The sequence below is a fragment of the Enhydra lutris genome, unplaced genomic scaffold (genome assembly GCF_002288905.1).
Source record: "Enhydra lutris kenyoni isolate GAN:26980312 unplaced genomic scaffold, ASM228890v2 scaffoldscaffold38, whole genome shotgun sequence".
Lineage (NCBI taxonomy): Eukaryota > Metazoa > Chordata > Mammalia > Carnivora > Mustelidae > Enhydra > Enhydra lutris.
The window spans coordinates 39569-183747 of NW_019154122.1; the positions used below are offsets into that span (position 1 = coordinate 39569).

At 44.9% G+C, this 144179-nt stretch overlaps 2 protein-coding genes and 1 pseudogene across 6 annotated transcripts; 1 reads left to right on the top strand and 2 right to left on the bottom strand.

Moving 5' to 3' along the window:
- Positions 1-5486: 5486 nt before the first annotated feature.
- On the bottom strand, positions 5487-15374 carry LOC111154796 (phosphatidylinositol glycan anchor biosynthesis class V). Of its 3 annotated transcripts, none has more exons than XM_022514713.1 (5): positions 15337-15374; positions 14243-14349; positions 12283-12417; positions 7568-8689; positions 5487-6221 (listed from the first exon to the last, which is right to left on the bottom strand). In XM_022514713.1, exons 3-5 carry the CDS (start codon positions 12358-12360, stop codon positions 5940-5942), a joined length of 1482 nt encoding a protein of 493 aa, XP_022370421.1. In that variant the 5' UTR covers positions 12361-12417; positions 14243-14349; positions 15337-15374; the 3' UTR covers positions 5487-5939. The 3 variants fall into 3 exon arrangements, with proteins under 3 accessions (XP_022370421.1, XP_022370419.1, XP_022370420.1); XM_022514711.1 differs by lacking the exon at positions 15337-15374 and adding an exon at positions 14789-15107; XM_022514712.1 differs by lacking the exon at positions 15337-15374 and having other exon boundaries at positions 14243-15107.
- Positions 15375-21886: 6512 nt separating this feature from the next.
- LOC111154896 (AT-rich interaction domain 1A) lies at positions 21887-91237 on the bottom strand. Of its 3 annotated transcripts, none has more exons than XM_022514843.1 (20): positions 89703-91237; positions 65183-65395; positions 63386-63838; positions 61839-61946; positions 38994-39234; positions 38621-38710; positions 37938-38105; positions 36968-37280; positions 35668-35813; positions 35466-35575; positions 34031-34240; positions 31335-31542; positions 29855-29987; positions 29505-29677; positions 29004-29154; positions 28788-28922; positions 28607-28703; positions 27245-28136; positions 26761-26891; positions 21887-24973 (listed from the first exon to the last, which is right to left on the bottom strand). In XM_022514843.1, exons 1-20 carry the CDS (start codon positions 90840-90842, stop codon positions 23243-23245), a joined length of 6843 nt encoding a protein of 2280 aa, XP_022370551.1. In that variant the 5' UTR covers positions 90843-91237; the 3' UTR covers positions 21887-23242. The 3 variants fall into 3 exon arrangements, with proteins under 3 accessions (XP_022370551.1, XP_022370550.1, XP_022370552.1); XM_022514842.1 differs by having other exon boundaries at positions 29505-29680; positions 89703-90842; XM_022514844.1 differs by having other exon boundaries at positions 23243-24973; positions 27245-27485; positions 29505-29680; positions 89703-90842.
- A 20642-nt stretch (positions 91238-111879) lies between these two features.
- Positions 111880-112180, top strand: LOC111154929 (annotated as a pseudogene).
- The last annotated feature ends 31999 nt before the right edge of the window (positions 112181-144179 follow it).

The window sequence follows — 144179 nt, forward strand, 5'->3', positions numbered from 1 at the left end:
GTCTCAGGGTCCTGGGATCGAACCCTGCATCGGGCTCTCTGCTCAGCGGGGAGCCTGCTCCCCGCCCCCCCACCCCCGCCTACTTGTGATCTCTCTCTGTCAAATAAATAAACAAAAGCTTTAAAAAAATAAAATCAAATAACTTTTAGGCCCCCATGCTTGCACCAGCAGGAAGTGAACCGTGAGAGCTGCACATTCTCCGAGGAAGTCATACTCTGCAAAGCCCACCTGGGATGTGGCCATGAAGGATAGTCAAGGGGCCAGAGGGCACAGCCAGGAGGCACGGAGAACATTGGACAAAGGAGTCCCTCCTAGAACTAATCACGGTCTAATCAAGGAACGGCCCCGGCCAGGGAAGAGGGCTTTGTCAGTCTGACCAGTGGGGATTTGGAACTGCTTTGGACCAATTCTTTCCTTTCCTGGACCGATGTTTGTATTGAGGCTAGTCTTGGTCTATCATTGTATATTTTGTTTTTTTAATTCATAAGGAACCATATCGGAAGCTGATGGAGAGACTCGGAGCTGAATATAGTCACTGGATGGGGTGTGGGGCTATCTCCCTTGGGAAGGGGTGTGTTCTCTCTGTGAGAAGAGCAAAAACAGGTATCTGGCTCAGAAAGACTGACTGAGGCAGACGGGGACACACAAAAATCTGTCTTTTCTTCTTCTTAAACCCACATCCAGACTTCATGTTCCAGTAGGGTTGCCAGATTTAGCATATAAAAACACAGGATGCCCAGTGAAATTTGAATTTCAGATAAACAACGAAGACTCTTTTAGTATGTCCTGTGGAACATTTGGGACATAATTCTACTGAAAAAATATTTGTTTACCCCAAATTCAAATTTCACCAGGCATTCTGTGTCTCATCGGGCAGCCCTCCTTCCCGGCCTCCCTTTGCAGTTAGATGCGGTGGGTGACTGAGGTCCGGCCGGTGGTGAGAAATGTGCCCTTCTCCCAGGCCTGGCCTCTTAAAGCCTCTCCAAAAGCAGAGGACTCTGAGCATCTAGAGGAGGGGAGAGTCACACAATGGAAGGAGCCTGCGCCCTGAACGAATGAGTAGAACAGGCCTCCCTCCCCAAACCTGCATTAGACCAGCAGTGAGTCTGTCTTGAATAATATCCCTAATCCTTAAATCCAATAGCTCTTCTCATCCTTTCCTTAACAGCATATGGCTTTGGTCACCATTTCTTTCTTTTTGAAACTCTCCCTTCCCTAATATTATTATTTTCTCATCCTCTAATGATGATGAGGAGGAAGAGAAAGAAGAGGATAGGTGCCACGCACCAAGTTCTTAACTACGGGCCAGGTGCTGTGCTAGTGCTTTATCTAGCATCTCATTTAATCCTCCTAACTTCTCTGCGTGGTAGGTAAAATCACTCCCATTTTCAGAGTGAGACAACAGGTGTAGAGAAGTTGAGTCACTTGCCCAAGGTCTCACAGGCTCTGCTTCTCTCTCTACACTCTTCCTTTTGACAGTCCATCCGATCCTGGCCTCTGTGACGATCGTGTCTTGTGTGGATGGCTCCCTGACCTCTCTCCTTGTCTCCACTTGCACATTTCCTGGCACATGAACGTGCTGACGGCATTAAACTCAGCACCGCCCAAGTGTGCAGCTACTCCTGTGTCATACTGTCCTCCATGCTTCTCCTTCAATTTCCACGACAACCCTGAGACATGTTATTCATAATTAAGAGGTACAGTGTTATCCACATTTCACAGATGAGTGAACGAGGCTCAGAGATTCAGGATCTGGCTCAGGTTTACACTCGAGTACACAGCAGCTCTCAGGGACAATACCTCAGTTCTACTCAAACTGAGCTCTCCCTGTCCTGTTTGGCTGCCTGCTTCCCATACTCACCTCTACCCTTAACTTTCAAATCCTCCCATCTTTCAGAGGCCAGCTCAAGGGCTATTTCCCCACCGAGTCTGTTCGGGTATACCAAGCTTGAAGGGATCTCCACCTTGTGTGAATTTACAGAGGACTCACTCTGTATCTCACTTATCTTTTCGGAAGCATACAAGCAAAACTCTAATTCCTCCTCCTCATTAAAAAGTTCAAGGGGAGAGGTACAGAGCAAGAAGTTTATGTGGCTCTTCGGTCCCCAGAATTTATCAGTTTCTTTCTTTCTTTCTTTTTTTTTTTAAGATTTTATTTATTTATCTGGGGGATGCCTCGGTGGTTCAGTCAGTTAAGTTGCTGCCTCCGGCTTGGGTCATGATCCCAGGGTCCTGGGATTGAGTCCCACATCGGGCTCCTTGCTCCGTGGGGAGCCTGCTTCTCTATCCACCTCTGCCTGCTTGTGTGTGATCTCTCTCTCTCTGACAAAAAAATAAATAAAATCTTTTTTTAAAAAAGATTTTATTTATTTGGGAGAGAGATAGCACAAGTTGGGGGCAGAACAGAGGGAGAGGGACAGACATCCTGAGTGGGGAGCCGGATGGGGGGCTCGATGCCAGGACCCCGAGATCATGACCTGAGCCAAAGGCAGACACTTAACTGACTGAGCCACCCAGGCGCCCCTACCAGTTTCTATCTTGATGAAAGTTTCTGTGTATATGCTACCACCTCTATTAGAGAATTATTTGAGGATGGGATGTGTGGCAAGTCATCTTCAGTCCCTAAAATAGCCATTCATAAACAATTGTTGAAAGAACTGATCAATTTCAAACCCTCTGAGCCTGCACACACTACATTCAGATGAAGGTGAGAAGGTCTGTTTAGGAAAAGTGATTTTTCCCCAAGGGGACTGGTAAAGACATGTCAAACACTCCCTTTCCTCCCACCTTCATTAAAGAACAAAAAAGCATCTACTTCTTAGGTGTATGAAGCGTCTGGTTTCTGTTTTAGCTGGGTCTCAGAAGGAAATGACTTTTCTCTGAAATTGTAGACGCCCAAACCAGCTGCAGCATTGTTAGGCCTCAGGGTAAACAGGAAGCTTCCTGCCTTAGGCCCTTCATGTCCCTCTCCCAGACTATTAAAGACTGTTAATAGGATGGTAAAAGGACAGCTGCTGGCCGTAAAAATCAGCCCATTCCTTAGATCCTTGGAGAATAGCAACTAGATCCCTCCAAGTTCAGAGAGAAAACTGTGCCCGTCCCGTCTCCAGGTCACACACCAGGTGCCTTCACCAAGCCGGGGTCCTCAGTTATCTCCGCTATGATTAACTGTAACCGCAATGGCCTTTGCAGAATACCAAGAGTTTGGTTCCTTTGGTTGCTTGCATTAGTTGAGAAGGTAGTATTTCCATTTATAGGGTTTCTGGTCCTTGAAATTATTTGTTTTGGGGAGCGATCCATCCTGAGGATCCCCAAAAAAGAGGTAAAGAAGAGAATCCAAGACAGCAAAGGATCTAGAGCTCCTAGCTCTGCGATACAGGGCTGAAACAGGACCTCAAGTCTTCGTGCACACCGGGTGGAAGTCCCTGGATTTGCAGCTGTTGGTGAGGAGGGAGGGAACAGTTTCTGCCAGCTGGAGGGACACTAGGGCAGGGGTTATCCTCTTCTGCCAAGAAGGGCACTCGGGTGTCTTGGCAGAAGGCAGAGGGCTGCCCCGATCTGTGTGTACATTTTCAGAAGCATTTGACTCTGGACCAAATGCTCTCAGCTGTGCTAAAGCTGGGGCGATGGATGGGAAATGCTTATTGGCCAGGCTGACTAGAAGCTCTGACAGAGGGTGCTGGGGCTCAGCCAGGAGCTTCCCTGAAGCTGGCAAGTTCAGCTTTCTGTCATGGTCAGAGGGAGTGTGTCAAAATTCCAATTCTCAGTGCCCTCCAGAAGCTATGATTACCCATCTATTTTGACGTTTCTGCTTGTTGGAATTTCTAATAGGGAATGAGTGGTGATGCTGCAGAGCCTCTAACCTGGCCCAAAGAATGAGCACAATAGCTCAGCAGGAGTCACCGCTCTTCCTACCAGTACAGTGATGGGCTCCTAACCAAATGGGGGCCAGGAAGATACTATTTCATTCAACCTTGGACTTAGCCACAATTTATCAATTCATGCTGCCTTGTTGGCTCCTCCGACCCATGTCTACCCATCAAGCAAGCACAGGCACTCGGGCACGGCAGGAAAACCAGTCACCACTTTGACCGTTTACTTACCTGGCACAGATTTACTTCCACAGGAAGAGAGCCTGATTGGCTATGTGTCACTGCTCTCCCTCATTCAAAGGAAGGATCACTTCAGTTACGCCTCGAGTTGCACCTGAAGAGGGAGAGTTCTGAGCACTGAAAGCAAGAGAACTGGATAGCTTGTCCTCAATCACATGTTTGAGCCTCTCCTTAAGTGCTCAGGCTGGGTGGATGCCATTGCTTAAGGCAGGTCTCAAGATCTTAGAGCCGAAAGGGACCTACTATATTACATGGCCCATGCGCCTCGCCTCTTCCAGGAGGATAATATCATTTCCCCCAGTTTCAGAAGAGGTCAGTAAGGCTGTGAAAACTCTCCCGAGGTCACACAGCTGGTAAGTGGGGTTTTACTGAGAGGACCAGGTCTCCTGGTTCTTTGTACCATGTTCTTTTTACCGTGACTTTCCCTCTAAGTATTCCATATTATTATTATTATTTTTTAAAGATTTTATTTATTTATTTATTTGACAGAGAGAGAGAGAGAGAGAGATCACAAGTAGGCAGAGAGGCAGGCAGAGAGAGAGGAGGAAGCAGACTCCCCACTGAGCGGAGAGCCCGATGCGGGGCTCGATCCCAGGACCCTGGGATCATGACCTGAGCTGAAGGCAGAGGCCTTAACCCACTGAGCCACCCAGGCACCCCAGTATTCCATATTATTTTTAAAAATGTAATTCAGGGACACCTGGGTGGCTCAGTCAGTTAAGTGTCTGCCTCCAGCTCAGGCCGTGATCCCACGGTCCTGGAATCGAGTCCCACATCGGGTTCCTGCTTCTCCTTCTGCCTGCTGTTCCCCCTACTTGTTGCTCTCTTTCTCTCTTGCTTGCTCTTTGAAAAATAAATAAAATCTAAAAAAAAAAAAGCAAAGCAAAACAAAAACACATAATTCAGGGGCACCTGGGTGGCTTAGCCAGTTAAGTGTCCTACTCTTACTCTTAGCTCAGGTCTTGATCTTACAGTCATGAGTTCAAGTCCTGCCCAGTGTGAAGCCTACTTAAAAATAAACAAACAAATAAATAAATACATAAGTCATTGCACGCATAACCAAAAGGTGTTTAATTTGCATATCTTTTTAAGATTTTTCATATAAATAAATGAACAAATCATGAAAATATTCAGAAACAATGTCCCATTTTATTTTATTTTATTATTTTTTTTTTTAAAAAACTGTATTCTTTTTTTTTTTTTTAAAGATTTTATTTATTTATTTGACAGAGAGAAATCACAAGTAGGCAGAGAGGCAGGCAGAGAGAGAGGAGGAAGCAGGCTCCCTGCTGAGCAGAAAGCCCGATGTGGGGCTTGAACCCAGGACCTGGGATCATGACCTGAGCCGAAGGCAGCGGCTTAACCTACTGAGCCACCCAGGCGCCCCACAATGTCCCATTTTAAAAAGATGGTCCTACTTTACTTACTACTGCCAGGACACCATCCAGGCCTCCACCATCATGTGTGGACTATTACCGGCCCGTTAGCTAGAGCCTTTGGTGAGACTGACATTTAAACACTTACATTTACATTGACATTTAAATACTTTAAAGTTTACAACTATCTCTGCTATGCTTGGTTGACGAGACAAATGCAAGTGTACTTTAGACTCGGAGAATGAGATTTCTTCACTCACAGAGAAAACAGGTACTACTCTAAAATTTGCCATAGCCGGGACAAGACGGGGCTCTCCAGTGGCTCATACTTCTCCCATTCCTGACCAGCCTTCAGAGAGACTGGAGGTTCCCAAAGGACAGAGCAAGGGTCCCGGGGCAACACAGACAGTCCCAGTGTGGATCTGTACTTCCAAGCCCCTGAGACTCCAGGTCATGTCCAAGGTAGGAAGTTGCAATGTAGGAGCAGTCCCAGAAGCCAATAAGACAGGAAGTAGCCCAGAATGCATCGTGTGACTAGAGAACAGGTTTTCCAGTTGTATAAAAGTTCCATGATGGAATTTCTGGGGACCATTTGTCCTGGCAGGGAGTCCCCTACACGGGGCTTCCAAGGCACCGTCTCTAGGGATCTCAGCAGTGGCTCCTGATTATGAAGCAAATAAGCTGGAAACCAGTACACGAGAGGAGTGGAGGAACCTAGAAACCTGGTGAGAACCTGGAAATCGTAAGAGGGGGGAAAACCCACACATTTATTAGACTATCACTGCTTCACACTGGACCAGCCCGGGGCTTCCCTGCTGCTGGGTCAACTACAGCCCCATGACTAGAAAGGTATTGTTCTGGAAAAGGGATTCAGCAGAACTTAGGATCTGCCTTATAAAGAGCTGTGTGTGACACCAGCCAGGTGACCTCAGTGCTACAAATAAGCAGAGCCACAGACTAATTACCACAGTCATAGGCCAATCAATACTAAAAACTACGAGGTCCAATTTTAGCCTAGGGCCTGGACTCTAACCACTAGGCTGTGACATGGGGCTTTGGGAACCTGAAGGGGTTCCCTCATGCCCTGGGGTTGGCAGAACAGAAGGAAAGGGGGCAGGGCATCCTGCGGTTCAACATTTTCCGTCCTAGGGGAGTTCAGAGCCAAGTCTCCACATGGCCTCCCTCATCTAAGCTGGAAACTCCAAGCTGTGCTGGCACTTGCTCTACCAGTTAATCCAGCTACAAACACAGAATGCTACTTTCTGTTTCCCCTGTGCCTCTTATCCACACAGCCCAGAGAACTTTACAAACAGCCAATGTGCGCCGCCAAGAGGCAGAAGCTGTTAGGGAGCAGCTGACATGGAGGACTATGACTTCCTCAGGGTTATGTGGCAACCGGGGCCAGAGCCAGGAATAAAAGAATGGAAAGTATCAAAGGCTTGCCACCCTTCTATCGCCCCCTCCCACCCTAAAGATGACACAAGGGATCTCCTGGAAAGACTGAGCACCTGCCAGGGCTGAGAGTACCTTAAGTCAACACCCAAGGAGGCACTGTCAGGGAAGGTCCTGTGCTCTCCTCTGCGCTGACTCCTTTATCTGTCACTTAAGCTCCTTCCACGACTGTCGCGTCTCTGCATGCACCACTGATTTGCCCAGAATACTCTTCCTCTGCTTCTTAAATGCAATTCCTTCCTACTCTTTAGGACCCAGCCTTCATAGGACACCCTCCTCGACTCCTCCCGTCTGTTAGCTACTTTTTCCTCTGTGTTTCCACAATCCTTTACTTCAAAACAGCAACTCTTCTTCGATCCCACTGAACTAGAATTTTATCTGTGAAGTGTCTGTCTCCCCATTTCTACCATGAATGAGACCCACGATGGCAGCAATCCTGCCCCACTCATGTTCCATTCCTCAGTGGTCTGATCCAGGGTCTGGACAAAGAAAACCCCCTAATAGCTGGCAAATGAATAAATTAGGCACAGGTCACTCAAGTGGGAAGAAGCGAGCAGTCTTCCTTGACCCTGGCCAGGGGGTCTTGCCTGTATTCCCACCCTTACCCCGGCCAGGAACACCCCTCACCTGAACATGCATGCAGAGTCCGCCGAACAGCGCCAGCACCGCGGCATGGACCAGGTACACAAACACCGGAGGGCCGAGGAATCCGCGCTCGGGCTTCTCTGGGGTCTTACTGTTCTTGCTTCTTTGCATCCCAAGCGTAACGCAGAGCCAAGGGTGGGTGGTCACATATGTCCATGTTGCCCCGGCAACCAGGATAGCCATTGGTGTGGCCAGAAGGAAATTGGGCACCTGCTTGAGCTCATAGTATCTCAAAAAGCCAACATTCCAGTAGATATCCTGGATATAGCTATATATTAGGGGCAGTTCCCAGGAGCACCAAGGCGGCTCATTTCCCTCCACAGTCCGGTAGCCTTTGTCCACGGCCAACTGCCGCAAGGGCTCCGGGATGGGGCGGACTGAGCCTGACAGACAGAACTGGGTATAGCCATAATACTGAAAGAGAGCAAAGGGAAGGCCAAGCGCAAACACAGACAGGAATACGGAGCCCATTAGTTTCAAGAGTGCTCTCAGAGGATTCAGCACCATGGGAGAGAACATAAAGCCTTGGCACTGAGAATACACGAGGAAGCCAATGTTGACCAGCCCGTTGGAGCGTACGCCAGTGGCAAGGGCAAAGAGGAGGCCACTAGTCCAGCTTCGGCCCCTTTCCAGCTGTCCCATGGCACTGAACGTCAGGAGGGCAAACAAAGCTTCTGAGTAACCAGCTGCCAGGAAGACGTTGGCGGGGCTGAGGCAGAAGAGTAGGGCTCCATAAAAGGCCTGGCGGGGACAGCGCAAAACGAGACAGCCCAGGTCGTGAAGTGCGACAGCGGCCAGCACGGAGAACAAGGAATTGAGCAGCGCTACTGAGATTAACAGGCGACTTCGTAGGTTCAGCAACGGCCACAGGGGCCTCAGTAGTTCAGCTCCCACCAAGAGAGCCAGGGGGAAGCCAGGGAAGAAGGCAAAGTTGTGCTCATATAGATAGCCACGCTCGGCAATGAACAGGAAGTGTTCGGCATCCCAGTGAGACAGGCCACCCAGAAGACCTTCGACGATTTGGTCCACAGAGCCTGAGGGGGTGAAGCGAGGAGGAGAGAAGGCTTCTGCATGGTGATCGGGGATGATGGCATTGAAGAGAGCCTGTGGGATGAAGGAGAACTAGGATTTCAGTTGAGCAAGTGAAGGAAAGAATTACCATATCATAAAATGAGGAAGAACAGACTTGTTGGAGGACAATCAGGAGTTCAGTTCTAGACTAAGTTTGAGCTACACATTCCAGGGCAGAGGTCAACGAGGCAGACACAGGAGTCTGAGGGTCAGGAGAGCGATCAGGGCTGGAGACATAAATTCAGATGTCCTGAGTGTACAAAAGGTATTTAAAGGCGTGGGACTGAATGAGATCACCTGGGGAGGAAGGAAGCAGGGCTAGAGAAAAGAGATCTGAGGATTGGGCCCTGAATGCGTCAACGTTTAGAGGCCTGAAGGAGAGTGAGGATCCAGAATGAAGATAAAGAAGGAAAACCAGGAGAGCAGGGTGTCTTAGAACCAAGTGAGGCAAGGTTGTGATCAATTCTGTTAAATGCTGCTAATAGTTTCAAGGAAGATGGGGACTGGGGCGCCTGGGTGGCTCAGTGGGTTAAGCCTCTGCCTTCGGCTCAGGTCATGATCTCAGGGTCCCGAGATCCTGCTCAGTAGGGAGCCTGCTCCTTCCTCTCTCTCTGCCTGCTTCTCTACTTGTGATCGCTCTCTGTGTCAAATAAATAAATAAAATCTTTAAAAAAAAAAAAAAAAAAGGAAGATGGGGACTGAAAAGTGCCTGCTGGATTTAGAAATGGGTAGGTCACTAGTTAAGTTTGACAAGAGCTGTTTCAGTGGAGTGGAGGCTAGAGAAGACTGCTGAGACTGGGCTCAGCAGAGAAGGGGAGAAGGAAAGCAGATAACTACCTGGACGAGTTTGGCTGTAAATGAGGTAGTAGGTGAATGACGATGTGGGAGAGAAGCATTTGTGAATGGGGATAATCCAGTGGAAAGGACACCACTAAGTATTGCTGGAGCAGGCACAAGGCAGGTAGGAACTGCTACACAGGCAGAGGAGCAAGGCTCAGGGAGGACAGCAGGCCTTGGCCTGCTTCAGCAGCGAAGGCACACGGGGGCCACACATGGGATGAATGTGGGGGGGAGCACACACAAGGTCAATTCTGATTACATCTATTTTTCTGAGTTTTCGCTCAGGGAAGCAAGCCGGGGAAAAGGTGTTAGGGACTTGAATTAAAAGATAAACATGTAAAGTAAGTCCTCTTGACCCCTAGTTCTCGAAATAGGCTGTGCACTGGAATCACTCAGGGAATTTCAAAAATACGGATGTCTGGATGGCTGGGTCCCTCCCCCAGGATTAATGATTTAACTAGTATGGGATACAGCCTGGGCATTGAGTTTTTTTGGTTTTTGATTGTTTTTTTAAGCTCCCCCAAGTGACTCTGATGTGCAGAACAATTTGAGCTAATGGCAAGGTGAATGGGCCAGGGAAATACACTAAGATCGCCAGGTAGCACTAAAGACTCATGTTGGCCAAAGATCTTGAAGAGAAAGCGACTAGTCAATACAGCTGTGTGTTTCTCTCTGGGCATGATGCAGAAGTAGAGAGAGAACGAAACTGAACTGTACCTGGGCGTCTGTCTTGTGACTAAGCCGGGGAGAAGGGAGCGAGCGAGTTGTGCCTGTGTGCCTGGTGGATCATGGAATCTAGCTGGGTAAGAAGGGGTGCAGAAGCCAGAAGGTAAATGAGGCACAGTGAAACAGTGGTAGAATCAGTGGACTGTAAGTCCTCAGGGGGTGGAAGAGCCGTTAAAACTGGGGTACTTACAGGGAGTGAACTGGAAAGATAGGAGATAGTGGTTAGTCCTATCAGCTTTATTAATATTGAGACCACCAAGAAATTAACAGGAGTGCTGGAAAGCGCAACAGTGAATCAGGAGCTTAAACCTTCAAGGAATGAAGAGGAATGAGCTGTCACTAACAGAGACGACAGCAAGAGTGAAGGGTAACTGGGGCGAACATCTGATGGCATGAGCATTAAGCTGGAAGGGGGATGGGGGAGAGAGAGGGATAATGAAATAGCATTATTGTTAAATGTCTTTTTGCCTCATCAGATTGTCAGCTACTCAAAGGAAAAGACTGTGACTTTTCCTTCCCACCACCTAGCACAGTTCTTGGAACAGAGCACACACTTAATACAAACTGTGATAGAGTGAGAGGAGAGGACAGGAGACATACTCATTTCCAAATCACTATCTGAATTAGTCTTGCTTCCCTATCCCAGATGCCAGTTCACCAGGCTTCCCCAGGGGCCTGGTAATCACTCATCTGATACTGTTCAAAGCCATCATTGGGTCAGTTTTCCCAGCCCCACAACTGCGATATAACCCCATTCTTAAGACTTTCTCTTTTTGGTCAGTTTCTTTATCAGGCTACTTTAAACAGTGAAAACGAATGGGACAGTAGTGACAGTCACAGATAACAGCCCTAGTCTCCAAGCTGAAGCTACTTTTAACTAAACCTGGGGCCCTGCAGAGGCTGCTAGGCATCATAGTGCAGGAAGGGAGAAAGGAGGTTTCCAGAAAGGAGAAAGAGAACCCTGAGAAAATGGCATCTGTGGAAAAAGCACACATAATTATGCTAATATAACACCACTAGATTGCTGACAGACTTTCAACAACAACACATACTGAGCACATACTAAGCACTGGTCAATGTGCTAGGCACCAGACAGAATTCATATATATGTGAAAATTGGTTAAAATATGTATCAAGAGGAGCCTTGGAGGGGAAAGGAAGTTGCAAAAGTGCAAATGCATTCTGAGGGTTGTGGTGGGTGAGGCAGCAAGGGGAGACACCTGGGGGAAGAGCTGGGGACATTGCTGACTAACTGAATACACACAGATGATCCCAGGACAGTGCCACTCAACTGACTGACACTGTGCTCAGTTTCCTGGTAAGGGGACCCAGGCCGATGCCTTGGGCTGTCTTACCTTAAAGGCATCTCTGGTTACAGAACCTCATGGCCCATTGGAAAGACCACTAGCTCAGGGGTTAGGAAGGCTGGGGTCTGATTCTGGCCCTTCTCTAACTTGCTGTGCAACTTTATGGAAGCCATTGAACCTTTCTGGGCCTCTGTTTCTTCGTATGTAAAACAAAGGATTAATAGACCATTTCTGGGGCGCCTGGCTGACTCACTTGGCAGAGCATGCAACTCTTGATCTTGGGGTCATAAGTTCGAGCTCCACGTTGGGCATGGAGTTTACTTTTATTTTATTTTTTTAAAAGATTTTATTTATTTATTTGACATAGAGAGAGACAGAACACAAGTAGGCAGAGAGACAGGCAGAGAGAGAGGGAGAAGCAGGCTCCCTGCTGAGCAGAGAGCCCGACTCGGGGCTCGATCCCAGGACTCTGAGATCATGACCTGAGCAAAAGGCAGAGGCTTAACCCACTGAGCCACCCAGGCGCCCCTGGAGTTTACTTTTAAAAATAAATAAATTAAATCTTAAAAAAAAAAAAAACAGAGACCATTTCTAAGAGTCCTGCCCACCTTTCGGTTATCAGGTGTAGGTATCTATGATTTCAACCACATGGAAGGACACACCTGGGAGGCAGAAAGAATGTGGGGATGATTCTTAGTGCCTAGCCCAGTCATGTGGCAACAGCAAGTTCAGGACAAAAGATCAGAGACTGACCTGCAGCACCAGAGTCAGGACACGGCAGCTGACTGCAAACCTCAGCACCTCTTTCCTGGATGGGTCCAGGGGCCACATCCTCTCACCACCGGGAACTCAGGGGTGTTGCTGCTCGGACTGAGCTCCCACAGGCTTCTATACTCCAAAACCCAAAGAGGAAACCTCACACATGGGCCGAAAGTAAATTATTGTTATTTTTTTTTCCACAAAAGTAAATTCTTGAAAGCATTCTTTACAGGAGATTCCCCCTTCAGCATTACATGGCAAACTTAATTGCCCAACTGTCCTGTCCAGACGAGGGAGAAGCATCTTGAAGGCAGATGGGACCACTTGGGTGTCACTTGGAAGCACTGTATTGTCAGGAAAATTCTACACAGATAGGCATGAAATTAGTAGCTAGGCTCACAGAAAATCTTCAAAAGCCTGTTGGGTACCCCTGTGCAGTAACTAAAGACCTGGGTTCAAATCCTGACTTTGTTACTTGCAAGTTCTAATTCAGACCTTCTGAGCCTCAGGTCTTTAGGTATAAAATGGGATCAGACTGTTGTTGGTTTTTTGGTTTGTTTGTTTTTTTTTTCCCCCCAGACTATTTTCTCTCACAAAATTGTCATGATGGTGAAGGGATGAAAGTGTGAAGACGTACCACCAAATCCATGTTGTGGTTGCTATTATTTGGTGTGTGCCCTTTCCCTCTTGCCCAGAATAATAAACCAGATCCCAAACCAGAGTCCCAAAAGTGGGGCACAGGACTCAACTGGAAGACCATAATGACTACACACTGTAGCCTGGCTCTCTGATGTGTGTTCAGCTGGTCTGTTAAATTAAGTGGAGAAGGAAAAGAAAACCACCACTCAGCAGGGCTTCAGCCAGCTCACATTGCTAAAACAAACTGAGGGGGGAAGACAGAGTCGACTACTAGGGATGGAGAAAACTGTTATTTCCCCCATCTCTTTGTTGGAATGGCAGCAATGTACAAACAACTGAGAAGCCATTCTGAGGCAAGGAATGAACTTCAAGGCTTTTTTTTTTTTTTTTTTTTAAACGCAACTCCTTGGGCTAAAAGAAGTAGCAATGGCTCCTACAGAACATTCCAACACTAGTTTGGGAAATCAGAAGTGGGGGCCAGAGCACCAGAGGCAGCTCACTGATGATTTGGGGTGAACTATCCCTAAAGGAAGAAACATTTCAACTGGGAAATTAATAGCGAGGGTTGGAAGACTTTTCTTTCTTACCTGAGTAGTATCTATCAAATCTTTAGCTATCATTCATTTCTGGAATTCTCTGATGCTCACTAGACTATATGATATGCTCTCATTGCACTTTGCTTCGTCGTCTTTACTGCTGTGACTTATTTACGTGGCTCAGGAGGGCAGGGGCTTTGTCATGCTCCCAACTACACCCGCTGGGTCCGGCATTACAAACAGGCATTTCAAGCCTGCGTTTCTCACTGAGTGGAAGGGGCAAGAACAAGATACGGCATCACCAGTTCACTGGCTCGGGATATAAAGTCACTGCTTTAAGTATTCTTCCCGCCACATCTCACGTTAAGAGTATGACCTAAGTCACAGAAGCCACAGGAAAATACAATTTCTCCAGCAAGGGAGCAAGACTGGCCAATAGCAACAGTACACTTTTCTCAGCACAAGGGGGCGCCTGCTGCTCACGCCATCACCAGGCGGCCCGGAGGAAGGGAGGGGCCGTCATCGCCACACCGGTTTGCTCATCAAAATTCAGTTCAAAGACAAGCTTTTGAAAACCCCAGAGAGCGGCGGTAGTTTGTGAATCCATCCAGCATTTCCAGCATCTGACTCGCGGAATCGAGAGGAATTGTAGAAATCAGTACGGCCAGCCTCACATGGCCGCTGATTCCCCATCCCAGGGTGAATTCACTTTTTTTCCTTCCTTCATTTCCCACCCACATGCAGAAGAAAAGTTGGGGACAGAAAAGCACTTAACCCACCTCTGCCTCTTCACCAGGCTTCCATTCTTCCTTTCCTCTCTCCAGAGTCAAGCTCTAGCCCCAGCGACCACAGGATTCTTGTAACCTACACTTAGCTTATAGGTAAACTAAGTAAAAACAAAATAAAGCCAATGAGTTGTCCCTCTGGGCTAGTTGAAGACCTCGCTTCCCAACAACCCCTTTACGAAATCACAAACTCTTGAATTGGCAGGACGCTTAGGAGCAACTAGTTTTACTCTATTTTCCTGGGAGATAAATATGCCCAGAGTGGTGACTAATAAAAATCTCCACGGTTTAGACCCTGTGAGGCCAGTATAATTACCATCGCCGTTTAATGGATGTGGAAACTGAGGCTCATTGGGGTCATGTGACACACTCTAGGCTATATTTAAAGCGAGTATCTCCTTTTTTCCTTCTGGAACCTCATGATCTTCCCACCGACCCTCAACCAGGCCAAAGGGGATGTGCTCTTTCAGAGCCATGGTAATAACCCAGGACTCCCAACTCCAAGCCCAATACTTATCCAAAAACAGCGCATGCTCTTACTGGGTATGCTTAGGGAAGGGAGGGCCCTAGCTCAGACTCCGGAGAAGCCTGAATTGGAGCCCTGGACCCTTAGGAGTAGGACAGCGTCCTCTGTACAGTAGGGAAGTCTCCGTGACCCAGGGTCCTCGGGACCAGAGGCATCGCTGGCTGTCGCGAGCCACGGGCCGCCTTCTGCCAGCCCCAGCCAGGTCCGAAGCCCATCCTAACCCTTTCCTTTCGGACACAGTCCCAGGCGGGTAGTGGGAACCACCTCTCCCCAAAGGGGCCACGGTTCGGGGCTACTCCCGAGGGGGCCGGCGGGGCCCGGCCAGAGCCGGCCTACGGCCGGAAGGCAGGGGAGGGCGGGAGGCTGTAAAGGAAGTGGCGGCACCGGGAGGCCGCTATGGCGGAGGGGCGGGGCTCCCCGCTTCTCGGCGGCCTCCGCCTCATTTCCCTCGGCCTCCGTTTGACAACTCCCCCCCCCCACCCCCCCGAGAACTCCAAGGCTCCCGAGCTGGCGCCGGGTCCATAGTCCCGGCCCATCTCCACCTCCCAGGCGGGGCCCGAACCTCAGCTCCTTCATCCGGGACCCCGAGCAGCCTGCGCCTGCGCACCAGCTCCGCCGAGGCGGCCCCGCCTCCCTCCTGCCCGGACTCGGAGCTGCCCCGCCCCCCTCCGCGGCAGCCATCTTGACTCCGGGCGCGCGGGGTGGGGACGCCTTAGCCCCAAGAGTCTGTGCCCTCCGCCGTGGCACCTTCCCGCCTTGGTGACACCTGAAGAGTTCCCGCCTCAGGTCCCCTCCCCCGCCTTCAGTTAGCCCGTCCGTGCTACTGTGGCAGAGTCGGCGTTCTCGCCCGGTTGCAGCCCACAAACATCCACTGAGTTCCCGACGTGTTTGTGCGGAGGAGGCTCTTGGGGCCTCTTCACGGAAGCCAGACCCGCACTTTCCCTGCTGCCAGGCTTCAACCGCTCAGCACAGGGCCTGGCACACAATAGATGGTCTCTGAATAGAAAGAGAAGCCTTGGGGTGTCTGTGGCCAGCAGTGGCACCCTGCGTCCGGGGTGAGGAAAGTGGGGGGATCCCCCTTGCCTTTCCCTTCCTCGAGATAACGGGGACCTCGTGTCCCAATTCGATCCTCAGCCCCACCTCAGGTGGCTAATGAGGACGGTGCCGAGAACGCCCCCCAGGGCTCTTCTTCCTCATTCAAACAGTTGTCCTCGTAGGAAGTGGGGCCAAAAAAGAAGAAGCAACGCCCAAGAAGCCAACTCAACAAAAAAGGCTGTTAAGGGAGGAGCGGCCAGTGGGTACCCCTGTAACGGAAACTGTTAGAACAACTTTGCACCCTCCTTCAAGGAAACAGATAATAAATCCTTCTCCGTTGGTGGATTTCTCGTTTCTCAGGATTCCAAAGCCTTCTGTTGTTTCAGTTATCGGCCGTCTAAACGGAGCTGGGGTCTGCGTTAGCTTCTGGCCACAGACCTGGCGAGGGAGGGGTTTATCTTCTGCCACAGCTATTAGTGTGGGTGGGAACAAAGGGATGGTTGCTATCTCTCCAGGAAAGGAAACTTGGCCTCCCATCAGTTCTGTGAGGGCCAGGGAAGGCACTTTTTGATTCTAACTCATTTCAGACTCTGACACCCAAGCCGTCCTAAGATACTGTTGTGTGTGAGGTGGATATAGAAGAAATCACATATCAGTCCTGAGGTGAAGAAGGGAAAAAAATGGAGAAGACTCTTCCGCAGTTTTTTTCACTGACACACACTTGTTCTCTGCTCCAAAGGCCTGTCAGTGAATCGGCAAGGCTGTGTGCTCCAAAGGCCTGTCAGTGAATCGGCAAGGCTGTGGTGCACACTCGTGACTGGGGCCTGAGGTTGTGGCTTGAATCTCTAGAACTCCATGAGGCTCCCAGCAGTACTCTGTTTGCAAGACAAAACCGAGCAATGAACTGTACTTGCTTTGTGAATTCACAAGGGAAAAAGACAGGCATTCTTAAGGGTTTCTCCATCCACACCAAATTCCCTCAAAAATCTGTAAAAAATGACAGGAGTCTCTTGTGACAAGTCAGAATGTTTTCTAACAGCTCAACTGTCACCCGTTAGAGGTAAAACTTTGTCCAGATCTTCAGCTCTACTTTCCAGCAATTTCTCCTTCCTTTCCTTCTCTGCTACCTCCTCCCCCTTCCTCTCTGTTTCCTGTTTTATTTTCTAGCTCTTGCTCTGACAGGAAAACAAGAAAGCTGAACCTTGTGCTCTCAAAGCCCTGGCTTGTCAGAATGGAGGAAGACTAGGTGGGATGGGAGGGGGTTCTAGAAGGGTCTCCAAGGCCGTGGGTAAGTAATTGAGGAGGCAACTCTCTCCAGTCTGCTTTTGGAGTCTGCAGCTAAAATGGAGCCTGCATCCATCTACACAGGGAGCCAGCCGAGCAACCAGCACTGTGGGAGAGCCAGGGGGACAGAGACGTATCCAGGGGTTCCAGAAAGACTATCTACCACCCAGTCACTTCCACGAAGAAGCAAATATCCCATACCACCAACAAATGATTTCATAATACAAATCCCTGACCTAAACAATACAAGCAGTGCATCACTGTTTCTGGAATCCTAGAAGGTAAGAGAGTTACAGCATTCTGTGTCTCAGACTTGCCTGGCTCTGCTCTTGCTGCTTCCTCTGCTTGAAATGCCTCACTGCCAGACCACCCTTTGGCCAGGCCGCTACCTTCAGGTCTCAGCTGAAAGGTGGCCTCCTCAGAGAAGCTCTCTCCCACTACCGAGCCACAACCAGCCCCCTGTACTATCCCATCACCCTTTTCTATTATCTTCCTAGCACCTCTCACCACCTGATTGTCCTGTCTATGAATTTTACTGCTCTCATTGTCTGGTTCCCTCTTACGGAATATAAGCTTGAGAGAGCGGGGGCCACATTCACCGAAGTATTACCAGCACTTACAACAGAGCTTTGCACGTTGTGTGTACTCAGTAAAGATCTGGTTTATAAACCAGTTTGTTTAACCCGATACCTATATTTTATGGATGTGGGAACTAGGCTCAGAAAAGGGGGAAGTGGCCCTCCTGAAATTACACAGCTGGTGGCCAAGGCAAGACTTGCATTCAGATCTCCAGGCTGGCTTTTCTTCCTGCCACTCCACACTATTTTAAACTTTCTTGGGTTTGCTTCTTTCCCTCTCGTCCTTTTGTTCCACACAACTAAGAATCTGTACAGGCTATGCCAAGAACCCTGCACAGGGCACACCGCATCTTAACAGCTCCTAACTACTCTTTCCTCTAATAAATTCCTATCTTACCTATTCGATTTAGTGCACAAAATTGGAGTTCCTACCATGTGACAGGGGATCAGGATGTAGCTCTGAGCAAGACAGACACAGTCCTTGTCCTCATGGAGATGGTAATAATATCTACCTCATGGATTCTCTAGTGCTTGGCCCAAAGTGCTCGATGAAGACAGGCTGCTGTAATTGCCCTGAACGAATAGGGGGAAAAGCGGTGTTCCCACTGGAGGTGTGAAGAAGGAAGTTCGGCAGTTCTCATGGAGCCCTCACCATGCTGGGGCAACCTGACAACTCATTTCTTTCTGTAGCTGCCTTGCCTGGCTCCTGTACCATATCTGAAGATACCCTTGGCCCCAGACTGGGCAGAGGAACAGACCCGTGTATCCCTTCTCAGTAATTCAGTTTCATACACTAGACTTTCCACAGCCCCAGTCCCATGGGAATGATGGCATAGCTGACCCTGATCTTGGCTTTGAGGCCATGCCATTATGGGACAAAAGCGACCTCACTGGCCTCTGATTCTGTCACTGCCAACTTAGCAGGCAGGCAGGGGCTAATAACCTATGATGACAGGCAGCTGTGCCTTCCCAGAACTTTATCCTCTGTCTTTTCTCAGTGGGCATTCACTGGCAGTTTCCAAGGGTGCTGGGTGACATTTATATCCATCCTAAAATCTGGGGTGGCACCAATCAGGTTTTGGATGCTCTTTTTGGCCTCTGTTGTATCATTTGAAGATGTCCGTCCGCAGCGGGACAAAGACCCCGCTTGGCCTATCAACTGCAGGAGCCAAACACTGATCTTTTAAAGGCCATGGACACTAAATATTTTTCACCCTTCCGTCAGTGTTTGCCTTTCAGTAGTTAGAAAACCTTGACCCCACTGAGAGGCCTAGTGGGAAGGGCCTTAGCCACTTGGGGGTGGCAGTGGCTGCATGGCAAAAGAGCCAATGAGGTTGTGAGTATTGTTTGGGCCAGACTTGGCAGCTCTCCAGCTATGAAAGAAGGTTAAGGTCATTTGGGGGGTGGGGAGGGAGGAGCCTGGGAAAGAACTACTGGCCACACCCCTGGGTTCTCTACTGGCTAGGTTCTATTTACTTCTCAAAAGCAAATTACTCACAGCTCAGTGGCTAGCAGTTCTCTCAGTCTGTGGTAACTCCAGTCAGAAACTGGAGACCAGGCTAGGCTCCCCCTGCATTGCAGGGGAGCAGATGAAAGGAACCCAGGAAACCAAACTCCTAGGTAATGCTCCACACATAGCCCAGAAATGCACTTTCTAGACTAGAAATGGAGCTCAAGAGGCCCAGTACAAAAATAGTCATTAGCAACACAGCTCACCAAAATATAGATATGAAAAGTTTCCCATGTAGTTTTTTTCCCAGAAGGGTCCTAGGAAGGTGTCTTGGTTGACAAAGGTTAGCCATTGTCTCTACCTCCCCCTCAATCAATAGAGGAATACTGATTCCTGTCCCTGACCCAAATATTAACAACTGCACTTTAAAAGCACTTAGCTTGATGAACGCTTGATTGAAATTCTTGGGACAATTTTTACCTCATGCTGACTATGACAAAAATCAATCTTGCCTGTTGAGCTCCGAGGCTAGATTCAGTTACTCCTACCTGTCCTCTGACCCCGGAAGGAGGGCCTCGGTTGTGGAACCTCACTTGGTGCTTGAGCTCAAACCAGCTGCTTTCCTCGACTGTAAAATGGGAGCCAGAATACTGAGTCCCAGGCACCGTCCTCGATCCCTTGCAGGATGATGTGATGAACAAAATCTGGTACACAAGTAGGTACTCACTAGAAAACTTGTTACAGGTTTCACTTCGAAGGGTCCACAACGTCATTTTCTCTGTTACTGCTTGTGGTCTCTTCATTGTTTCCCTAAGGAAGGAGATGAACAGAGAAGCTGTATATTGCAACATTAGCCTTATAAAAGTAACCACATCTGGCCAACATCTACAATTTCACTCAACAACTATTTAAGTGGTCACCGTGTGTCATAGGACCCGGATGTAGCAGTGAACAAAATAATGCTCTCAGCTCACATTATAGTGGGAGACAACAGGTGAGTATGATATACGGTTGACCCTTGAACAACAGAGGATTTGAACCGCGTGGGTCCACTTACACAGATTTTTTTTTTGGATAAGTGCAGTACTATAAATGTATTCTCTCCTATCATTTTCTCCCTCTTCCTTGACTGTAGGCATACTGTCTATAATACATATAACCTACAAAATATGTGTTAATCCACTGTAAATGTATCAGTAAGGCTTCCAGTCAACAGTAGGCTGTTAGTGTTCTGTTTTGGGGGAGTCAAATTATACATGGATTTCTCGGGGAGGGAGCACCTGGCTGGCTCAGTCAGGATGACTCTTGATCTCGGGGTCGTATTTTCAAGCCCCAGGTTGTGGATAAAGATTACTTAAAAAACAAAAAGTAAAAATAAAGACATTTGTAAAATTTGAAAAAAAAAGTGTAAGAGTATTTTTGCCCAGGGAGGGCATTGGCACCCCTAGCCTCCTCACTGTTCAACTGTCCAACAGGCTGGATGTAACAAGGGCTACAAAGAAGAAGGCAGAGAGGGAAAGAAGGCAGGGGGGCAGAGATCGCTATTTTAAATAGGGCGGATCGGGAAGGGTTCACCGACACAGTATTTGAGCAAAGACCTGAAAAAGAGGACTTCAGCCAAAGAGTTATCTGGTCAAAGAGTATTCTGGACAGAGGGGATGGTAGAGCAAAGGCCCTAAGGCAGAAACGTCCCTATGTGAGGGAGTGAGCAATGGGGAAGAGGAAAGGGGCCCAGAGGGCTAACAGCAAGCCAGACAACCAAGGGCCTTGCAGGTCATTCTGAGGATCTGGACTTTACTCAGAGAAGACTGAAGGATTTTGATTGTAGGTTTTAAAGGGAGTGTTCTGGTTGCTATGTCAAGAATAGGTTCAACCAGGCAAAGAAAGCAGAAACAAGGAGGTCAGTTTGGAGGAGATTGCAAGAATTTTACGATAGGGTAGTGTCTCGAACTATAGTGGTAGTGTCTCGACTGAGGGCTCTTTTTTGGAGAGTGCAAACAGACTGGGTTTGGAAATGAAAGTAGTTTTGTTTTGCCAAGCAATGGAGTTGCTGTTTACTGGGAAAAGTATGGGAAAAGCAGGTTTCTAGGGGAAGATAGGGCTTTTTAGCTCAGGGGTGTTTAAATTAAACTTTCACACAGTTAAGTTGGAGGCTGCCTTGAGATAAATGCTTGTCTTACGGTTAAAAATTTTCTCGGGGCACCTGGTTGGCTCAGTGGGTTAAGCCTCTGCCTTCGGCTCAGGTCATGATCCCAGGGTCCTGGGATCAAGCTCTGCATCGGGCTCTCTGTTCCGCAGGGAGCCTGCTTCCCTCTCTCTCTGCCTGCCTCTCTGCCTACTTGTGATCTCTGTCAAATAAATAAAACCTTTAAAAAATTTTTTTTTTCCTCAGGAAAGCAGATATCCTCCCCCTTAGTCAACTATTTCCAAAAAACCCCACTTTTTTTTCTAGAGTATCATCAATTTCTTTGGCTACTTACACCCATTTTATTTCAAGGGGCTAAGGTGCCTTTTATGCCTAGAACTACCTATTGCAGGTGAAATCATCGCAGCCACTTTCTTTGATTTACTTACACTATGGAAGGTAGAGCGGAACATGGTGCGGAAACGACAGGGTCCAGGATGCCACCATTTAGGAAGAGAGCACACCAAGAGAGATTTCCAAGAACAGGACCAGCCATCCCCTCCCCACTCTACCCCCCCTCCCCCTGCCAAAGGTCAAGCTGTTAACTGGTGTGAAAACAGTAAAAAGCCTCACAAACGTCTTACCAAGATTTAATGTACATTTATTCTTAACACGTGGAACATATAGTATAAAGATTTCATACTGAATAAATGATATTCATTAAGCCAAAAAAGGAAAAAAGGAGGAATTTACATCAAGTTTTAGCTACATTGTTTGAAATACAAATATGCAGATTTTATCACTGAAAAAATCTCAATTGTGTTTCTTCATCAGGGAACTTCAACTGAACCTAGAACTTTTTCACACCTCGATTAGAAAGAAAACAAAACAAAACAAAAAACCCAGAAAAAAATAAACTATAAGTTGATTGGCTGCTGAGACAGCAAGGACTTTTTACAGAGACCTGTACAGCATCGCGCCAAGAGGGGCGATGTCTGGCAAGAGATTAAATAGCTGTGTCTCGCTTTGTGCAGGTCACCAACTTGTTAACTCGTCATACTATAAAGGGGCAGCTGGGAGGGGGACCAAACTGTGGGGATCCAAGGGTATGTGCAATGTACAACGTCATATATATACACACGTGGCAGCGCAGCCGCTGCGGCTAAAGGTTAAAACCAGTTCTAAGAGGTGATCTCAGGGCTATTCATACAATCAAGGAGGAGAGAAAGAGGTCAGGGTGTTGTAGGTTCACACATGATACTTTGGGGGAAAAGCCTTTTTTTTTTTTTCTCCTCAACATTTAACTAAAAACATTTTTAAAAACTACAGCTTGCTGCTGACCCAGCGCTTCTCTTGTTTCCATGTGAGACATTATTATTACAGTATGTTTACAGTATCAGGTGTACAGTACAGTACATGGAAGGGTCTACACTCTACTGCACAGGCCTCTCCAGTGAACAGGGTCTGTCCACAGCTGCGAACTTCTCGGCTCCTGCAAGATTGTGAATGTACAACAATAAACCACACACAGTTCAGCAGTCACCTTTTTTGTCCTTCAGAGGTTTTTTTTTTTTTGTATTTTTTCCTTTTTTTTTTTTTACCATTAAAAACAGTTATGAAATGTGGCATCCCGTTGATGCAAGGGCCGGGAAAGCCATTTTTATTTATTTTTTTTTCCCCAAACTCACTGTAAACGACAGTAACTTTGGTTAAAATAAAAAAGTCTTCTATGTAGGCAGAGCTTTGTCTTTTCAAACAGGGTGGGGTCCTGAGGGGGGTAAGGTGAGGACAAGGAACAGAAAGGTGTGAGGTGGGGGGTGAGGGGTGGAGAGGAGGAGGAAAGAGAAACAGGAGAGACTTTTTACCCAAGGGAGAAGCTGGACAGCACAGGGTAAACTGGATTCTGAGGTGGTTTTGCATAAATAAAGGGCAACAGTCAGTTTCTAAGTTCTCCACACACGCACACACACACAGGGAGGGAGGTGTCCCACGGCTGTCATGACTGGCCAATCAGAAACAGTACATCACAAATGACTTGTGAAACCAAGGAGTTCATCAGCGGCGATACCGAGATGTCCAACAGCCGTGACTCGTACAGCGTGAACTCCGAGTGGTTCTCGTCCACCTTGGCCAGGGCCAGCAGTGCGCGGGCAGCCCGCCGCATCATGTCCACACTCGTCGGCTCAAAAGGTGGGTTCTGCATGTGGAGCAGGCTGGCCTGGCTCTGCTGGAACTGTGTGGCAGCGAGGCTGTCCTCCAGGAAGCCGAGGAGGTTGCCGATGCTGCCCTTCTGCACGGCGATGGCGCGGGCTGCCAGGCTGTCGCCCTGAGCCAGGTTGGCCAGCAGCACCACGGCCATCTCCCGGCAAACTGGGTTCTTTCGGTCACTGAGGAAGCGCACCATGGTGCTATACAACTTCTCCAGGCGGCTGAAGGGGGGTGTGGCCAGGATCAGGTCCACATTGTTGTCCTGGATGCTGAGTTTGCTAAGGGTTTCCAAGACCAGTCTCTGGGGGGAGAGGACGGCGTTGGGGCCCAGGGTGGAGAAGGGGTCCTGGGCTTCAGCGGAAGGGCAGACGGCCCAGTGTAGGAGTCCGTCCAGGACAGGCAGGCAAATGCTCTCAGGGTATGGGGAGAGGTCCAACTGGCCCGAGATGTTGGCGAGCGTGACCAAGGTGTTTTCCCGGAGCATCTCCAAGCAGTCCCACCACCACTCCACTTTGTTGCAGCTCACCCCTTGGTCCTGCTCCTCCTCCTTCTCGTAAGTCAGTGGTGCCTGCTTCCGCTCTGGGTGCTTATGGTGTAGGAGGATCAGCTTGCCCAGGATCAGCAGCAGCCCTGGGTGTTTGGACATCTCAAAGTCGTTGCCGGGCACAAACGACAGGCTTCGGATGGTATTGGAGACACAGACACAGCGCTTGGCGAGGGAATCCTGCCAGTCCAGAAGGGTACACAGTGGGGTCTCATCTTTACTGTGGGGTTCGTCCTCTAGGATCTTGATGTTTCGGTGGCTCTGTGCCGGGCTGATGCCGAATGGAAACTTGCTGCTCTCCTTGGTGGCCTCTGCACTCTTAGCTCCCTCCTCGGCCAATGTGCTAGACCGGGTGGACAACATGTCATCCATTGTGGCTGTGATCCGTTTCTCTGGAGGGCCATCAGGCGGGGGGCCCTCCTGTTCTGTTGTCCCTGGCGTACCCTCTGCTGCCATGACCTGTTTCCGGGTGACTGGTGGGCAGGGCACATGAGGCCGGGTCGGCAACAGCTCTGTCTTGCTCTCAAAGTGGGTCTGGATATGCTCAGTGGTATCCCCCCCACCAATCCGCCAGTGCAGCAGGCCACTGTCAAACTCCTGCACGCGCCCAAGCTTATCTGAGCAGTCCACCACAAACGGGTCATTCTTCTGCACGATCTTTACCGGAAGCTTGTCAAACTTACTAATCAGTTTCTCCTCACTACTCTCTGAAGCTGCCTTGTCCTTGCCCGAAAAGGCCATCTCCTCGTCATTTTCCACTACTTCCTCCTCTTCTTCCTCCTCTAGTTTAGGACCTAGAAGGTCTTCCTCCTCCTCCCCCTCCATGGGGGCTGGACTAGATGCCTTGCTGAGTCTCCCAGGGTCCAGTAGTGTTCTCTGTCCTGGGTCACCCACCTCATACTCCTTTAAAATGCCAAAGATCTCGATCAGGCAACGTCGGAAATATTCCACAAGGAGCTCTAGCAAACCTGGGAGCTAGAAGAGAAAAACAGGAAATAAATGGAGAAAAGTGGGGCCAAAGGAGAGAATCCATGACCTGAGAGGCCTCTCGTGGTCTTCTACCTAATCTCCCCCTCTTTCCTTGTACGTCAGACAACCGTATCCCCAGACAATCAACCTCCCTAAAGGAGACGGAGTTGCTCCTTTCCCAAAGGCTCTCCACAGAGCAAGTCATTCAATCTTTCCTGTGCCCAGCACACAGTTCTTCCTTCTGTTTGGCCGACCTTCTTGTAAGCCTGCCTCCAGCAGGATGGACATGCTGACCAATAGCTCTGCACCTCACCATCTCTTGGCCTCCTCTTCCTAGCCAATCCCTGCTTTTCCTCACCAGGCCCAGCTTCCTACCTGCTGGTCATTGCCAATGTCCCTCTTAGGACACTCTCTAAACTCCACTGCCAAGCACAACCCAAGGCTTCAAGACGAGCTGAGAAGGGGTAAGCAGTGTGGACAGATGTTCACCTACTCTCTTCTCTAAGCTCCCCAACGTTCCAGGAGGCTGGACCTCCACGAATCAATTAGGCAACATAGTGAGTGGGATGAGGTTCAGTCCTCCAAACATGGGAGCAAGCTGGTGCTAGGCGGACCCAAGTTCCAGCTTGGATCCTGTATAGGCCATCTACCTCTAGAAGAAAACACTGAATCTCCAGTCAGATTCATCTCTGGCTGAAGAGAGTAAAGCAGAACGGAAAAAATAAGGGCTTTAGAATTAGAAAGATCTAGGTTTGCATTCTGGCTTTTCTAGGAACTAGCCATGTTACTTAAACTCTACAACTTGTACTACTTCTATCTTTCCATTGAACATGAGGGCAATTCCTACACTTGACACGGTTGTTCTGAGGTCTAAGTGGAATATTCCAAATGCCTGGCATATGGAAACTGCTCAGTCAATAGCTGATCCTTCGCCTTCTCATGGCAATTTTATGAAATGGACATAAAGTCAGGCTTTGGAATTGGAAAGACCGCTGACAGCGGTATGAACTTGGGCAAAGGTAAGACTCTGAGCCTCTTTACTCATCTCTAAGAGGCCATATTGTCTCGGAAGGCTGTTGTGAGGATGACATGAAAGAAAATACGGAGGACCTAGCACAAAGCAGCGGCACCAGAAACGGTTAACTCTTCAATGCCCCCTAGTCAGCTTGATAGACGGGTTGGTAGGTACTAAGGATGATCAAAAGAGTGGGACGGCATAGCAGAAACTCTTCCCGGCTGTCGGGAAAACTCAAGGCGCACATCCTGTGGAGAGAGGACCTGGAGAATCGCTTCTGCAAGAGTGTAGTTAAGATACTGCCACCATCACCGCCCACAAGCAGACTTCACTCCACTTCCCCTTTACACATCAGAAGAATGGGGTCGATAAGGACCTCAGACGTGTGCAGCAGATGAAGATAGGGCAGAAGAAACTGCATGGCTCACTAATAAACACCACAGGTTTTTCTTGGTAGTCTTGAAAGTTGGTGTCTTCACTCACATCAACAATCTGCATTTCGTACCAGTACCAAAAGTTTCTCCCCAATTCCCTTTGAAGTCAATCCTGATACCTTACACACATTATTATTGTTCTCAGTGTTCTGGGCCCATGGCCAGTGGCAAAGTACTGGCATGGAATCAAAGCACTGGCACGGAAGATACCAGAGAGTGAGCGAGAGAGGGGAGACCATGTTGGCTGGGGCTGGCTTAACTCCCCATGTCACTCAGTGCAGTCTACTTCAAGAAGATCCCAGGCCCTCCCATTCCGCCCATCTTTCCCAGGCACCTGTACTCACCTGACTGAGGTTGAAGGTCATGATGCTGTTGTCATCGTACAGCAGGATGTTAATGGTGTCTAATGCCCACGTGCTCTCGGCCAGCAGCCCAGACTTGAGGGACATCATTACCCGCCATGCCTCCGGGGTTCCTGAAATAAACCTCCATGTTGCCCATCTACCAAGCCCAGGTTGGCTGGATGCTCCCCCAGGGCTGGCCCATCAGTCCGGCTACTCTGAAGGTTAACACATGGCAGGAGGCAGTTCCTAGCTAGGAGAGGACACACATCTGCTTCTAGGCCCCCTTCTAGGACATCACTGCGTGGAGCCTGCCTTTTGGTAAAGGCTGAAATAAGCCTTTTTCCTTATCCAAAGTTCTCTGGCTCTATTTTAGACAACACTGTACTGGAATCTTATCCCACCCAGAATATTAGGATTGGAGACAGAAAAACAGACAAGATTTTTAGGGGCAGATGAAGCAACCTGATCAGGGAGGTCTCCTTACCGATGTCTTTCATTGTGAGCCGCCGCCTCTGCTTCAACACAGGCTGTGTGGCTTCGACAGAGCCAGGTGGGAAGGTGATGTCCCGCCGGATCATGGGTGGCTGCACGGGGGCGGGTGCTATGTGCGAGGCAGGTACCGGGGGACCCGCTTTTTGCATCTTCATCCCAGAGTGTAGGAATGGAGACTTGCTAGGAGAGGTGCGATTCTCCATTGGCCGGGGCAGGGGAGCGGGGCTGGATACCTGAGGAATGTGATTCTGCATGCTTGGCGGGGGCTGGTAGTTGGATGGAGGGGGCCTTGTCATGGGGGGCACGGGGGCAGAGGGACCATATGGAGGCTGACGCGTGCCATGGGAAGGCCACGGGCCTTCATGGTTGGCCCTCTGATCCGTATGCAGCATTTCATCTGTTCGGTTCACGCCATGATAGGCGGGGCCCTGGGGGGCAGAGCCAGTGCTCTGCCTGTTGGTGTAATTGTAGGTCATGTCATTACGCCCCTGCCACATGGTGCCTTGCTGAGCGACCTCAGCCGATGCTTGGATGGGGCCACCCATCATCTGCGGTGGCATGTTCTGCTGGGCATTGGAGCCAGGGGGTGCAGAGACACGGTCTCGGCCAAACTGGAATGGAAACTGGTTCTGGGGGCCACCCGCTGGTCGGCGCTCAGTAGCAGCGGCAGCAGTGGCAGGATAGGCGTTGCCATACTGGTTGTACACATCTTGCTGAGGGGAAGGCTGGGCAGCTTGCTGCTGGCTGGCAGGCTGGGGCTGGGCCGGGGGCAACTGCTGCTGCTGGGGCTGCCCCTGCCCCGTGCTGTACGGCACGCTGTACATCTCCCCTTCGTGCCGCTTGGCGGGAGGGCCGTACGTGCCATCCATTGGCCGTTTGTAATTCTAAGACAGGGACAAGCAGAGGGGAAGTTAGTATTCTGTGCACAGGGACCCAAGTCCCACAGCTGCCAAGACGGCTACAGCAGACCCTCGCCGGGCTTGCTTCTGCACCTCCAGAAGAGGACACGGACTCCAAGGGAAGAAAGGAATCACCTTCACAAATGATCTTTTGAAGCTGTTTCTGAAAGCAAGAATCAGTCCCTATTTCCCCCTGGTTCTCCCTCGCTCTAGGTAGAAAAACGTAGAAAAGTTCAAAAACCAAAACACGGTTGGTTTCTGGCTCTTTTGGGGAACCAGAGAGACTGGAATGGAATCTAAACAGGGATGAGATGGAGGGCTTGGCTCTTCAGCAGAACCATGTGGGTGGGAGAAAACCGAAGTATCTAGAGCAAGCCCTTCTTACACTTTTCAACTTAGGCCTCGAATCGGCTCCTAAGGGGAACCTGTGTGTCAGTGCGCCCTGCTGTCCTCACCTGCTGCTGCTGCTGATACATGGTGGTCTGCTGGCTGGGGAAGGGGCTGCCGGAAGGGGTGCCTTGAGTGGAGAACTGATTGCCATAGGAATCATGTCTGTAGGAGGGAGAGAATCAGAGGATCAGGGTGGGAAATGGCAAAGCCTGAGCCACAGAGACACTGACACCAGCCTTCCCTCACCGTTGCTGCTGCTGCTGCTGCTGCGGGGGGTAGCGGCTGGGAGAATACATCCCCGAGTCTGGGTTGGAAGGCATGAGATTCGGCTGTGGGGCTCCAGTGCCCATGTTTCCCTCGGGTCCTATTCCAGGCTCCGTCCTAAACACAATTGGAGAAGTGGACTGAGTCCACAACAGCTGTGGGGTGCTGGGGTGGGACAGGAGCAGGGGTCATGCTCACCTCACTCTGTCATAAGGACCTCCATAGGGATAGTGCTGTCGCGGTCCCATCGCCACATTTCCCAGCCCAGGGCCGGCAGCTCGGCTGTAGGGGTCTCCCATTCCGCCATTGGGGCCCTGCCCTGAGGACATGAAGGGATCGCTCCCTGGCGCTGCACGTAGAAAGGAAAGCAGTGAGCAAACTGGTAAAGCCAGCAAGCCTAGCAACACACACCTTGCCTGCCCCAAAGACCAAGCCCTCTTCAGGACTTCGGCTTGTTCCTACGGTTTCCCTGACAGGTTGAGAAGAGATCTAAAGAGGCTCCAATCAGCAAAGAGCTCCTACTTGTTGAGGTGTGATGAGGTGTGGCCAGGGAGAGGGAGACAAGGAAGGAGGTAAGGACGAAGAGTGGTACTTAGGTCTGGAAAGGCCATATCTCCAAGAATGGCTTGACAAGAACAATCCTGAACCGCTCAAGATATCCCCCCATTTCCCTGGCTCTGTCCTCACGCAGTTGGTCACCTTTCCTCATGCCGCCATAAGGATCCTTATTTGGCTCGTAGGACATGCGCCCCATCATGTCAGAGGTATTCATACTGGGCTGGTACCCAGGATTTGGAGTCATGGAATTCCGCTTCTGGAATGTGGGGTCACTTCCATCAGGAAAGGCATCCTGGATCCCAACCGAATTGCTCCTGCTCCAGAGTGAGGAAAGCCAATTAAACCCCCAATAAAGCAATTCCTCCAGTAAGCAGGGCGCGTGAGAGTCCTTGGCTGGGCGGGCAGAGCAGGGACGCCTCGGGCTGCACAGAAAGCTCCTGCAGTTCCGCCCAGGTCCTCCCCAAGCCCCTTGCCCCTGCTCCTGGCCTTACCTCATGCCTGGCAAGGGCGGGATCTGACTGTGTGGTGTGGATGCTGGAGTTGGTGGCTTCAGGTCTCCTCCTTCTGCCATGGAACTGCTAGTTGACTGAGGTGTCTGTGGCCCCTGCATAGACCCAGATCCCGCTGTGGATAGAGATGTGGGGTGAGCCGGCAAGTCTTTAACTCTCACAGAAATACACAAATGCCCTGGGGTCTCCTTCGAAAGGATCGTTATAAGGCTAAAGCTGGGCTTCTTTAAACTTTGAATCGCCCTTCTCAGCAGGGGATATGTAAGGCCAGGTAATAAAGAAGGGAATTTGAGTTTTCCTTTCCTTTCCTTTCCTTTTTTTTTTTTTTTTTTACAAAGCCTCCGTGCCCACTGTGGATTCTGATGTGGGGTTTAAACTCATGACTCTGATCAAGACCTCAGCTGAGAACAAGAGTCGGATGCTTAACTGACTGAGCCGCCCAGGTGCCCCGGGGAATCGGGAGGTTTCTGTTGCTCCTTGCTACTGTTCACATCTGGAGACGAGGAGTAGCGTGGAGATGCCATCACCATGCTAGGGATTTCCTTGAGTCTCTGCCAGCTTCCCTGACTACTTTTCTTTACTTCCCCAAGGACCATGTCTAACCTACTAAACCCTATAATGCTGGTGTACAAGTTGCCTGTCAGAGCCCCTGGAATCCTAGGTAGGAAGGCTCCATCTTGTCCCAGACCTGCAGTGTACTTTAGGAACCTAGGAGCTCCCACTCAACAAACATCTAGCACAGTGTCACCTCTCAGGTTTCAATGTTCCTCCAAGCTGATGCGAGCAGAACTACCAGTAATTAATGTTTCCATGAGTTACCATTCCCAGCAGCAGATATCCCACTGCTTAGGCCTCCCCAGCTGATGAGTCATCTCAGGCACTCATTACACCCTCAGAGGTCAACACCAGGGCACATGTGTTTACACCCACCTTCTAGGAGCCCTGGCCTTCTTCCCTCCCCATGCTTGCTCAGGCCCCAGCCTCCTCTCAGAAAGGAGGGTGGGCAGAGGCACTCCCATCAGTGAGTTCCATTCATATCCCCTCCCCAACCCCTCCTTCCCATTCATTAGCATCTCCGCTCCCTGGGGAATTCAGGGCTCTAGTCTCAGCTGCATTCTAAGGCGCTGACATCAGTGGGCCAAAGCTCCCAGATGGCCCTGCCTCACTGTGATTTGTCAGACTTCCCCACTCCTCTGGTGTCCCTCCTACTCGCTAGTTTACAAACATTTGGCAAGATGCCAGGTGCACAACGAAAATTAAAACTTAAGGGCTGCTACAGACTACCTCTCAAGGGAGTCGCCACTGGCCGCTGCTCTTCAGTTCGATCACCACGGTAAGGCCTGGCATAGGGCAGGGCAGAGCAGCCGTCCCTAGGGCCAGGCACTGCTGCATAAAGGAGCCTGGACCCTTGAATGCTACCTGTGAAGGGTGAGCCTTAGTGGGCTGCGCACCCAATCCTTACCAGGAGAGGGAGGCTGGATCTTGGGCTGGGACTTCTTGGAATCAGCAGCTGCAAAGATGTCTGGGGGAGGGTCTTCTCCCCGTTCAATCTTGCACTCAAAGGCATAGAGACACTGGATGTACTGCTTTTTCAAGGAGCTGGCAGCACTGCTTGAGGTGCCCACGTTGAGGTTGGTCGCAAGTTCCCGCCATTTTTTGTTCTTGTTGACCTGTACAACCAACCAGAAGAGTCGAGGGCCATCTTCCACCTGGTCTTCCTGCTCACAAGCCCCAAACCCTGTCAGGCTACCAGGCAGTCATCTCTCATGGAATTGCAGTTAACCAACCAAAGTTAAGCCCCCTTGGTGCAGAGTCCACAAAAAATGTTAAATCCATGGCTAGCTTCCCTCTACCCTCAGCAGGCTCTATCCACAGATCACAGCAACTAGCAGACAGTGCTTATTCAAAAAAGGGCAGATTTCACATCACTATTAATGGGAGAGAACAGAATTCAGAAGGTATGATGCTTAACACAAGTACAGTACTGAAAAGGGCTGTGCAAGTCACCATCAGATCCAAACCCCTTCAAAGGCAACAATAAAAATCAACATTTTCCAAAATGGAGGCATGGCAGTATCAGCTACCACTCTGCTTGACTTACTTCATCAAACTGGAAGTTTTCATATCTGGGGTGTTTCCTCGTTGTAGGGCTCTTTGCAAATTTTACATTCTTGTGTCTCTGCTGTCCCGCTTCTCAGTGACATGTCACAAACTACAAGCTCCCTTTCCTCACCGTCACTGTCCTGGTTGTCCAGGAGACCCTTCAGGCCCTCTAACTTCTCTGTGCCCTCTGTGCCTCCCTCTCCTGGCCAGTCTACACTTGTCTCCTTTCCTAAGCTTCAGGACACACTGACCAAGACCATTCCCCAATCCCTACAATTAGATGGTCTTGCTGCTCTAGCCAGGCAGGTTTCCTTCTTCATGTATTCTTATGCTTACTCATCCACCTCGAAGGCTGGGAACACCAGCTTTCTAGTCCCAGACCACATAGGAAGCTCAACATGCTGTGGTCTGTCTGCTGACCTGGTACCTACGATACTGGAGAGAAGAGTGAGAAGAAAAGAGAGGGACAACCTAGATGGTGGGGAGGTGACCAGGAACACTTCCAGAGCAGGCTACCATCTGAGCTGAAGCCTGAAGGTCGGAGATGGTGCTGGCCAGGTATATTCCAGACTCTCCTATATCCGTGCCATGCAGGCCGGTCAACTGAATGACCCCCTCCTCTACCTACACCCTACTAAGCCTTCACAAGAGGCTCAGGACTCATCTCCTGCCTTCTTGGAAGCTTCAAAAACTAACTCTCTCCTCTGAACTCACACTGTCTTTAGCATTCAATTACATCCTAGCCCCTAAAAGGATGGCATCCTTTCGCCAACCGGAAGACAGGCGCAGGCTTCGGGATTCCCTCTGGACCGCATCCTAGGTCCAGTGAATCCAGAAGCCCATCCAATTGAAAGTATGCCGAACCTAACCCGACGCCCCCTCCCTTTCTCTACAGGCAGGAGAAGCCCGTTTTGGAGAATTCAATACCGGGGAGAATGACAGGAATAAGCCCAGGGTCACCTCAGAAGCCTGCTGTGGCTTTGCTTCCCACGCCAGTTATGTGGCGGTGTGCACGTGTCTTGTTTTGTTTTGTTTTCCTTTGTGGGGGAGGGGAATAAAGCCTGAAGGGAGAAGGAATTCATAACTGACTGTTGGTTGGCTTCATTCCAATCACTTTCTTTTCTGCTGGTGACAGCTGTTTTCCTCTTCTGATTTAGAAGGTTTGGAATACGTCTCTCCCCGCCACGCCTCCCCCTGAGCTCAGCCACAAACTCAGATCCAACAGCAGGCTCCTGATCTGATGACTACAGAACACACATAGGAGGAAAGTTTGCAAAGCACAGCACTGCCTCAACTCTTTGCCTCCTGGGCTGAGTGTGAAGCAAAGCTCTAAGGCCTCAGAGCAGGGGCAAGGCTCAGGAAGGGATTCAGTTCAGAGGTTTTTAGCACAGACTAATGCATTCACGTCGGTATGCCATATGGAGCACCTAAACACAACTGCCCCACCTACTTCATCCCTCATAAGCTATTTCTATCAAATAGCTCCTGAAATCCCATCTTCACTGGGATTGGAAGGAAAGGGTCAGCAACTACTCTGGCTATGCCCATACCATCTTACAGACCAATTTACATGGCAGGCATCTTGCTGCAAGCTTTGGGTGTTAGTTCTAGCTTCTGATGGTCTAGCAGGAGACACACTCTCCCTACTCTACAAGTAAGAAGGTCAGGGCTCAGAATGGTCATACACCTTGATTAAGGTCACATGTGTTGTTAAGTGGCTAAGAAAGAATTCAAAACCAGACCCGTCTTTCCAAACCATGTCCTTGCTTACTATGCCAAACTGCCTCCCGCATGTTCCCCATCTTTGCGCCCCAGTGAGACCCTAGACATATGGTGGTAAGCTCAATGCTAATACATCATTCTACCCAGGCAGGTCTCAGCCTTCTGTCTTTATCTTATCTTCTAGAAGCCCTGTGCTTCCAGTCTGTCAGTATGTGCCTCAGAGAGCAGGAGACGGTGATGTCCCTGTGGGAGGCTTGGCACCAGGTGAAGCCACTGAGTACCTAGAGAGAGGCTTGTTGAAACCACAGAGGAAGCCAAGTGCTAGGCACTCACCTGAGTCAATCCACCAATCTCCTTCACAGACACATAGAGGCGATAGAGGTCCAGAGGTTTCCTACCCACAGCAGGCAGATTTGTCATGCCCATGGCCTTCTCCTCCGTGAAGGCCAGATAACGGTCCACCCACATCTTCCTCTCAGGCTCACCACCCAGCTCATACAACTTGGTGATCTTCTCATTGGTTGTAGTAGAAGAACTGGATTTCTGGAAGGGGCAGGTCAAGATTCATAGGAACCGGTCAGATTCAAAGCCTATGCTAAGGGTGGTCTCAGAAGTCCTTTGATTAGGGCAGTGGTAAAGCTTCTTATTCTGGGGCAGTCACTAACATGTACCTTGCCTTCTGCAAGGTCAAAAGACCAAATGGGAGCTAGAAATTCTTCCCGTAAAGGAAGGAAGCTAACATTGCCTATGTATTATGCACTGGGTGCCATGCTAGATGCCTTTATATATTAAGCATTATTAATTATCCTCCTCTTGAAAGATAAGGAAGCAGGCACAAGGAGCCCGTTCCTAAAGCTCACTGCTCTTAAGTAGCAGAGCTAAGTGTCAAACCCTTATACACCTGACAACAGTGTCACTATACTACCCGCGCGCTATTACCCAGGAGCCTGGGCATGCTGTCAGAGACTGTTTCAGAGAACTCAAGAAATTCAAAACGTGATTTCGAGACAATGGGATGGACTCAAATGAAAAGAAATTTCCTCCTGTCAAGAAAGGAAGGGTCTTCCTAACCTGCCTGAAAGGCTCTGGATGTTAATTGTCCTGTCCCAGACAGGAGGATGGCTACGAGGGCCTGAGAGCCAGAGGTGAGGGTCCACAGAATGTGGAAGCTGTACATTTTTATTTCCCCTGCTTTACGAGATAGGGAAAATGGGGTGTGACAAAGGGCAGAAATGTCTCGAACACTGAGCAGGTCCCCAGACTGCCATACAACCCAACAGACAGCACACTCAGGACCATCCTACTGGGAGGCCAGCAAGGACCCAAACCCCCACCTGCCTCATCCTCCTCTTTATAGAACACAGGGCACCAACCATTCCTGCTGCTCGGAGGAAGGTCCAGGAAGAGAAGAGCAACTAGTTGCCCATGGCACACACCACCTACCAATGCATGAGGACAGGGTGCACAGTTTCCCAAAGGGCAATACAGAGAATTCTACACTGCAGGCCTGGCATTTCCTCTATCACACGACAGCTTTGAGAACATTGTGTTATTTCTATCAGGACCCTTTAGGCTAACTGAAATCTAATTCAATGAGCTATTAGCCTGGGACCCTCCCTTCATGATTAGAAGAGGCAAGAGCAGACTTTTCTGAGATCTAATCCGTGTCATAAAAGGCTAGAGTCTAGTCACCTTCTTTTCTTTTTCCTTCCTATCCCTGGAGAGGATGGGACAGAGAGGTGAGAGGAGTCAGGATATAAATCATTACCTTGGATTTGGATTCTGTCTTGGGTGTCCCATCTGCCTTATTGTTCATTTTGGTGGCTGGAGTTAACTTGACATCCCCAAGGCCCATCATCTCTGGGCTGGCTGCCATCCCTATAAAAAAGAAAAAAGATCACAAGTCCAGTACGTTTGACATGAAGATCATTCTAGAAGAAATTCCTGGGTGAGCAAAGGCTTGGACTTACCTGCTGAATTGTTGGCCATGGTCCCACCCATGGGATACGGGGGTCCCTGAGGGTTGATCATGCCAGCCATACTATTAATCCCTTGTCCGTAGGGAGGTCCAGTTCCCATCATGCCCCCCTGATTCATATTGGGGTAGCCTGGTGGCCTGAGGAAGAAGATGGAAAGTGAGAGACAAGAGTTAGAGACACTGAGCTTTCAGATTTGGACCTGAGCTAAATAGAGTTTGTGAGCCAAGATCATCTAGTAAGGCTTAAAAGGAAAAAGTTTATGGGTTTCCTAAACCATAACCATGTACCACCTGACCTAGACATTCCTATCTACTACCTCCCATGAAAGGTTCTAAGATGGTTCAGGCTCCAAACAGGAAACCATAGCTCAATTTTAAAGGATACAATCCTTGAAGAAGGGACCCCTACCGTGTCTCTTAAGTACCACCTTCCTCCAGGCACTTCCAGTGTCAAATGTGTTTCCATTTAAGGGCCCTCTCTACGGCAAAAGGCCTAGATTTTACCACTTTGTCATGTCAAATCCCAACCAATCTGGACCCCTCACGGCATAGCACCTGGACGTGCTTTCTTGATGGACCTACTGCTCTACGCTTCCATCATTCTGAAGTACTACCAAACCCATCTCTTTACCACTAATTACCCTATTCTACCTTAGTTCATCAGCATTCCAGTAAGACAAGAGTCACTGTAAGAACTGTAGCCACCAACAATGGGGTACACAGACAGAGCCTTCAAAAGCCAATGGAATCATATTCACTGAAGTGAACAGCCACCAAAGTGAGTGTCCAAGGAAGAATGGATGAATCTTCAAAGTCATTAAACCAAATCACATGAGCTCTCTGCACTTTAGTACCAGATTCAAACACAAAGAACCACAAAGAACAGTAGAGAAATGGCAAACCACAACCCTACCATCCTGCATTTCTCACACTACAGATCCAAGTCATGTGTATCATTAAAATCCCTTGGGAAACCAAAAAAACTAGATTGACAGAAGAAATAGAGAAGCTCTGAAAACTTATTTTACTCATCAAAATAAGCTATGCTTTATAAAGTTATTTACATACAATGTCTGGTCATGTGAAATTTGGTATCAACTGAAGATGCTTAAGAATCAGCACTTTTGTTGGTTTTCTTTCCACTGCAAGGAAACCCAGTTTTCTAAAGAGCTCTCAATAAAATACATATTTACCAAGATGGCATGGTTCAGATCCAGAAGCATCTCAACAACCCAAATAACTTTGAAGTTTATTTCCTTCTGCTGACACCCTCTTCACTTCCTAGGCCTTACCTGTTTTGGATAGAGTTGGCAGCAACATGCATGGCGACAGCAGTTTCTTGAGTTTTCCGGTTCATGCCCCCTGGTGGGGGACACATCCCTGACCCAACCTGAGGTGGCATATTGGCCATGTTAGGGCCATAAGGCCGGTTGCCCATGGAGGCATGACTTATTCTCCCTGGAGGGAGTGTGCCATAAGGTGGGATGCCAGGTTGCCCATGCATCTGACCTCCAGCACCCATAGGGTTCATGCTTCCGGCCATGCCTGCACTGGGGTAGTTAGCATTGGGCAAGGCGTTATAGTTTGGCTGCCTGGGGTAGCCTCCTGGGAAGGAAAGAAGAAGAGAAGACACAGAGACTGGTTAGTGATTCACTAGCAATTCCTTAATCTTGCTCAGCTCTAAAACTCCAAAGATAATAAATGAGAGGAATCACTCGCTATTTGATTTGATAAAAGACCAACTTCATTGCAGCCTTCACCCCATTTGGAAAAAAAAGGGGGGGGTGGAGAGGCAAGGAACACAGAAAGGCAGGCCTCAGTTGTCCTCTCATCCTCAAGCCAGCGCAGCACAGAGCAAGGCTGGCTGGCAGGCAAGAGTGGCTTTGCTGCTACCCCGGCCCCTCACCTCCCAGAACTCCTTCCTTTCTACATAGGTAATCCGCCATCTCTCCCGTGCTCTGCTGAGACATTCAGCTTTAGATCTGTCCAGGGCTCATTTTGAGCAAAGATACATTCTATTAGGACTAATTTACTTTAATGGCCATTAAGTGTCTGCCCAGTCTTGGGCAAAACGCCTTCTCCCTATTTTACAGATGAAAGAGAGGCTCAGGGATATTCAGGGACTTTCCCAGGGTGATAGTCCTGCCTTATTTTAGGGCCTGGCTTTGGTGGATTTAAGGCAAAGGGCAGTCCTACTCTTAAAACCCAGAGACCAGTGTATGTATACACCTCTATGTACTCCTGACTGGGTAGCATACTCACCCTGTGGGCCATACTGACTCCCCTGGGGACCGTAGCTCCCCATGGAGTTCTGCTGGTAGGAGCCCATGCCTGTGTGCATCTGTCCACCTGAAGGCTGACGCGGAGATAAGGCCGAGCCGGGCTGAGGGGAACTGTACTGGGGCATCTGGGGGTTCCTCTGCATGTAACCTATTTGTGGGGAGTGTCCATATATTATTACCTCAGTACGATGAGAACAAATGTTGTCCCTTATCATAGGACCTCACCACCTACATTTTCTTTAGCAACTACTTGCACAAAGTCTGTATCTTATTTGCTATATAATTATGTGCTCTCTTAGGCACCCTTCAAAGTGACATAGCCATTAACCAGGGCATGGCAACTGTTTCTACTAAATGCGGGTCTGAAAGACAAACAGCACTGACAACAAAATGGGACAGCATTTAAAGAGTAAAGATTTGATGTCGAGTCTTCAGTATTTGCTGACCAAATTAGATACCGTGTAGGGAGGAATTCAACAGAACACAAACAATGAAAAACACAATACTGGAGCCACCAGCGTGGTCAAGCCCTTTCTAACTTCACGATTCACTGCTGGGACTGTCCTAAGCTTCCTTGTCATACAGTTCTCCAAAAACTATTGCACAGGATAACCAAACAGCTCCCTTAAACTTCCACACCTCCCTGAAAGCCCAGGGTCTTACCTCGATCTTGGGCAATGCTCGATTGGTTCATGGAAGGATGCATGATGCTGTCCGACTGGCCACTGGGTGGCCGAGGTGGCATCTGGTTGCCTGCTCCAAACACAGAAAGAAGCCAATCATGGCTAAGCCTGGAAATTCTAGCTAGGAGATCATTTCAGAGCTGAAAATGGCTTCTGGCAAGGCTAAATCTCCCAATACCACATACACAGAAGGACCCCACCAAGGGGATCCCACCTCTCTTCTTCGAATGCTGAAGGGAAACTTCGTAGACATGAACCAGAGATGCTCTTTGTGGCAGGGGAAGGCTGGGGCCCTGCAATCACTGGGGGCCAGTCCCTTTACCCTCTCCCCGAAGTCCAGCACTTGAAGGTACCTGGCACTGCAGCAGGCGAGAGTGGTCCTGAGCGAGACTGAGCAACACTGGCGGGGGAGCCAACAGGGGATGGGGAGGGGCCTCGGATGCCAGGCAGGTGAGGGGAGGTATGAGGAGAGAAAGGAGACTGAGCTGGATTACTCTGCTCTCCTTGGCTGCTGGAAATCCCTGATGTGCTCACTCCAGGGCTCAGAGCTCCTTCTGTCCCCATTGGGAGATCGTCTATTGAACCAGACAGATCCTGAAACACATACAAGGATATAGATTAGCAATGTTAGGCAGAAAGACTCTTCCTTCAACAGTTGTACTACACAATTAATACTTTCCCTAGACAACCAAGAGCAAACACACTGCACAAGTTATGTAGTCATGATACTAAAGCTTACAGATGGCAAACTATTCAGAGTCAGATAGAAAATATCTTAGACTCTGAGCCTTTAGTCTTTGTCACAACTATTCAACTCTGCCACCATAGTGCAAAAGCAGTCACAGATAATACATCAAAAAATTCGTGGACTGTGTTCTAATAAAACTTTATTTATAAAAACAAGTAACTAGGGGCGCCTGGGTGGCTCAGTGGGTTAAGTCTCTGCCTCTGGCCTGGGTCATGATCTCAGGGTCCTGAGATTGAGCCCCACATGGGGCTCTCTGCTTAGCAGGGAGCCTGGTTCCTCCTCTCTCTGCCTGCCTCTCTGCCTACTTGTGATCTCTCTGTGTCAAATAAATAAAATCTTTAAAAAAAAACTAAAAACAAAACAAAATAAGTAACTAGCCCATAAGCTGTAGTTTGCTGACCCATGGTCTATCTACCAGAGCAGATCATCCAGCACTTTGATCTTCTTTCTTGTCCCCAACATCTATAGTTGTAAGAAAGCTGCTCTTTCAGTAAGGCTTTAGTTCTTTCCGATGGGGAAACTTAACAAAACACTACCAGGATGGCACCAGGAGCTAGCTACAGGAGAGTGTTAAACAAGTCTGGGCAATGTTCATGGATCCCCTCTCCATCAGATTCTTAAAACCTACATTTACCAAGGACACACTTGCTCCAAGTTACCACACTGTAAACATAAAGGGTAGGACGTGGGAAAGGGATATATTGCATAGGAAAGGTAATTCCTTAACTGCCAAGGAGATTTGGAACTATATTCCCAACAACTGGCCCACAACAGGGATGAACAAATGCTTACCAACTGAACAAATCAGTTTTCCTCCTAGCTTTTTCAGCGATAACTTGATGTTTATTGGGGGGCTTTGCTTACCTTGAATTCATCAGTGAAGAGTTCACTCTAGGTCAGTAAACTCCCAAGATTAGCAACCAGGAGCTCAACTGAGAAATGTTCACCACAGGAAATGCACACCCAGACCCAACCTCATTCTCTAGCAATATCACTGGTTCAACACCACACATTAACTTCAGGCTGGGAACTACCGTATGCTGAACAAAGGATGAGAGTTTTAGGTAGGCGCCCAGACCTGGGAAACACCTAATGGTGAAATGGTTAAAAAAGTTCTCTTAAAGAAATACACCTGAAGAGAAAGGAGATCCGAAATGGCCCGAGTTAAGTCCATTCTTATTCCTACAACAAGCTCAGCCTAAAAAGATTAGTTCAAGATGGCACTCATCCTGGAGTCTGACAGTAACATTGAAGGCCAGAGGGTATCTCTTGGGCTCTCCCCCCATTTATCAGGTTGGTTGGATTTCCTGCAAACCATCTGGTTACTTCACTAAGCTGGGAACATTCCTGCTGAGTTCTATGGGAATAAATCTTGCCCTGAAAGCAAGGCAGGCAGGTAAGTATGCATTTGTGCCTGTGTCCAGGTCTCTAGTGTTAGCTCAGAAGTCAGAAAATGCTAGCTTTCCTATAAGAAGCAGACCTAGCACACCATAGCATGCTTTAAATACTCAGTGAGAATTAGTCCCAGCATGGACAAGAAGGCTGTCCTGTAGGTAACACCAGAGGGTGTCTTTCCTTGCGAAGGACTGAAGTACCTGGAGCTCTGAGAAGCCCTGGGTTCATCCCGAGGAGGGAGGATTCCACTCTCATATGGAGGGCTAAGCTATACCAGGGACATCTGGTTTCTGATACAAGGAGAATAAACTCAAAGAGGCAGCAAGAAGACAAGAGAAGCCAGTGGTGTAGAGCTTGAAAGCCACTTGTTAGGCCTGGATCAGTAACAGAAACCAAAGCTCAATGCTCTCGTTCAGGGACCAATAGGTTCCATCAGCATTCCTTCCCCCAGTACCCATTCCTTACTGGTCTGCCAGCTCCCGTGATATGAACTACTTGCTTACAGAGAAAAGAAATCAGTGTGTTTTGAAGCAGAATAGGAATCAAAGGTCCATCCATAAGGACTTGGCCCTATTCAAATGGCTTTGGAAAATTAAGTGTTTTGAACACCTTTGTTTTTATTTATTTATTTACTTATGGGGGGGGAGAACACGAGCGTGCCCCTGCTTGCTTGCACATGTAAGTGTGGGGGGTGGGGGGCGAGGGAGGGGGAAAGAGAATCCTCAAGCAGACTTGCCGTGGAGGGCAGAGCCCCATGCAGGACTCAATCCCAGGACCCTGAGATCAGACCTGAGCCAAAACCAAGAGTCAGATGGTCAACTGAGCCATCCAGGTACCCCTGAATATTTCTGTTTCTAATTAAACAAAATAGGAATATTCTCATGGCAAAAACAGTTCAGACAGTATAGGTAAAGCCAAAGTTCCCCTCTGTTCAACTTGGTATACACCCTTGGAAATCTTCCGAGGAACTGAAGAGGGCGGGATGGGGGGCACCCAACAGCCCACCAAGCACTGCTATGGGTCAGGACAGGGCCTACGGACGGCTGCTTCGGCCACACTTCTGTTAAAAACCAGGTTCTCCACAGATCCACAAGTGAACGTGCTAGTCCGGCTGAGAGGTCCCAGGAGCATGAAGAAAACACTGGCGGCCACTGGGGCTCTCAGGACCCTCGGGGTCTCTGCAGCAGCAGCACGGTGGCCTCCCTCACAGAGGCACTCTGAGGAGCGCCGTCAGTTTTGGTAAAGTGCCCTGAGCTCCTTGGAGAAAAAGTGTTAAATAAACCACTGTCAACAGCAGCCCCACGTGGGCAGGGATGCCTGGGCACAGAGTAATAGTGGGGAAGGAAGCAGCGTTAATCTTCTTATCTCTCTGATTTGGTTGGTTTGAGGCCAATCTCTCAAACTGTCATTTTCAGCAGATGGCAACTGGTCAGCATGAGGGTAGTTGATTTAAAAGTTTTTTGTTTTTTTTTTTTGGGGGGGGGTGCCTGGGTGGCTCAGTTGTTAAGCATCTGCCTTTGGCTCAGGTCATGATCCTGGGGTCCTGGGAGGAACCCCACATCGGGCTTCCTGGTGGGCAGAAAGCCTGCTTCTTCCTCTCCCACTCCCCCTACCTGTGTTCTCTCCCTCGCTGTCTCTCTGTCAAATAAATAAATGAAATCTTTAAAAAAAAAAAAAAAGAGAGAGAGAGAGAGATTTTATTTATTTATTGGTGGGGCGAGAGCTAGGAAGAACTAGAGAGAACACAAGCGGGGGGGAGGGGCAGAGGGAGAGGGAGAAGTAGGCTCCCCACTGAGCAAGGAGCCTGATGTGGGACGCGAGCCCAGGACCCTGAGATCATGACCTGAGCCAAAGGCAGTCACTTAACCAAATGAGCCACCCAGGCGCCCGTGTTTTTTTTTTTTTTTTTTTTTTTTTAAGAACCAGAATGTTAGCATAGAAAGGGACAAATCATTTGCCATTTACCATTTGAGCATGTATAATGTGCCAGCCACTTTATGGAGTTCCTTAATTTTCTACTATTCTTGGAAGCAGGTACAACCACCACTGACACGCTCAAGATGCGCACACTGATGCTCAGAGGGATTGGGTTACACGCCCAAGTCACCCAACAAGTGAGCATCAGAAACTAGATTTTGAACCCAGGTCTGGTGAACCCCAAAGCCTATGTTCTCTCTCTCTCCATTATGCTGTGATACTATCCGGACTAAAAAAAAAAAAAAAAATACCACACCTTTGAGTTAGGAGACCAAGGCCTGGTTCTTGGTACTTATCAGTTATGGCCTTGGACAAGCTGGCAACAAGCTGGGCCTGGTTTTCTCAGTTACACAATAGGGGGACTGGACAAATCTGAGTTTGTGGTAACCCTGGGCCATATGCATGAAACTCCACTGGCACCATATGGTTGGGGCCATATGGAATATGCAGTACCAGCAGTTAACAGCCTGGAATGAGAGATATGACAACACATAAGCAGTGTAAGATGTAAGACATATCGATCAGTCCCAGTAGCTTAATCACGGTAAATGTCTTGAGAAATGGCAGGGCCTGGTGGGGAGGAAGACTCCAAAGTAAGTGTCTCCCCTCTACACGAACAGATATTGCTCTGAACTCCATGTCCTTTTATTACATGGGACACACCTCTGCTTTCTACCCCACAAAAAGCCAGTTTTTCAGGTCTTTTGTTCCACAAAAAGCCGGATGGCTGGTTGTTGAGTCAGACCTCAGTGTGCTGAACAAGTCTGACCTTCCACAACACACCTATCACACAAAGTTCAATCAGCCCAAGCCCCTACTCTCCCTGGCAGGGGCTACTTTTGCATTTCAAAACTCAGGGTGTCTTGGTTCTTCCTAAAAGGCCCACCTAACAGGTATCTTCCAGGAGGTCTATTGAAAGAACTGTAGCAATGCCCCTTAAGAGGAAAGATCTCTATTCCCAGGTTTGCTCTCTTCCAAGCATAATCCTGCTGAGAGATGGGAGGTGAGATCAGCCCACTCAGTGCCCTGCCAGCTCCAAGGAAGCAGCAGGGCCAGGGAGAATTTCCTCACGTGTTTCCAACGTGTTTCATGCATTTTATTGCTCATCTACCATGCAGATCAAAAGCGTTGGAGCAAGTCCAACTATTTCACACAGAATCTCACACTCCAGGCTGGCTACAGCCCCGAAAGCCTTCGTTTCTTCACTTGAAATACTGCCCAATGTTATTTTGGGATGTGACCTGATAGAGGAAGCCCATAGGGACTCCATGACGATAACCGTTCCAGCTGTGATTGGTTGCCCAGCCCCAGCAAGTGCCAGCATGGGTTTGTCAGGCTCTGCTGACAAACAGAACTCGGCAGCTAACACCTTCTCTTCACACCACAACAAAACCATGCCTGAAATCACACAGTCCATACCTCGTTGAGGGGAGGGAGGCTGGGGGAGGCCTGCTAGTGCTCTCACAGGAAGGGCTGCAAGTTCTAACATGAATTGGCTGCCTGATGAAGTACATTTTCAAGCAGGAAGATACTAGATCAGGGTTAGAGGAAGGGGGTTTAAACAGTCTCCTGACAGAGCCTGAGGATGACATCAGTTCATTCTGTCGAGCAGATTAAATAACATCAACAGGCAGGTCTAAAGAACAGGCTCATGAAAATGCTCAACTCAGGGTTTTCTCGTAAATTTGGATGAGTCCTCAAGAAATGGAGCTTTTGTTAACCCCCAGATGGAGTTCTTGTCCTCTTTCAGTTGAGAAGAGCTTCTGCCAAGTTGTGCTGACTACTGGCAGGGAAACCACCCACCAAGAGAACCAGGTAAATCCATATATACTTTTTTTTTTTAAGATTATTTTATTTATTTATTTGACACAGAGATCACAAATAGGCAGAGAGGTAGGCAGAGAGGGGGGGAGGCAGGCTCCCCGCTGAGCAGACAGCGTGATGCAGGGCTTGATCCCAGGACTCCAAGACCATGACCCGAGCTGAAGGCAGAGGCTCAACCCACTGAGCCACCCAGACGCCCCCCTACATATATACTAATAGGGGTGTGTGTGTGTTTGTGTTGGGAACCTTGCAATTCAGCCATACTCATTTAAATGACTTTTCCTAGAATGAAAGAAGCCCCAAGGCACAGCCTGAGATGACCAATCTGGATCTGCGCTGGCACTTCTCAGGTGCTCTCCGGCTGTGCACCTAACAGATCCATGGCCGCAGCAGGACGCTGCTCCCATGCAGGGGAGTGGGAGGAAATCCTGAAGAACACAGAAAAGGTTGGGAGACCTGACCCTTGAAGAAAGGCAGACAGCACTTCTGTCTGGAAAGGGGAGAAACTTCAAGTTTCTCAACTTCAAGTACAGCAAACACAAGGCAAATAAGTTTTGGAGAGACCTTGTTTTTCATAGAGACTTCCTTAAGCAACTTGTCAAGTGTCAGGGTCGAGAAGAGGCTACCTCTACCAAATACTTCTAAGAAATATTTAGTACAATAAAGCTTCATTTGTAGGTTCTCTTTCCCTCAGTCTTTGCTAAATGAAAGAAAGGGTAACCTGACCTCCCCGACTGGCAGGGACTCCAGAGTTATAGAACTCTGATGAGTGGTCACGGCCCAAGAGGTGAGCTGCCATCTCTGCCCAGGGAGCGGGCTAGCTGGTGCTGGTGAAATGGCAAGAATGAATTAATACACAGCATAGGCTGCCTCTTACTACTGGTGGTACTTTCGAGTCAGGGGCTAAGCAGGTGGTTGAGAAGGGGAAAGGAAAGACACAGAACCTGGCACCATCTTTCTAGCTTAGGACCAAACATCATCTCCTGCTTGAACTACACCCACCGTGCAGAACAGCAGAAACTGCTCTGGGAAAGAAAGGCTAAGAGAACTTGATTTCTTAACTCCTACCCCAAGTTTCCAAAAACGTATCACCATACTCCCTCTTCTCTTTTTCAACAATAGGCTATTATTTTGGGGGGATTAACGGGTCATTTCTTCCTGGTACCTTCTGGCTGCCTGATGGGGGATGCACAGTAAAGAAAGGTAGAACTCTTCTGGTCTCCAGAATGCTTTTCATGGGCCGACCTCCAAGAGGAAATCCCCTAAATCTACACATCAGAATTCATAAATAAAACTCAGGGAGACCAAATCTCTAAATCCAAAGGATGCTGGAAAGAGGAATAAAGGAAGTCTCTTTGTGTCTCCCTCTTGAAGGGAAGCCGAGCGGAACACAAATGTGTCACTCTTGTGTGCTTAGCCCTCAGGTACATGGCTAGCTCACACTTAATTCTTACAACCATTTTCTAGATGCAGGTTTCTTCCCTGTTTTACCAAAGCAAGAGCTCAGAAGTTAAACGATGGTGCGTGAGGACAGAGAGCTGTTACACAGAAGAACTCGAGTTCAAACCCACGTTGCTCTGATTCCAGAGCCTGCGTTCTTCCTACTGTAAGGTGGAAGCTTGCCGCTATCAGAAGCGAGGTTCCGTGCTCCGAAGTCTGGCCACAACCTGTGTCTGGACATACTGAGTGACTACTGCCACGGCTCTAACAAGTTAACCTCACTAGGCCTTGCTTGGTTCCTCTATAGAAATAAAGACCAGAACTAGATAATTTAACTCTACTAGACTACAATGCTACATACGCTCCTCTTGCCTAGTCACTTTTCCTATAAATTGTTCTTCCTTTCTAACCCTTCTTTCATGGTTTATTTCAAGTCAGCCCTTTCACTGGCTACACTAAATGGTTTAGTACATTTTCTCACCTGTGGGCCCTCAGAAGGGTACTTAATGTACATGGAATAGGGGGAAGGGGGGGAGTGACTTAGAATCTAGGGAGACCCTCAGTAAGCTAAGTCCCATGTAGGTTGTTACCTGCTGATATTCCTACTGAATGTGCTCTACCCCTATTATCGGGCGCAGGGGTGTGGCCCAAAGAGAGAAGTCAAAACATCCGTGGCCTCTAGATGGCCTCATCTCAGGCAATTTCAAATCTTCACCCAGCCCTGCTGTCACCCTTCCCAACTGCAGGACAATTAGGCCTTGTTTAGAGGGCCCATTCCCCAAACAAGCTTCAAACCCCTGTCCATAGCTGTGATCCACTGGGTGTGGGGGTCAGGGGAGGCACCAGAACTCTCCTCTAACACAGAAGGGTGGCCCATTTCCCAGTCACTGAAGAGAACTGGGTGGGAAGGCCAACTACTTGAAGTCAAGCTACAGGTGCTGTAAGACTAAAATCATTTTTGCTTTGGAGACAAGAAAAGCTTTGGGGGGACAAAGCCTCCACGGTCAGCACAACCTTCCTGGCCCTTCACCCCTCACCCAGGAGTGATGCTCAGAGTCCCTCCAAGGGGCTCCTCCTGGACCCACTGTTGCAGGACTGATGGCACTGTGCTGAATATGCCTGTGAGACCACAGCAGGACCTCATATGTTATTAGAGACCAGAAAAATGCCAGGCACACAAAAGACAACCTGTTTGAGAAGTTACTCAATGAATAATCTACTCAAAAGCATCCTCTGTAGACCTAATCTCTATCAGTCTTCTCTTTTTCCTTTAACCTTGATCCCCCCCCCCACCATAATCCCATACCTGAGCTCTAGACCTCCACATGGAGGAAGGGACTCTTGGGTGCTGACATCAAGGGAATAAACTCTCCTGTCTAAAACTGTCAAGTACAAGCCCGAGTAGGCCCTGGCCACTTGGGTAAGAGCAGCTGATTGAACTGCAGTGCGGGGAAGGAACGTCTGGAACGGAAGCTGTGGGGAGGCGGGCTCTGTGTCACTGGAGAAATTTCAATCTAATTACAAAAATACAAGAACCCGCTGTTCTAATCCACCTCAGCAAAATCTCTTGAGGCAGGTCTGCCCCTTTGGGTAGGGGCCGAGGGCGTTTCTGAGGTGAGAAAGGGGAGAAGAAAGACTGTGGGGCTGCCTGCACTCCTGCGGTGGGAGCCCCTGCACACAGCAGCTTGGCCACTGCCGCAGCCATTGATTTTCCAGGGGTCGATATTCTGCTACCACAGATCTGCTCGGCTAGAGGTTTAATCACATTGAGTGCTTCTGCTCAACATCTCCCCTGCGCTTCCCCCTCCCCAAACCAATAAAACAAACACCAAACACAAGCAGAGTTGGCAATGGGTAGATGTCTCTGGCCATAGCTGACCTCCAACCTCAGAAAATCCTAAATACCAGCTCCAAGGGAGCCAAAGCTACATGCGCAGTCCACACGAAGCTTCAGGGACAGACCCACAGGTGCCAGAGAACCTTTTAACCCTTCGAACAACACTCCCATACAGATCCTTCTAAGAATTCTGAGATTTTACATTAAAAACTCCCAGTTTCCCAACTCCTGAAAAAAATAGATCCTAGAACTCCCCACAGTGTAGCAATCATTGAAACCTTGTTTTCCAATTTTGTCACAGTCCCCACCAGGCCTGTAAAATACCATGTTACCGATCTGACCAACCTTGGACACACACCCCTCCTCTGCAAAGGCTTCTCACTTGGGTAAGGAGAGACTGTCTTATCTAGTCAGAAACAACCTCTTGGCCAAAAACGTACAGTGTCTTAAGGGTAACTAGCTAACAGACTCAAATCTGGGAAAAAAAAAAAAAAAACCAACCCTGAAACTGGGTCAGAGCTGGGCCTGAGTTAGAGCAGTCAAGAACAGTGCATATTTATGGAAAGGGGCTGTTCTAATCCCAGCAGGAAACAAGCACTGTAAAGCTCGAGAAAGCAAAGAAGTTAGGAACTCCCTACTTTCCCCAAGATAAGCATTTCCTGTTAGGAAAGTCAACCACATAGACCTTGTTCCACCAAGATCATCAGATGAAATCCTAGAACTTGAGCAAGGAAGGCAAGGGGAGGGGTCGAGGAAAGGGAAGAGGAAAGAAACACAGAAAAGAAGGCAGAGTTCTAGATATGAGAAGTGTAAGGGAGAGGGAACGTGTGGCCTTAGGCTTCCACCTCACCTAGCTACCCCTCAGCAACCAGAAAGCAAGCAAGGATGCAACGTGCGTAACTAGTTAAGGCAAGGTTGGCACTGTGCTGAGCACAGCTTAGACCAAGGTCCAGGGAGCTCAACAGCCTCCTGGGTTTGGTATTTAACCCCTAAATATGTATTTGCCAGTGGTCCTCCCTACCACGGCCTACTGGTCTAGATAAAATCCAAAGATCTGGGGGAAGGTATGCAACAAACAGATCTGAGAGTAGGGACTAAATAGCATCTTAAACCAGAACAGACAACCATCAACCCCAAAGGCCTTAAAACCAGAAGAACAACTCTGAACATAGGGAAAGACACAGTAAAGTTCTAAAAGTAGATGAGGGGAAAATGACCAAATATTCTTGATAACAGTTCCTCTGAATACTGACTGATTCAGTTTATTTGGAACTTGATTTTTCTCCTACCTTCCCCCGAATGTCAGGAAATTACCTTCACTTATCTCCGTAAACAATATTTAATATTCCTCCCACATCAAAGCTGGCCTTAAAGGGACAGGTTTGCCGACTTTCAGCTTGAGCCTTCAACTCTTAGTTTCCACTTTCAACAAGGCATGGCTTCTTAGCTTCCTTGGGAAAGGTCAAATGGGAAGCAAGCTAGCCGCTGGAAGGTGAGCTCCACCCAATGGCAATCAGAGACTATGTCACAATACCAGCCAATTCCGTGCTGACACCAAGTGGGGAAGATGGAAGAGCTTCGGGCTGTGGAAGTGGATGGAGCAAGAAAACAAGCCCAAGTCCCCAAAGACTGACTGCCAAATATATTAAAAACATGGAAAAAAGGCAACAGAACTAGCTCTATGCTTGATTTGTCAGGTATGTTAACAAAGCTCCATACCCCGAGGTCCTCCCCTCTGGACCCAGTTTGGTGGAACAGTTTCTCACTCTGGTGCAGGCGGGCCCTAGTGGTTCTGAAGGACAGCATATGTAGGAGGGCGTGGTTTATTTCTTGTTCAAAAAGCCCAAACACCCCTTTAGCCCTCAGGACAGATGAGACACAGCTTGGCAATCACACATCTGGGAGGCCCCGTTTTATTATTTTGTTGGGTCTTTTTGGAGAAGGACAATGGCAGAAGCTGGGGCATGCACTTCACTGAGGTAATCTCCCAAAGAGCGTGCAGAAGGTTTGAAAGCACCAACGGGTGCTCCTGGGTGGCTTGGTTGGTTAAGTGTCTGCCTTCAGCTCAGGTCGTGATCCCCGGGGTCCTGGGACTGAGCTGCACATCGGACTCCCTGCTCAGCGAGGAGTCTGTTTCTCCCTCCCCTCTTCTCCTGCTCATGCTCGCTCGCTGTCTCTCAAATAAAATCTTAAAAAGAAAAGGAAAAAAAAAGCACCAATAGGAGAGAAAGGGAAGTGGGGTGGGGGGTGGAAGAAAGCCATGATCACCAAGGCAACGGAGTTCATCCATATGCTGACTCAGGAATTGCAGGAAATTCTGGTTTTTGACGTTTCTTCCTTCCAAAGTATTTCCTACATCTTCCTGGAAAGTAGACCTAAATCCAGAAACTATAGTATCACACTACCTTTGCCTAAAAATCTCAGCCCCACATCTCTATATACCTCTTCTTCCTCTCCAAAGCGAATATGGCATTCTTCTTTCTCATAAAGGAGCTTTTCCCTGATCGTTTATAGGAGTTGGTCCTAATAGTAAAAGCACTGGACTGCAAGTCCAGAAACGGAATGTTTTCATTTACTGAATGACCTTGGGCAAGTCCTTTACCCTTTCTGGGTCTTAGGTTCCTCATATGTAAGGTTAGGGAGTAAGAGGAAGGGGTGTCATGTTTGTGTTAGTGTAGTGAACTTTCTGTGGACCAGCTCATGCTGTCTCCATTCTACTCTTTTTTTTTTTAAAAGATTTTATTTATTTATTTGATAGGAAGAGAGATCACAAGTAGGCAGAGAGGCAGGCAGAGAGAGAGGGGGGAAGAAGGCTCCCCCCTGAGCAGAGAGCCCAATGTGGGGGCTCGATCCCAGGACCCTAAGATCATGACCTGGGCTGAAGGCAGAGGTTTTTTTTTTTTTTAATTTTATTTATTCATTTGACAGACAGAGATCACAAGTAGGCAGAGAGGCAGGCTGAGAGAGAGAGGGGAAACAGGCTCCATGCTGAGAAGAGAGCGCGATTCGGTGCTTGATCCCAGGACCCTGGGATCACGATCTGAGCCGAAGGCAGAGGCTTTAACCCACTGAGCCACCCAGGCACTCCCATTCTACTCTTTTCTTAATTGCAGGGGTTAAAAAGCTAAAAACCATGTTTCCCAAAACCCCTTGTGAATGGGTTTAGATGTAATTCAGGTTCTACTAATTAGGAGCAAACTCAAGATTAGATCAAGGTATGGCAGAGACCATATTTCTGTCTCCTTCATTTGTTCCTGCAACAGCATTTTGGCTTCCTCTTCCAGTAAACTGGGTGCTGGTTCTGGTGGCAGCAGCTGCTCCTTCTTGACTCTAGCTTATGCATCCCTGGACAGCAGATGTAGCGCAATTAATATAATATGATAGTGGTTTAAAGGTAGGAGTTTCCCGGGTGGGTGAAATCTAGTTTTAGGTCCTCTCCTGAAGGACAAGCCTAGAGGACGCTTCCTCAATCTTTCTAGCAATTCTGTAAGCCCAAATCCCTATACTAAATCCCTCTCTATTCAACATACCTAGGCCTACGGTTCACTGTAGAAACCACTCCATCTGACGAGGGATTATCAGATGATCCCAAAAGAATCGTTATGAAGGAAGAAAGGAGAACAGAGTTATTCACAAGGCATGTTCTCTGCCAAGAAGGCATCTTCTCGGGAAAAACGGACAAGATGGAGGAGTTTTGAACTTTAAAATACATTTGTCCAGAACAACCTCCTTTAATTCTTCCCTTTTTTACAACCTCCCTGTACTTTCTCCCTCCCACTCTAATGCCAGAGTGGGGGTGGGGGGCTGCTGAACTGCTCACTCGGGACAGAAGGCTGAGTCAGCACATGCTTTCTTTCCATCTCTATACTCTCTGCAAGCTTTTATTCTGCTGAGGTAACACTACCTGCCCAACCCCATGTAAGTGTTCTCCGGACTTTAGGGAGGACTGGGCTAGACAAGGTACCAAGTATCTTCCGCAGCGGCGAGAAACACGTTTATAAGCTCCAGGTGATAAAGCAGCAGTCCTGATAGCCCCGAGCAGCTGGGGAGTGAAGACGGGTTTAACTGCCAAAGATCCCAGCCCATCTTCTTAGAGCAATTTCTGGTCTAAGCAATGAGCCACCAGCTTCCTGTAGCAGGGCTGGGGACAACCTGAAGAACAAGTTGGAATCCAAGGGGTATGGTTTGCTTGGTGGGAAGGAGGTACTTCCTGCCAGCCCTCAGAAGGGCAAACTCACCCCAGGGGCCATCACACCAGAAGTGAGGCTCAGTTCGTTTTCAGACTGAAGTTGTTCTGAAGAAAACAAAAGGTTCTAGCAAGAGGAATCTGTGTGAGACACACAGGCAGGAAGCAGAGCTGAGCCACCAGTGACTAGAATAGAAACAGGAAATGGGCCCAGGAACAAGCATACAGCAGTGCGGGGTGAGCTGCACAGGCTCCAGCAGGCACCAGGCAGTATCAGGGCCCGGCAGCGTGACTAAGATGGAGAAGCGGATTGGCCAGCCCTGCCCGAGAACCAGCCGGAGAACCAGCGTTTGAGAGAAGAGACGGCTACTTGCACAAAGCACACGCTGCTCTGAGCAGTCTGGGCAGATCTGACAGAGGGGGTGGGGATTTCCTTTCTGAGACTTTTTGAGAGCACCTGGGCTACAATTCAAGGGGAACAAGCACAGATACACAGTCAGATATAAAGAAAACAGGTCACCAACCTCAGAAAGGCCCAGGTTCTCTGAGTACCAAAATTGCCAGTGGCATTTTTGTTATTAGCCCCTTGAAAATAAGCCATCAAAAAAGCCTAAGCAAAAACTGTTGGCCTGTTTCCTTCTACCATGAAATGTGACAAAAGGCAACACAGTGTAAAATTTAAATCCTTCAAGCATTTCAATTTTTTAAGCCTTCAGAGGATTTCTGTCACTTCCCCCAGTAAACCTACACAAGCAGCAGGCCGCCAAGCTCATGGGCAGCAAGAACCTGGACTGCTCAGCACAGGCTTCCCGAGTAGTCGGCTGCCTGGCCCAGGTGTTGGATGTGGACCCAATGCCCATGCAGAGGCGCCTGCAGGATGCCAGGCCAACAGGAAGAAACTGGGGGAGTCCCAGAGAAAGTATTTCAGCTGGGTTTTGAAGCCGAAGCAGGAGTTTTGCCGGACATTAACAGAGCGGGAAGGTGGATGGGCAGACATCTTCAGTATGAAGACAATGGCAGGAAGGACTGGGGGCTGTGAGGAGCTTGAGGCGCGCCCGAGTGGCTGGAGATGAGGCTGCACAGGTCTGCTGGGAGCTGCAGGTGGCCCCACAAAGGGGTCTGGGCTGTAGGCATGGGGAACCAGGGCCCCCCAAAGCACCACAAAACAAGTGGTGGCGGTCTCCCCCTCCGATGCCCCCCACTCAGAGTATTTAAATGTTACTAGACACAGTCAGTAAAACTCATTGTATTCCAAAGTCCCCAGCTTGATATTCATCTGAAAATTTTACTCTCCGTTCTCAGGGTCTAACTCCTTGCTTCTAAACCATTAGACAAATGAATCACCTGGGGATCTTGTTAACACTGCTGGATTCAATAAACTGGGTGGGACCTGAGAACCTGTGGTTTTTTTTTTTTTTTTAAAGATTTTAATTAATTAATTTAATAAATAGAGAGAGAGAGAGAGACAGTGAGAGAGGGAACACAAACAGGGGGAGTGGGAGAGGGAGAAGCAGGCTTCTTGCCAAGCATTGAGCTTGACGCAGGGCTCGATCCCAGGACTCTGGGATCACGACCTGAGCAAAAGGCAGATGCCCAAGTCTGAGCCACTCAGATGCCCCAGAACCTGCATTTCTAAGACAATTCCCAGGTGACGTCTGTGCTGCTAGATAATGGACCACATTTTTTCAGTAACAAGGCTCTACCTGATTAACATTAGCCTTAATCAGGACACTGTGCTCTAAGAAGAAAGGCACAGAATAGGACTTGCTCCTGTCCAACTCAGGGGTAACCAAACTCTAGTCAGCTTTCCACTTTTTGAGGGGATTCCCTAGTTGGTTAGTTCCTCTAGCAGACCTGCCCTATGGACTTGGACATGTTCCCTCTCCCACCCTTCCCTGTACCACAGCTGCCCTTTTCACAACTCATCTGTCCCTCCCTGACAAGAAGTCCTGAGAAAACAAAAGTGAAATGGAAATCCTTTCAGAACAAGGCTGGTAAATATTAAATGGCAAAGGGGATGAAGCTTTTGGCTAAACTTGAATAGAGGATCAGATTGTCTTTCTTCTGCTGGGTGGGATGCTAGGGAAATATTTCATCTGAAATATCAGAGATAGAGAGCTGGATTCAAATCCTGATTCTGACCCTTAGTTTCTTCTAATATAAAAAAGGAGTGGTTACTCAGTACATTTGAATTCCCGCTCTTCTAAGAGGACTGGTGTTGCCTGTAAGCTCCCTTCCTGGCCTTACTACTGCCCTCTTAAGATTTGGATTCTACAGGAACAACATAGTTCCCTCCCATTTCCTCTTTTCAGATCACTGTAACCCAAGCTCTCTGGGTATGAGAACACCACAGTAGTAAAACATGAGTGCTAATAGCTACAGTTTTATTAAGTGAAATCTAAAGATGGGCTTGGAAATGCAAGTGATTTAAAAGAAAAAAGCAAAAAACTACAGATAATTTAATAGAGATTAAAAATGCTAATCCTATTCTCCACCTCATTCCCAGCATCAGTAACTTCCACGCCTACCTCACTAGAAGAAACAAGTATGATCCAGCTCTTCAATGGCAGCCTCTCAGACTTTTCCAGTCAAGGGTACAGTGTCCTTTGTGAGCTAACCCAGTGAGTGCCCTTGATTCCTTTCTTTCACAACTCCTAAAAGATAAGTCTGTTTATAATATTCTGCCAGCATCTTTACCCTTCAATCTACCTGCCTTATATACATGCGGGTCTTCAGATGAAGCAGAGGAATGCGGGCTGATTCAGCTGCCCCTTCCTTTCAATGCCTTTCAAGAATGCTCTTTACCTTTACGCCTTTCCCTTGTTCATTTCCTTTCCTCCAGTCCTCAGACATCAGGTCCTCTCCATACGTAAAAAGGAACCCCATAACGGGCTTCCTGACAAATCCAACTTTATATTCTCTGAACTATAAATGTGATGTGGAACCCCCCCCACCCTGGGCTTCCATAAATAGACACAACCCTTCCTGGTCCTCCTCCAAGCTGACCAGCTATCTGCTGGGCGCTCCTACCTGGTGACCACAGACACTGTCCAGGACTCCTACTGGCTCCTCCCTCCATAAGCCAGGGCCTCGGAGGCCTCCTTCATTCCACGGGTTAAGGATGAATCACTCCACAGACTGCTCTATGCTCTCTGACTTGACACAGACTCAGCTCTTATCCAAGGTGCAGTCTCCTGTCTCCAACTAGCAGCTAAGCATTTGTTTTTAAACATTCCACTACATGGAACTTAGCTGTTCCCCAAAATGAGTTTTCCTATTAACCTTTCTATTTCTGTCAATGAGATCTCTTTCTCCCCACCCCCCTTCAAGATCATTACATTTTTCTACCTGCTTTCTCCCAGTTCTACAGAATCCTTCCTGCATAGCTCAGAACCAGGACTAGCTGGCTATGCAAACAGGACAGAGGGGGTACAACTCCACACCTCTCACTAGAATTATTTCAAAAGTTTAACTTCTCCCCTTGCTTCCAGACTCTCCCCTTTTCAAACCACATTATACATGAATGGATTATTTTTTGTAACATTAATTTTATCGTGTTACTGGACAGCCTATCTGCAGGACTCTAAGATCAAATTCAAATGGCTTACTTGGCCCACCAGGGCCCTAACCCCTGTAATCCAGCTTTCCCTTCTGCTACTCCCTATCCTCTAGAAGCCTGATCCTGACCAGTCCCCCAGTATCATCTATACTATACCTCACTTCCACCTGGCCTCTGCTCAGGCTATACTTTTCCTTCCCAACCACCCAAGTATGTCCTATCTAGGTCATTCTAAAACTTCTGCCATGTTTTTCCTCAACTGTTTAGACATAAATGATCATTGTCTTCCCCAAACTAGGAAAGCACCCATTGTAACATTCAGGCATACATTCTTCTGTTTTACTATATAAACAAAGAAGAATACTTGAGGGCTGCAACGAAGTGATATTCAAATCACAGGCTACCTCAGAAATCATCAAAGTCTAACCCTTGTCTAATGCCTGTCTGCTTTCCACAGAATATCACAGCAAACAGTGTACTAGCTTTCACTGGAGGGATGGGAAACTTTTTAAAAAAAAATATTTTATTTATTTATTTGACAGAGATCACAAGTAGGCAGAGAGACAGGCAGAGAGAGAGGAGGAAGCAGGCTCCCTGCGGAGCAGAGAGCCAGATGTGGGGCTCGATCCCAGGACCTTGGGATCATGACCTGAGCCAAAGGCAGAGAGAGGCTTTAACCCACTGAGCAACCCAGGCACCCCCCCGCCGCCGTTTTGTTTTGTTTTTTAAAATATCCTTATCCTCCAGATCACAAAAGAACTTGTGTCACACTTGGGCTTAAACCCATAGGCAACAGGTAGCCAGGTTTTTAAAGCAGTAATGTTCACTTGCCAGAATTTTTTTTTAAGGATCTATTTATTTATTTGAGAGTCAGAGAAAGAGAGAGAAAGAGACATAAGCAGACTCCTCACCGAGTGGGGAACCTGACAACGATGCAGGGCTCAATCCCAGATCCCTGAGATCATGACCTGACCCAAAATCAAGAGACAGACATTTACCTGAATGGGTCACCCAGGTGCCCCCGGATTTGATTTTTTAAGATGAGTACTCTGGTGGTTATGGTGAGGACAGACTTGGAAGGAAAAGGAATAAAACAGCCAGGGGCAAGACACTAGGTGGGAGGTAACAGGGTCCTTTAAAAAAAAAAAAAAAAAAAAAAAAAAAAAGCAATGGGTAGGACAGGGGGAACCAGATTCAAAAACCATTTCTGAGGTAGACTGGGATTTGGTGACCAACTTCTGGAAGGAATCCAGTGAGTGCCACACAGAGAACCCCCAGGGTGGTACTGCAGTCAAAGGCTGCCTTAACCAGGAAGAGACTGCACTGGGGCCATGGCTGTAGGCAGTCTGTTTTGCCCAAGTCTCTTTTCTTTCTACCATTTTCAGGCCACAGCCTTCCCTCCAGATCACCAAGAGTTACACTACAGTGTAAGTCACCACTGTTATTCAGTTACCACTGTGGCTTCCTAGTCTTGTGATTTTTTTCTTCCCTTGTTAAAGGACTACTACTACCTAAACCCACTGTTATTCAAATATGGTTTTGGGAACTTTAGCACCATGTGAGTGCTTGCTAGAAATGCAAATTCTTACTCCCACCTAATGAACTGGAATCTCTCTGGGTAGAGGTCAGTAATCTGTGTTTTAATTAATCTCCAGATGATTCTCACTGCATGTTGAAGTTTGGAGAAGCACTGACCTAGTTAACCTTTCCAGATCTGGGCTTTCAATGCTGTATCTATTTTCCACCACTGAATGGAAACTCTATCCCAAGTACACTTTCAGACTATAATGTAAATTTACAAATGTGCCCCAGTAAGAAAAAAATTGGGAAACATTCATTATTCTAGGGAAACCACATACACTTGAATCATTTAAACAGAACCTTTTAAAGATGCAACTCCAAGTCATTCCCTGAAATGATTATAATCAAAAGTCAGATACTAATTTGCAGATGAGACCCTTAAAGATTTTGCCCCAAACTAAAGGAAATTAAAGACTTAATGAAACACCTAGAGGTTTGCTTACCCATCCCTTACAAAAACTTTCTTCCCGTAAGGTGAAGTAGTAGCTATTTTACAAGATAAATGACAAACCCTAACCTTACTTCTTCCTAAAAACACTGTCAGGAAGCACAAATAAATTAATTTGTCCTCTAAAATGGAGTTTAGGCCTTCCCGTAAAGGCTGTGATACTTGCCTTTCCCTCGCAGTGAAAACAACAATCTTACAATATGGTCAAGCTGTCCCCTGTCAGACATACACTTTCTGAATGAACAATGTAATACATACTGCTCAGGTTCATTCGTTCCCTGAATTGGCGCCTACTTTATTCCAGGCACTATGATGGCCATGAGCAAGACAGAGACCATCAGCCCTCACTGAGCTTGTGTCAAGTAAGTAACTGAAATTACACTTGAGATAAATACTGACAAAAAACACGGGTGTTAAGACAGTCTATTTTAGCAAAGGAACCTGACACAGTTTGGATTAGTGGATCTCTACCAGGGCTACAAATCAGAATCACCAGGGACAGCTGGTCAACTGCTGTCAACCCCAAACAAGTCAGAACTCTGTGAACCCCAGCCACTGGTTTTTAAAGAACATTCATTCCCCATATAATTTTAACACATAGCCAAGGTAGAGAACCATTGGTCTGGGGCATCACGTGATAGATGTTAGGGGCACACAGGCCAGTAAAACAGTGCCTGCTCTTCAGAAGCTTACCATCAAGTGACAGAGACCCAAGTGTTGAAGTATTTGGATGTAAAGCAAAGAAACCTCAGATACAGGATAGTGTTTCTCCTGGTGTAAGGATGGGGAAGTGATACCAGAGGGCCATATAAGGTGCTTTTACCTATGTTAGCAAGGTTTGATTTTTTTTTTTTCTTAAGATTTTATTTTTCTTTATTTGACAGAGAGAGACACAGCAAGAGAGGGAACACAAGCTGGGGGAGTGGGAGAGCGAGAAGCAGGCTCCCTGCTGAGCAAGGAGCCCGATGTGGGGCTCAAGCCCAGGACCCTGAGATCATGACCTGAGCTGAAGGCAGACGCTTAACGACTCAGCCAGCCAGGCATCCCGCAAGGTTTGATTTCTAAAGGTGGGTCCTCAGGCCCTGAATCATTCTTTATACCTTTTTTAAAAAAAAAAAAAAAAAAAAGATTTTATTTATTTATTTGACAGAGAGATCACAAGCAGACAGAGAAGCAGGCAGAGAGAGAGAGGGGGAAGCAGGTTCCCCGCTGAGCAGAGAGCCCGATGTGGGGCACGATCCCAGGACGCTGAGATCATGACCCCCCAGCCGAAGGCAGAGGCTTAACCCACTGAGCCACCCAGGTGGCACCCCTCTTTATACCTTTTAATATATCTTAAATACTGCAGTTTTTTTGTTTTTTAAATAAAAACTGACTTTAGTCAGTGAGGGCATCATAGAAGTTATTTAAGCTGAGTTTTGACATTTGATTAGGAAGGAGTTTTCTGAAGAAATAATCTTGAAGATGTAGCCTGAAATATGACTAGAGGAGTTAGGAGGAAATGTGTCTTAGGCAAAGGGAAGGGTCTGTGCAGAGGTCTGGAAGCAGAATAAAGCATGGAGCCTTACAAAACTGAGACTAAGTCAGTAACAAGGCAAAGGGCAAAACATGATGAAGTACAGGTTCTCAAAGTGCCTTCCCTGGCCTACAGCATCAGCAGCATCAGCAGCATCAAGGAATTTGTTACAAATGCAAAGTCTCAGGCCTCATTCCAGACCTAAATCAGAAGCAGGGGGCAGCCTACATAATATTAAGGATTTTGGATTTTATTCTAAGATTAATGAAAAACAATTGAGAGATTTTAAACAGAGGGACAACATAATCAGGATAATAGCAGCTAAATGGTTTGGCATTAACAGCAGAGCAAAAACTCCTCAAAATCTAATTTTTATAATAATCAGGATCAGAAACCATAATGAGTCTTTACATCAAGGGTCACAATCATAAAGCCTTTAGGGCTATGTGGTAAGGTGAATGAGCAAAGAGGAGGACGAGGAGAACTGGAGAGGCTGCCCTCCAGTCAGCCCAGCTTCCGTTCCAGAGCCAAACACCAAGAGGCGCCTCACAAACACCTGCTGAGAGAAGGAGCACAGCGGCAAACCTCGGGATCCCTTGACACAACTGCTTTGGGAAAGAGTGGGCCCCTTCTAGGGAATCCCGACTTCTCCTTTCTTCAAATGTGACCGTTTCCCAGCCTGGCTAGGCAAATCTGGCATCAAACCAAAATTTCAAAAAAAACCCACCTTTTGTTTCTTAGTCCAAATAGCGGAGGGATAAAAAGCAATTCAACAAACAAGATGCCAATAACCCAGCCAACTCACCTCCCACATAGAGCTTCTACCACAGAGCAAATGACCCATTTGGATGAATCTATAGGAGAAGGCTGAGCTTGGGAAGGCTCCTTGTGATAGGCTGCCCAGGAACAATCCTCCCCTGGGCCCACGAAGCTGCCAGTGCCCTCGCTTCGGCAGGTCATATCAGAAGCTCTGGATGTGACGGTACAAGGCTCTCAAACCTGTTTGTACGCTAGGCTTCTCAGGACTGAAAAATGACACAGTTCCGCTGGAAGATTACCAGGAAGAAGCAGAAACTTTCTGACAGGGAGTGACTTAAAGCACTGGCAAAAATCCACTGATTCGGTTTCTTGCCACAGTAGCACCTCACTCAGATTCAGTCAGCTACAGACCACAGATGAGGAGGAAGTAGGTACACACTTCTGACTGAATCAGGTTAAAAAACACATTTCAGTGAGGTCTGGGATGCAGAAAAGGACTGCAACAGTCCTTAATGAAAAGGGAACAAAGAGGGATTGCCTTATCCAGACACATCCTCACCCAATTCCTCAACTGAGAAAGTCCGCAGTCTCAGGGGGCCCACGTGACAGTGGCTACGCCCATGGCCTGGGATACCTGCACAATGGGTACCAAGGGAATCCGGAGACCTTGCCCCACGCAGGTTATGGCTCACAGATCTTCAGGGGAAGCCAGGGGAGGCTTCGTGATGAAGAGAGTTCTTGCCTCCTACTTATTCCTTAAAGATCCAGAGACCATTTTCTCCCAAGTCAGAATAACTGAAGAGATAGGCTTCAAATCAGAGTAGAATCAAAATTTCTAAAGACGTTTTTTTATCTAGACATGTGTGGCTGAATTTCTATTTACTAACCGAAGCAGGGTTTGTAATGGAGGGTTTGTCTACCAATGGTCTTACTAGATTTTAGAGCAGCCCATTTTATTTCTGTGCCCAGAAGATTAATTTTCAGAACCTGTGTGACTGGCCCGCACATAGTACCAGAGCTAAGACGAGGGGTAAGTGTTCCCAGAACCAGTCTACTTTTAACTAGTTGGTGCAGTCTCTCAGGTATCAAGTAGAGTCCCTACGTCCTCTGAGATGATAATGAGAATCTCTGACATTTAGGGAGTGCCCACAATGCATGAGCACTCTACTTTAACCTATCTCATGTTAGCAACCACTCCATGACAGAATCATTTTACAGATGCAAAAATGAAGGCAGGAGAAGGTTAAGTGACTTGCCCAAGGGTACAGAGTTAGTGGCTGAGTCAAAAATGCAGATCCAGGAGCTCTGGCTCCAGAGCCCAAGCTCTTCATCAGCAGACTGTACTGCCTTTCTCAGGATACAATCAGTTCATCCATAAACAGCAATCAAGCATCTGGGCACTAAGCACTCTACTAGACAAAAGCACCTATTCACACAAAACAACCAGAAAAACTGCTTTTACTCAGCCCATGCTCAAAGGGACCATCCAAGCTGAATGCACCCCAGCTCGTACTTCCTAGCTAAATACTAAGACAAAAACCTAAAAATTAAACCCTCAAAAATAAGGTCAAAACAACCCTGAAACCTCTCTCAACTTTGACAGAGAGTGAACAGTGCTTCCAATATCTTCATCTTCTCTGTCCCTTACCTGGTTCATGCCTCAGGAACCAAGATTTAAAAAAAATAAAACAAAACACAAAACCAGAAAACTCTAAACAGAGATCACCAAACCTATTCCCCAGGCAGCCAGCCAAAACAGATATTCCACAAGATCAGTCCATAAATTCCTACTTGGAATTTTCAACCTGAATTCAAGGAATAGCTAATTGTTTATTTAGGTCATACCACCAAAACATCCAACCAGAAACCAGTTTTCTTTGCTTTCCTCTCTGCCCCATCATCTGTTAGAGGTTGGCAAGAATACTCACAGGCAAGCTTGAGGGTCTTGACTGAAGACTCAGGTTCATATCTTCTTGCCCTCCCTTACTGGAGGGGGCTGAGGATGCCTGAGACCCAAATGAATCTTGAGATAACTCCTAAAATAAGAAAAACAAAATGCTGTGAAGGCCTGGTATTGGTAAACCAGGCAAGCTTGCTTCACGGTGAAAGGGCTACGGAAGTGTCTCACAGAGGGCAGGTGGGACCAAGAAACTGCCTAACTACCCACGATATTATCTGAAGGCAGAAAAATACAAGGTGTGGCTCTTAAGACAGGAAGGTTAGCGAGCACCAGGTGACGTATGGAAGGGTTCAATCACTACACTGTACACTTGAAACTAATATGACACTGTACGTTAACTAACTGGAATTAAAATAAAAACTTAAAAATAAAGTTGGTTTAATTAGAAGGAAAAAAAAGAACGTCAACAGTGCATTTAAGACTCTGAACAGCACTGCTGACCATTTATCGGCACAGACAGCTATTCCTGGGGGTTAAACACTCAAGTACAGCTAACTACAAGGAACGAAACCAATTAATTAAAAAAAAAAAAAACCTCACGCTAGAACCTCTACAATAAAATGAGTACTGCTTCCTTCAAAATGAAACTGTCTTGGGATGAGATATTTATTCCAATACTGCCATCAATGCACAGAATTTTTAGTGGACCTGTCGTCTGGTCGTATCTCCTCTTTTTTGCTCTTAAAAGAATAAAGCCCAAATTGTTATTTTTAGGCTTTATCACCTACCTCGCTCACAGACATGGCTACAAAGGAATTTTAGCTATTTCCTAAAATCAAATCCACCTTCAACAAATCAAACTTGCCACCACTGAGACTGTTCTAAAGAATGTTCTAAGAATGTGATGTCAGCTCCGATGGCAATTTCACATGAAGGGGTCCAAATTATTCTGAGCAATGGCAGAATGTAACGGCAGCTGGAATGAACGTACAGTACAGCCTCCCAAAGTTAACTTTTCAAAAAGAACTAAACTCACTTGGATGCTCAGTCCTGAATGCTAGTTTATAAAAAACAAAAAACAAAACCAGTCCCATTATCTTTAATTTCTTATCGGTCTATGCAACTTCCCATTGCCCTATTTCTTCATCAGTAAGAAGAGCCACAGGTTTTTATGCAGTTAAGAAGGTTATGCCTTGGGGCACCTGGGTGGCTCAGTGGGTTAAAGCCTCTGCCTTCGGCTCAGGTCATGATCCCAGGATCCTGGGATCGAGCCCCGCATTGGGCTCTCTGCTTGGCAGGGAGCCTGCTTCCCTCTCTCTCTCTCTGCCTGCCTCTCTGCCTACTTGTAATCTCTCTGTCAAATAAATAAAATATTTAAAAAAAAAAAAAAAAAAAAAAAAAAAGAAGGTTATGCCTTTATTAGTTCAATCAATCCAGTTAACATGTTTACCCAGAGTTTAATTGGTTTTTAACTGCACATGAGAGAATAATTTGTATGGCAAAGTTCTCCTGACACCAAGCCCCAAGCTGTCTGTGGTCACACGCAGGCAAGGGCGAGAGGCAGGGGCACCTTACCTGTGGTGGAGGGAAGCGCTGTTGGGAATAGGCAGTTTGCTGTGACTGCTGAGACTGGGGCTGAGGGTACGCAGCCTGCTGGGAGAGCGTCGAGGAGGCCGGCTGCTGAGGTTGCTGCTGCTGGTAGGGAGACTGTGCCTGCGGCTGTGAGTAAGGGGGCTGGCTCTGGGGGTGCTGCTGGGTGGTGGACTGCTGGGAGGGGTATGGAGTCGGGGACTGCTGATGTGGAGGCTGGGATGGCTGCTGGGAGTAGGGAGGCTGAGAAGCCTGGAGCTGTGGTGGCTGAGATTGCGGCTGCTGCTGATAGGAAGGCTGGGCGTGAGGGTTCTGGGATGGTGGCTGCTGGGAGTAGGGTGGCTGCTGCTGCTGGGGGTGAGGACTTTGCTGGTTGTAATATGGAGTCTGGCCCTGCTGACCATACCCACTGGGGCCTTGTTGTCCGTAAGGAGGAATCTGTAGGAAAGGAAAGAATACTTTTAGCACAGACTCTTCTGGATGAAGATATTCTATCCGACTACAGCCTGAGGATGGGTATAGGAAGCAGGCAATGGCCCAGCCTCCCACTTAGAAGGCCCATGGTTTTTCCTACCATCCCTCTCTAAACTGAGCCAGAAGGACAGCCCAGCTGGGTTACTAGTTGGTTTGTTTACAAGTGGACTGCATTTGTCTACGGAAAATTGACACTAATATCTGGGCAACTTTTAAGAGTTCGAGCGCAGCCGTTTTCACCAGTGAACCTCTTCTTTATCACAGCCTAAACTGTTTTCTAAGTGCTGGGAATCTGTATCCTCGCCACAATGAATGGTCAGCAGCAGCCTGGCTCAGCCGACTAAAAACGTCGGGTTTAATAGCCCAGACAGTGTGCAAATCATTAAGCTACTCTGGTTCTCTTTTTCACTCAGTCTTCATTCAAAAAATATCTAAGAGCCTACTTGCTTGATTGTACCAGGCTCAATTTTAGGCACTGGAGGTGTATCTGGTAGGAAGGCAAAACAAAAAAACAACCAACCCCGTAATACCCATCCATCTCTCCTCCATCTGCTCACCGGAAAAACAAAAACAACAAACAAGCCCCCAAAACAAACAAACAAACAAACCCCAGAGTGACATTATCCTATTTTCCATATTTAAAGAGCTACTTTGAAGTCTTAGAAGTAAAGTTAGGTTTTATATTCTGTCCATCACCATTTTCAGTATGAGTATTACTCAAATATAAACGACAGGAAATGCTGTCAAAACAAAAAATGACAATAGATAATGGTGCAGATGGCCAGACAAGAGGAGACGAGGGAAATCATAACATTTTTAACAGCACTGTTAGCATCACTACCGTTCAATCTTCCCTTTTTCTTCTATTCCCAGTCCCTCCTAATCTTTCATTTTGAATGAGACAGCTATATGTCGAAGGCCTTTGGAAACACGAAGGGCCTTTTCCATTCCCGGGGCACAAGGCATGAGAGGATTTTCCTGATTACAGTGGATAGGTGCCCAGCCCCTGCCTTTTTTCCCCCACATCCTTTGGAGATCACTATTCAGTGGGTACAAGAAGGCCAGCCAGGTCAAAGGACACAGATGACACAGGTAACCGCCTATGGCCGGGGAACAATTTTTCTTTGAGCACACGTGGGATGATGCCCACAACCTTGGCCTTGTAAGCAGCATACTGCAGACAACTGAGCCCACTGGCCTATGCTCCTGTTGAGAGGTTTAGATGCCAAAGACTCATTCTGAGTCTACAGCTCAAGACCAGATCATGGACAGCAACAAGGGTTAAGGTAATTGGGAGTCACCATCTACCTGCTGTGCATAAGAGAGGCCGCCCATGGCACTCTGCGCCCGGCCCTGCATGGCCATCGGGTACCGCTGCGGGGTCTGGGACCCATATGGCTGCCCTGGGTACCCATGTCCTTGCTGCGGTCCTGATGAAGGTCCCTGTTGTTGCGAGTATGGGTTAGTCCCGCCATATGGCTGAGGTCTCATCTTGCCCATCTGATCCATTGGACTGGATGGCTACAAAATAAAAAGCATTTCATTAACCTGAAGCTTTGATAGCCTCTGGCCAATATGATCATAAACACAAGTGTACAGGTCTGTATGCCACATAGGAAAACAGTTACTGTGAAAAAGTAGTGGTACAGACCCAGTAATCCTCGGGCAAGTCATTTAACCTTCCTCATAACCTTGGTTTTACCCTATGTGAAATGAAAATACCACTATGAAAGCTATGTACTACTTTGTGATTGTAGCACTACTTGAGATCCAAGGAACAGGCCAGGTGTGAACCAATGAATATACGCACCCTCTGGTGCAGAAAATCAGAACAAAGACCTTTCAGTTGCGAGAGGACAGTGCTGCTATGCTCTGCCATCATCTTGTTCAACACCATCAAAACTAATGCTTCAATACTGTGGTTGGGGATTCAAATACTTAAGTATCTAGATGCTTCCATTCTTTAAATGGTGGAATCTTTCTTCTTGCATGTCTGTAGCTTGTTTACACTATGGCACAAGCAAATACGTTTATGCTTTCTTCTCAATGGCTAACATGGCTAAGTTACAGCTGTTGACTCTGAATTTAGAGCCTTGGCCATCTCAACTGAAAAGTTCATCTCCTTTAATATTCAAAGGTTTGAATGTGTAAGGATAGAATTTTTATCTCCTTAAAGGACAAGATATACAAGTACACCAATAATGGAAGCTTAAAGTATAATTCACAAGTATTTGGCTACTAACACGGCTTTCTTTCAGCTCTATGTGGGACAACAGGTTCAATCAGCTCATTCACTTTCTGACATAACTCTATCCTATTGGAGCTATATATAGGACAGAGTCCAGCATGTTTTCCAGCCAGTGATGCCTACCTATACTGATGGGCGGGGTGTGTCGTTAAAGACCTTAAATAGATACACGAGTTGAAGAGTAGGCCTGGACTTGACACAAAACTTGAAAACTGAATCTTAAATTGGGAATGGGGAATAGATATTAACACTCTGGGCCTGTATAACATTAGCTCTCAAATTAAGGATTCAGTGGTTCTCAAACTTTAGAATGCATCAAAATCACCTGGAGGGCTTTTTTTTTTTTTTTTTAAAGATTTTATTTATTTATTTGAGAGAGAGAGTATGAGAAGGGGGAGGGTCAGAGGGAGAAGCAGACTCCCTGACAAGCAGGGAGCCCAATGTGGGACTCGATCCCAGGACTCCAGGATCATGACCTGAGCCAACGGCAGTCGCTTAACCAACTGAGCCACCCAGGCGCCCACCTGGAGGGCTTTTTAAAACACGGACTGATGAGACCCACCCCCAGAGTGTCTGACTCTACAGGTTCAGGGTCAGGCCTAAGCTATGCACTTGTAATAGTTCCCCACTAATGTTGATGCTGCTGGTTCAGGGGCCACACTTTAAGAACCACGGGTCTAGATTATACCTAGGGTCCTTCCTCTTCTGCTTTTCTATAATTAATGTTCTATAATTTAAGGTGGATAAGACCTTAAAAAACAACAAAAGCCCTCTAAGATAAGGGGAGGGAGGCACACTCAGATAACTGGTTCTCTGTACATGTCTTTTTTGGGGGACAGAGTACTACCTAAGTGTTTTATAATAGAGGGAAAGTCAAGCTGTTATACGGAAAATGGTTAGACAAAGAGCCACAGAAACTGTCCTTCTAAACACCAGAAGGAAAAAAAGCAGAGGCAAAATTCTTAGGCTGCAGCAAAATCTCAGCTAAAAAGGTAACAATGAGGATGGAAGTACCCTTCAAGTTTCTAGACTACAGTGAACCACAGTAAAACTGTATCCCAAATCACTACTACATGTCAATATTATTAAAGTGCTGTTTCCAACAATCATACCTACCAAATTTTTGCCCAAGTCCTGCCTCTGTAATAAGAAGCTCCAATAAAATCTCAGTCATTAATTTTGGAGCTCCAGGGATTCTTTTGGCACTGTTTAGGAAATTCAAATTTAGCAACTGGACAAGTTATAAGTAGCATGGGGTCTTCCCCAGATACACCTGGCTATGAAGCCAAAACATCATGAGTCCCTCCTGCAAAAAGCTCAGGGGCTTACACGGCCACACGATGCCACACGTAGTGACCAGATTCTCAGCTCACCCCCAACTGCAGCTGCTGTCCATGTGGCCCCCAGGTAAGGAGACTACACTTGCTCAACTGAAAGACCAGCCCACTCTAGGTATCTCTGTCAGACCAGGTCTCTCCACAACACAAGTGGGGCGGTCATTACCATGGTTACTGTGGAGCTTCTAGAGCAGTAGTTATCAACCAGGGCTACAGATCAGAATTTTCTGCGAGGCTACACGAATGCCTGTGTCTCTCCCCAACTCCCTCCACTCCTTAGGATCCTTGGATGATTCTAATGTACACTACTAAGTGAGATCTGGAGACACACTGTCCAATAAAATTTTCTGTGACATGTGACTTAGGTACTTGAAATATGGCTAGTGTGATTGAGGAACTGAATTATTTTTTTTTTAAAGATTTTCTTACTCATTTGAGAGTGAGAGAGAGCCAGCTAGAGCACAAGCAGGAGGGGCGGGGGGGGGGGGGGATGCAGAGGGAGAGGGAGAGGGAGAAGCAATGTGGGCTCCATCCCAGCCCAGGATTAAGACCTGAGTCTAAGGCAGACACTTAATTGACTGAGCCACCCAGATGCCTGCAACTGAATTATTTTTATTTACTTTTATTTAAATTCAAATAACCACGTGTAGCTAGTGACTATCATACTGGACTGACAGTTCTAGAGCAGTGCTCACAAATCATTTTCCTCTTTCCCTGTTCACCAAGGGCTCCAAAATTCCTGTCTACATCCTGTACAGTACTGCACAGAAAGAACAAAGAATGTGTAAATCTATAGACTTGGGTTCAAATCCTAACTCTATCACTGTCTAATCTTGAGCATAAGTCCACCTAAACAGTGAAAAATTTTTCACCTAAAATGCACATAACTTGGAGCGCCAGAGTGGCTCAGCTGGTTAAGTATCCGACTCTTGGTTTCATCGGGTCATGATCTCAGGGTTGTGAGATCCAGCCCTGCCCTCTCCCTCTCTCTTTCCCCTGCCCCTCCCCCCAAATCAATCAATCTCTCAATAAATAAATAAATCTTAAAAAAAAAATAAAATGCACATAACACACTACACACAGTACCATTTAAATGCCTAATAAATAGTAGCTACTACCAATAACGATTAGCAGTGCTTCTGCCTGGCTCTGAAGTCCACAGTGTGCTGCAGTTCTATACTCTTCAGACTCAACCCACACAGGGGCATGCCCAGCTCCACACAGTGGTATCCTGCCCTGCCCGCCTGTCCACAATGGCTTCCACTAGCAGAAACCCAACCCTTCAACATAAAGGCACTTCCCATTCTTCAGCACACTCTGATCTCTTGTATCTCTAAACTTCCTATAATGAATTCAGAATCCTAAGATTTGACACTTAGTTGTCTAGTTGACTGCATCTGTCAAGACTATGTTCTGGGGGGCACCTGGGTGGCTCAGTGGGTTAAGCCTCTGCCTTCCGCTCGGGTCATGATCTCAGGGTCCTGGGATCAAGCCCCGCAGCGGGCTCTCTGCTCAGCAGGGAGCCTGCTCCCCTCCCCGCTCCTCCCCGCACCCACCTCTCTGCTTGCTTGTGATCTGTCAAATAAATAAATAAAATCTTGGCGGGGGGGGGGGGGGACTGTTCTAGGAAGCCAGAGATCACCTTCAAAGTCCTTCCCCTCCACTCCCTGCTACAGAAAGCAGGTGCAGAGCTAGGGCCCAGTAACTTCAATGTGCCAGGCTGCCCTACTGTAAGAAGTAGGTAGGGGATACTATGGGGAGAAAGCCCAGATCAAACCATCTAGCCATAGGCCAGGGGCACACCCTAAACCAGGTTATGACTTTGAGGGAAGAGGAAAAAAAAATGTGGATTAAACCAAAAGAAAAAAGAGGACAGGGTAGAACAAACAGCCAGGGGAGAAGCAGCACTTTTGAGAAGAATCTTATGTGCCATGCTGTACCAGAGAGGTCCTCAAACTGCAAATGCATCCCCAAACACAGCTTAGAAACAAAAGGCTAAAAGCAAGTTATCTCTTTCTCCCTCATATCTAGAGACCTGTACTCCCAGTGGAGGACAGTTACTTAGAGGGGCCTAATTAATAAAGGTTTCAAGGATTCCTCCATCAACTTCAGGAAATCTTTGCAGACCAAAAATAAATGCAAGTCAAAGAAATCCTTATTCTAAAAATAAAATTTAGACATTGCCCCTCCTGGACATCAGATTTCTGACCCCCTCCCTTCACCAAAGGTTTATAATCAACAGAATACGCAGCTTTGCAAATTAAAACATATTCAGTTCAAACAATCCGGTAACTCTGGTCTCGTGTCAAAGCTAAACATCCGCTCATATCAGAAGGGGAGGTAAGTAGAGACCTAACTCACACTTCTGACATTTCAAACCATTGTAAAAGATTTGTGATTTGCAGTTATAGATGAAATGACATCTTACAATCTCTCATAACAGAGAAGGGGCCTTAAATCACCACTAATCAGCTTTATTGGAAAATAGCAATTTCAAGCCAGAAAAATCCCTACTACATGCAAGACAGAAAAGCCAGTATCAGCAGTCTGCAGGCATCAAGGAAGAGGCAGGGAATGGGGAAACACCAAACTCTGGCTGCAAAGAGCCAGAGATTCCACTCTGGGAATGATGGAGAGGAAATCCTTTCAATGGGAAACCACAGGAGTAGGTTACTGTGATTATACTTCGAAAGCAAAGGCTCTGCCACAAAGACACATAAATGAGAAGAAAATGATGCCACCTTGATCAGGGAAGTCAGGCCCCTTGCTATATACTCTCCTGTATTCATAAAAAATAAAAATAAAAAAGGGGGAAAGAGCCATAAGGAAAAAAATCCATCTCCATCCACCGCTTATCTCTTCCCAGATCACTGGCCGTGTCCAGACCGCCTGCCAAATACAATGCATCAAAAGAAGCAGTTGAGGGGCATCAAGGGCAAAGATGTCTAGTAGGAGGCTGGTCCCTCTGAATATAGTCAGAACAGCTTGTAGACTAACCATTCACACAAAGTCCCCCTAATCCAGGCAAAAGTAATTACATGCCCCTCCAGACCAGTGGGCTAATGGAATCCCTGAGAACTTCTTATTGCACCAAGAAAAGCCGTAACAATCCTCAGGGATGCTGAGATATAACAAACTGGACTTCAAAATTCTCCCAACTCCTGACCATGACTGATTGTGAAGAGAGCAGTGAAGATCTCCCCCAAGGCCCCCTCCTTCAAACTTCCGAGCAGAAAGATACTGTTCACCAAAATGTATCACACCACGTTCCTGTGGCACCAAAGAAAGATCAACTTAATTTTCTTGAAATAAAAGTCCGAAAGCTCCAGGCTTCAGTTTCAATCCGAAGATAAAGAAAGGATGTGACCAGGCAGCAGGCAAACCTAAGGAGCCAGACTTGGTACCCAAAGATTGGCAAGAACAGGAGTAGAGAGGGATGGGCCGGGGGTGCGGAAAAGCTGTCCATCAGAATGCAGAAGTCTTGACTACCACTTGTTCTGTCATCCTAAATGCCAAATAGCTGGGGCCAGTATAAACGTCGTGCCATAACCTGGAATTTGGACATCTAAATATTATTCCTTACTCCTTGTGCTTTCAATTCATTCCTGGCCAGATTTGTTGTATGACTTTTAATAATAACAATAAAAAAAAGCATCCCTGGCTCTTTAACCGAAAGAACCCCCTAATTGATTCCCACAGTAATTAACCTGCATTTTACCTCAGAGAGCGGTAGTTAAGGAAGTCGGCACTGCTATTTATAACTCATCTCAAATTGAGGGCAGACTGCCTAAAATCTAACACATCCCAGCTGTACTCCTGTTTGAACTGGGGCCAAGGGAATTTTTTAAAGCAATCTTGGCACCGAATGAATGACACCAACAGTATGAGAGCGCGAGCGGTTGTGTTGTGGTGACGTAGCACTGGAGGTGGAATGGGAGGGGGCCAGTGTACTGTGATCCCTCCCGTGCATGCCTGCTGCTCGCCGAGTCCCAGTACAGTAAGCTGGGAACCGCCCACTGAGAGCCAAACACAGGAAAAGGCTTTTCCTGTGGAACGCCTTGAAGTGAGAAACACATGGCTAATCTGCATAAATGCGAAGCCACACCGCCCCTGCCAGGAAGGTTAGTGCTCGTAATCTCTGGCCATGAAGCTGGCTGCCTGGGAGGACTTGGACTGGCGCCTGATAACCCAGAAAGAGCCGAGAGAACAGATGGGTAAGGACCCCGGCAGAAAACAGCCCCAGGTCACGTGACTCGCCACATGGCCCCGCCAGCACAAACTATTGTCTGGCTGCGGAGCTCCCATACAAAGGCACCCGGCCTCGGCTTCCTGTGATCACAGGGACGGGCGGCAGCTGTTGATCCAGTTCCCGTTCGGGACCCTCCCCTGTTGAGGGGCATTCCAGGCAGGGACAAATATAAAAGGTAAGGCCTCTCCCAATCAACGCTTTCAGCTTCCCCCAAGCTCCACGTGGCTCCACTGGGATCCCAGGATGGAGAGAATAGACTCCCCTAAAAAGAATCACCCTTTATACTCTGGTACACAGCAGCTAACCAGAATAAATCATTCTCATCGTGCCCTCTTCCCTGGCCACACAGACATCTGTATCCAAAGCCTCCTCATTCTCTTCTTACTCTTCGAGTATTTCACGGCTTTGAAAATTGGTCAAGGACCCCTACCCGAACTGAAGAGAAACTGCCCAGAAACCTGCTTGTTTAGTTCCATCCCCAGACTCTGCCTCTTAAAATAAAGAGACTCCCTTCATTCTGTTTTGGATTTTAAACAGGTTTCCGTACTGTTTATGACCTAGGACAACAATAAGACATTCCTTAACCTCCTATCTGGTCTCACCAGAGACATTATTTAAGATTTTCTGAAGCTAAACTGATGATAGGAAAAGAAAAATACCTCTTCAGACATACCAACACTTGACCTAGGAAATTAAATCCACTAAGCCCAAGATTCTTATCCTTCTTAACCTAAGAATTGCACCCCAAATTTTCTACAAGAGATGGAAAACATTCTAGTGCTAGTTCATCCAAGTACTAAATGAACTGGTCATCTGCCTATGGTGAGACAAATATTAACAACAACTACCTCTTCAAAGAGATTTTTTTTTAAAAGATTTTATTTATTTATTTGACACAGAGTGACCCAGGTGCCCCTCTCCAATTAAAAAAAAAAACAACAAAACAAACAAAAAAAAACTTTCAAAATTCTGTTAAGTGTCCAAATAGAATACAAATTCAGAAATCCAAACTCAGGACACCTGGATGGCTCAGTTGTTAAGTGTCTGCCTTCAGCTCAGGTCATGATCCTGGGGTCCTGGTATAGAGCCCCGCATTGGGCTCCCTGCTCAGTGGAGAGTCTGCTTCTCTCTCTCCCACTCCCCCTGCCTGTGGTTCCTCTCTCTGTCTCTGTCAAATAAATAAATAAAATCTTAAAAAAAAGAAAAAAGAAAGCAATAAAAATCCAAACTCAGGGGTGCCTAGGTGGCTCAATCAGTTAAGTGTCTGCCTTCGGCTCGGGTCATGATTCGAGTCCTGCATTGGGCTCCTGGGCTCCCTGCTCATCGGGGAGTCTGTTTCTCCCTCTCCCTCTGCCCACTTGTGCTCTCTCTCAATACATACAGACAGACAGACAGACAATCTTTAAAAAAATAACCCAAACTCAATGAAAAGTTCTATCAACCCTACTCTGTTTACAGAAATAATTCTAGGAGATTAGGGCATGTTCCTTTCTGCAGACTAAGAACTCATTTCAAAGCCACCACCTGAAGCACCAGCCTGACCAAACGTCTAGGAGGGGCTGCAACCAGACATCAGACTTGATCTTCCAATCCACACTCTGTCTCTAAAAGTGATAGAGAACAAGGGGCTTCTCTCCCTGGCTCAGAGATTTTAGGCTACTGTGCTCCATCCTTCTAGGTCAGATGATCACAGAAAACTTACGAAGGGTAGAAAAGAGACCAAAGGGGTGAGAGTCACTGAATCATCTAGCAAAACTCAAACAGATTATGAGAGCCAACTGTAATAACCACCTCACAGCTGTCCACCCAGAAGAGGCATGCCAGAAAAACCACAACCAGGTGGCTGTATTTTCTTTATTTCTTCGTTGGTTCCAGAAAGAGCCCTTCAAATAGTGCAGCAACAGCACCAAACTAATGAACAACAAACGATGAGTCCTTCTTAACCAGTGCACTTTCATTAGCCACCTTTCACAAAGAAAATGCTCTTCTGAAAATGATGAGGAGCACTTTTTTGAAAGACCAAATTTAGCTAACCAATCTCTCCCCATTTCTAACAAATTACAAAAGCCTCTGAGGAAACCACACAACTTCTTGAGAAAGAATTCCTCGTTGGGTACTGCTTCAATCCCAGGTTTTAAAAACAGTTAAGTCCCCAAGAAGATGATTAAACAGGAACTGAAATGCCATTTGATAAAATTAAACATCCCCTCCTTAACAACATTTTAATCTCAAGAGTAAGGCAGCAGCACAACATGGTGAAAAGTACTAGACTGAGAAGACACTTGGGTTCCCATCCCAGTTCTCTGACCAGTTCCCTGGGGTGGGCTGGGGTTGGGGGGATGGGTGAAGCACTAGCCAGGTTGTACCTTAACGTCCTCAGCAACACAATGGAACCCGGCCTTCCAGATTCAAATAGCAGCTCTGGGAGAGGGCCAGGAATCTCCTTAGGCAATTCTCCTGTCAAGTCTGGGAGCATTCGGGCTACGCGCCCTCTTCCCCAAACTCCTCCCATCTCTAGTACCAAGTGACTCTAGAGATCAGATACACGTTCAGTTTCCTTAGCCAAACAATGGTCTTTAGAGGGCAATGCCTGGCCAATAGAGAAACCACCAGGAATGCACCTCAGACTCCCAGATTCCTAAATAAGCAGCAGTCTCAGTCAAAACCAAGCTTTCCGAAATTCATATACCAAGTCCCTGCGTTGTCTTGTTCACCTAAACACATATCACTAATATACTATATACTTATGCTGCTCACAGTCTGTATTCTAGGCTAGAAGATAAGCTCCAGGACAGTGAAGATGTGTGTGTAAAGCAACTTTCCTTCTTTAAAAGTAGGAAAGGAAAGGGGACTGTGGAAGAGAAAGTGAAATTCTAGAGGCCTTGTTAATTCCTAACCTCCTTCATGCAGAGGAAATGCTTTGGCCCTGGGTGGCCAGTCCTACACAATGGTTAAGAGCTCTGCCCTTCCAAGGCCTTCAACTTCTCTGTCCCTCAGTTTCTGCATCAAGAGAGCAGAGACAATAGTAGTAGCACCCTCGGGGCTGGCTGAATGAATGACTTAATACATTAAAACAAGACCCTCTTCTTCAAACCAACTGGACATGCTGCGGCCTCACCCATCTCTCCACCAGGAATACACTTTCTTTCTTCCAGTATTAGTATAGCTCTCTTCCACATCAAACAACACTTTAATGTGGCCTTCCTGGGTAAACCCATCCAGTATCTCGATCCTGCACAGCTCTTAGACCTGGTCCATGATTAACCATTCTCCCAAGCATGTATCACTAGAATACTCTATGGTTTACTATTTATCTTGTTTAATGTCTATATCTTAGACTAAAATATATAAGCTAGTGGGTATATGTCTAGAGATACTAGAGGTGGATGTGTGTTTCATTGACTGTTATATCCTCTAGCACCCAAAATGTTAGCTATTATCATCCTGCACAAGTCCCAGATTTCTAGAAACAAAGCTTAGCCACTAGAACACTTAAGGTCTGGTCCTATACACTCAAGACCAGAAACCCAAAGTGGTCAATTAGAGGTCAGCTAACGAATAAACCGAAGTTACGCTTTTTAAAAAAAGAGGAAAAAAAGCACAGGCTTTGATACTACATTGAGCAAGTCACTTCCCTTGCACCAGAATCATCTGTAAAACAGGGGGATTAAAAACTGTCTAACAAAGATATAGTTGAAATGATTAAATATGTGAAATGCTTGTTAAACATACAGGTTCATAAACTACACATACAGACATTACTTCCCTTTACCCTCAATGAGAGAAAAAGCAGAATGGGTTGTAAGCAGTTTCAGAATACCTGCTTAAAAATCAAGAACAACACAAGTCAGCCATCGAAAGGGTTGATCAGTCCAGTTTTCAAGCTCTATCTACTTTCAGTCTGTTCTCCCAAAGGAATCCCAAGGAATCCCCTCCCAAGAATCCTGACAGTAAAGCCCAATAGTTTTCAACCAGAACAATACTAACCCCCTGAGAAGTGTTTGGAAATAAATGTATGAAAGTGCCTTTTTTGTTGTTTTTTGTTGTTGTTATCACATCAACTCTGTGGTGCTACTGGCATTTATTACCTGGGGAGCAGGATGCCAAATGTCCTGCAATGCATCTCCACACAAAGAAGAGCCTCGATGAGAAACAATGGACTCTAGCCCATTACAAGTCCAATCTTAGATGGAGAATTTCCTGTAACACTTGACCCTGGAGCAGTGAAGGGAAAGGGAATCAGAACTGACCAGTACCCATCCCAAGAGCCCAACATTACAAAGCCACCCAGTAGCCAAGGTAATCATATATAAAAATTTACTTTAAAAAATAGTCAGAAGATAATTTACTGAAGGTCGAACTTCTCCTCCAGCGCATTTATTACAACTTCATTATGGTTATTTGTAATTATTTACTTACATCTTTCCCCACTAGAAAGTACTCCATGGAAGCAGAAATTATGAATCCTATGTTCACAACACAATAACTGATACATTGTAGAAGCTCAGTAAGTATTTGTTGCATTACTGTAAGCAACCTGCAAATGGAAGGTAGGTACTCACAGGTTTTCCAAAAAAAAGTTCTGCCACAGACTTCTTATATTGGCAAGTAAGTCCGTAACAGGATTGGGCAATTAAGTGAGCTAAAAAGTTATTATCCCCCCAAATTCCTGAGAAATGGGGAATAGGATCCAAGTCTAGGAAATCCTGATGGTATGCAAGAAAAACAGGTTGGGATGTCGCATCCCAGTACTGCGCTCGATAATTAAAAATAATGTACAGACCTTGCTATCCACATGAGGTGGTCTAGGTTGACACCAGGAAAAGGTACTTCCTCCCACAAACCATTCTTTGGTGTTTCTATTAGGGAAAGGACCTTAGCGTGGATGGACCACAAGCCCAACGGAGTGGCACGGTTTTTAAGACAGTTTCTGCCCTGCTTACTTGTCCCTTATCATGAAGTGATACAGTACACGTAAGGAATACAGAGAGAGCCAAGGGTCGGTCATGTAACCTTACAAACACAGCTTCACCCAGGAGGGCACATAGCAACTCTTCTATAAAGACAACACTTCTAAATCACGCTTACTTCTTCCGACCTAGTTTCTGAAATACTCTTCCTTCTTCCATATTAAACTGCTTTGCAGAAAACTGCTTAAAAACAAACAAAAAAGGCAAAGGCAAAAACTGCTCATAGTCGCAAAACTTTAAGGCCTCATTTGCTTTCTCTTTAAGAAGCTCTCATTTTCCCCCACTCCTTTTATTTTATCTGTAATTCCAAACTTGGACTGGTCTTGCATGGGTTATATAAAAAGATCCTAAATTTCTCTAAGTGCACAGTTCTACATCCTGCCAAAATTTCTCCTTCTGTACTAAAAAAGGTATCTGTGACACATCACTGAGCTGTAGGAACTTGATTTACATGCAGTCGGAGATTCCGTTTGTCATCAATCCAATCAAGTCCTGTAAAGACACTGTGAAGTAGCAATGCCACTGTGTTTAATTCCTAGGGCTGCCTTGGACCACTTTCCAAAAAAGCCAGTCTTTCTCCTGGTCCCCTGAAATCCACTCTGAACTCTAACAGGCACAATCAAGTAAGTTAAAGAATGGCCCAGGGCACAGCCAACCTTATTAAGATTATAGATGCCTCTTAAATCCTGGGGCTTTTTTTAAGGTCAGCAATTCCCTGAATGAAAAGCCATACAGTCCTGTAAATTCTCCAGTTCTTTTCAAAGCTCCAAAAGCATGTTGGTACCAACCTCCTCTACACCACTGTTGACACAAATGTGTACAGGAGACCCTGGCTGGCTCCATCCGTTTTACCAGAAATATGCCTGGGTCAGACCGAAGTTACTAGCTATCTTTTCTGAAGTTTAGTTGTCTCTCCTCTTTATTTGCTATCTCTGGCCAGTATAATCAAATTGAGATGGATACCTGGCAAGCTAAGTTATGCAAATCTAGCTAAAATTTATCTTTTCCTCACCCCCCACCCCCAAGTCTGTTTTCGTTTTAGCTCACACACTCTTTGGAGACTGTCTTATTCAAGGCACACAGAATTTCCTTTTGGTGAATACGTCTGGGTGGGTGAACCCAGCTATCTCAATCTCATTTTATTTTAACCCAAAATACCATAATGAGACCACATATTGGTCACTTGAGGTTTCATGTAGGGGTTTTAAAGAAGCCGATTCAAAGCTGCACTGGGAAAGCAGAGGATTCAAATCACAGACTAGAAAGAAAAACAAAAATGTTACAATCTGTCCTGTACCAACACAACCCCAAAAACAGATTGAGGAAGTCTAAGAAACAGTCTCCTCCAGGCCAAAGGCAATAAAGTGGGAAAGAGAGTAGAAGAGGTAGAGATCATTTAGGAAAACTTCTGCTTGTTAGTTAATTAGACAAAGGCACTTCCTGCCTCTCCTTAGGGCAGGTACCTCCAACTGAGGCACACAGATAACCAGTCGATCTCAAAGTGGTGTAAATTGCATCTCCAATAAAAACATTTTACCAGCTCTAGTTTGGTAAAGTTACTAGGCCTCCATGTGCTCTGCATTCTACCAACAGAGTTAGACATCAAAAGAGGGAACGGAAAAGGTAAAAAACAAAAAAAAAACAGAGAAAATCAAGCTAGAAGGCAGAGGGATGACAAAGGGAGATTAAAACACACAAGCACACACAAAGAACATAGGACTCCCTACTAGAATTATTTGTCTGTACCCACAAATGTCAAATCACAGATCAAACTGTCAGTACACTGCCTCCTAGAAGCCTTGGCCTTCATCGCAGCCGGGTCACAGTGATCACAGCTTCACTCCTCAGACAGAAGGGAAAAGAGGCCTGGCTAGGAAAGTTGTTTTTAATGGGAACAATACAGAAACCACATCAGGTTTTCAGAAAGTGCAGGTGTACCAGAACACTGGTTCTACACTATGTCTTTGCATTGTTACTGTTTATGCCTGGACCATTTCTCAAACTTCCACTTCTGTGCCAAGCACAATCATTATTTATCAAGTCATATAACTGGGGACAGGTCTTGGCTCAAAAGTCAGCTTCTCGGAGAGATCTCAACCACTTCAAAGATGGGCAGCTTGTCAGGAGTTGACTCAGAGAAGCTAGGACTTTACGACAAGGGTCACAAGGAAAGGAATCACAGCAAGACTCTGGCTAGCCACTGAGGGGCTAAGGTGCGAGAGAAGGAGGGAGGTCATTAAGGATGTCCTACTAAGAGACCAGCAGATCACCAAAGGCCCTGTTCTCAGATCAGTTGGCCATCACGAGCAGAAGGGACATTATGGCGTTTAATCAAAGCTCCCAAACTGGCCTGAGTGCCATTTTCAAGAATCACTTTCTTAGTCAATTTACTTGCCTGGTCATACCTGCTGACCACACAGTCACAATCCTAAAATGAACTTTTCCACCTTCATCAAACAATCAGTACCACAGATTCAGATTATCCTCATTCTGCATGTCACCAAAGAGCTAAGAAAAAGAGAACTGGAAGGCAGGGAGACCCTAAGACCTATAAAGAAATAGAACTGCTTGGTCACTGGAGTTTATCATTACTGCATAGTAGAAGATCCATCTCAAAAGTATTCCTTTCTTTTCCCCAACCCCACGTATTTACCTTTTCTCTATCCAGTAATTCTCTCACATCTTGGAAGGGCAGATACATGTGAAACATTAAGCCTATGGTATAATCTGGAAGAAGTCCCTCCTGTAACTCAGATATACTCTGTAGCACAGCTGACCATAAATGCATAAACCCAGTAGTTCTAACTTGGGTATGCATCACAACGGCCTGGAGCGCTTGTTAAAACACCCTGCTAGAGTTCTGGATTCAGCAGTTCTGGATAAGTATTTGCATTTCTTTCTTTCTTTCTTTCTTTCTTTCAAGTAGGCTCCCTACCCAGCATGGAGCCCAATGTGGGGCTTGAACTCATGACCCTGAGATCAAGACCCAAGCTGAAATCAAGAGCTGGACAGTTAACTGACTGAACTACCCAGGAGCCCCCTTACGTTTCTCAATAGGGCCCAGGTAATGCTGATACTAATGGTTAGGGATCCCACAGAGAACCACTGGACTAATCTCTCAAACCAGAACAGATGCGTAATAAAATCTGTTATTTTTTTTTAAGCATTAATATAACTTATATGTAGCTAAGAACTATGGGATAGCTTTTAATTCGGTAAAGACCAAGTGTCTTTAACCATTCGGTACTATCCCCCTCTCAAACGGGCCTCTACCAACTAGGAGTCATGTTCAAATTTTATTTGATAATAGTACCTTCATAAATCTTATTAATATTTATTGAAACCTACAAGATAGAGCTTTTTCCTCATTATATAGTTGAGGATACAGATTCAGAGAAGTTAAGTGACTTGCCTAAAGTCACACAGCATAAGGGAACTTTAAACCTTGGTTTTAGAGCTGACTCTGCTATGAAACTTTGTGTGAGGTACTCAATCTTCATGTGCTCACTTTCCCCGAGTGGAAATTAAGAACATAAACCTTGCCTTTCCTGCAAATGCTCCAAGTCATAGAAAGTAAAATCAATCTGCAAATACTCTCATAAGGCAAGTTGCTCTCCTTAGATCAAAGTGAAGGAGTCTATCTTTGAGCCTCAATCCACCCCTACCCTCACTCCTCTCAAAGGTCCCTCCCAAAAAGAAAAGTGGCCTAATGACCAAATGCCACCAATTTTTCACATTGGGAATCACATGGCCATTCATCAGAAACTTAAATAAAATTCTAGATGGACAGAAATCTAGGCATAATGTAAAACTGTAACTAAAGGCTTTTCAGTCTTTCACCCCATTTAAGAGTCCCAGGCTACTGCAAAAATAATGTCCCAATAAGCCTTAGTGCTTGAATAATTTATTTTGAAGAAGCAAATTTAGTATTTTAAAATGTTATGGTGCTCAAGAATCAGGCAAACCTTGATTCATATCAGAACTCTACCTTTTACTAGCTTTTTGCCCTAGGGCAAATTTCTCATTTTTACTCTATTTCCTCATCTGTAAAGTGGGAGGAATAACAATAGAGTCCACCTCTCATGGTTTTGAAGATTAAATAAGTAAATTCATAGAGAGACCCAGCACAAAGATTGGCACATGGTAAGTACGCAAATGCATGGCTGTTAACAGTAACACTCACCCTCAGTATCCCATCATTTGAAAATTGGAATTTCAGTGAGATTCTCAGCCTATCCCTAGCCCAGGACAAAGTTATGGATCAACCACCTATAGAATTGCTCCCCAAATCTTTTACAGTAGAGCTATCTTTGGCAGCCAGATTCCCAAACAGGTAGAAAGTTGACTTTTTACATCTACTACTGCTGGAGCAACTAAAGAACTCTACCACCTGAGGATTGGAACAGAGAGAGCAATCCGTACGCACCAGAACAGACACAGTAGCTAAGAGCAACTAATTCCTGGCATTTCTGCTTAGGTGACTTGTTCACTAAGGATAAGAGAAAGCCATAAGAAGGTCTACCCAGAGGGAGGGGGAAATCACTGTGCAAGAAGAGCCCAAAGACGCATTTGTTTCCTCTAAGGGGAAGCGCTCAGCACTATGTAGGCTTTAATCATCTACCATGTGGCTGAACTCACACTCTGCTTAAAGTCAAAGTATACCAGGCCTAAGTCAGTTGAGAGCAAACAGCTGGACCCAGATGCACTCATGCCCAACAAGCAAGTTTTGACCTCAAGGAAAACAGGAGGCAAAATAAAAAACACCACGCACATAGCAAATGGGTTTTTAAATGACTGATATCACACCAGCCCCTAAACTCCCCTGCTGCCGTCATGCTGGTGCTAGATCTTGAGCAGGGAGTTCCTTTTAACAGAGATGTCTATAAACAAGCAAGCTGAAAGCTAACAAGTTTAAGAGGGAAAAAGCATACAAAAATCTTGGCTGCTGGTGATGAGCCACAGAAAATCATGAATGTGCCTGTGCCAAGGGAGGAGGAAGTCTAATATCTAACATTGCAGACTTGGGAACCCAGAAGCAACGAAGCCATAAGGAAGCCCAAATGCAAAAGAGGAAAAAAAGCACATGGCACATTTCCTCTTCATATGGGTGGCAATTTAAGCAGCACTCTGGGCCTGCAGAGCACATAGCCCCGGTGCCCAAAGCCCCTTAGTATTTCATATCAACATTAGCTTCCTGGAGGGTGACAAAAATCTGTCCTGGATTACTGGGTGATTTCTAATATGTACCATAACCAACACTAAGTCAACATTTTAGGGATCAAATTTCCTACTCTGCAGCGTGTTGGAATGCATTCTTGGCATTGGACCTCTCACTGCAGCACACCCTTGGAATATGCAGAAGCCATTGGGAAATAAAGACTCAACCTGTCCCAAGACCATCTTCTGGCATGCACACATGACTAGCAAAAACACATGAAAGTTCACTCAGATGTCCCTTAACATTTAATAAAAACTAATCCCATTCCATTTGAATGGGGGGTTAGAACAATTTCAGGAAGAATATTTAAGGTTGTTAAGTCAACATTCACCCTAACCTGGATTCTTCTAAAACCCAGACAGCCTAAGGAGGAGTTCATCTCAGGCCTCTACTCCCCTACTATCCATCGCAGATGAGCCACCGAGCCTCAATTCTGAGTTCCTGGAAACTCGCTTTGCAAAATCCCAGAATGGCAAGGCAAAACAAGTTGAGAGAGAGATTTCTAGACTAGAATCTGTACTCAGAACTCTATACTTTTGTATACTGCAACAGTGTAACCTATCCTTCTCTTCCAGGTGAACGCACAGTAGTGGCCTGGCACTGGACTCTCCAACCATCTTCAGTGGTTAAACATCCACTTACTGCCCTTGAAAAGTGCCAGAAATCATGAGTGGTCCAACTGCACATGGACCAGCAGATAGAGAGAAACCAGAATCACTGCCATTTCAGAGGCTCCCGTAGGAATAAGCATGTGTTTGCAGCATTTATGAGCTTTTTGGCCATGGCCAACCTAATAAAAAACAATATTAAAGGCCATTACTCTGAACAGATGGGCAAACTGCACATGTGCTGCCTTACCCACCCATCAACCCTCAAAATAAGGTCTGATCCAAGCAACTCAGCTTCAGCACAGCTCCCAACTCTTTAGAAATAACAGCAGCCTAAGTGTCTGGACAGGTACTTCATGGCTCTCGTTTTAAGAAAAGTCGATTAGCTCTGCCAAAAAAAGAAAAAAACCTAAGCTCTCCAACCAAAGTTGAACCACTGTCACTGCAGAGTTATCCGGGGCACACAACTCTGAAGGTGACACAACCTTCCAAATCCAAAATTACTACAAAAGAGCCCCTGAAACTGGCCAAGAACTTGGCAGGTTGTACTAAAGGCCCTACATAACCACAAGAACCACTAAGACCCTAGAGCCACTCTCTTTCACAGAATTTTATAGTGACAGTCCAAATTCTCAAAGTCACCAGAATGAAGCAACTACAGGTCTGGAGATGGTTGTGTAACATGGATCCTATAGAGCCTGTGGCACTCAGGGTAGCATTATGAAAAAGCAAATTAATATTTTAACTTTCCCCCTCTTGAACATTAAGTTTCACAATTCACTGCCTCCGAAAAACTGTCCCAGGTTAACCCTGCCCAACTCTGACTGCTCCTTATTCTTGAACTCCTTCAGCCCACACACTTAGTTTGGTCTATACCCATTTACAAAACCCCACTTTGCAAGTTTTCCAGATGTGTGCACATAAGCATGCTTCGCCAAGAAAATGAAATTCCTCTGAAGCAGATACTGTCTCTTTTTAAGTCCCTTCCTAGTATCTAACTGGCGTGTTCACACAGGGCTATTTCCTACTCCCATCTGAACCTCCAAATCCCGGAGCTAGAAATCATACTCTTGGCAACAAGTCTGATGGTCTAATACCCTTATCACCATGACACTGAGAAAGGCCTGCGCAACCAATGTCTGCAACCAATGTCCGTGTCAACCCAAGTTTTTGTATTTTGTTTTAGAACAAGCTGATAGCCTTAAGTTAGCGGAACCTAAAAATTATGGCCAGGGCCATAATGATATTCATATTCCCTACTACTATGCTAAGTCAAACAGGCACTTCCAGGACTCTGGTCTATAAAAACACTTCTTGTGAAGAAAACTGGTGTCAGAGTCAGTGGATTTTGTTTAAAAAGAGACTTTGAGGAGATAAATCTGGTCATCTCACAAGGCTACCAAAGCAGAATACTACAGGCACACAGCTAAAATCCTTCTAAAATATTTCTTCCTCCACAAAAAGAATGTTTCACTGAAGGAACACAGAAATGTTTTTAATCCTAAAATGGCAATTTTAGAAACAAAGACTGAATCTACCCATATAACCCTTCAGGCAGGATTTAGTGAGTTCCCAAACATTTGGGCCTTGTACTAACCCAGGAACCTGGGAGCATTAATTTGAACATATATATGAAGAATGCACAGGAGTCCAGTGAAAACTATACAAATAAACCCAGCCCATAAAGTGGGCTTCTAATCCTGAGAGCCACAGCAAAACAGATGCTGAGGATGACGCTGAAGCTGCAGTATCTTTTTCTCCCCTCTCCTTTCTGGTATTCCAAAAATGCAAACCCAACCCTAAAAACATCTCACCAACTACAAAACCTTTCCCAAAGAACAAGGCTTTGAAACTCAGTGTCTCATAAACCAAGCTTTTGGAGCACTTAACCTCACTATTGAAACTTAGGATCTTCTTTCCAAACTTCTGTTTATTTTCACTCTGAAACGGCAATCCATTTTGAACAGGGGCTCCATGTGCCCTGAACTTAGCCTGGAGCCAGGACCATGGAGGCTTCTCTTCCCAGACAGCATCTTTTCACTTCCAATCTCTTTTAGATCATCTCTCCTTATCTCCACATCTCCACACCCCCCTTACTACCCTCTTCCCTACCCACATTTCTTTTTCTCCAACGTTACTTATTCCCCCACATGAGAACAGACTAGCATTATCTTTGCTTGAAAACTGTTTATTAATTTGCCGTCAAACATTCTATAGAGCCGTTTACATCTTACTACAGAAACCTCCTGGGTACATATTGACAGCTCAGCAAGTATTTACACAAAGCTCTGAAACATTTGGTTCCTTCAGAGAGGAAGAAGCTGCTGTGTCAAGCAGAGAATGATCAAACACCTTTTCCTCTACCTTTTCCCCTCTTTCATAAAGGGAAGCTTCCTTTTAGCATACTTCGAATATGCCTAAATTATCCTTCTAAACTACTAAGCCAGGAGGAGAAAGAAAGGAAATTCAGGTGTGCTGGAGAAGAGAGAGAACAGCATTTCCAGCATTTGGAAATCACACCATGTAGCTTAAAAAACCAAAGGTATGAGAAAAGGGCAACAGGCCTATGAAATTGACCCTGTAATGCTTGGCTTTTCCTGTTCCAGTCTCAGGAACGTCTGCTCCTCTCTCAGCAAAACTTACAGGGCAAGTTCAGGCACTCAGATTACAACCAACTGCCCAAACCAGACCTAGACCTGCCCAAACACCCAAAGAGTCTGGAAAACTTAAAGAGACCTCTCCCACCTTCCTAACCGCCCCCCCCCCAAAAGAAGCAGAATGTTAATGTTATGAATATCTATTCCCTACCCCACCCTGAATGTATTCCCCAAATCCCCTCTTGGAGATTTTGAAGCAACTATTTTTCAAGTCTTGCTTTAATGAAGTCTGCCCAATTTTTCCATTAATGTTTAGTGTTTTAACCACCAACCAGGTAGAATGATTAATGACAAAGTTTCAAAGCAAAATAGTTTGGTAGGGCTTTTTCTGTAAAGGGCCACAGATCATCGTGGTACCCAACTGTTCAGAGCTTGCTCCTGTAAATCTTCAGGAGGAAACAGCCTTGAGTTCATCAGGCCCAAGGGAAGAAAGACAGTCTCAAGACCCCTACCGGTACACGTACAGGAAAAAGTTGCCGTCATGGTGAGTCAGGTACGAAAGCACAGCCCAATGTGTAGCATTGGAGAAGAAGGCCATGTAATCCACCAACTTCACTTCACTGATGAAGAGACATCATCAACGGCTTGCCCCAAATCACACAGCTTAATCTAGAACTGAATGTGGAATCAAAGCCTCTCGCTCCTGAGCCTTGTGCTCTTTACCCCCCACCATGTCACACACAACTCAGTGTGCATCAATAATAATAATGATCAATCTAAACAAGGAGAAACCCAGAGATAAAAGCCATGGGAATCAGGACTCCATTTTAGAGACTGAGGTATCCCAGCTCACTGGCAGGAAAGAACAATTCAGTGCCAATTTATTTTGAATACCATATTTTAACCATATATTTGCTCAGTTCAGTGGCTTCTAGAATTTTATAATACAACCTTGGGGGGCGGGGTGTTGGGAATGGGCCCTGACCATACTCTGTTAGCCTATTTCCACATTTTCAAAAGTTCACTAACTTCGTTGCTAAAGCCTACTGTAGACATCACACCCTGAAGGAATCAATCCAACAGATGAATGTTTAATGCAACCCAAGACATCTTATTACAGCAGGTGCCACTTGTCATGGTTACTCTGTGTCACACACAAAGGAAAGAAACCTTGAAAAGTCCTTATAGGGCCCAATACAAAGAAGCCAACCTTGGTCCTGGATGCTTTCTCTTCTCTTGCCACCAACCCAACCCCCATCACCCCTAGTTCTCTCAGGGACAGTATAGAAACATGAAGCCTCACAACTAAGTGCCGTTTCAGTGTGGTTTTCCTGGTCCCTCCTACTTGAGAGAGCTCCAAGAGTCCTGTATTTTAGCCAGCCCAGAATTTCTGCCAGCAGGCATTCCCATAATAAACCCAAGATTCCTGTATTTGTTTCCCAGGAATCGGATGATATTTCCATATCAAGAACAGCTAAACTTCTACAATCAAATTCATCTTGATCCTGGACCACATATTCTATTTCATTTTTTACTTTGATGAGCTGATACTCCTCTCAGGGTACTACAGCTAAAAGCATCCCAAATAAAAAGCTTTACATGAGGTTCAAGCGCATAGGTGACCGAAAAGTATTTCATCAGTAGCAGGATTCAACACCTTGAGCCACAGTGTTACATATGGAAAGCAATAAAGGAAAAGTTTGCTGGCTGGGATCTTCCTGCTCCTGTGAAAAAGACAGAGCCACAATACAAACACTTAGCTAATCTTTATTTCATAAAAAAAGAGTCAAATGAGAACATTACCGTCTTAGCTGTGTCAATCAATTCTCTGCAAAACAGTCTTAATCCAAGACTGAGAAAGGGACAGAGCAAGACCCTCTTATTTAAGAATGCTTAAAAAGAAGGATTCATGGTCTGACAAGAGCTTTATCCTTAAGTAGCAAAGAAGAATTTGTATCAAAATCTATTCATCTATATCCTTCATGGAGACTACCACAAAACTGAAAGTTGTATAGTCTCTTCCACAAGTGAATGCTCATCAGCCCATTCTCTGGAGGTCAGGGAGTAGGCAACTGAACTGAAATTGAACAGGAACCTTGCCTGCATTAAGTGCTAGGTATGGTGATGGTAAAAGTGAATCCAAAAATTCATCCAGAGGTAGCACAGACAAACTTTCAGACAGGGACAGCATCTATTTTTCTACCATTTACTCAGCACAGAGCATAGTACCTAGCACACAGAAAGTGCTCAAATATTTAATGACTGAAAAACAGAAACCACTCTATGGCAAAAGTTTGTTTTATCCAGCTCCCCCCGCCCCCCTCAAAAAAACAAAGTGTTTGCCTGAATATCCCCAAACCAGCAGAATTTAATTTTTGCTTGTAAATGAATCTTAAGTTACCCCAAATTATTTCTTCTAATAGTTTAAGAAAGGTAAATGGCTCACACTCCCTCCCCTCAAGGGAAAAGAGATGTAATGTCTCTTATCCAGAAAGAAGAGGATGTTCTCTTCTCTAAGACAAAACTTATCCTCCAGAACTAGAAATTCCATTTAAAATTCCCGTTTCTTGCCTGAACACAGAACATCATAGACAATGTGGAGTTAAGGCACAGAGCTCTAAATCTGCCATTTAACACAGCTATTTTCAAAACTCCCAGCTCAAGAGAAGAGAAAAGCAGTTCCAGGATGAGGAAGGAACATAGCTAATCAGTGAACAAAATCTCATAGCAGGAAGGTACAACTAGGTACTGCTGGGGGCTGGGGGCATGAAGAGCTTTTCCCCTTTCAAAAGATACCTACTCCACAGAATACCCAATATTCCTGACTAAAACACTGAAGAAAGATGCTAAAAGGTACTAAGAGCAAAATAAAAATAAAATAGAATGCATAAAAATGTACCTAAAAGTTGTCATTTCTAAGCAAATACCAAGTATCATTATAGGTGATATCTTTATTACCTTGGAAGATAGAAAAAAAATGGAACATACCTTAAAATGCAAAGAAAAAAATTAGATGACCTCTATTTCAAAGCTCTAAAGTGACTGATGACAAAACAGAAAACCAGCCTTTTTGATATCCCAGGAACAAATGATAAATTTCAACAAACCAGGCCTTTAGGAGAAAGTCCCTCACAAGATCATAAAAGATGTCAGCTTCTCTTTAAATCGGAGCTGCTGTCCCAAAGTTCAATTAACAAAGTGTTAACAAGATTCAACATGTAAACAAAGAATGAGGCCAGTCTTCCTTAAAACAGAACACTTGAACCTAATATGAAATTCTCTCAGAAAGCTTCCAGTTTAAAAAAAAAAAAAAAGTTTTCTCTTACCCCCCTCCCATAAAGATCCCACATTTGTCACTCAATAAAAAAACCCAATAAAATAATTTCGATTCTGAAAAGCAAACATGGTCAAAATTACTAAAGACAAATGCATTTACAGAGCCATCAAAGAAGTCATTTATACCATCAGGAAAGTCACAAAACCAAAACAAACAGCAAACCCATTGTAGAGAAAAACTCAGCTACTGTTCTGACAACACAGAATCTATTTCAGGCTGCATAAAACATAACAAGCAAAATAAATCCAAGGTACAAGCAAAATGCCACTGCCTCCTCTTTTGTTTCGGCACAATGTAACAAGGGCAGCCTGTCTGGGGCTCTGCTCCTGCTGATACAGTATTGCTGCTTAAACCTCCCTCCTCAAGGTCACAGCCAATTTCAGCTCTGGAATAAAAGGCAGATAGTGGCAGCGATGGTTTGGGTTATCACTGGCAGAAAAGCAGAGTGTAAAAGTTTATGAGCTCATCAGGATTGTTGTACCATTACATCAGAGGCAATTATAAATGGCCAAGAGCAGGAGATGGGGAGCCAATCAGATCACAGATAGGATGTCAACCTAAGACCAACTGTCTCCTGGCTTTGACAGAAGGATTTTACCTCCATAATTCAAATCCCAAACCAAAGCAATCTGCACTTACTACTCCAATCACTCAGCTGTTTACCAGCACTTCCAGGGAGAAGCCCAGGCCACTGGGCCGACGGAGACTAAGACAGGAGATGGCCCGGGCTGCCCTGGGTGAACCGCAGCCGGCCTCTAGCTGCCCCCAAGCAGGCCCCTGCCCTCCCCCGAGGTATCCCAGAGCCCGAGGGGCCCCTCCTTGAAAGCAAAGATGGGGAACGGCCTAGAGGAAGGCAGGAGGGCGGGCAGAGAGGAGCGGCAGGTGAGCAAAGAATTGTCCACTCAACCCCCGAGCTCCTAGCACTGCACACCCCTAAGCTGAGCCCCCAGCACCCCCCTCACCTCGGGCCAGGCCCTTCCCCGCACATTCTGCCCTGCACCCCTCTGAAGACCCCAGGAGTTCGAAGGGACCAGGGGAGAGGGAGAAGGGGAGCATACACCTCAGGGAAAGCCCCACACAAAGGCTGAAGGAGGGAAGGAGAGGAAGGCAGACAGGCAGCCATTTTAAGAGCCAGACAATGGCAGCTCCCCAGCAGTGGGGGCCCCGGACTGGGGGTAGCCCAAGGCTGTGGCCTGCTCCCCGCAGCCGCCACCCACTCCCAGGACCCCGCTCACCCCAGCCCCTTCCCCACTCAGCTGTGTACCTGCGGGGTCCGGGCGAGCGGCTGCCCCCCGCCGCCGCTGCTCCCGGGGCTCATGGGCGCGTGGTGGCTCCTTTGTTGGGCCCCTCCCGAGGCGGCTGCTGCCGCCGCCGCCGCCGCCGCCGCAGCCCCCCAGCACTGCGAGGCCATGTCCGCCGGGCCCTTGCCGGCGCCCCCGTCCTGGGGCCCGCCGCCGTAGTCGCCCCCGGGGTAGCCCTGGTAGCCCCGGGCCGAGCTGGGCGACGTGAGCAGTTGGTTGAGGGTGGGGGTGGCGGTGGGCTGGGGGGTTCCCCCGCCGGCCGCTGAGGGGCCGCCTCCCCCCATGGCCCCGAAGCGCTGCTGAGCGAAGGACGAAGACGACGAGGAGGCGGAGGCGCTGGAGGAGGGAGGCGGCTTGGAGCCGGCGGCCGCCGCCGCGCCGGAGCCCGGAGTGCCACCTCTCGGGGAGCTCAGCGCGTAGGCCTGGGGGGGCGGGGGGTAGGCGCTGCGGTTGGGGTAGTAGGAGTTGTACTGGTGGTTGGGGAAGCCGTGGTCGTGCGAGTTCTGCTGGGGCCCCGCGTAGGGCTCCAGGCCCCCGCCGCCGCCGCCGCTCTGCAGCGCTGCCAGGCCAGGGCTTTGTTGTCCGCCATGTTGTTGGTGGAAGACGGCGGCCGCCGCGGCGGCGACGGCAGACGGGCTCCGGCCGTAGGGTTGCCCGAAGCCGTAGGCTGGGGGCGGCAAGGCGGCCGCGGCTGAGTGAGGAGGCGCCCCCACCCCATCGCTGCTGCCGCCGCCGCCGCCGCCGGGCGGCTCCGTGAGGTTATTGTTCAGGGCGGGCCTAGGGCCCGCGTTCCCGTTCGAGTTCTTCAGGTCCGGCTCCGCGCCGGGCCCGCCGCCGGCGCCGGCTCCACCGCCGCCGCCACCCCCATTGCTCTCGGCCCCGTCCTGCAGCTCCTTTCCCAGCGGCTGCGGCGGCCCCACGGCGGGGCCCTCGCTTTCCTGCCCGGCGGCTGCCTTCATTTCCCCGCGCTCGGCCGCTGCCGCCGCCGCCGCCTCGCCCCCCGCCTCCTCCCGCTGCTGCTGCTCCGCTTTCTTCAGCTCCGAGGGCGGCGGCGGCGGGTTGCCCAGGCTGCTGGCGGCGGCGGGGGCGACCTGCGCGGCCATGATCCCCGCTGTCTCGTCCGCGAAGAGACCCGGCCCTGTCTTCGTCTTCTCCCCCCCTCCCACCCCGCCCCGGGGCCGAGTCCCCCGGGCTGCCCTCCCCACCCGCCCGGGCGGGCCTCGCGGGGCTCCGCTGCTGCGCGGCGCTCGCTCGCTCGCTCCTCTCCCCCCCGCCCCGCCGGCTCAGGCTCCGGGCTGGCGGCGGCGGAGGAGGAGGAGGCGGCGGCGGCCAAGGCGCCGGCGGCTCAGCTGCTCCCGGCTCTGTAGGCTCGGGACCCGGCTCTCCCGGCTCATTCCCCCCAAGCCCTTGCCTGGGAATGAGGGGGGCGGTGGAGGCTCCGCTCCCCAGGGCCTGGCCCCGCTGTGACTCTCCGCTTTCTGCTGCCGGAGAAAGGAGGAGGGAGGGAGGGAGGGAGGCGAGGGGGAGGGGGCGGGGAGGGAGGGAGGGAGGGAGGGAGCGGGGGGAGGGGGACCCGGGACGGGCGGGCTGGAGGGCGCGCGGCAGCAGCCCGGGCGCCGGGAGGCAGAGTCGGAGCGCGGACCCGGCCGGGCGCCCTGCCTCCCCTCCCCGGCCGCGGCGCGGGCCGAGGCTGCTGCGCGGCAGCGGGCTGGCGAGCGGGCGGGCGGCCGGACTGAGCGGCTAGAGCGCCCCACTCTCCTCCGAGTCCCCCTCACTCCGACACGAGGCTCAGCACTGCCATTTTACCCAGCGCCGTCGCGGCCGCCTGGCAAACCCGGAACGGAGCGCGGAGCGGGCGCAGGCCATGGAACGGACTCGCTCCCTTCCCCTCACAAAGGAGGAGGGGAGAGAACGAGCCGCGGCGGCGGCAGGCCCTCTGCCGCTTTCGCTCGGCAGCGCCGCCGCCGAAGGCTTCGGGGAAAACCCGGCCCGGAGCCCACGCCTCTCCGGAACCTGCGCCGCCTCCCTCTTGGCGTTCCTATCCCGGTCGGTCCCCTCCAGGCCGCACTGAGGGGAGCGGGCAGCGTGAACTTTACTCGCGGCTGCAAAATTGGCCTGAGCCCGAGACCGCGGCCGCCTCGGCCCAGGCCTGACCCCCTGGCAGCGGGCCTGGTCTCTTGGCTGCTACTTAGCACCTCTACAGCACTTTTCTTCAAAGCCTTTTACAAACCCGCTCTTAAAGACCCAGCTGAGTGAACGAGCAGGGCCTTACATTTTACCCCCTTTGCAAGCCCAAAGGAATGACAGATCATTGTTCAGACTTTCCGTTTTTCCACTCCCCTCCCTCATTAGCCGGGCCTCATAAGGCCCTGGGGGCATGAGGTTCCGATTATCCCCATTTTATAGAATTGGAAGACAGAGGGGAAGGGACTGCCCTGTCAGTCAAAGCGCAGTGGAGGGTGATTTTAAAAAGTAGCAGAGTCCCCGTCCATTTAGCCTAAAAAGAAAAAAAAGCCGTCAAGTCGTCCCATATTCAACAATGTGATCAGAATATAAGAATGGGTTTGAGATCAAAGCTGAAAGCTGATCATCTCAACCTTAGATTATCTCAACACTAACATAAAATGACCACCATTGAAGCTATTTTGGGGGCATAAGACAGCCTTTTAGCAGGAGAACCCAAGGCCAATTTTTCCTCTTAAGAGAACTTAGGCCACAATGATCATAGCCCCAGTCTCTGAAGATAATACCTGTAAGACTGTCAACAGTTGACACAAGAGGCTCCAGGGACTGAAGGAAACTGAGTGTTCAAAGGAACCAGGGCAGAATGGGATGGCCACAGGGAGGCCAACCATTTTCTCCTTACTTAAAGAGAGAAAAGGGCCAGTCTAACAGGTCACTTAAAAAATGGATGCAACCAAATTGTTTTCAACCCCCCAGTGTAAAGATGCTTCAAAGTTTATTATTATATTTCAAAAGGTGCCAATTGAGCTAGAGACATACATAGAAAACTCTAGATCTCCAGCCCTACCAAATCCTAGCAGCAGCCTTTTCCTCCTCAAGCTGATTTGGAATGCTCTGACGTGACAGGCTGCAAAAGCCAGAGGGGATTCCAGCTCCTCACCAGGCCCAAGGCTGCCTTGGGAGAGGCCCAGGACAGTGTAGTCACTAGACACCAGGGCCTCTTTTCCCCTCAGATTTTATAAATGGAGACTTCATAGCCACAGATCCATTATCTTAGAACTTCCAGATCCTGCAGGCCCCGTGGACAAATTCTGGTCATGCTGCTGGTCACCATGGATAATTCAAAAAACCTGAAGTCATTCCTACTCTGAGAAAACTTAATATCATCTTACACTAAAAATACAAAACCTTTCTGTTAATCTAAGCCTGGTGGGGTTTTTTCCCCCCCTCAAGTCAAGAACCAAACTACCAGGCTCTGACGGACTGGAATGGGCCAGTGCCCTCCTTTCACTCACAGTCCTCAGGGGCAACTACTCTCCCGGTGCATTAGGTCCTAGAAACCAAATTATAGGCTGCCTCATAAATGGAGCTTGGCTATTTAATCAACTGCTTCTGAGCTGGCAAACAGTCCTGAGTCCTGCACACAAATGAGGAATTTTTACATGCAATTACCCTGCCATTTTCCTCAGAGCTGGAGTGTAATGGGAAACCTGGAGCCTAGTGAAAATCTGGAAGCCAGAATGGATTTGTCTCCAGAGAAAGCCCTCATCCCCCTTATCTTCAATGGCAGTGAAATTTGAAAAGTGCCAAAATCCCTTTCCTACACGTGGGCACGCTGTTTTGAAAACAGCCACCATTTTTATCTAGCAATAAGGTAAAGTGCGTAAAACTCTAGCCACATGGGCTGGAGCAGGTAATGTAGGATTTCTCCTTTACCATTTTTTAAAAATTTCAAATCGTTTAGGGTCCTCTCCCACCCCTACCTTTAGAGCCCCAGACCACTATCCCAGGGACTGCCGAGTTGAAGGGAACTTTCTTAGAAACTGGCCCATCAGCTTTCCCTAGGGGCAATGGCAGCGGTAAAGGGGGGGAGGGGAGGAGCTGGGCACGTGGCTGGCCGGAGCTTCAAGACTCAGGTTTGGGGCTGCGGGTTCTCCCGGTGGAGTTTTCTCCCCCATGGCCCCAGTATTTTAACCCCACACCCAGGCAGCTCAGGAATCCCGGCGCAGATTGGAGAACTAGGACTAGGACAGCGCTACCCTCACGAAAGCGCCTCAGCCACCAACAGCCTGATGGCAAATATGGACTGAATCGTTGACATGGAAACCGGACTAAAGTCTTGCTCGCTCCCTCACAAGAGAGTTCTTATCGCCATCCCCGACCGCACAGCACTTGGCAAATGTGGACTGGATCTCCCGCCCAGCGGATCAGGCGGAGTTTCTCCGCTCAGCTTTAACTCCAGCGGTTGCGGCAGCCCAGGAGGGGGGCAGGGCTGCCAGGACAAACCGACTGAAAATGGCAGAGGATGTGCTCTCATTTTATCCGGCTTGTACAGTGTGCAAGGATTGGGCCCGAAAATAAAGGAACAACCTATTAAAATCCACGCAGTCAACTGCAAAATGTGGAACCGAGGCCTGGAGGGCTTGCTAAGAGAGGGAAACGTTTGCTGGAAGAACAGCCCTTCCTTTCTCGCAATTTGCTTCCCTAAGGGTCCGAAATATAAAACTCAACAAACAAAAAAGATTGAGATCGGCTCCTTCCTTTCCCCACTTCTTTTGGGGGGAAGACGTTTTAAGCCCCGGGATCCTAGTGAGGGTTTGCCTCGGTTCTGAATAAGGCGCGGGGAATCGGAGGAGCGCCGGGTTGTGGCCCCCACACACGTCCCCGCCGCGGCAAAGCAGCAGACACCCAGCGGAGCTCTCCCGAGTGCGAACTGGAGCTGCGAGTTTGAGCAAAAGGGCAACTATGTCAGTTGACGGAAGCCAGAAGCAGAGTTCAAATCCTGGCGTGGATTTCCGTCTGGAACTGCCTGCTTCTTAAAGTTTGTAACTCCGTGTTCAGAAACAGCCCCAGCGGAGGCTTTGGGAGCAGTGTGAAAGTCTAGCACTACCATCTGACAGCGAGCAGCAAAACTTTGGGCTGCATATTAAGCGAGGAAAGTGGATTGAAGCGAGAGTCAAGGCAATTCATTATATTATCGGCTCCCAGACGGGAGCTGTAAGATACGAACTGGATCGCCAGGGAGAAAAATGGAATGGAGTCTAAATGGCGCTCAACAGCTCTTAGCGGTAAAATTGTGCCTGCCCAACACCTAGAATCCTGAAGCAGCAACCCCAGAAGCATTGAGCTTGCCAGGCGCTCAACAACTGCTTATGTAGATGCTTTCTTCCACTAATCTCAAAGTTTTAAAATTGGAGAAATTCACATGTAGAATAATAAGGAACACATTTTGAGAAATGTTCATTTCTGAATGAGGCTTTCTTTTTTTCCACTACCAGGAGAGTAGCTCTCCAAAAATACCTTAGGGTGTACATCAATTTGCTTTATAAAATGAGAATTACCTGCACCATCACCTCTCCAAAAACTAAAATCAGAAATAAAATAAAGATCCAGGCTGGTCTGGTTTGTGGCAGATTTGAAGCAAAATCTTAAAACCCGGGTTCGATCTAACATGAGGAAATAGGTACCAACTCTCCCACTCTATTATGTACCTTTTCCTTATCCATCGACCTCATTGGTGAGCAAGCTGTCTATTCCTTTGGAGATAACAGAGTGAAAGTACTGCCAATATTTTAAAGACAAACAAACATACCTGAACTGGAATTTTATAAAACCACTGGTCAGATCAGGAATTTGGACATTTCTGCTGAGCCTCACTGAAGGTTTGTGTTCACCAACTGATACAAAAATAGTATATGAAAAAATCTACTTAAAAAAAAAAAGCCAAAAAGCCCCTTTATAGTCCATCAGAAGAGAAACTTCATGATTTTGTATTTGGTACTTATTACACTAAGTTGTTTTTAGATTTGGAGAGCTATGTACCAACAATATTACCAAGAAAAGATAAGGTCATCGATCTTAATATTGAAGGCTACTGCTCAGGAACAGGAAAAGTCTGTTATCTTTGACTTCCCATATTAAATCAATGTAGGTTGCTTTTGTTTTGCTTTATTTTAAAACCAATCTAGGAAAATTTCATACATGTAAAAATGATTGGAAAGGAAATTTTTGGACGTTGAGGGTAGAGGAGAAAATCAGAAGGAAAATCAAATATTCTAGGTGGGTATTTCCTTCAGCCCTGATTGCATAAGGCTTTCTTACACTGCCATTTTACTGAGATAGGAGAAAAGAGTCATTGAGTGGGGAGGTTTCTCATAGCAACTCTGGAATGGATCTGGAATGGAGTCTTTTGCTCCAACACAAGTTCTGTAGAAGAGAGTGGGAAAGAGAAGAACTGTGTGAGCATTGACAAAATGGAGGGAGGCAGGCAGTCCTGTAAAACAGGATGGGAGGCTGAAACAGCAAATGTTCTCTGCAACACAGCTACCTCAAGAGAATACTCCAGCATGAACATCCAGGGCTTTTTATGTAAGAATCAAAGAAAATCCAAAGGATCCTATTAGGCATAAGACAGGAAGTGAATGGCCCCTAAGGGAAAGCATTCTGACTAGCTTTAATAGAATTGAAACCCAGCTATCCCTACAGAAAGAAAATGGCTTCTTCCAAAGAGAAAAGAAAAGTGGACCAAACAAAAAAAGGAGCTGTGAGATACTGTGGTGGTAGTGTTGTGGCACTCTGGTGAAATGCAAACTTACCAATGACACCAAAGGAAAGCTGCCAGGAAAAACTACTGTGGGTTTTGGCACTTTTCCAAATTATCACTTTCTGCCTGGAAATTTAACAAAATTGGATTCAGAAGCAACCGGAGGGGCTGGAGGGTGGGGACTAGAAGGTTAGTGCTCATTGGCCTACCCCTCCAGAGAAACTCCTGGACACCTGTGTACAAGTGTGTTGTTCTGCCTGTCTTGCTGTGGAGGAAGAAGACAGGAAACAAAGGAGAAACAACCCAACACACTTCATCGAGCCTATCCGACAGGCCATTGAAAAACAGCACTGAACCCCCCACCACACACACATACACATACTGCTCTCTACCACAGTGTGTTTTCATCAATAGAGTCCATCCACAAACTATACTCAAACAAAAGAATACACCATGCCATTCAACATTAGGGACTATTTTTGCCCCAAACACCAAGACCAGGATATAGATTATACATTTCTTCAATGTGAGGTCCTTTTTGACCCAGAACAGTCCAAGGGCTCTTTTTTTTTTTTTCCTCAACCAACCAAACAACAGCTAACTAAGAATATGGATACTCTGTCCAGCAAAAACTGGAGTTGATGGCTGATGTTGTGTTTCCCCTTTAGCCCAGCTAAAATTAGGAGTCCAAAGTATTCTAGAAAAGGAGTATTATAGTTGACTCCACACCTACTCTCTGTTTTTTTACGAACTACCAACCAGTGTTTCTAAGATGGAATCATGGGAGAATTAGAGTACTACATGGCCTTCAAAAAGATCTTCTCTAGGAAAAAACAGATGTAAGGAGGTAACCCTGATTAGCTACTGAGGATTTTAATAATCCTTCATTAGCATGATTTATAACTGACAATGGAGAGGTTAGATAGAAACCATTTTTATAAACTTAACCAAATACCATAGATCAAGGGCACCCAGTTTCTTCCTTGAATACCCCTCTTTCATGAGGAGGCAACTTTACCATAGGCATCTGACCCTCCTCAGCAATCCTTGAGTTGCATGTGCTGTTCTGACCTAATTTATACCAGAATGGGTCTTCTGAGGCTCAGTAATCTTGTGAGCATGTTATTCTTTCAACTAGAAGTTAATTAAATGACTAGTGCTAATAATAAGGTCATCCCAAAGCCATATTTATATACTTCATTCAGCACCATGTTCCTTGCTTTTTCTTTTTCTTTCTTTCTTAAGATTATTTATTTACTTGAGAAAGAGAGCACAAGTTGGGGAGGGGAGACACAGAGGAAGAAGGAGAAACAGACTCCCAGTTGAGCAAGGAACCCAATGCAAGGGTTTGATCCTAGGACCCTAAGATCATGACCTGAGTTTAAGGCAGATGCTTAACTGACTCAGCCACCCAGACATCCTTCTTGTTCCTTGCTTTAACTATGTCCTAGAATACTTATTAATGCTATCTGGCATAGACTTTTTTTTTTTTAAAGATTTATTTATTTATTTTTAGAGAAAGCGAGCATGAGCAGGAGAGGAAAAGGGAAAGAGAATCTCAAGCAGACTCCATGCTGAGTGTGGTGTCTGATGCAGGGATCGATCTCACCACCCCGAGATTTTCTGAGCCAAAGCCAAGAGTTGGACACCACCCAGATGCCCCTTTGTTATAGACATTTCTAAAGTCTCATAGTAAAACTCAAAGGACAGCCTTTGATAGCAAGAGTGCTAGGACTAAATGCAATAACAAACAGGAACAGTCATGCTGAGCCGTAACCGTTCACTGACGTCACCTTTTGATTGCCTGTGTGTGTGTTCATATTCTCAATGATCTGCTAATTAAAGATTGTGTAATTTAATAGGTTCTTCACCACTGCACATTATAGGATGTGACCTAGTCTCTCCCTTACCTCTACCTCACATGCGCACACATACACACACACTCTGACATCACATTTTGGTGTATGATGCCAAAACGAGAAATATTTAATAGGAACAACAGAAGAAACATTTTTCTAAACAACTAAAAGGGGACTGGATAATAAGGGATGCTTGTTTTCTACTTTATTTAAGGTTTTTACTTCTAGACTTCAACCCCAGAACACATAAAAACAGACACACACACACAGAGGAATATACACAAGTATACATATTCTACATATGTAAAGAATTCAGCAAAATTCTTTATAAAATAGGTTTTTTTTAGAAAAGGTATCTTCAAATGTGTGTGTGTGTGTGTGTGTGTGTGTGTGTCTGTTTTAAGGGATCACAGATGCCAGCCAGGGTTAGGGTTATACCAAACATTACTTAACATATTCTATACTGCCATTTTCCAAACTAAGTGAAACAGAAGAAAAACATGGGGAAGGAATTTACAGGAATGGAGTACTACAAAGACCATGGAAAACTCTGTTAGAGGTTTTATTTGGGAGATGAATGGGCGTAGGGATGAGTTAAGGAAAGACAAAGATTTAAAGGAGGATGACCTACCTAATATTCAAGGCAAAGAGCTTACCATTTGAGAGCTATCTCAACGTTTAAGACAAATGTCCAGACTTTCATTTTAAGTCAGATTTCCAAGTGGCTGTATTCATTTATAAGCTGTAATGATCAAGATTTTATTTCTTTTAAGATTTTATTTATTTATTTGAGAGCGAGCAGAAGGGGGAAGGGCAGAGGGAGAGGGAGAAGTAGGCTCCCGCTCTGTAAGGAGCCTGATGCCCTGCGCTCAATCCCAGGACCTTGGGATCATGACCTGAGCTGAAGGCAGAGGGTTAGCCCACTGAGCCACTCAGGCGCCCCCAAGATTTTAAATAGACTCAAGAAATCTAATCATATGAACTATGTGTGCTCAGATGCACCGGGAGAGAGGCTTTCCAGGAGTCAACTGACTGTCTCTGCACTATTATGCTTTGAAACTAGTCTAGAATTTTCCATTTTTTGATTTTGGATATAAATTCTGTCATTGAGTTTACTCTAAATGGAAGGCCCATTGACATCACTCTGCTGTGATGTACAATATTGTATATATACACAACCTTTGTACCGCCTATAAAGGACATTGTAGGCTGATGTCTAAGAGGAAAGACAATGCTTTCAAAATAATATAGGCTTTTTTCATTCAAAATTTATAAGTTCTTAGCGCTCAGGTCAAGGTCCCTCATTTTCAAAGAAAGTTAATGAGGAAAGAGAAAAGAGAAACAAACAAACAAAAAAACTTAAGATATGGCAATACCCATTCTATAGGACCTTGAGATTTGGGTGAGTATAAAGAAAATAATAGATGATAAAGGTATTGTGAGATCACTGGCCTAGTTATCGAAAGTATTATTATTAATAATATTAATGCTCTTATACGCAGTTATATTTTAGTCATTCTTTTCCCCTAGGGAGAATTAAGAGAAATGAATCAAGATAACTTCTGCTCCTCCCTCTTTTCTCTCTTCTCTCTTTTTTTGTCTCAGTGTCACATAGGCTCTCACGTCGGGTAATTGTACTTGAACTAAACCATACAAAAATGTCCACGAGGTACAATTTATGCTACATGGCTGCTCTCAAAGCTCAAGTTCTTGTACATAACAACGCTCATAACAAGGACTTCTGCGTAGATTGGAGCCCAGTGCTCTAAAGCAGCTGTGTGGAATGATGAGATACTTGTTCTATCTACTTGGCTGACTCCAAGTTTAGAATGGTCTTTGGTCTTTTTTTTTTTTTTTTTAGATTTTTTATTTATTTATTTGACAGACAGAAATCAGAAGTAGACAGAGAGGCAGGCAGAGAGAGAGGAGGAAGCAGTCTCCCCGCTGAGCAGAGAGTTTGATGCGGGGCTCGATCCCAGGACCCTGGGATCATGACCTGAGCCGAAGGCAGAGGCTTTAACCCACTGAGCCACCCAGGTGCCCCAGTCTTTGGTCTTTTTAACAAGAGAAGCAACTGTCCACCAAAACGAACAGCTAAGATGCACCAAATCAAAGAATATCCTTAATTGGACAGATGAGGAAGAAAAGAACAAGCAGGACTTAGCATCCATTTAATTGCAACTGTCCAACAGAATCCTGGTGCTAGATGAGGAAACAGAATACAGCCTTCCAACCATTTGATCCTTGCTACTGAGGACAGAATACAGCCTTCCAACCGTTTGATCCTTGCTATTGAGGACAAGAATTTGATCTTTAGGTCAGAGTTTGGAGGTTTCAAAATTAGTGATCTGGGAAGTCCCCAGCCAGCAGCTAGCACTTCCTCACTCCACGAACATGTGGCTATTCCTTTCTGGGGGCTGGTGTCTCCCATTCAGTCTTTCTGAGCACCACATGCAGCAGAACAGTTAACAGAAGAAATCCTAAATATTGAAAACCGCATGGAACAGGTAGAACCCCTTGTTTTCCCTTTCAAATTTGAAAATATGTGTTTAAGAGTATTCTTTATAAAATAGGGTTTTTTTTCCAAAAAGGGTGTCTTCAAAACCAGTTTTCAGTTGGAGTGATGTTTACCTTAAACTCTAAACATTATAAAAGTTGGAGTGATGTTTACCTTAAACTCTAAACATTTACCAGCTGGCAGCATTAGAGTCGTCTATAATTTAAAAATCAAATAGAGAAGAAAATAAATTCTTGTCTCCATACCGCTTAGGCCTTCATATAGGTAATGAAGAGTACATGGTGATAGAATGTGTTGGCAAGAGTTTAAATTTATAAAAATGTAGAAAAGGGGGGGTTATTACTAAAGCTGCATGGCAGGAATTTGCCAGTGATAACGTTTGCCTCGTTTTCTTCCAGAAACCAGGAAAACCAAGGAGATGAAGTCAACCTAAAAGTCAAAAGCATATGAAAAGAAAAGTAAACATACACATTGGGCAGCCTCTGTGTCTCTGTAACTTCCAGAGAATAGACCAAGCATGACATGGAGGAACAAAGGACCTGGGCACTCACCTAGCAGTCTAGGCCACGGACCTCCTAGGTCAGAGAGCCTCAAGAAGGAAGAAGCGGCAGTCCTTGCTCCAGCCCAAGCCATGTGCCTGTGATGTCATGTCATTTGTAGCAGGAATCCCTCTTCCATGGGGAGCTATTAAGGAGCAACTCCAATCCAAAGCAGGGTTTTCCAAATTGCCTCTCTCTGTAGGCTTCCCTGAGGGCCAGGCATTAGGAGAACTTGCCTGCTGTACCGGTAAACAAAAAGGAAAATAACAGAGGCCCTAAAATGAAATTAAGCAACTCAGTTTGAAAATTTTTTTCAACAAAAGTAAAGATCGTTGTCGTTGAATTCTTCATTTCAGCTTCACACTTAAGAACCAAGGAGACTGGGGTGCTTGGCTGGCTCAGTCAGAAGAGCATGTGACTCTTGGAGTCATGAGTTCAAGTCCCATATTGGGAATACAGAGTACCTAAATAAATAAAAGGTTAAAAAAAAAAAAGAATCAAGGAGACCAAAATTCCTTATTGAATATCTGAACTTTTACTTTGAATTCCTTCATATCAGAACTAATAAAAAAAACCCATAGCTCTAGCTATGAAAAATTATATTCCATATGCATTTTCCTAGAACTCTAAACAGCATCTTTTTCAAATGAATGAAGAAAAAGAATCTTTTTTTTTTAAGATTTTATTTATTTATTTGACCGACCGAGATCACAAGTAGGCAGAGAAGCAGGCTCCCTGCCAAGCAGAGAGCCCGACACGGGGCTTGATTCCAAGACCCCAGGATCATAACCCAAGCCAAAGGCAGAGGCTTTAACCCACTGAGCCACCCAAGCACCCCAAGGAAAAAAACCTTAAAGAAGCATCTCCTGGGATGCCTGGCTGGCTCAGTCAGTTAAGTGTCTACCTTTAGTTCAGGTCATGATCCTAAGGTCCTAGGATTGAGCCCCATGTCAGGCTCCCTGCTCAGTGGGGAGCCTGCTTCCCCCTCTGGCCCTCCCTTGCTCATGCTCTCTCTCTCAAATAAATGAGTAAATAAATAAAATTTTTAAAAAGTAGTAATCTTATGATTGACCACTATGTGTACACCACATAGTCTCTAGTACTCACAAAAATCCACTAAGATAAATAGCATTATCTCTAATCTATAAACGAAGATACTGAAACTCAGATAAAATAATCCAAGGCCATGACTCTTGTAAATGACAGAGTCAGGATTCAAACCTAGCTCTCTTACAAATTCCAAATACTAACTTTTCAACAAAAATAGATAATAAATTCCACAGTGTACTTTAGTAATGTGCTTTTTCAAGATATTAGTATTAACTGTTATTAGAAGCATTATGTGTGTGTGTGTGTATATATATATATATATATATATATATATATATATAACTATACATATAAATGCCACTACCAAGTATGAGGTAAAAATAAAACTATTTAATTGGTCTTTTAACTTTATTATGATTTTTAAAGATTTACTTACTTATTTCGAAGGGAGAGAGTGCTAGCAGGGAGAGAGGTACTGGCAGAAGGAGATGGAGAGAGAAACTCAAGCAGATTCCACACAGCATGGAGCCTGATGTGGGGCTTGATCTCACAACCCTGAGATCAGACCTGAGCAGGAACCAAGTCAGACACTTAAGCCAATGGTGCCACCCAGGCGCCCCAGATCTCTTAACTTTAGTTCAGAGCTGACATAATATCGATCCCAATCAGGCAATAAACATAATTTCACTGGGTGTCTTAGAGTCTCTTCTTTCTATTCAAAATGTGATTCTACACACAAAAATAGACTCAAAATGGATGAAAGATCTAAAGGTGAGACAGGAATCCATCAAAATCCTCGAGAAGAACACAGGCAACAACCTCCTCAGCCTCAGGCGCAGCATCTTCCTGGACACATCGCCAAAGGCAAGGGAAGCATGGGCAAAAATGAACTACTGGGACTTCATCCAGATAAAAAGCTTCTGAGCAGCAAAGGAAATGGTCAACAAAACCAAAAGACACCAGACATGGGAATGGGAGACAACAGACATGGACAGACAGGCAAAGACAACAGACAACAGAATGGGAAAAGATATCTGCAAATGACATATCACGTAAAGGGTTGGTATCCAAAATCTATAAAGAACTTATTGAACTCAACACCCAAAAAACAAATCACCCAATCAAGAAATGGGCAGGAGAGATGAACAGACATTTCTGCAAAGAAGACATCCAACAGACACATGAAAAAGTGCTCAACATCACTCGGCATCAGGGAAATACAAATCAAAACCACAATGAGATACCACCTCACACCAGTCAGAATGGCTAAAATTAACAAGTCAGGAAACAACAGATGTTGGCGAGGATGCAGAGAAAGGGGAACCCTCCTACACTGTTGGTGGGAATGCAAGCTGGTGCAGCCACTCTGGAAAACAGCATGGAGGTTCCTCAAAAAGTTGAAAATAGAGCTACCCTACGACCCAACAATTGCACGACTGGGTATTTACCCTAAAGATACAAATGTAGTGATCCGAAGGAGCATGTGCACCTGAACGTTTATAGCAGCAATGTCCACAATAGCCAAACTATAGAAAGAGCCAAGATGTCCCTCAACAGATGAATGATAAAGAAGATGTGGTATATGGTATATACCACATCTTCTATACACACACACACACACACACACACACACACACACACACCACATCTTCTTTATATATGTATATATAAAGTGTGTGTGTGTATATACACGTCTATATATATAAAGATGTATATACATCTTTATATATATAGACGTGTATATATATATATAGATATATATGTATGTATATATATATGTATAATGGAATATTATGGAGCCATCAAAAAATGAAATCTTGCCATTTGCAATGACACGGGTGGAAGTAGAGGGTATTATGTTAAGTCAATCAGAGATAGACAATTATCGTATGATCTCACTGATAGGAGGAATTTGAGAAACAAGGCAGAGGATCATCAGGGAGGGGAGGGAAAAATGAAATAAGATGAAACCGGAGAGAGAGAGAGAGAAACCATGAGAGATTCTTAATCTCAGGAAAGAAACTCAGGGTTGCTGGAGTGGAGGGGGGTGGAAGGGATGGGGTGGCTGGCTAATGGACATTGGGGAGGGTATGTGCTATGATGAGCACTGTAAATTGTGTAAGACTGATGGATCACAGATCAGCATCCCTGAAACAAATAATACATTATATGTTAATAAGAGTAAATAAATAAAAATTTTAACTTCAAGACTTGAAGTTTCAGGATCACCTAGGAGTTTCTTAGGAATGCACAATGTCAGGTCCCATTTCAGACCTTCTGAAACATAATCTGCATTCTGACAAGATCCTTAGGTGCTTTGTATGCAACTTAAAATTTAAGTGGCACTGTCTTAGAGATGGGGGATTCCAGAAAAAGGGATGCCTCTCTCCCATACTGAGGCCCTCCTTGTTCCTAAGACCAGGGAGGGAGAGAATGGTAAGAATGCACTCACATTATTACCTTTCCTCTCTGTTTTTTTTTTTTTAACTATATGTTCAAATGCACTCACATTATTACGTTTCCTCTCTGTTTTTTAACTATATGTTCATCATTCTTTTTTTTTTTTTTTTAGTGACAGGTTTATTGAGGTATATTAAAGCTCACCCATTAAAGTGCACAATTCAATGGTTTTTAACTTACTCAGAGTTGTGCAACTGTCACCGCAATCAATTTTAGGACATTTCATCACCCCCAAATGAAACCCCATACTCTTTAAAAGTCACCCCCATTCTCCCCAGCCCCAACCGTAGGCAACCACTAATCTTTCTGTCTCTATGGATTTGCTTCTTCTGGACCTACAATACAGTACAGTACAGTACAATACAATACAATACATGGTCTTTTGTGATTGGCTTCTTTCACTTACCATGTTCTCAGGCTTCATCCATGTTGTTCATCAATGCGTCTTAATCATTCCTCATAAGTGGTAGTTGCTCCTTCAACAGAGGTGGAGGTACCTGACAATGGGACCCATCAGCCACTCCTCCTTGTGCAGCTCCTGAGTGCCACTGCTCCCCTAGGAGAAGCCTGGCACTTCCCATTACCAACGACCCTAATAAGGAGGTCTTTAACAGAGTCCCCTCTTCCCATCTTCTCCCTGGGATTTAGCAGCTAAAGTACAGCTGGTCCTTGGCCAAGTTGCTCTCCACAACACCTGCAGGCCCTACCAGTGCTGCCACCTTATGCCCATTTCTTGAAGTAGTGGACACTGGGTCGGGCACTGCCTTCCTCCCCAGAGCCCTGCCCTTTGCAGTTTCCACAGCAGTCAAGGTTGTGACTCATGACAGAGTGTGACCAGGAGAGGTCGAGGGTGTGCTGTATGGGAACACATGCTTGGTACCTTCAGACAACCAAGAGGCAGAGAAAGAAACAAGTGCAAATGCACGTAGGGTTAAAGGGGACGCACTTTTGCAATCTCCCTTCCTGATTCTCTCAGCTTTCTTCAGCTACCATTTCTCTTCCTCTCTTCAGCTCACTTTCATTTCCCTATGCTATTCTTCTCAGAATAGGGAACCTAAACATCTCTCCCCTTTCCTTTCTACCTGGATTGTTTTCTCTTGCGCTTCCAGCAGCACAACGGTTGGGTTCTTAGACATTTGGGTCTGTTAAGTTACTACTTAAAAAAGAGAGTTGGTCTAAACATTCTGCCCGACTGAACAGCAGATCAAGGAAAAGGAGGGGTTTTTTTGTTGTTGTTGTTGTTCTTCAAAATCAAGGTGTTCTTTAATAAATGAAGAACTCTTGATATGAAACATAAATGATCAGTCCCAAATTAAAATCAGCATAATAACAAAAGCACTTTCCCTCATTGCTGGTGGCTGGATTTGGAACCTTGCCTGAGTTCATTGGGGGGTATGTAGCTTGACTACAGGTTGTTGTATGCTACCCTGTGCTCTCCAAGTAGCCCATGTGTCCCCAGGTCATGTCCTTAGTCCTGGGAAAGGCTTTCTAGTCTTAGGCTTCTAGAACCTCAAGCTTCCACTGTCACTCTATCACAGTCGTTCAAGAAATGTTTGGATACTACTCCACACCAACCCTGTGCTGTACGCAAGGCAGACAAGGATCCAGTTCTCTCTTGTTTTGTGCAGTGGGATGTGGAGGAGGCTCTATAATGGTACACCGCAGCCCTAATAGACCTGTCATGTGTCTGGCAGATTCCCTCAGTGTGTCTTAATGAATCCCGCTCTCTGAGTGAAAGCAGGCAAGAAAGACCTTGCTGTCTTGGATATCAAGGAAGAAAAGCAGATGGAGTCATGTGGTCCTGGCTGGTAGCCTTGCAGAACCTTCTGCCTTCAACTTACTCTGACACTTGAATAAACCCCTGAGAGCCACAGAGGTATCACAAAGGCAAAGAACCGTAGTATTAATGGATTTCATGATTTTACTGAATTCTTAAGTAATAACTTATACGTATCAGGCGTTGCTTAGAAATTATTCTTATATAGAACCTTTGTTAATTTATGTAGTTTCATATTATGGGTTTGTTTTTATGATCCTCCTTTAATTCTTGGGAACTTAAAGAAAGGTGTTGCGTACCTTTTCTATTTTCTACTTTTTGTCTCCCACAGAGCTGGGCATGCCAATGGGAGCTTGTTAAACTTTTACTGTTAGTCAGTTTGTAGTGGAATGCATTATTTATTTTCTCTTGCTTGGGGGTCAAAGCAACCAACCAGATCTAAAGACGCTTTTAGAAGACCTGTCAACACAAACTGGTGTGTATTTACTCTGTCTTTGCTATTACAATTCAGAAAAGCTCCATTTATCTTTGAAAAATGTGAGAGGTATGAATCCGTTTTCTAAATAATTGAAGTAATCCCTTTAAGTATAAAATGCTTTAAAACCACCTTTAATGAAATATTTTATTTTATTTGTTTTATTTTTTAAAGACTTTTTTTATTCATTTGAGAAAGAGAGATAGAGAGAACACAAGCAAGGGGAGGGGCAGAGAGAGAGGGAGAAGCAGACTCAACATGGAGCTGGGACCCCAACGTGGGGTTTGATCCTAGGACCTGGAGATCATGACGTGAGCTGAAGGCAGATGCTTAACCATGTGAGCCACCCAGGTGCTCCTGAAATATTATTTTAAATAAAATAGATTTCTGAATCCTTGAAACATATAGCAAATATAATTTAACTCCTTTCTTGGTCATTATTAGCATTCAGAACTAGAGCGTGGGCACCTGGGTGGCTCATTTGGTTAAGCTTCTGCCCAATCAAGTCCCTGCATTGGGTTCCCTGCTCTGTGGGGAGTCTACGTCTCCCTCTATCCTTCCCCTCTGTTCGTGCTGTCTCTCTCTGTGTCACACTCTTTCTCAAATAAATAGATAAAATCTTCAAAAAAAAGAAAAAAAAGAACTAGAGTGCAAAGCGATACATCTTTAAGAAACACAGAAATATTCTAGACTTTTTGTTCTCCCCCAAATGATCCAATGTTAAGTGTGTTTTTGTGTTCCTTTATGTCCTTCTAATAATTTTCTTTTTTCTTTACATTCCTAATCTTCACTTTATTTTATTTATTTATTTTTAAATTTTAATTCCAGTAGAGAGTCAACATACAATGTAATATTCGTTTTCATGTGTAAAATGCAGTGATTCAACAATTCCATACATTTCTCAGTGCTCATTCGGTAACTGTACTCTTAATCCACTTCACCTGTTTCACCCATCCCCCCACCCTCCCCTCTGGTAACCATCTGTTTGTTCCCTATAGTTATAAGTCTGCTTTTGGTTTATCTATTTTTTTTCTTTGTTCATTTGTTTTGTTTCTTAAATTCCACATATGAGTGAAATCATATGGTTTTTGTCTTTCTCTGACCGACTTATTTCACTTAGCATTATACTCTGTAGATCTACCCATTTTTGAAAATGGCAAGATATCATTCTTTTTTATGGGTGAGTAATATTCCATCACCCACAAACACGCATGCGCACACACACATCTCTTCTTTATCTTTATCCATTCATCTATCAATAGACACTTGGGCTGCTTCCATACTCATAATTTTCTTTCTGGCTTTTTGCCTCTTATTTTGTTAAAATGTTAGATAGTACTTCTTACTACTTCCTGAGTGCCTGGCTTTGGCAGTTCTCTACCTGATCTGTGTCCTAGGAAACCAGATAACCAAGTTTATTAGCATTGTGTGTAAAGTGAGAGCAAATAGGTTTTTAAATCTGGGAGTCTTTCCTAAAAAGTGAGTAGTACTGGCTTTTCAAAGCAGTTCAATGTTCCGTTTTACTTGCTCCAATATTCTCAATTCCCCTACAGATACCCTAGATTGTTAGATAAATTACTTTCTGTAGAAAAGTGAGGTGTTATCAATTTCTGCTAACACAATTCAGCCAGATATGATTTTTTTTCATCCAAAGTTCTTTGTGGGGCACCTGGGTGGCTCAGTGGGTTAAGCGTCTGCCTTCAGCTCAGGTCATGATCCCAAACTCCTGGGATTGAGCCCCACCTCAGGCTCCCTGCTCAGTAGGGAGTCTGCTTCTCTCTCTGCCTCCTGCCCTGTTCTCTCTCTCAAATAACAGATAAATAAAATCTTGAAAAAAAAGTTATTTGTTTCTAAACCATTCTTTCTAAGTTCCTTCTTATTTCTGATTTAAAAACCATTAGTCCTTGGGACGCCTGGGTGGCTCAGTTGGTTAAGCAGCTGCCTTCGGCTCAGGTCATGATCCCAGCGTCCTGGGATCGAGTCCCACATCGGGCTCCTTGTTCTGTGGGGAGCCTGCTTCTCCCTCTGCCTCTGCCTGCCACTCTGTCTGCCTGTGCTCGCTCTCTCTCTCTCTCTCTCTGACAAATAAATAAATAAAATCTTAAAAAAAAAAAAAACCATTAGTCCTTCCTATATGGGCATAAAGAAAACCTGGTAAAATCTCAAGATCTTCTTGTAGATTACAGAGAGATTTCAAAATATGATATATATATATATTTTTTAAAGATTTTTTATTTATTTGACAGACAGAGATCACAAGCAGGCAGAGAGGCAGGCAGAGAGAGAAGAGGAAGCAGGCTCCCCGCTGAGCAGAGAGCCCGATGCGGGGCTCGATCCCAGAACCCTGGGGTCACGACCTGAGCCGAAAGCAGAGGCTTTAACCCACTGAGCCACCCAGGCGCCCCAAAATATGATATATTTTTAAAAGATTTTATTTATTTATTTCACAGAGAGCGATCACAAGTAGGCACAGAGGCAGGCAGAGAGAGAGATAGAGGAGGAAGCAGGTTCTCTGCTGAGCAGAGAGCCCGATGCGGGACTCAATCCTAGGACCCTGAGATTATGACCTGAGCCAAAGACAGAGGCTCAACCCACTGAGCCACTCAGGTGCCCCAAAATATGATATTTTTTTATAAGAAAAATGTCTTATCTTATGATAAGAAAAATGTCCAATGTACCCAGGCACCTAGGTGGCTCAGTCAGTTAAGCATCTGCCTTCGGCTCAGGTCATGATTTCAGTGGGATCGGGCCCCATGTCGGGCTCCCTGCTCAGCAGAGAGATTGTTTCTCCCTCTCCCTCTGTTGCTCCCCCTGCTTGTGCATTCTCTCTCTCTGTCAAATAAATAAAAATCTTTAAAAATAAAAAAAATAATAAAACCAACATACTCAGTTTAAAAAGTTACAATTACCATCTTACATTGAGTGCCCAATATATGCCAGGTATAGATATTTTCTTCCCTCTATTTAGAACATCTCTGCAAAATATGTAACAACCCTAATTTACATTTGTGGGAAGTTAAAGCTAACAAACTTTAAGTGACTTAAACAGGGTTATAGAAATAATAGGTATAAGAGCTGAGATTCAAATCCAATCCTGAATAAAAAGTCTGGATTCTCTTTTCTTTTCTTTTTTATTTTTTAAAGATTTTATTTATTTATTTGACAGAGAGAGAGATCACAAGTAGGCAGAGAGGCAGGCAGAGAGAGAGAGGAGGAGGAAGCAGGCTCCCTGCTGAGCAGAGAGCCTGATGCGGGACTCAATGCCAGGACCCTGGGATCATGACCTGAGCCGAAGGCAGAGGCTTAACCCACTGAGTCACCCAGGTGCTCCTCTTTTTTTTTTTTTTTTTTAAGATTTTACTTATTTATTTGACAGACAGAGATCACAAGTAGGCAGAGAGGCAGGCGGGGTTGGGGGGAAAGCAGGCTCCCCACTGAGTGGACAGCCCAATGCGGGGGGGGGGGGGGGGGGTTTGATCCCAGAACCCTGGGATCATGACCCGAGCTAAAGGCAGAGGCTTTAACCCACTGAGCCACCCAGGCGCCCCTTCTTTTTTCTTTCTAAAAACAGAAAACGGGCGCCTGAGTGGCTCAGTCGTTAAGCTTTACCCTCTCCCACTCCCCTTGCTTGTGTTCCCTCTCTTGCTGTTTTTCTCTGTCAAATAAATAATAAAATCTTTAAAATAAAATAAAAACAGAAAACAGGAATTTATTTGTCAAATAACGGTCTGGAAGACTGTGGATTGCAGGCAGCTCTACTCCACCTGGTCAATCAAGGACTTGGGTTCTTTTCATATTGTTGCTTTGCCCTCTCCTATGGGGATTTCACTCCCATTGCATGGTCAAAACTCGGTCTCAGGCACATCTGTTCCAGCTTGCTCTGGATCAGGAGTGGCCAAACAGAAGTAGGCCAAGAAAACTTCAAATGCCCATGTATTGAGGGAAAGGAGAAATAGGGGATTGGATGCCCCTGGATGAATGACGATTAGGGACTAAGGATGCTTATCTCCCTACCTCCACCCACTCCCTCTGCATTGTCATACCTATAAAGCTATTCTCAAAGTCTGCATTCTTTCTATTAAGCCAAATTGCCATCCTTATACTATTGCTTGAGAGGTAATAAGATGTATTCAGCATGTATTTTGGTAATAATTGTGGTCAACTTGACCATGGACCTATTGGTAATAAATGTAACCAACCAGCTGTGTCTGTAATCAGCAATTATTATTTGAAGATCAAGTAGAAGTGGTTCTCATCAGCTACTAGTATCTCCCCCTGAAGGAGGGGTTGGGGATGACTTGGACTAGCCCAGCTTGAGCCAAAGGCCATATCATTTAAAGGCCATTATCGGGTTCCATAAGAGCAGATCTAAAGCCACATGAGGAAAGCCACAGGGGCAAATATTAGGCTATCAGGGATATGAATACCCCATCCAGAGTGCAAAGGCAAATATTGGGTTGATGGAACATAGGGTTGAGATTTTGGTGAAAACAAGTACAGAAGTAGTTCAATAAGAAGAAATCTTAGGCGGAGTGCCTGGCTGGTTCAGTAGGAAGAAAGCATGATTCTTAATCTCAGGATCGTGAGTTTGAGGTCCCACTTTGGGTGTGGAGATTACTTAAATAAATAAGTAAGTCTTAAAAAAAGAATAAGGGAAATGCGTGTTTTAGCTTTCTGTGAGCTTAGGCGACCAAGCTACTGCAGGTCTAGGTCCGGGCAGCTGAAGAGTGTGGTTAGCAAGATGAACAAAGATGCACAGATGAGAGCAGCGATTGACCAAAAGTTGATAGAAACTGGAGAAAGAGAACGCCTCAACGAGTTGCTGAGAGCTAAATTAATTGAATGTGGTGGAAAGGCACGACATTAGTGGAAGGCACACTGTAAAGAGGTAATTAAAGAAAAAGGTCTATTGATGACTTCGGTGGCTGAAATCACACCAAAAGGCAGAGCGTAAAGAAGGAGCTCCTACAAAGAATAAGAACATTCCTTGCTCAGCATGCCAGCCTTTAAGATTGAATTAGATTGTGTTGTTTTGTGGTTTTCTTTCTGAAAGTAAAACTTGCCATAAATTAGGAATCGATTTCCCAAAATGAAATCCTTTTTTGTATGATGGTTAAAAAAAAAAAAAAAGAAAAGAAAAGAAGAAGAAATCTTGGACAGTCTTCTAAAATACATGTTTCTGGAAGATATATAGAGGGTTAAAGGGGACAAGATCTTCCATGTGGATGTCTGAGATGACTTAAATCATAGGATTATTCACAAGTTCCATCAGCTGATGGCATGGGCCACTAATGAATAAATGACAATAAGGATTGTGTTTTTCTGAGTTCTTATTTAATATTTACAGCAGCTTTTTGAAGCCTTTAATTCTTTAGTTTTTCTTCCTTAACCCATTAGTTGTAACAAACACCAATTCTGGTTTGCCTCAGTTAATTCATGTTTTCTCCCATTTTCTGCTTCTGCTTTAGTTTGGTTTTATGCTACATAATATATGCCATATATATTTTACTGTATTAGAGTTTCTATCCAAACTGCTTCTACCCAGTTAGCTACAGTATTCCATGATTCTTTAGCCCACTCCATCCTTAGGTTGGGTTTTCGTTTTTTCCTTCAGATTTTCACATTTATTGTTTTGTCTGTTACTTGGCCTTCCGTACACCTATTACTTTTTGTCTAGGAGAGGTGAAGCAACTCTTCTTCGATGTTGTAAACAGGGTTGAGATTCTAGGGGTTCTCCTTTCTTCAGATGTTCTACTCCACCAAAGTTGGGGCCAAAATGCATTTGTGGTCAAAACTCAGTTGAACTAAAAGTTAGCTAAGGTCAATAACTTAGCCTTCAAAGCTTTGCTTTGGATCTTTGTGTGAGGAGGAGGGGAAAGTAGAGATGTGGGTTGGGAGCTATGGTGCCATGTTTTTGTTGTCTCATGTTTTCCTGTTAGCATCTTGTTCCTTCAGTTCCTGTAGTTGTAAGCTGCAGTGATTGAGGCTTAACCCAATGTAGTCTTAGTCCACTAAAGACCCCTCTCCAGGGTATTAAGATATATTCCTTCAGGGGCGCCTGGGTGGCTCAGTGGGTTAAAGCCTCTGCCTTCAGCTCAGGTCATGATCCCAGGATCCTGGGATCGAGCCCCACATAGGGCTCTCTGCTCAGCAAGGAGTCTGCTTCCCTTCCTCTCTGTCTGCCTGCCTCTCTGCCTACTTGTGATCTCTGTCAAATAAATAAATAAATAATCTTAAAGAAAAAAGATATATCCCTTCATACCTTATCTCATGATGCTCCCTTCTGCAAAAGTACTTCTATGGCTCCTCCAAGTCTTATCTCCAATGTCACCTGTGTGGGTGACATTAATTCCTCTGGCCCGGGGTTGGCAAACATTTTCAGTAAAGAACCCTGTAGTAAATATTGTATGCTATACAAGCCAAGAGGGATGAGAGTGCCAATTAATGCCTCAATCTCAATGACTTCACTCTACCATTGTAGTGCAAAAGCAGTCAGAGACAATAGACAAATGGGAGTAGCTGCTCAGCAATTAAATTTTATTTATAAAAACAGGCAATGAGGTAGATTTGGCCCATGATCTCTGATTTGGCGGCCCCTACTCTACTTAAATATTACTTTTTTTTTAAAGATTTTATTTATTAATTTGACAGAGATCAGAAGTAGGCAGAGAGGCAGGCAGAGAGAGAGGGGAGGAAGCAGGCTCTCCACAGAGCAGAGAGCCCGATGTGGGGCTCGATCCCAGGACCCTGGGATCATGATCTGAGCCAAAGGCAGAGGCTTTAACCCACTGAGCCACCCAGGTGCCCCTCTACTTAGATATTTCTTTTCCAACCTGATTGTTCATGCCTCCGTTATCACGTTTGTATGATAAGTTTATAAACCTCCATCATATGAGCACTTGAGGGCAAGTGTTCTGTCTTTATATCTCTCTGAACTGAGCAAAACCGAAATCCTAATGATTACAGGTACTCTGTAAACATTTATGGAAAAAGTGGGGGAGAAATGTAGGAAGAGGTGGGGTTCTTAAATAAGTGGGAAACAGGATCATGCAAATCCTCTACTGATGGGCAATTAAATATGAACTTCTCCTAGTAACACAAACAGATGTTGTTTATAAAATGACTGTATTAGGCTCTTCTGCAAAGTTTGATTTTAGCAAGTTTGCATTTGGAGACTATATATGCGGTAGCCAGCCTCCAAGATGGCCTTTAGTAATCCTTACATCCTGGCACTGGTGTCACCTCCCATGCTAAACCATGACAAACTAGTAACCAATAAGGTAGTGTGGAAATAAAGGTGTATGACTTCTGGAACAAGTCATAAGAGTGATGTGACTTCTGCCCTGTTCTCTCTTGGATCACTCTCTTTGGAAGAAACTCGTTGAGGACAAGCAAATGCATGGACTGGTCCATGGAAGAAAGAAATAAGGCTTCGTGTCAACAGCCGTGTGAGTGAACCATCTTGGAATTGGATCTTCCCTTCCTCTGTTAAGTCTCAGAAGACTGCTGTTTCAACTGACATTTTGACTATAAACTGATGAGAGGTTCTGAGCTATACTACTTAGACTCTCCTGAAATCCTGACCCATTTAAACTATATGAGACAATGTTTATTATTGTCTTAAGCTGCTAGTTTGGGAAATTATTTGTTATACAGCAATAAATAAATAACATACAATATGCTAAGTAGCTTTCATTCTACCTAAAATCCCTAGAGTCTTGGGGCACCTGGGTGGCTCAGTGGGTTAAAGCCTCTGCCTTTGGGTCAGGTCATGATCCCGGGGTCCTGGGATCGAGCCCCACCACATCGGGCTCTCTGCTCTGTGGGGAGCCTGCTTCCTCCTCTCTCCCTCTGTCTGCCTCTCTGCCTACTTGTGATCTGTCTGTCAAATAAATAAATAAAATCTTAAAAAAAAATAAAATAAAAATAAAATCCCTATAGTCTTTCAGAACACCTTTTTTGCATTTCTCTAGCATTTAAAATATCTAACTCTATACTTGTTTAATGTCTGTATCTTTCATTGGGTGTATATATATATATATATAGATAGATAGATATAGATATATTTATGTAATATGTATGTATTATGTAATATGTATATATTAGTAAATATCTAGTAACAAACAAAATAAAATAAAGTCAAATAAAACAAATAAAAATAAAACAAAATAAAGACTCTTAAAGTGAAGAGTGATTTGCTCCCAACATTTTGTGTCCCTAAAGCATATTATAATGGTATCTTCCCCAAAACTATCCTTCACATAGGATTAAAACATTTCTGTGCTTCTTTTGTAGCATTATCGCACCAAATAGGAGTTGGCTGGGGTGCCTGGGTGGCTCAGTGGGTTAAAGCCTCTGCCTTCGGTTCAGGGTCCTGGGATCAAGCCCCGCATTGGGTTCTCTGCTCAGCCTGCTTCCTCCTCTCTCTGCCTACCTCTCTGCCCACTTGTGATCTCTGTCTGTCAAATAAATAAATTTAAAAAAATATAGGAGTTGGCTGTCTATGAGCTCCATGAGGGCAAGGACCTTAGCTTATCACGTTGTATTTCCAATATTTGCAAGTGCCCCCTACAAAGGTATTCAATAAATGCTTGCTGAGTGGTAAATTAAGTGATCAGTTTGTGGAATAACTAAAGGTGGACTTCCCATGATACCGTACATGACTTGAAATTGTGCCATATCACTCAGTATTGCAGTTTGGAGAATTCTTTTCTTTGTTGTAATATCACCAGTTATATTGAATTTAAAAATAAAACCCTCTAAATAATGCCTCTAGACCAAACCAAATTTAAATAAAAGGTCCTACTCGGACAGTAAATCATAGCCAAGACAGTAGTATCCTTTTTTTTTTTTTAGATTTTATTTATTTATTTGACAGAGAAATCACAAGTAGGCAGAGAGGCAGGCAGAGAGAGAGGGAAGCAGGCTCCCCACTGAGCAGAAAGCCTGATGCGGGACTCGATTCTAGGACGCTGAGACCATGAACTGAGCCGAAGTCAGAGGCTTAACACACTGAGCCACCCAGGTGCCCCCCCCCCCTCTTTTTTTAAAGATTTTACTTATTTATTTGACAGACAGAGATCACAAGTAGGCGGAGAGAGAGGGGGAAGCAGGCTCTCTGCAGAGCAGAGAGTCTAATGCAGGGCTTGATCCCAGGACTCTGGGATCATGACCCACGCTGAAGGCAGAGTCCCTAACCCACTGAGCCACCCAGGCGCCCTTTTTTTTTTCTTTTAAAGATTTTATTTATTTATTTATTTGACAGGCAGAGATCACAAGCAGGCAGAGAGGCAGGCAGAGAGAGAGAGAGGGAAGCAGGCTCCCTGCTGAGCAGAGAACCCGAGGCGGGACTCGATTCCAGGACCCCGAGATCATGACCCGAGCTGAAGGCAGTGGCTTAACCCACTGAGCCACTCAGGCGCTCCAGGCGCCCTTTTTAAAAGATTTTATTTATTTATTTGACAGAGAGGAAACACAGAGAGAGAGGGAACACAAGCAGGGTAGGGGGAGAGGAAGAAGCAGGCTTTCTGACTAGCAGGGAGTCTGATGTGGGGCTTGATCCCAAGACCCTGGGATCATGACCTGAGCCAAAGGTAGATGCTTAATGACTGAGCCACCCAGGAGCCCCAGCAGTAGTAACTTTTATATTCCAAATGCTGTTACAGTTCAGCAGGTGGAGAAAACAGGAAATAGACATGTCATAAGACATGTGGATCTATAGACTAGTCAACCCCTGTTTATACTAAACCAGCAAATCCAAGGGTACCAAGATTCTGCAATCAGAAGGGCTCTCTTGAAAGACGATGCCATTCAAAGTACTAGAAAATTCAACTGGTAATAGGATTTGGATAATTCATGATACATGTAATAGTAAAGCCCAGAGCAAAATGCCTTGAGACTGTATAGTATTTACAGTAATACATACAAATGGTCATATGTATAAATACCATTGTTATGGGTGTCAACAAGTTAGCAGATACTTTTAATTTTTCTTTTGGGGCACTGGCTGGTTCAGTTAGTGGAACATGGTACTCTTGATCTCAGGGTTGTGAGTTCAACCCCAATTGGGGCAGAGAGCTTACTTAAAATTTTTTTTAAATTAAAATTAAATTAATTTTTATTTTATGTCACTGTGAAAATTTGCAAGAGAACTATTAAAGTCATTCTCAGTAGAAAAGTACACCTAAAGTACATGTTATACCAGAACATGTAAATGATCTGTCCTGACTTCAACTAAAATTGATTATACAAATTATATAATAAGTATACACACTAATTAAAACTAGCAAGAGTATCCATTGATTTAGAGATGACTGAGAATTGAATCTGTTAATTTTCTCTAGTTACTTAGAGTTCCTACTTCAGTGGCTACTAATATAACTTATTTATATTAATGTATCTATATAGAGTTCTATCATTAAAATAATGAAGTCATATCTTTCACTAGAGATCCTTCTGTTGATGCTTTCTCATGCCATATACAAAGAATTGCTACAAAACAATCACAAAGGGGCACCTGGGTGGCTCAGTGGGTTAAGCCGCTGCCTTCGGCTCAGGTCATGATCTCAGAGTCCTGGGATCGAGTCCCGCATCGGGCTCTCTGCTCAGCAGGGTGCCTGCTTCCCTCTCTCTCTCTCTCTGCCTGCCTCTCTGCCTACTTGTGATCTGTCCCTGTCAAATAAATAAATAAAATCTTTTTTAAAAAAATCACAAAAACAAGCCTATCTTAAAGGGCCAAAGTATAATGACCATGAAACACAGATCATAGTAAAGAACCAAAAACATTTAAGCTGCTTCTTTAAGGGTATTCCCATGCCAAAACGTTTTCATTTAGATCACCACAAAGGGACCAGCACCGTCATGCCAGCAATGGACCACAAGCTTTGAAGAGGACCTCCTAACAATGTCAGAGGAGTCACCAACGTATATGAAACATTCAAGCATGATGCTTTAGGACTGGGCTCTGTTTATATGATGTCGACATAAAGAGCATCTCCGTCCCAATTGTGACTTGTTCACCAAGAGTCTTTCACGGCAATGGTCATGAGGGTGGGGGCTTTGTAGCTGCAATAGCTGTGGAAAACCTTCATGGAAGCAATGAGACTGAAAATTGAGAGATTAAGGGAAGTGTGAAAGGCATTCCAGGAGAAAGGCACACCTGAACAATGCCCTCCCTACCTTGTCCATGACCTCAATACTTCACCCACACACATCCCACCATGACTCATGGGAACAAAAAAAAAAAAAAAAAAAAAAAAAAGTTGTTCATTAACAGTTCCTAAGAAGTAACTATGAAGGCCTGAATTATCACTTTCACAGAAGTAGCCAACTTCATTATTTTCCAATTTAATATATCCAATTTCATCGTATATTCTCAAGCTACAATGGCAATCATTCATTAAACATATATATATATTTATTTTTTTTATAAAGATTTTATTTATTTATTTGACAGAGACACAGAGAGATGGGGAACACAAGCAGGGGGAGCAGGAGAAGGGGAAGCGCGTTCCCCGCTGAGCCGGGAGCTGGATGCGGGCCTAGATCCCAGGACCCCAGGATCACAACCTGAGCTGAAGGCAGCCGCTTAACAACTGAGCCACACAGGCGACCCAAACCTGTAATTGGGGCAATTGGCAGGCTCAGTCAGTTAAATATCCAACATTTTTATTCTTTTAAAGATTTTATTTATTTATTTGACAGAGAGAGAGAGAGCATAAGCAGGGGGAGCTACAGGCAGAGGGAGAGGAAGAAGCAGACTCCCCACTGAACAAGGAGCCCAATATGGGGCTCGATCTTAGGACACTGGGATCATGACCTGAGCCGAAGGCAGACGCCCAACCAACTGAGCCACTCAGGTGCTCAGCATATAGCTCTTGATTTTGGCTCAGGTCATGATCTCAGGGTCATGAGATTGAGGCCCACAGCGGGCTCCATGTTAGTGGGTAGTCCAGTTGAGTTTCCCTCGCTCCCTCTGCCCCTCCACCTGCTTGTGCCCATGTGGTCTCTCTCTCTCTCAAATAAATAAATAAACCTTAAAAAAAATTTTTTGTTGTTGTTTATTTGTTTGAGAGAGACAGCAAGAGAGAACATGAGAAGGGGCAGAGACAGGGAGAGGGAGAAGCAGACTCCCCACTGAGCAGGAGCCCAACTCAGTGCTCAATCCCTGACCCTGGATTCATGACCTGAACTAAAGACATGCCCTTAACCAACTGAGCCACCCAGGGATCCCCTAAACAAATAAATAATAAATCTTAAAAAAAAAAAAAAAAAGGCCTATGATTTTCCTGGTACTGTTTTAGGTGTTAGGGTTACAGAGGTAAGCAAAGTGAACAAAAGACTCTACCCTTAAAAACTTACATTTTAGCGGCACCTGGGTGGCTCAGTGGGTTAAGCCTCTGCCTTCGGCTTGGGTCATGATCCCAGGGTCCTGGGATCGAGCCCCGAATCGGGCTCTCTGCTCAGCGGGGAGCCTGCTTCCCCCTCTCTCTGTGCCTGCCTCTCTGCCTACCTGTGATCTCTCTCTCTCTGTCAAATAAATCTTAAAAAAAAAAAAAACAACTTACATTGTAGTGGTGGAAAACAGATAATTAAAAGTTAATTAAAATATAGATAGTATATATGTCAATTGATTCAATGGAGAAAAATAAAACAGGAAAGGAAAGACAATGCCGGGGTTAGGCAAGGTTGCAACTTTAAACAAGACAATGAGGAAATACCTCAGTGAAAAGGAATCATCACGCAAAAATATAAAGTGAGTGTGGGAGTTTATTAATTGGCTCAGGCCGCCATAACCTAATACCATAGATTGTGGGGCTTAAACAACAGACATTTATTTTCTAACAGTTCTGGAGGCTGGAAATCTGAGACCAGGGTGTCAGCATAGCTGGGTTCTGATAAGAGCTCCCTTTCTAGCTTGCCGACGGTAGCCTTCTCATTTGTTGTGTTCTCACATGGCCTTTCCTGGATGTTGTACATGGAGGATGGTGCGGGGGGGAAGCGCGAGCGAGCTCTCTGGAGTCTCCTCCTCCTATTGGATCAGAACTCCACCCTCATGACCTCATTCAATCTTAATTACCTTAATAAAGGCCCAATCTCCAAATAGTTTCACTGGGGGTTAAGGCTTCAACAAATGAATTTGGGTGGGGGACACAATTCAGTCATAGTAGGGAGTGAGCAGTGCAGAGATCTGGGGGAAGAATGTTTTAGGCAGAGAGTTTGGGCCAGAGATATAAGTTAAGGAGTTATTAGCATACAGATGATACTTATCTTTTTAAAAAAAATTTATTTGTGAGAGAGAGAGAGAGAGAGAGAGCGCACAAGCAGGGGGAGCGGCAGGCAGAAGGAGAAGTAGGCTCCCCACTGAGCAAGGAGCCCAATGTAGGGACTTGATCTCAGGACCCTGTCCCATACAGATGATATTTAAAGCCATCAGGCTAGGGGTGTCTGAGTGACTCAGTTGGTTAAGCGTCTGCCTTCAGCTCAGGTTATGATCTCAGGGCCCTGGGATCAAGCCGCACATCGAGCTCCCTGCTTGATGGGGAGCCTGCTTCTCCCTCTGCCTCTGCCCCTCCTCCTGCTCCTCTCTCTCTCTCTCTCTCAAATACATAAATAAAATCTTAAAAAAAAAAAAAAGCCATCGGTCTAGATGAAATCACCAACACAGTGACTGTTGAGAAGAGGTACAAATCCAAGGTCTGCATCCTGCTGCACTCCAATGTTTAAAGGTCAGAGAGATGAGGTAGAAGCAGCAAGGGAGACTGGGACGGAGCAGCCAGTGAGGTAAGAGAAAACCAGGAGGGTGTAGTATCCTGGAGCCTACTGAATAAACGATAGTATTTCAGGAAGGAAGGGGTGAGAGCTGTGTCAGGTAAAAATGAAGGCTGAGGGGCGCCTGGGTGGCTCAGTGGGTTAAGCCGCTGCCTTCGGCTCAGGTCATGATCTCAGGGTCCTGGGATCGAGTCCCACATCGGGCTCTCTGCTCAGCAAGAAGCCTGCTTCCTCCTCTCTCTCTCTCTGCCTGCCTCTCCATCTACTTGTGATCTCTCTCTGTCAAATAAATAAATAAAATCTTAAAAAAAAAAAAAAAAATGAAGGCTGAGTCCTGACCATTGGATCAATAATATGGAGATTACTGATGAGTTTATCAAGAGCAATTCTGATACAGTGTTAAAGGTTAAAGCCTGGTTGGAGTAGGATCAAGAGAGACTGAGTAAAGACGAATTTAAAATATTGATTGGAAAAGCAACAAAAGAAAAAGTAGACAAATTGGACTATATCAAAATCTAAAACATTTTACTACAAATGATAGACACCATCAAGAGAATGAAGAGACTGGGCCCCTGGCTGGCTTAATCACTGGAGCCTGAGGCTCTAGATCTCTGGGTTGTGAGTTTGAGCCCCACACTGGGTGTAGAGATTACTTATGAATAAAATATTTTTTTAAAGATTTTATTTATTTATTTGACAGATAGAGATCACAAGTAGGCAGAGAGGCAGGCAGAGAGAGAGAGAGAGAGAAGGAAGCAGGCTCCCTGCTGAGCAGAGAGCCCGATGTGGGGCTCGATCTTAGGACCCTGGGATCATGACCGGAGCCAAAGGCAGAGGCTTTAACCCACTGAGCCACCCAGGCGCCCCACAAAGAAAATATTTTTTTTTAATTTTATTTCTTTGAGAGAGAGATAGAGAACAAATAGGGGAGGGGCGGAAGGAAAAGCAGACTCCCAACAGAGCAAGAAGTCCCCTGAGATCATGACCTGAGCTGAAGGCAGACACACAGCTGGAGAAAAGCAAATCAAAACTAATGAGGGGCACCTGGGTGGCTCAGTTGGTTAGGGAGCCTACTTGTGATCTCTGCTCAGAGCTTGATCTCAGGGTCAGGAGGTTAAGCCCTGCCTTGGGCTCCACGCCTGAGCATGGAGCCTACTTAGAAACAAAAAACAAAAAAACAAATCATAATGAGCTATCAAATCACACCCATTAGGATGGCTGTAATCAGAAAGGTAGATCATAACAAGTGTTGGTGAGGATGCAGAAACTGGATTCTCAGCTATTGTTGGGATGTATGTATGTAAAGGGATGTAGCATTCCAGGAAACAGTCTGGCAATTGCTTGAAAGTTGAAGACAGAGTTATCCTATAACCTGGCAATTCCACTTCTAGGTATATAAAAGAGAAATAAAAATGTATGTCTACACAAAACTTGTATGTAAAAAGGTGTGGGTGAACGTTCACGGGAGGATCGCTCAGAATAGCTCCCAAACGGAAACAGTCCAAATGCTCATCAACTGATGAGTGGGTAAATGGAAGTGATATATTCTGGGGTGTCTGGGTGGCTCAGTGGGTTAAAGCCTCTGCCTTCGGCTCAGGTAATGGTCCCAGGGTCCTGGGATCGAGTCCCACATCAAGCTCTCTGCTCAGCGGGGAGGCTGCTTCTTTCTCTCTCTCTCTCTGCATGCCTCTCTGCCTACTTGTGATCTCTGTCAAATAAATAAATAAAATCTAAAAAAAAAAAAAGTCCAAGGGTGTATTGCCAGGGTTTTTATAAAAAAAAAAAAAAAGAAGTGATATATTCAAACGGTGGAATTATTATTCAGTAATAAAATGGAATCAAGGACTGATATATGCTACAACATGAATGAGCTTGAAGACATTATGCTAAATGAAAGAATCCAGGTGCAAAAGACCACATATTGTATGATTCCATTATACAAAAAGTCCAGAATAGCCAAATCCACATAGACAAAAAGATTAGTGATTATATAGGGCTCTATAGGATGGAGAGTGATCAATGAGCAGGGGGTTTCTTTGGGGGATGATGAAAATATCATAAAATTGATTGTGGTGATGGTTGCACAACTGTGAATATGGTTAAACCATTGAATTGTATACCGTAAATGAGTGAATTTTATGGTACGTGAATTGTATCCAATGAAGATATTTTTAAAAAATTGCGTAAAAATGACTTAAGGTTCAAAGATATAAATATCTTTAAATTGTTTTTTCAAGATTTTATTTATTTATTTCACAGAGAAAGAGGGAAAGAACACAAGCAGGGGAGCAGCAGGCAGAAGGAGAGAGAGAAGCAGGCTCCCCGCTGAGCAAGGAGCCCGATGTAGGGCTTGATCCCACGACCCTGGGATCATGACCTGAGCCAAAGGCAGATGCTTATTCAACTGAGCCGCCCAGGCACCCAGAGATATAAATCTCTAGTAGATATGTACTCAAGATCACCACCACTTGGGATTCAATCCTAGGTATATCTGACTCCAGAGCCTGTGAGTTCTTTTTTTTTTTTTTTAAAGATTTTATTTATTTATTTGACAGATAGAGATCACAAGTAGGCAGAGAGGCAGGCAGAGAGAGAGGAGGAAGCAGGCTCCCCACTGAGCAGAGAGCCCGATGCGGGGCTCGATCCCAGGACCCTGGGATCATGACCTGAGCCGAAGGCAGAGGCTTAACCCACTGAGCCACCCAGGCGCCCCCAGAGCCTGTGAGTTCTTAACCACTCTTCTAAACTACCTCCTACAAATCATTTCCCTAGATTAGATTTCCAAAAGCAGAATGCATTCCTGAGACAAAGAATACGAACAATTTACTGGAAGGAGTCAAGGAGTCCATGCAGCCATCTGGACTTGCCAGGTACATGGCCCCCTTCTAGGCAAAGTGATCCAAACTGTTCTTTCCTCTTCAGGTGCTATGACTCATACAAAGTGTTTTGAATGAGACAAACCTTGCTGTCACAGATGATTAACACATGAGCCATAGGCAACTACACATACATTAGCCAACTAAGGCATCGAGGCAGTAGTGGTAGCTGTGTTCAAAAGCAGTGCTCAGGGTGCCTGGGTGGCTCAGTCAGTTAAATGCCTGCCTTTGGCTCAGGCCATGACCTCAGAGTCCTGGGATTGAGTCCCACATTGGGCTTTCTGCTCAGTGAGGAGTTGGCTTCTTCCCCTCACTCTCCATCTCTCAAATAAATAAAAAAAAAATCTTGAAAAAAAAAAGCAGCACTCAGTACTGTATAAAGTCAACCCAATCAAATTCTCTCTTTAGAGACGTATAAATGCCAGGTGAACAAAGGGAAGGCAAGAAACCAAAGCCTAAGTTGTTGATATTTTAGCAGCTTTGTGGTAAGTACAGAACATGAATTATTTGTGGGGAAGATTTCAGTTGTCATCTAAAGAGTGAACCCAGGGTGCCTGGGTGGCTCAGTGGGTTAAAGCCTCTGCCTTCGGCTCAGGTCATGGTCCCAGGGTCCTAGGATCGAGCCCCACATTGGGCTCTCTGCTCTGCAGGGAGCCTGCTTCCCTTCCTCTCCCTCTGCCTGCCTCTCTGCCTGCTTGTGATCTCTGTCTGTCAAATAAATAAATAAAATTAAAAAAAAAAAAAAAAGAGTGAACCCAAACACCTCCTGAAGACAAGATCACCCAGAAGGAACCCAAGCACAGCACATCAAGATGAAGTCGTTTACTACTGATACTAGTAAATTAGTAGTGATACAAATAATACTACTACTAGTATCCATATGATAAAAATCTAATCATATGAAGCAGTCTCCAAGGAGTTTTCAAAGAGAAATCAAGTCATTTCACCAGGTCGAATCATAGTATCAATAAAAATTTTAACAAAATTATCTTTTGTTCAAGGGGAGCAGAAATGAACACAAGTTAGAACATCTAATCCAACAAGGCCACTAAACCTTCTAAATCTTCATCTCTCCTTAAACCTTATACCCCCTTCCTACCCTGCACTCAGCTAACGAATTTGCCTTCTATGTTACTGGGAGAAGAAATGCAATCAGGTAAGAACTTTCTCATCCTCTCACCAGCAAATCAACCATCCTACCTTCATCAGCATTCATATTCTCTGTCTTCTTTCCTGTGACAAAGGGAAATTGTCCCTATTCCTACTGAAGGCCAAGCAACCCACTTAAGCTCTGTGTCCCATCCCCTTTAGCCCATTCACCAACTTTGCCCCTGAAATTTTCTCTAATCTCTCCTGCATCATTGATCCCTCCCTTTCTATTGAAAACATGTAAACATCTGCTAGTACCACCTTCCTCATACTTAAAAAAAACTCTCCTGGGAATTAAAAAAAAAAAGATTTTATTTATTTTTTGACACAGAGAGAGAGAGCAAGCACAAGCGGGAGAGCAGCAGAGGGAGAGGGAGAAGCCGGCTCTCCCATGAGCTGGGAGTTGATGTAGGGCTTGATCCAGGGACCCTGGGATCATGACCTGAGCCAAAAGGCAGACACTTAAACATGTGAGCCACCAAGGCTCCCTTCTGGGAATTTTTAAAAAATACTTTTGGGGCACCTGGGTAGCTCAGTGGGTTAAAGCCTCTGCCTTCAGCTTGGGTCGTGATCCCAGGGTCCTGGAATCGAGCCCCACATTGGGCTCTCTGCTCAGCAGGGAGCCTGCTTTCCTTCCTCTCTCTCTGCCTGCCTCTCTGCCTACCTGGGATCTCTATCTGTCAAATAAATAAATAAAATCTTAAAAAAAAATACTTTTGGAGTGGGGAAGGTTTTTAAAGTATGATACAAAATTCAGATAAATTCAAATATGTAAAAATTTAAAATTTGTGGAGAGAAAAACATAAAATGAAAAGACATATCTGCAACTCATATCACAGAGAGCTAATGTGCCTGATATATTAAGAGCTCCTACAGATGACTAAGAAAAAGACCAACAATTCATTAGGAGAATGAACAAAAGGGAAAAGGAGACAATTCAAAGAAATACAAATAGTTTTTAAACTTTTGAAAATATATTCAGCTTCACTCAAAAGAAAAAAAATGTAAATTTAAGGTACAGGAAACCATTTTCACTTACTAGATTAGCAAAGATTAAAAAAATTGATAACACTTTGTATGGGGAAACAAGTTTTCTCATCATTGTTGGTAGGAAATATACTGGTACAAACTATATAGAAAATTTTGACACCATATCTATCAAACTCACAAATGTACTTATGCTTTGACTCAGCAATTCTAAGTAGTTTTATCCTACAGATACATATTTCCACACATGTGAAAAGATCTATGTATAAAATTATTTTTTGCAGCTTTATTTGTAATAACAAAAGATTGGAAACCATATAAGCATTCATCAGTAGGGATCACTAGGGGATTGGATAAATAATTATTGTATAATAGCATAATGCAACCATAAAGAAAGCAGAAGACCTTTTTATATACCTTTATAGAACAATCTTCAAGATATGTTGATAAATAGAAAAGCCAGGGGTAGAAACAGTATGTACAGTGAGCTACCATTTGTGTATTTGTTTAAAGGGAGGGAAGATAGAATATATATATATGTAAATATTTGCTTGAATATATGGAGAATATTTCCAGAAGGATTTGTAAGAGACTGGAAACATTGAAATGAGGGAAGAAAACATTGTGACTGAGGGAAAGTTATGGGAGTGAGATTTTCACTGTATGTCATTTTGTACCATATAATGTAATCTATTGAAAATTTTGTTTTTATTTAAAAATATTTTTTTCAAAGATTTTATTTATTTATTTGACAGAGGGAAACAGCCAGAGAGGGAACACAAGCAGGGAGAGTGGGAGAGAGAGAAGCAGGTTTCCCACCAAGCAGGGAGCCAGATATGGGGCTTGATCCCAGGACCCTGGGATCATGACCTGAGCTGAAGGCAGATGCTTAATGACTGAGCCACCCAGGCGCCCCTTTATTTAAAAATATTTTTAAAGTTTTCCCTGTCCCACCTCCCTCCTATCACCCTACTTCTTTACAAAATTACTTAAAGCATTTGTGTCTATTTGCTGGTTCTACTTTCTCATCTCCATTCTCTCTTTAAACCATTAAAAAATAGTTTCTGTCCCTGCTTTTTTTTCTTTTTTTAAAGATTTTATTTATTTGACAGACAGAGATCACAAGTAGGCAGAGAGGCAGCAGAGAGAGAGGAAGGGAAGCAGGCTCCCTGCTGAGCAGAGAGCCTGATGTGGGGTTCTATCCCAGGACCCTGAGACCATGACCTGAGCCGAAGGCAGAGGCTTTAACCCATTGAGGCACCCAGCCACCCCTCCATTCTTTTTTTTTTTTTAATATATATATTTATTTATTTGACAGCAGGAGGGATTACAAGTAGGCAGAGAGGCAGGCAGAGGGAGAGGAGGAAGCAGGCTCCCCACTGGGCAGGAAGCCCGATATGGGGCTTGATCCCAGGACCCTGGGATCATGACTTGAGCTGAAGGCAGAGGCTTTAACCTACTGAGCCACCCAGGCATCCCCCGCCCCTTTTTTAAGAGAGGTTGAGAGAGTGGGGGAGAGGAGCGGAGGGAGACAGAGAAAGATTCTTAAGCAGGCTCCACACCCAGCATGGGCCTGACATGGGGCTCAATCTCACAACTCTGAGATCATGAACTGAGCCAAAATCAAGAGTCAAAAGCTTAACTGACAGAGCCACCCAGGTGCCCCTATCTCCACCATTCTACCGAAACTGTCTTTTTCAGGTCATTATAACCTTTATCTTGCCAAATCCAATGGCCATATTTCTACCTTCATCTTAACCTCTCAACAGTATTCAACACTGTCAACTACTCCCTCCTTGAACTCATTTCTTTCCTTGGCTTGTAGAATACTTTGTTCTCCTAGTTTTCTTCTTGCCTCTTTGGTCATGTTTCATCTTGGTTGGATCCTCCTCTTCCTCTAACTTCTGAAGATTATCTGCCTTTGGCTCTTTTTGGCTCTATCCACACTTTGCCCTAGGTGATCCTATCTAATCCCATAGCTTTAAATACTGCCATAGGCCGCCTAATTTATAATCCAGATCCACTTCTCTTCCCTAAGCTCCCAAACTCATAATTCTACTTTTAGTTTTTTAAGGAACATTAACTTGTTTTCTAAAAATATTGTGCCATTTTACATTCCCACCAGCAATATATAAGGGTTCCAATTTCTCCATATTCTTATCAACAAATATTATCTGTCTTCCACAGAATAGCCATCTTAGTAGGTGTGATGTGATATCTCACTGTGGTTTTTATTTGCAACTTCCTAATGAAGAAGGATGTTGGGGTGCCTGGGTGGCTCAGTGGGTCAAGCTGCTGCCTTTAGCTCAGGTCATGATCTCAGGGTCCTGGGATCGAGTTCTGCATCGGGCTCTCAGCTCAGCAGGGAGCCTGCTTCCCTCTCTCTCTCTGCCTGCCTCTCTGTCTACTGTGATCTCTCTCTGTCAAATAAATAAATAAATAATCTTTAAAAAAAAAAAAAAGAAGGATGTTGAGCATCATTCATGCTCTTGTTGGCAATTGTATATCTTCTTTGGAAAAATGTCTATTTTAGTCCTTTGTTCCCTTTGTCCCCTTTTTAATTAGGGTTTTTCCAGTGGTTTTTGTCCTTGTTGAGTTATAGAAGTTCTTTATGTATTCTAGATATTAATCTCTTATCAGATATATGATTTGCAAATATTTTCTCCCATTCTGTGTGTTGCTTTTTACTCTACAGGTAGTACCTTTTGATGCACAAAAGTTTTAAATTTTGATGAAGTTCAATTTATCTATTTTTGCTTTTGTTGCCTGTGTTTTTGGTATCATATCCAAAAAATCATTGCCAAATCCAATGACATGAAGATTTCTTCTATTTGTTCTTCTAAGAGTTTTATAGCTTTCACACTTACATTTATGTCTTTCATCCATTTTTAGTTAATTTCTGTGTATGGCATAAGGTAAGAGTCTTTTGCATGTGGATATTCAGTTTCTCACTACTATTTGTTGAAAAGACTGTTCTTTCCGCATTAAATTGTCTTGACACCTTGTTAAAAATCATTTCACCATATATCAAAGGTTTATTTCTGGGTTCTCTTTTCTAGTCCATTGGTCCTGTCTGGGTGTTCTTTTTTTTTTTTTTTTTTAAGATTTTGTTTATTTATTTGACAGAGAGAGAGAGAGATCACAGGCAGAGAGGCAGGTGGGGATGGGAGGAAGCAGGCTCCCCACTGAGCAGAGCCCAACTCAGGGCTCGATCCCAGGACCCTGAGATCATGACCTGAGTTAAAGGCAGAGGCTTAACCTACTGAGCCACCCAGGCACCCTGGCCATGTCTGTTTTTATGCGAAGTAGACTTTTAAAGATCCCATTTTTAACTCTTCAGATTGGCAATATATCAACACATCGATAAATTCAGTATTGAAAGAATGTGAAGGGATGAGAACTTTGGAAAGTAATGTGATAGTGTCAAAATTTAAGATATTCATTTTTAAAACACTTTAAAAAATATTTTATTTATCTATTTGAGAGAGAGAGAGAGCACAAGCAGAGGAAGTGGAAGAGGGAGAGGGAGAAACAGGTTCTCTGCTGAAGCAGGAAGCCCAACATGGGGCTTCATCCCAGAACTCTGGGATCATGACCCAAGCCAAAGGCAGACATTTAACTGACTGAGCCACTGATGCACCCCAATACATTTTTTTAGATTTATTTATTTATTTAATCTTGAGAGAGAGAGAAAGTGAGGGGAGGGGCAGAGGGACAGAATCTTCAAACAGACTCCCCACTGAGCATGGAGCCTGTCACAGGGTTCAATTCCATGACACATGAGGTCATGACCTGAGTCAAAATCATGAGGGATACTCAAACGACTGAGCCACCCAGGTGGCCCTAAGGTACTCTTTCTTTCTTTCTAAAAGACTTTATTTATTTTTTTGACAGAGAGAGATCACAAATAGACAGAGAGGCAGGCAGAGAGAGAGGGGGAAGCAGGCTCCCCACTGAGCAGAGAGCCTGATGTGGGGTTCAATCCCAGGACCCTGAGATCATGACCTAAATTGAAGGCAGAGGCTTAACCCACTGAGCCACCCAGGCGCCCCTCCCAAGATATTCTTTTAATGCAGCATTTGGGATCTTTTTAAATAAATATAAAAAGACTAGTGGGGTGCCTGAGTGGTTAAGCACTGGACTCGTGATTCCTGCTCAGGTTGTGATCTCATGGGTCTTAAAATTGAGCCTCAGGTCAGGCTCTATGCTCAGTGAAGAGTCTGCTTGAGATTCTCTCTCTCTTTCTCTCTCTGCCCTGCCCCCAATCTCTCTCTCTCAAATAAATAAACTTTAAAAAGAAGAAATAAAAAAACTAATATGTAAGTATATGTGTACACAGATACTTATTGTGGCATCATTTGTAGTGAGAAGAGGCTGGACTGAAAAATAGTCAAGTGGCTACTCTCTCTGCATCTTTCTCTCCCTGTAGTCACATGTTTTCTCACCTCTGTTTCGCTCTATATTTCTTCCTGGACTTGCAGATGGATCAACAAGGTCACTGGGTAGGAGGGTCTCTGATCTTACAAATCTCAGTGCTCACCACCATCTTAGTCTAGAGTTTCCATTTTTCTCATTTACAAATCTGCTATTTTTACATCACTTTTATTTATCTATTTTTAAAGATTTATTTATATTAGAAAGAGAGCAAGTGTGTGAATGTGTAGGGGGAGAGGCAGAGGAAGAGAGAGAATCCTAAAGCAGACTCCCTGCTGAGTGCAGAGCCCAATACACGGCTTGATCCCAGGACCCTGAAATTATGGCCCGAGTGGAAATCAAGAGTTGGCAGCTTAACTGGCTGAGCCACCCAGGCACCCCTTTTATATCACTTTTAATAGTTTCTAGTTGTCTGCCAAGTTTTTCAAGTTTGGTTTTTACCTCCTCGAACATAGTACACTGAGTTGTTTTATAGTTTGTGTCCAGTGATTGCAACCTACAGAATACCTGTGGGTTTGTTTCTATTATCTGTTATTTCTCTTCCTTCATGGTGTCTTATCTCCTTGCATGTCTGGTTATCTTTGTGCTAGACTCCGTATTTGAAAAAATATATATTTTTAAAGATTTTATTTATTTATTTATTTGACAGACAGAGAGACAGCAAGAGAGGGAACACAAGCAGGGAGAGGGGCAGAGGGTGAGGGAGAATCAGGCTCCCCACTGAGCAAGGAGCCTGACATAGGGCTCGATCCCAGGACCCTGGGATCATGACCAGAGCTGAAGGCAGACACCTAAAACTGAGCCACCCAGGTGTCCTGAAAAAACAACTTTTTATATAAATAATTTGAGGCTGAGGATGATGATATTTTCCTTCAAAGAGGATTTTTATTTACTCTTTATTTACTCTTGCTACTAGCAGTTAGGGCCAATTAGGGCTAATACGAGTTCAGGCCCTGAGATTTTTCTAGTTAAATGACATGAAGTCAGCCTGAAATCTGAATGAGGGTTAGTTTAATTTTGGTGTTCCCTTACACCTACAGTGCAGCATTCTACCTGGTCAAAGAAGACCATATGTCAGGGTCATCACCTTTTATGGGCCCTGGACTCCAATTTTTGTTCCCATCAGCTCTCTAGACTGCCAAAAGTACAGCTTAGTTTGACAGTTACTTCTTCTGAATTAGTAAATGTAGTAAATGCTTCCAGACAAAAGCAGCATGAGTGTCAGGCTCATCTCTCCAAATTTCTTACCTATCCAAAATCTTGGCCCAGTAACTCCTCACTATTTTCTTAGTTACTAGATGCTTTTAGAGGATGCTTTTTTGTTGTTGTTTCATCTAGTTTGTTTAGCTGTCTTCAGTAGGAGGGTTGACTTGAATGATATAGTCTATCATTACTAACAAGGGAAGTCTATTCGGTTTATTTTATTTTTGTAAGAGAAAATCTCATTAGCTCCAGTCAACGGCCCATTCCTGCTCTTGTGGCCAAGGGTCTAAAGTCATGTAATATAAAGAGCAATCAATAGCTTTGATAAGGGCAGGTTCCTAAGAAGGGGATATGAGCATAGAAGAAATGATTGGCATATTTAATATACCAAATTACTTGCTGTTCTCTAAATGTACTCTTGTATATCATATTCCTGTGCTTTTTCATGTGCTGTCTCCTCAGTCAGGATTTGGTCCCCTCTGTTCACTAGGGAAACTTCTATTTCTTTTTCAAGATTTAACTCAAATAAAACTATCTTATCTCAAAAACAAGCAAGCAAAAACAAACAAAAAGACACGTCTTCTATATGCGCTTTGTAATGTGCGTAAATCTTTCCATAGCAATTATTCTATCCTGAAGGATATGAATTACTATTATTATTATTATTTTGTTGATATGACCTGACATTGTGCCAGACACATTCAACAAATATTTGTTGAGAAATGAATGAATGTGAGTAATAAACAACTTTTTTCTAAGTTTCCTCAGATCTTATGTTCTATAATTCTATAAAATTTCAACTCCAAAGAAATAACTTATTTCAGTGGTTTGTAATTCTCTAGAACTTACTTAATAATTACAAAAACCATTTTCCTTTTTCTGCTAGGAATAAATAATACTGGTATGTTTTGAAAGAGAATAGACAATGATATCATTTTAGAGGCAATTTCCTAATCCTTTACTTTACTAGATTTCGTTGTCTCAGATTCTGACTCATTTTCTTTGCTTTCATGCTTGGAAGACAAGGCTTCAAACTCATTAATTAGCTTTATGGCTCCGTCGCACTTTGCCCATCTCCCTCTTCATTCCCATAACCATCTCCCTCCATTTTTTATCTCTTCTTCCTTCTAATTTCTCATTCTTTCTTTATACAAAGGACATCCACTGATCATACAACTGGCCAAACACAGCAAAAGAAACACACAACTTTATATCTATATAGTTCTGTAACTTCTCTGAAAATCAGAAACCTAAGGCATATATCAAGTTAATAAGGAGTCATAGCAATTTCTAACAAATTCAGAACATCCCTTAGGGACCACATCAACTAGCTCTAATAGTTGTACTATAAGGGAGAAATAGAAAAATCTTTGTGAGTACCAAGAAGCACCTTTCGAAGATTTTTTTTAGAAAGATTAGGAGGGCAGTGGCTAGATAGGCCACTCCTAAGCAATCACCTTCACCAGGATAAGGAAAACAGAAAAGCATCTGTTTAACCATATTCCCACAAAAGTAGAGACTAGGAAGAAAGCAATAGTAGCTATTCCAGGAGCAACAAAAAGAGAGTTGAAGTGTAACCAGTTGTACAAAGTCGTAAGGATACAAGGGGAAAAAATTACCATTAAGTAGTTGTTTCAACTCTAATGTGAAGATAACCAGTCTTTAGAAAGGAACCAGTAGCCCAAAACTAAAGAAGTAAAATAAAAGTTATAAAGTTTTACCCAAAGAATGAGTCACAAAGTGGATTTACTAGATTTTTTCCCTAATATATCCTTATTCATTAACGATAAGAAACTTCTGATATTCCGTAGGTACTGATAATTGGAGCCATTTCTTTGTTCTTTTGAAAGGCTTTCTTTTCAATTGTTGTAGCCTCAAGGTCCCAGAATCATTAGTGACTATCTAAGTGGTTTTAATATAATTTCCCAAGGACTGCATGGGAATTTTCAGCCTAATATTGAAGAATCTCACATAATCCAACCCAATATTTGTATTTTTTGTATACAGAAAAAGAAAATTGTTTAAGTTGAGGGGATGGCTAAAGAAAAGAGAGAGTAAACCAACACGTTTTTAAAGGCTGCTTTGGCAAATGTTTGGATTAACAAAATGGCTGGTGAGGAAGAGTTAGGAGGGAAACCAGAGATGGAGCAAGTGGTTGATCACTCCTTGAGAACTCTTTGAGTTACTCTCAAAGAGTAACTGAGAGTAACTAGCCACTTCTCTAATATCTTTGCCCAAAATGTTTAACTTTAATCATAAAGAAATAATCAGATTCATCCAAATTAAGGTGTTGTCTCCCCCAAAATGGCAATATCATGGGGGAAATAAAAAGTGAAGAATTGTTCTAGAATAAAGAAAACTAAAGAACTAAAGACACCTGAAGACAAAATGCAATCCTGAATTTAAAAAAAAAAAAGCCATACAGTAAATTATGAGGAAAATTGGGAAATTTTAAATATGGATCAAATACTAGGTAATAAAATTGTGACTGTGTTAAATTTCTTAAGAATGACAATTGTATTATGGTTATGTGTAGGTGTATTGGGCTGAATGGTGCCCCCCCCAAAAATACGTCCATGTCCTAATCCCCAGAACTTTGAATGTTCTTTGGAAAAAGAGTTTTGTAGATATAATTAAGTTAGAAATCTTGAGATGAGGAGATTGACCTGGGTTTTCTGGGTAATTGCTAAATCCATTGAGAAGTGTCCCTATAAAAGGCACATAGAGATGGGGCGCCTGGGTGGCTCAGTGGGTTAAAGCCTCTGCCTTCGGCCAGGTCATGATCTCAGGGTCCTGGGATCGAGCCCCACATCGGGCTCTCTGCTCAGCAGGGAGCCTGCTTCCTCCTCTCTCTGCCTGCCTCACTGCCTACTTGTGATCTCTGTCTGTCAAATAAATAAATAAAATCTTAAAAAAAAAAAAAGGCACATAGAGGGGCACCTGGGTGGCTCAGTTAGTTGAGTGACTGACTTTTTATTTCAGCTCAGGTCATGATCTCGGAGTTGAAAGATCAGTCCCCGTGTTGGGCTCCACATTGGGTGTGGAACTTGCTTGAGATTCTCTCTCTCCCTCTCCCTTTTCCCTCCCCCCCACCATTCTCCACCCTTCACTCATATGCACTTGCTCGCTCTCTCTAAAAAATTTAAAAATTATTTTTTTTTAAAAGAGAGGCACATAGAGGAGACAAAGAAGGAGATGCAATGTGACCATAGAGGCAGAGATTGAACAATGTGACCACAAGTCAAGGAATACAGACAGCCACCAAAAGCTGGAAGAGGCAAAGAATTCTTTCATAAAGCCTCCAGGGGAAGTGTGGCCCTGCCAACATCTTGATTTTGGACTTCTGACCTCCAGAACTGTGAAAGAATACATTTCTTTTGTTTTAAACCACCAAGTTTGTGGTAATTTGTTATAGCAGCCACAAGAAACAAATACGGTAAGGAAATATATCTATTTTTATTTAGGTGATACAGGTTAAAATAGTTAGCACATTTAAGAAAGTGCCATAGTGCCTGCAACTTGGGGTGCCTGGGTGGCTCAGTCGTTAGGTGTCTGCCTTAGCCTCGGGTCGCGATCCTGGGGTTCTGGGCTCGAGCCCCATGTCGACCTCCCTTCTCTGTGGGGAGCCTGTTTCTCCCTCTCCCACTCCCGCTACTTGTATTCCCTCTCTCGCTGTCTCTGTTTCTGAATCACAGAGCTAAGCAGGCTCTATATCTTACTTATAATCTGGGGTGGCAAGGCGGTGGGGTGGCCAGTTTAAAGAAAGCCAGGACAAACTTGGAAGATAAATTTATTTCTGACCTTCCTCTTCTTCAGACTCATGATCATTTGCACTACCAATGATTCCCCCTGTACACATAGGTTCCTTCACATCCTGTCTTTGTGGAGATAAATACAGAGACCATTAACTTGGAAATGGTGCTAATACGATTAAAGCCCTCTGGAGAAGAAACCCAAACCTAAGGTAATAATTTTAAGAAGTAAGACAAATACTATAAGCAGTATTGAGACAAAACAGATTCAGAGCTCCAGTTAAACTCTTCATTCTCAAAGTTGAAAATTAAGTGAAAACAATTTTTTAAAAAAGATTTTATTTATTTGACAGAGACACAGTGAAAGAGGGAATACAAGCAGGGGGAGAGGGAGAGGGAGAAGCAGGCTTCCCACTGAGCAGGGAGCCTGAAGACCCTTAGATCAGGACCTGAGCTGAAATCAAGAGTCAAATGCTTAACCAACTGAGCCATCCAGGTGCCCCCCCCCATTCAAATATTATTTGAGCACCTGCTATGTATAAGGCACTGTGGTTGCCATGGGGTGGGAGGGATTTGAAAATAAAAGGTGCAAATGAGCTCCTAACTTCAAGGTATATATGTGTATATTTTTTTGAACTAACATAATTCATGTACCATAAAATTTACCATATAAATTCAAAGTGTACAGGGGTCCCTGGCTGGCTCAGTTGTTGGGGCATGCAACTCCTGATCTTGAGGATGTGAATTCAAGTCCTATGTTGGGTGAAGAGATTACTTAAAAAAATAAGAGCTAAAAAAAAAATACATTTAAGGTGTATAATTTCGTAGTTTTGAGTATATTCATAAAGTTATGCAAGCATCACCACTAATTTCAGAACATTTTCATCACCCCCAAAGAAAACCTTGTATCTTCTTAGCAACCACATCCCATTTCTACCTCCTCCTAGTCTGTTGTGGCCACTAATCTACTTTCTGTCTCTGAATTTTCTGACTCTGTACATTTCATATAAATGGAATCATGCAATATGTAGCCTTTTTTACACTGGCTTCTTACATTTAACATAATGTTTTCAAGTTTCATCCATGTTGTAGTAAGTTTCAGTAGTACATTCTTTATTTCTAAATAATAGTCCATTACATTTTTTGCAAGATTTTTTTTATTTATTTGAGAGAGAGAGCATGAGCAGAGGGGCAGAGGGAGAGGGAGAAGCAGACTTCTGCTGGGCAGGGAGCCCGATGTGGGGCTTGATCCCAGGACACTGGGATCATGACCTGAGCCAAAAGCAGACACTTAATGGACTGAGCCCTGGAGCCCCTCCACTGCATTTTTCTTTTAAGTTTTATTTATTTAAGTAATCTCTACACACAACGTGGGGCTCAAACTCGTGACCCTGAGATCAAGAGTTGCATATTCTCTGACTGAGCCAGCCAGGCATCCCCCCATTATAAGGTTATACCACATTTTGTTTATCCATTCATCAATTGACAGACACTTGGATTGTTTCCACTTTTAGGCTATAATGAATATTGCTGCTACGAACATTTGGGTACAAGTTTTTGTATGAACAAAGTTAATTAATATGGAATGATTAATTAATGTACTAATTATGTATGAATTAATGTGTACCAATGTATTGACACAGAAGTAATGGAATATAGTAATAAACATCGCATAGTGGATTTTTTATTGGTTTTGGCTTCCTCGGCACCTATTCCTCCTTCCTACTAGTAACAGTACCCATATTCTTTCATGTGTAATAACATAAAGCTTCCAAGGAAGCTGACTTCACACTCAAGTCCAAGGTAGAACTTTTTGACCTAAGTCCAGCACATCCTATCTCCATGGACATTAATTAGTTCAGTGACAGATGAGTGACCTTAATTCAAGCTAATGAGATATGCAAAGATCTTTGCTGGGGCTTCTGAGAAATATGTTTCCTTGTTATTGTGAAGTAGCTCCCTTGAGAGATGTTCTTTTACGACTAGAGATGAGGAAAGACATATAACCCTCCTAGAAACTGCTACAACCATATTGAGATTGAGCATCTTGAGTCATATTGAGGAAATTTTAGAAAATCAAGTATTTTGAAAAAGAAATGGAAAGAAACCAGGTCTTTGGTAATATCATGGATCCTCAATACTGAGGACCAAACTTTGCCTGAGTTTTCAGTTAATGACTAGTAAATTCCCTTAATTCTTTTTTTTTTTAAGATTTTATTTATTGGGGCGCCTGGGTGGCTCAGTGGGTTAAGCCGCTGCCTTCGGCTCAGGTCATGATCTCAGGGTCACATCGGGCTCTCTGCTCAGCAGGGAGCCTGCTTCCTCCTCTCTCTCTCTCTGCCTGCCTCTCTGCCTGCTTGTGATCTCTCTCTGTCAAATAAATAAATAAAATCTTAAAAAAAAAAAGATTTTATTTATTTATTTGACAGAGAGAGATCACAAGTAGACAGAGAGGCAGGCAGAGAGAGGGAGGGAAGCAGGCTCCCTGCTGAGCAGAGAGCCCGATGTGGGACTCAATCCCAGGACCCTGAGATCATGACCTGAGGTGAAGGCAGCGGCTTAAACCACTGAGCCACCCAGGCACCCAATTCCCTTAATTCTTTAAGCCAATTTGAAGTGAGTTTTCTGTTGCTTACAATCAAAAGATTACATCATAATATAAATAGAAACTAAATTTTTATAGCACTTTATAATGTAACTCTGAGCTATGTGAATTCAGTGGTGGACACATTGGGTACAGCCTGAGGGAGTCATTAAAGTCCTCATGCAGAAAGTGACATATGAATTACAACTTGCAATTTAGAAAGCATTTGCTAAGTACAATGGACTAAACAAAATTAGTCAGATTTCTTTTATTGCAGACCTTCTCAGAGACGTGAATATTCATTCACAATATATCCATAAGGTGAATTATAAATATATTTGAGAGATATATAATATTTGGTGTTTACTTAATTTATTTCACTCTGAGCACTTAGTAATATCTCAAAGAATCTGGCTGGCTTGATAAACTGGTATGTATAATGTGTTAATGGGTGGCTAAAAGAGAAGAAAAGATCATTTTGGGGCGCCTGGGTGGCTCAGTGGGTTAAAGCCTCTGCCTTCAGCTCAGGTCACGATTTCAGAGTCCTGGGATCCAGCCCTGCATCAGGCTCTCTGCTCAGCAGGGAGCCTGCTTCCCTTCCTCTCTTTCTGCCTGCCTCTCTGCCTACTTGTGATCTCTGTCTGTCAAATAAATAAATAAAATCTTTAATCTTTAAAAAAAATAAAAGAAAGAAAAGATCATCTTGGCCATCTTACTAGAAAATTTTTATGAAGACGAAGACATTTAAAACAAATTTTAGGGGCGCCTGGGTGGCTCAGTGGGTTAAAGCCTTTGCCTTCGGCTCAGGTCATGATCTCAGGGTCCTGGGATCAAGCCCTGCATTGGGCTATCTGCTTAGCAGGGAACCTGCTTCCCTTCCTCTCTCTCTCTGCCCACCTCTCTGCCTACTTGTGATCTCTGTCAAATAAATAAATAAAACCTTAAAAAAAAAAAAAAAAGCAAATTTTAAGGGGCGCCTGGGTGGCTCAGTGGGTTAAGCCTCTGCCTTCCACTCAGGTCATGATCCCAGGGTCCTGGGATCAAGTCCCGCATCAGGCTCTCTGCTCAGCGGAGAGCCTGCTTCCCCCTCTCTCTCTGCCTACTTGTGATCTCTCTCTCTGTCAAATCAATAAATAAAATAAAAAAAAAAGAATTTATTAAAAATTTTTTAAAAATAAAACAAATTTTTTTTTATTTAAGTTTTATTTTTTTAAAACATATAATATCTTTTTATCCCCAGGGGTACAGGTCTGTGAATCGCCAGGTTTACACACTTCACAGCACTCACCATAGCACATACCCTCCCCAATGTCCATAATCCCACCCCCCCAACCCCCTCCCCCCATTAACCCTCAGTTTGTTTTGTGAGATTAAGAGTCACTTATGGTTTGTCTCCCTCCCAAAATAAAACAAATTTTAAGAGATTGGCAAATTCTGAATAAGTAGAATGGATCTAGGTAGGTTCTTGTCTAAATCAAGTTCATCAGCTAAACCCTTTAGCCAAGAAGAATTCCGGAAGGGTGGTCATTGAAGTGTCTTTCTTTTAAGTTTATCAGTAAGGCTCTTTTTTCCTAGAGTCTTGGAGAAAATTCAACAAATTAAAGATAATAACTATTAGTAAAATAAGCTAACGTGAAAATTTTAAATGTATTGCCCACTGTATTCATAGGAAATATCTGCAGAATAGAGGCATGAGTAATGGGCAACTGATTTCTTTATATTTGATAAAGCAACATCTCACTTTCACATATGATTGTGAAAGAACCCTGAAATAAACACTACCTCTTTTCAGCTCTATCTATCTAACAGGAACAACTGATAGTTGGAGAAAACGCTGCAAGTTTTTAGGTGATAAAATTAGGAATCTAAGTGTTGTTACTTTATTAGACAGAATCATCAATAGTGTCTAAAAACCCTTTTACAATTATCGATGGTTACACCATTTACCACAGATGAACAGTCCTTTCTCTTTGTTTTTCCAAATCAGGTCTATGAATAACAGAGTGATTAAAGCTTGAAAAGGAAAAGAGACCAGAGATAGTCATATACATAACCATTTTTTATTTTCCAAAGAAAATTGTACAACCTTGCCATAAGTTGCTTTTGACAAAGGTTTGGTTTATACATAAAAAGATGGTGGGGAGATGAGGATGAGGGTGGGTTTGGGGATGGGAGTGGGAGATTAACTAATAAAAGAAACCCAAAGATGATTTCTAGAAAAGCTACATGGCAGAAGGAAGAAAATACAAACACTGGCCTTAAGACAGTCTCCATTTACTTCTTCTTTTTTTTTTTTTTTTAAGATTTTATTCATTTATTTGACAGAGAGAGAGAGAGAGATCACAAGTAGGATCCCAGGACCCTGAGACCATGACCTGAGCCGAAGGCAGAGGCTTAACCCACTGAGCCACCCAGGTACCCCAGTCTCCATTGACTTCTTACATCCATCAGTCAGTGCTTATCCAAATTCCCCGCTGAAGTAGCATCCTGCATACCACATATCTAACCCATAGAAGGTCAATTTGTCCTTAAGCAGGTAATGCACATAAAACCAAATTCCTGGGCTGCAAAGATGCAAATGTTGACAAAATAAGGTGTTTTTTTTTTTTTTAAGATTTTATTTATTTGACAGACAGAGATCACAAGTAGGCAGAGAAGCAGGCAGAGAGAGAGGAGGAAGCAGGGTCCCCGCTGAGTGGAGTGCCCGACATGGGGCTCGATCCCAGGACCCGGGGATCATGACCTGAGCCAAAGACAGAGGCTTAACCCACTGAGCCACACGGGTGCCCCAAAATAAGGTATTTATAAGGAACTTCTTATGAACAGCTAAGTCTTTAAAGATAGAAAAAATCTGAGATACTCTTCAGGTTACCAGATTCATATACCAAACATTTACTGCCACGTTTTGCTACTTAGTGGCTGAATCTCTAGTTGAGCTATCTTAAAAATATACAAATTATAAGAAATTATTATTATTTTCCCTCTTCCTTTTAAAAATTGCTACATTAGGGAGTAATGACTGGCTCATTTGATAGAGCATGTGACTCTTGTTTCAGGGTCATGAGTTCAAACCCCATGTTGGTTTTAGAGATTACTTAAGGAAATTAAAAAAAATTGGCTACATTACTACTAGGACCCCAACACTTGTTCATTACCTTAGTCTTTCACTTCCCTCATGACAACTTTTTTTCTTGATATTTTACTTTGTTCCTCTAAACATGATTCCCAAGGTCTTTTCAAATAAACAATTCAGTATCTTAGGAATAAAGATATGGTATATTTTTAGCAAAGTCAAACGCAATTCAAAACTCTACTCTCTGGGGCTTAACAAAAGAATCACTCATTCATTAAATAATACTATTCTAATATTCTAATTACTTTCAGTTGTTTCAATTGGACTATGGAATTTTTTATTGTATAGACAGATATTATCAACCACTAGTTTTTCTTAAATTATTTTCAAAATATTGCATAAGTATAAAATAATGCACTTAAGATACACAAATACACAAAGGTATCTTTCATTATCTTAAAAGAAAATGATCCCAGCTACTCCCCCATAGTATCACCCCAGGAAGTAAAATTCATGGAATATCACTACTTCTTCACCTTTCACGAATGGAAAAGATGAAAGAATGCATAAGCATGGTCTGCTCTGGAATGGTAAAAAGGCAAAACTGAGGAAATAAGATCCAGGTGATTGAAGAGAATTGAGAACCAAGTAAAAGATAAGGGTAGGAAAGAGAAAGAGATTGACGGATAGACACAAGTTCATACAGTTGGGCTGCGGGAATATAAGATCCAGACAGAACATAGGTACTGAGATAGAAAGATCAATGGACTGGGAGTCAGGATTTTGCATTCTTGCCACACCTATCAGATATCAGCTTTATGATGCTAGCTTTTGTTTCCTCATCTGAAGTATAAAGAGATTGAACAAACTGCCTCTGATAGTCCATCTCTAACTTTCTAAGAACTGATGGAAGGCTCCCAAGTGCTGGAAGGTAATACAAGCCAAGACGGAAATCTGGAGGTATCCAAAGCCTAGCTAGAATCTCACAGAGTGTAAGGGCAGGAACAGCCAGGGTAGGAAAAGAAACTGAGAAGTTGAAGAGTCAAAAGCAGATACCACATGAATATCTCCATTTTTCTACAGTTCTGTAAGAAAAGAAAAATAGCCTAATTTAACAACCTAAAGTAATTCTAATAATGTGCTCACTGCTATAAAATTGAGCCATATAAAAGTGTTGATAGTCAGCTGTTACAAAAATGGCAATTTCATATGGTTCAACTTAATATTTTCCATTATTCCATTTGGAGACACGGAGTCCTCATATTGATGATAGTTAACTGATTTACCATGATTTACATATTAAACAACAGATTTGAGTCCTTAATATTTTGATAAAGCTGATATTACTCAGTAACTAGTAGAACTATTAAATGTCCCCCACCATCTATTACTGTGGTTAGATTACTCTCTTTAAGACTATAATTCTAATATCCTAGATCCCCCTTTTCCCCAGTATATTATGCCTTAATTTTTTACAAGAAAACTGAATTATAGAATCATAGAAATGAAAAATACAATTTTCTTTAGAGTACACAGTGTTGACGAGACCTTGAAATGGAGTGGCCTGTGGAACGAAGTTTAAAAAGTAATACACCACCACTCTATAGGAGAAGGGGTACAAATAATGCCATATAAAAGAAACCAACCATTTACGGAAAAGATTGGCAGTAAGAAAGATGTTGAACCTACAAGAGTAAAGCGATATTCCAACTCCACAGCTCAAAAACTTCAAATTGATCCTTGCCTAATCATGAAGGAACTGAAAGAGGCATTTAGTTATGATTCTGTGGTTCTCTAGTAGAAGGAACCATCTCTAAGGAACCAAGACACTAAAAAGAGAAGTAAAAAGGGGTGGCTCAATTTTTGCCTTCCAACACAAACACCAAAGGATTCAGTTAGTGTTGTTAAAAGCAGACTGACATCTGGAGATCTGAGTTTTGCCCCTAACTCTTGTCACTAACTTGTTGTATGATCTTGAGCCAGTCTTCACCTTCCAAAATCTGAATTTTCACCTCTTCAAAGTGAGGAGATGGAGCAAATGATCTAAAGCAATATAATTTCAAAGTGTCAGAAAATTTGAAGGATAGTAGAAGGAACTCCCCTGTCCTCTATCCAAATCAAATTTTATTTACATTTGCTCCATTTGCTTTATTATTCTATCTTTACACATAGACATAAATATATGTATTTTTTGAATCATTTGAAACTTAGAGACATCATACTCTTTTACTGCTAAATATTTCAGTATGTTATTTAAGAACAAGGTCATTCTCTTATGTAGCCACAGTATAGATGTAAAAATTGGGACATTTAGCATTGATTCAGTACTATTATCTGATTCACAATCCATGTTAGATTTTGTCAGTCGTCCTAAAAACATTATCTAGGGTTATTTTTTTCCTGGTCCAGGATAACATCTAAAGTCACACATTGCATTTAGTTGCCACGTCTCTTTTGCCTCTTTTAATCTGGACCAGTTCCTCAGCCTTTCTTTTTGTTTCCTGACCTTGACATTTTTGAAGAGTACAGACTAGCTATTTTGTAAAATGGCTCTCAATTTGGGTTTGTCTGACATTTCCTCATGATTAGATTCAGTCTGTACATTTTTGGCAGGATTACCAGTGAAGTGATGTTGTGTCCTCAGTGCTTCTTATTAAGAGATACATAAAGTCAGTTTGTCCCAATATCTGTGATATAAGCTTGATGACTTGGTTAAGGTGGTGTTAAAGAGGTTCTTCCACTATTTCCCCTTTATAACTACTAAGTAATTTATGGAGAGATACTTTGGAATATAAATATCCTTCTCCTCAACAAACTTTCACCCACCAGTTTTAGCATCTGTGAATGAGTTTCCTCCCTCATCATTCCATTTATATTTATTAGTTGTCATCTTATTGTAGGAAAAGCTTTCAATTTTCCTACATTTGTATAATGATTATTCACTTATTTATTTCCGTGGGGACTCAAGGACTCTTATTCAATTGTTTATAACCCGTTACTAATAGTAATTATTTTTATTAAAGCGGGGGTCCTTAATCTTTCTTTGTACCATAGACTCCTTTGGCAGTGTGGAAAAACCTATAGACCTCTTATCAGAATGTTTTTAAATTCATTAAATAATTACAGAGGATATTATATAGGTTTGCAAAGGAAACCTGGGATGCCTGGGTGGCTCAGTCAGTTAAACATTGGACTCTTGATTTTGGC

Bases quoted from the DNA above. Each gene is read 5' to 3' on its own strand.
- LOC111154796 (XM_022514713.1), bottom strand. From the start codon at position 12,360: ATGTGGCCCCTGGACCCATCCAGGAAAGAGGTGCTGAGGTTTGCAGTC. The intron at 8,690-12,282 runs GTCAGTCTCTGA...TTCATCCCACAG, and splicing joins TCCTGACTCTGGTGCTGCAG to GCTCTCTTCAATGCCATCAT. The intron at 6,222-7,567 runs GTGAGGGGTGTT...TACGATTTCCAG, and splicing joins GACTCTGCATGCATGTTCAG to GTTCTCACCAGGTTTCTAGG.
- LOC111154896 (XM_022514842.1), bottom strand. From the start codon at position 90,842: ATGGCCGCGCAGGTCGCCCCCGCCGCCGCCAGCAGCCTGGGCAACCCG. The intron at 31,543-34,030 runs GTGAGTGCCTAG...TTGGTTGTACAG, and splicing joins AGATTGGTGGATTGACTCAG to GTCAACAAGAACAAAAAATG. The intron at 26,892-27,244 runs GTAAGGAGACCT...GGTTTATTTCAG, and splicing joins GCTCACAATGAAAGACATCG to GAACCCCGGAGGCATGGCGG.